The 144,179-nt window shown below is 38.0% G+C and overlaps 1 long non-coding RNA gene and 1 other non-coding gene across 4 annotated transcripts; one reads left to right on the plus strand and one right to left on the minus strand.

Annotated features, from left to right (window-relative positions):
- Window positions 1-7,566: 7,566 nt before the first annotated feature.
- Window positions 7,567-99,798, plus strand: LOC127105195 (uncharacterized). Of its 3 annotated transcripts, none has more exons than XR_007794921.1 (3): window positions 7,567-7,641; window positions 49,573-49,686; window positions 50,912-51,503. It is a non-coding gene; the product is annotated as an uncharacterized LOC127105195 (long non-coding RNA). The 3 variants fall into 3 exon arrangements; XR_007794919.1 differs by lacking the exons at window positions 7,567-7,641; window positions 50,912-51,503 and adding exons at window positions 49,283-49,399; window positions 99,311-99,798; XR_007794920.1 differs by lacking the exon at window positions 7,567-7,641 and adding an exon at window positions 49,283-49,399 and having other exon boundaries at window positions 50,912-51,502.
- LOC127109018 (small nucleolar RNA R71) lies at window positions 37,725-37,831 on the minus strand. The gene has a single exon (XR_007796507.1). It is a non-coding gene; the product is annotated as a small nucleolar RNA R71 (small nucleolar RNA).
- Window positions 99,799-144,179: the final 44,381 nt, after the last annotated feature.

Here is a 144,179-nt window from a genome sequence, read left to right on the forward strand (position 1 = left end):
AAAAGATTGGTCTGAAAAGCTAACAGAAGCATTGTGGGCTTACAGAACTGCTTACAAAAACCCTATTGGAACTACACCATACCAATTAGTCTATGGAAAGTCATGCCACTTACCTTTTGAACTTAAGCACAAAGCATATTGGGCCATCAAGACCCTGAATTTGGATTACCTAGCATCTGGCGAGAAGCGAATCCTCGATATCCACAAATTGGAGGAACTCCGCTGGAACGCTTACGAGAATGCCATTATATACAAAGAAAGAACCAAAGCATGTCATGATAAAAGGATTGTGAAAAAGGAATTTAATATAGGCGACTCTATTCTCCTTTTCAATTCCAGATTACGACTTTTTCCAGGTAAGCTGCGTTCGAGATGGACAAGCCCCTTTAAGGTTTCCAAAATCCTCAAATCTAGGGCAGTTGAAATCTGGAACAATTCTTGTAATCTGTTTGTGGTAAATGGACAAAGACTGAAGCAATATCAAGGAGGTGGCATCCCCACAGAATGCCCTGGCCATACTCTGATTGACCCTCCGGTTCCTACCTCTGATATATAAAGTTCAAATCGTCAAGCTAACGATGTTAAACAAGCGCTGCATGGGAGGCAACCCATGATTTCTTTTTCCTTTACTTCACTTTTACTATTTCGATTTATATTTTCATTTGTTATATATATATATAGAGAGAGACTAATAGTTGCAATATTTGAGATTTCAGGTGTCCTCTGTTTTTAACCTAACTTTTCAGAATGGAGAATTTCGACACTATGCCAAGGATCTTTCGTGACCCAGTACAGGAGCAACACTACGCCAAGCTTTCCCAACGTCCAATGCTGCCCACCAGATATCCTAATTCAAGCTGCAGGGAAGCATTAGGCATTGAGCCTAGTGTCAGGCATTTGTGCAGTCAGTTGCAATGGGATGAGTATATTGAAGCGATGCATGTGACTTACAGGAACCTGACTTTGGAGTTCTTGAGCTCGCTGAACTACGAGCCCTATGTTGGTCACGCTAGTGATGGTGGCTACATTAATTTCAGGATGTTTAGGGCAGAGTACACCTTCAATCACAAGCTTTTCAGTGACTTACTTGGATTTCAGACTACTTATGATGCCTAATCTGAGCTCCCCATGAGCTATTTCCTGAGTAGAGACGTTGAGAAGTTCTCAAGTGACATTACATGTGGAGGTAGCCCTGACCCTTTCACCCAAATCTCTAACAAGATCCATAATCCTGCTTTCAGATATTTTCAGATGATTATTTCCCACACCTTTCTGGGGAAGAGGGACACTGATACACACGTAAGTGCTGAAGAGATTTTCTTCATGTACTGTACCACTCAGTCACGTCCAGTAGCTTGTGGGGATTTTCTGATCAAGAGTCTCTATCTTAATGCTCGCTCCACTGTGAGTCCTATACATGTTAGAAGCACGGTAACCCATATAGCCTCCTCCCTAGCACTTGATAGAAGGCTATTTCACCTAACATCTTACTGCAATTATACTTTGATGGATATTGACTTCTGTCTGGACCGTGGCCTCATGAGGAGAACTTCTTTCCACCCAGGTCAATCCATGCTCTTGATCAAGGGTGAGACTATCCACTACTTTACTTTACCAGACCCTCAGGTAACTTGTGTTTATAATCAGGCCAACTGGGCCTATGCCATAGATGACCAGGGCGGTGACGGTGCCGGTGATCAGCCATAGTTCTCTCTCTTTCAGGTTACTCCTACCCTATCTCATAGTGTGATGGGAAGATTTATGCAAGAGAATTTAGTTCATGTGGGAGTTCATATTGAAGGGAAATAAACAAGGATGAGCTCTAACATCAAGCTATGTTTTTGTAAGGTTGTAGATGGAGACTTCATAGCGATTGGGAAAGTGTGTATGTCATATAGAGTTTCCCACTATATTGAAGATACAACAATTTTTTTGGAGACTAAACACCCGTACAAGCCATCTTCCCCCATTCTGACCACCTTGCTCTCTAAAGCCCCCTTGGTTGTTTAAGTTGATACTATACTTAGGTGTATTAAATTATTTTGCAAAGTAATGATTTTAATTAAATGAGAATGCCTTGATTAGAAATTTGGAGAATAAGTCAAGGGGAAAATGGTAAGTTTACAAGGGAGGTATTTAAATACTTGGGACCATTTTCCTTCATTTTTTATCACATTATCTATCACTACAAAAATCAAAAATTGGATAGACTAGAGAGGGAGAGAAAACTGAATATTGACAATGAAAGGAGGAAAACTTCATTAAGCTCCCACTCCAAAGTTGCATGTGAATATTTGTTGGATTCTTGAAGCAGTCTAGTCAATCTCTCCACTTCACTTCATCAATTTCATAATCATTCACTCCTTTAGGTGAGTTCTAGTAGGTTTAATTTGGGGGAAATTAACCTTGGGATATGTACGAGGGTCTTGGGATTAATTTCTTGAAAAATTCATGTTGTGTGTACATGTATATTTAGTTAACATGATGAATTATGGTGTGATACTTGTGAACCCTTGTATGTGATGTTTCTATTATGATCTTAACATTATAACATGATAAAATGAGTTTGTGTATGATGAATCATTTTCTGGTGTGTTTGGCTAATGTTAAAGTATTCATTTTTGAGAAAGTTGGAGAATGCAACTGATTAAAATAAAAGTGCAATTGGTTGAAAAATAAATTTTGTCCCAGACTGAAATCGGTTGATATATTAAGCTAACCGATTACACCCCTTCAGAATTATTGAGCAGAATGAGAATTAGGAGTGTGTAACTAGTTGACATATTAAGCTAACCGATTACACCTGGGAGGATATAACCAAAATGCAACCTGTTATGTTATTAAGGGAACCAATTAAATTTGTGAGAAATAGCTTTTCATTATAGCGATAAACCATGTGATTGAGACTAAATGGTAGAAATAGGTTTCCTTTTGTAAGTAATGAGAAATGTAACTTAATGATGAGTTATAACCCTATGTTGAGCAAGTTATTAGACATTGTAACCTTTAAACATGATGACACACCCTTGTTGTTGTGTAACACAAACGTTACATTCGGAGTGAATCATAGAATAGGCTAATAGTGAGGTTGCACATGTTAGGGCCTATGGTTAGTTACTAATAGTGGGAAATTGAGAAGTGTCCAAGAATCGAGTTGAAACTACAGATAGTCATGACGGGAAAGGACGTTGTTGGTGAGGAACCACCATGAGAAGGTCATTCCGAAAGTCCTATTGGCATGGAACCACTGTGGGAAGGCCATTTTTAAAGTCCTATTGGTGAGGAACCACCACGAGGAGGTCATTCCGAAAGTCCTATTAGTGCGAGGAGGTCATTATAAAAGTCCTATTAGTGAGGAATCACCATGAGGAGGTCGTTCTAAAATTCTTGTTGGTGAGGAACCATTGTGAGAAGGTTGTTCTGAAAGTCCTATTGGTGAGGAACCACCATGAGGAGATCGTTTCAAAGTCCTATTGGTGAATAACAACTATGATAAGGTCGTTCTGAAAGTACAATTGGTGAGTAATTGTCATACCCCAAGTTTTCCCTTAAATCAATAAATTGATGCATTCATATAGCATTTGAATCATCAACATATCATGTCATGCATTTCTTTCAGCATAATGCTTAAAAATTCTACCAGAATAAAATTTTGATTTTATAAACAGACCGGTTGAGTCGATTTTCAATTGTGCGTAAAATTAGTGGGCAAAAAACTTTGAGATTGGGCTTCTAGTCGTCTATTTTATTGATCTATGATTAGCGTTATTTAACCCGGTGTGCTCGTTTACTTTTTTCGATCCCGTTTAAGTTTGCATTTTGATCAGTCTGAGCCTTTTTAACTGAACACTTTTTACTGCGAGATTTGATCCGCGTCTGTCTGTTTTCTGGAGCTATATTTCGTGTAGATTATTTTAGTGTATTTATTTTATTTTTTCGCGCATTTTAGCGCCCGATTTTTATTCATTTTAATTCTATTATTTTTGTTTTTTTTATCAATATGTTGAAAGAAAAAAAATAGAGACAAGTGTATAATCATTTTATTTTTATTTGTCTTTATTAAAAAATATTGAATTTTATTTGAATTTAGTTTTTAACTCATTTTTGTCGTCCAAGAATATATAGAGAGTATTATGGGCATTAATGTAAAAATGGAACCCTAGACTCATACTATATATACTTAATATATTGTGGCTAGTGAGGGAGAGAAAACTCGTAAAGCAAAAACTCATACCAACGGCGCATAGATCTCTCACAATTACATTGAAAATAAAAAAGATAAAAAAAAGAGATGAAGCTCAAACATAACTCAGAGATAACTTTTTTTCATTTTCATGTAGACATTCATCAATTCCCTATATCCTCTTTCAACTCTCCACCCAAATAAAAAAGACATTCCACTTTTTTTTCTTCATTTTAATACTCCATTTCCAAATACAAAGATCTCACATTTGGTATCCCTCTCTCTCTCTCTCACTCTCTCTCTCTCTCTCTCTCTCAACATGAATAAGAAAAAAAGAAAGTGAGAAATAACATGAAAAGCTCTTATCCACAACAACCTTGAACCTCCTTCACGTTATCAAATGTACACCATTAATAAAATCCTCACATTTCACTCTCTTACCATAAATGAATACACACATGAGGCATCTCTCTCTCTCTCGCTCTCTCTCTCTCTCTCTCTCTCTCTCTCTCTCTATATATATATATATATATATATATATATATATATATCTTAGCCACAGATGAAGAGGAGCCGCTGGCAACCTCATTTAATCATCTCACCAAAGAGAAGAAAGGGAAACACAACATTCCAACAAATTTAAAAAGTTCTCATTTAGTGAGTGAAACACAACATTCCAACAAACACTGTTCCAGTCACGCTATACTAAATAAAAACTCTGATCAACACCTCAAACTCTGGCCCCCACCTTTCGCTCTAATTTTCTGGCAACAACACCATCGGAGCCTCCACAACTACGACAACAAGTTTCCTTGCAGCAACTGTGTGTGATTAGTTTGGTAACATTTGATTTTGATTCTTTTTTTAGTTCTATTTTATTTTAAGTTTGATTTTGGTTTAATGCTTATTCTATGTTGTTGTGTTGCTGCTGGTTTTCTTTCATTTTGATATCATTATGCTTTGTAACACTGCTGTACTAATGTTATAATCGAGACTATTTGCGTAATGTTTGCTTATTTTCACTGCGGAGAAATTGTGTCGATTCAATCTGCAGGTTTGACATGTTTTGTATGTCGTAATGTTGTTGTAGTTTTTCTTCCTTTTAGCATATTCATGTAAATATTCAGTTATGAGTGGTTGTTTATTGTCCATCGTTGTGTCGAAATCGGATCTGAAAAATCATGCATATTCAAGTTAATTTTGTTCGTCAACATTAATTTAAGCATGTATATTTCGATTGTAATGACTGCACTTGTGTTAGCAATTTGCTGGTTGTTTTGAATTTTACTTACGTGCAACATTTTCAATTTGGTTATCGTCACGTTTTATTTAGTTTCATATGCGCTTTTGATGGTTTGGCATAGCGACAATTTTCAGTTTTCTTTTCGGCACTTTGCATTTTCAACATGTGACTTTTCCTTTCGCGATGTTACGTTTTGTTGTGTTTTGATTAATTTGAGATGACCGCGCTTATGCGTTATCAATTTATGATTCGATTTATGTTGACATACAACGATTCAATTTTCGTTACATTTAATTTGAATTTAAATTATACATTTAGAAGCTCTGCATCGCACGTATTCATGTTACGCGACATCGATTTGTGTCCTCGCGTTGTGATATCTTGCTAAGTGAATGCTTCAGCTTTGTTTACTTTTTCGATTCAACTGGATGGTTGCATGCTGTAATTATTTTTGTATGCGCTTCTATCCTCTTACTCTGTTGTGTTCTATGTGTAATTTGCAATTCGATTTGTTTGTGGCATTATGTTACGCCATTGCGCTAGTGTTCGCGTCATCACTCTAGAATTCTCGCCCCTCATCATGCAATTCGTGACCTTACGTTACAATTCACCCTTAATTATTCTTCAACCATTTTCAAGTCATTTTCAAAACTATTTCAAAACCATTTTCATAATTCATTTTGCAACACAAATTGAAACGATTGACCAAACATCAAGCTCTTTTCTCAAATAATATCCAAAATACTAATTAAATACATTGACTATTTTCAATAATAATGTATTGAAAAAGGCTAGTTGGGTGTAATGTTCAATCATAGTCCCGAGTATTAGACCAAATTCGTAATAGCTTGCAAGTCTAAAACACATATTATTTTTTGCAATAAAATGAATTAAAAAGGACGATTTGTGTTTAATGTGCAGTCATAGTCTCAAATATTTGAATCCAGGTCATAATACCTTACAAGTCCGAGTATTTGTCTTCCGCTTAAAACACTTGTAAATATTCCAAACTTTTTCATAAGAAAAACCCTAAAAAAACAAGAACCCTAAGTTGACACTATATAACTTAACTTATGGTCTTTTGTGGAGGAGGTTGGAGAGTGGAAAGAGAGCACTTAGAGAAAACCAAAAAAAAAAAACACCACCATTTTCACTAGTCTTCATCTTCTCCAACCTCACATCAACCACCACTTTTAAAAAAAAAAACTCTAACCACCACTTTCACTACACAAAAACCTCCACCACTTGCATCTTCAACCTCACACCATCTTCTTTTTCTTGTAAAAAAAGTATGTAATTACTCATTAAAATACATATGTTAGCGTGTTGTTAGTTTTATTGTAAGATTTCATGATATTTTTGCTGTAAAGTTGATGTAATATTTAGTGATGTTGATATAGTTGTGATGTTGTGATAACGTTATTGTTGTTTGTTTTACATTTTGTTTTTTATTTTTGGACAATTGGGCTAAAAATCCCATTGACTCTTAAGAAAACTAAATTACACCCTTGTTTTAGGAATTGCACCCTCCTTTTAATCAATTTATTTATTTATCATTTTTTTCACTTTCTAACTATTTTTATTTTATTTTAAAAATATTTTTGACTCTCATAAATAAATATGGTTGAAAAAGTAATAATCAGATGTACACGCTTTTATTCCCCGAATAATCGAACATGGGATGTACCTTTCGTTTTAACTCGAGAGTTCGTCTTCCATAAAAAAGACATAAAGATAATAGCATTTAAATTTCGTAGTTATAGTCGGTCAAAAAAGGGAGAATCGAGTGCACACCTGTTTGGTTCCCTAAATAATCAGACATCATGTGTTCACCTCATTCTAGCCGAGCATTCGTCTTCCATATACTAATAGCGATCTTTAAATATTTTTCCATGATAAAAAATCAGATTAAAAAGGGAATAATTGGATGCACACCCTTGTATCCTCTTCACAATGACTTAAGAAAAAAAATGCAATTTAACTATTAGAAAAAATTAATTAAGAAAAAGGTGACAAGTTATCTACCAATCATAAATTGTTATTTGTCAGTCTTTTTTCTTTCTATACACGTGTAATTTTTTCCCCTTTTCATAATTCGTTCCTTTCAAACAAAATTATATTTGAGAAATTCATACCTTGACCACACTTCCTCATCCTCTTTCCATTGAAAAGGATTATAGTGATTCTGAACAGTAGAAATCAAAGCTTCGAGTTTGTAAGTAATTCATAATCTTGTTTTCTCTCTTCGTTTCTTATATTTCACTTATCTCTATTTCTCGGGAAAAAAGTTGAGATGACGTGTGGCAACACACCCATTAGAAAATAAATTTCATTTATTGTGTACCCCTTTACCTCTAAAGCAAAATTCTTCTTATTGGTATTCAACAGTTTCATCTTAGCACTCAAAAAGGATAGACATCAATATTTTCGATTTCAACAGTTTTGTCTTAACACTCAAAGGAAGGACGAACACCATCGTTGTTGATTTCAGGAAAAGGCCAGGTAAGGGAAAAAATCTATTTTATTCATTTTACATTAAATACATAATTGATCAAATTTAGTGTGATCGCCCTTGAAACTTTTATGCAACTATACTGATTGTGATTTTCCTAAATTTTAAAATCATATGTATCGATAATATTCAAGTTTAAGATCTTATTAAAACAAATATAATTGTGTGCGTAAGTAATACTATCAAAAACAAAAATTTGTATAGGGTATTATTTTTTTTTTCTATAAACTCATTGTGAAAAATTCATATGTGATTTTACACTATAATACTTTTTAAGATTCTACTCTCAGATTTCCAGTTACCCTTTCTCCCTAGGATCATATCTTCAACACAATCTCAATGATTTGTCTTATTGATAATTGGTGGTTTAATTGATTCAATGTGTCATTCAGTGTTAGAGATGAGGCTATGATGAATGTAATTTTTAGGTTAAAGTGTTAGTAGTTAGTTCCACATCAATTTTGAATGTATAAAAAATTGGATATACAAGAGAATTGACTTATATATCCAATACCTTAAGATTTGGGATAGAGGTGTGGTGTCTTCCTCTTTTATAATTTGGGAACATTGATCTGCTATTTTTTCTCTTTGCTTTCCCATACTCAATGTGGTATCCTCCTACAAAATTGGGATACTTATACTTGTAGGAGAGATTGTTGAGTTCAAGTGTGAGGATTTAAGTACCATACTGTCTATGAATGGGAAAAAGATAGGATATCTAAGAAAGGTGATGCATATACTGTCTATGAATAATTTATGTTATAGTATGTATAAACACACATTTAAGGGGGAATTCTTAATTTCGAGTGTGGTTGTTTAATTCATATTAACAATGAATGGATAAAATATGAGATATATAATCGAGTAGACTCATATACCTAATGCCTTAAGATTTTGAATGAAGATACGAATAAAGCAGTATAATGTTGTTTCTTTAGTCCTTATGACACTACAATATTTGAGGGACTAAATTCCATTAGTTTACATATTATACCGATTAATTTCAACATAAATGAATTATGAAAGATCTACAACAAAAGATCAGAGACCAAAAAAAATAAGTGACATATATTTTGAAAGGACTAAATTTTTTTTTACTGACAAGGATCAAAAGGCATGTGTAAAACAACTATATATGTTCTACCTCATTGAGCATATTGAAATAAATCCAGTTAACATTTTTTTACTTATTATTGTTTTTTCATCAATAGTGCAAGAAACACTTCAAGGAAGAATAGCCATGGACCAACAACGTGTAGAAGGAGAAGTGGATAATGATAGTATAATTTTGACTTTTCGGTGGAATGCTACCAGGCGTGTCTATGAAATGCATCGTCATAGGAGAGGTGACAACAACCAACCACATTTTCTTAATGAGGATTGGGACATGCGCATTTATACTCAAAATGACCATATGATTTTTCGTGAAAATTCCAACAATCGGAGGGTAAGAAGAATTAGGATTGGCGAAGGAGAATCAGGCTCTGGAAACAGCATTACTTGCACCATATGTCTTGAAGAATTTCCTGTTGGGTTAGAAGTGATTCAATTGCCTAGACCTTGCTGTCATATGTATCATCAAGATTGTATAATAAGGTGGCTCCGCAGCTCTAACACATGCCCATTGTGTCGTAGGCCTGTTTCTTAAGGTTTTCCCTGTTCATCTATAAACTTCTTATACCTATTTTAATTTATGCCAAAATGATTTGGGTCACTATTAGAAACTTTGTTTATGTTAATATTGTCCATGTATGTTTAACTATTGGAAATATTTATTAGCTCTATGAAATAAATTGTTGCTTTTATTTTGTATCTGAATTATGGCATCGAAAATGGTGTTAGATATATGTTATCTACTCAAGATATGTGATTATCAGTTTTAATGGATTTGTAAATTGAGGATTATTCAAAGCGATTAGTATGCCAACTAATTTAATTTGTTGATTGAAAAAACATTGAGAAAGCTCTCAGAAAAGTTATCTTTAAAGTTAGATTTAGATTTCAAGAGTTCTTACCAATGAAAAACCAATATAAATTCTTTTTGGAAACCATGTGCATGACAAATCAAAATAACACTGTAACTTTGTTGAAACTCTGCTATATAACTTTTTCAATTCAAAAACTATAGTTTTTAGTCTGGATTTGTCAAATATATGGAATAATTGAAACTTTGCATAAGTATATACCGTTGAGAATCTGCTATATAATCCCTAGACAGTCCAAGTATGTGTCAGGTGGGGCAATGAAGTTAATTCACTATCTCAAAAATGTGGACAGTCTACAAACTATGGCATAATGTTTTTGTGACATTATGATTTTGAAGTTAGAATTTTTTTCCTAAAATTGTTTTTCGCAAGCAATTTCATGCACAACATCATCCAAAAGATCCTAAATAGGAACTACATTGTAGAGTGAAATATTACAGGATTTATAGAAAAAGATGACTATAAAATAACATTCTCTTGGTTTTTCTAAACCTATTTTTTAATTGGATTAATACCATTTTTCATGTATCTTGTATTTGAGTTTGTTTTATTATAATTGTTTAAAAAAAACCATTTACATTCTTAAACTTTTCAAAATGTATTGTATTTTTCCTTTCCATTCAAGTGTAATTAACACCATCAATTTTCCCTGACCGGTAACGTTCAACTTCGTGACCAATGTAGAGATGAATAAATTGATCACTAAAAGATGATTTCTAGATTTTGAATATCTTCTTCATTTTATTCGTCAAATTTTAAAAAGAATTAAATACCTAAGAAAATTGCCTAATTTGAACTCGTAAATATTTCATAGTGACCCACCTCAGACTAACCAAAATCTCCATTTTATACTGACCCATCTCACACACATTTAATCTCCTTTTACTCTCTAAATCCTCTTAATTCTTGATTTTGGATTCCTTCCAACTCTCCCTAACCCAAATCTCTATTTTAACCCTCTCTAGAATCTCTTCTTCACAACCACATCAATGTGACTCTTCAACAATTATGTTAATTTAGATCCATCAATAAACATCATGTGCGTTAATAGTCATTTCTTCTATAGGTGATGTTTAGTATTATTATTCGTTGTTTCTTATTGATCCGGAATCAACACAATCCAGTGATTGTTTGAATCACAAAAGTTTCTTTGAAATTATCTTCAATAGTCCTAGATTATGGGAAAATTATTGAGTTATATATGGACGACACCTCAAAGAAAAATGTGTTGAATGGGTTTTCGATGTTCGATGATAAATTTGCTGATTTTGGGTTTGTTGAATGGGTTTTCTAGGGCTGAATAAAAATGAGTTTTAGGGTGTGTTGAAATTATTAGAAGATATTGATAGTGTTTTGTGAATGAATTTTGATTTTTTATCAATAAATCATTAAGTGAGGTCATAAGTTCTTATAGATTGATTGATTGTGTAAATTGATTGGTATGTTTTTAGTTAATTTATCTCTGTGTGTGTGTGTGTCTGTGTGTGTGTGTGTGTCTCTCTATGTGTGTGTGTGTGTGTGAGTGTGTGTGTGCGCGCGTGGGTGTGGGTGTGTGTGTGTGTGGGTGTGGGTGTGTGTGTGTGGGTGTGTGTGTGTGTGTGTTTATGTGTGTGTGTGTGTGTGTGTGTGAGAGAGAGAGAGTGTGTGCGCGCGTCTGTGTGTGTGTGTGGGTGTGCGTGCGTCTGTGTGTGTGTGCGCGCGCGTGCGCGTGCATGCGTGAGAGAGAGAGAAATATTCGCCAAAAATAGGAGAGAAGGAATATAAAATAACTAGAGGTACCCTATTAACATTAAAAACCAAACTCACGACAGAAATAAAAGAAAACAACCCAATAAAGGATTATAATAACTTATAAAGTAAATATATCTTGGACAAAATTTTACCAACAACAACAAGGCGAAAATCCCTAACACATGGTGAAAAGACTAGAAGCAACCAACACAAAGGTCTAGAGACTAGAACTAGTCGGAGGCCAAAATTTGTAAGAAAACTGAAAAATAACTTCTCCAGTAAAAAAAACAACAAAACTCCATAATCCTGGAAATCATACCCTTAAGCAACTATTTTTGCATGCTTATGATGGATTCTACTAGACCCTCATAGAAAGTGAAAGAGGAATCTGAAGTATTACCAAGATATCACTTCCAAGAGGAAAAGATAATCATATCTATCATTTCTTCCATAATCATTATCTTACTTGAGAAAATGAGACCATTTTAGGATTTTCATATGTTATAAACCATAGATTGTCATTTCAAAATCTAACTATCTTTAACCCTAGAACTACCTCTTAGTGACCTAAAAATCTAAAACGTGTCTAACTCCCCAGTTAACACCAAGACCCACCCTAACCACCTAAAATATTTATACTATAAATTAATTTCTAACTCATATATTACAAAAAGATAACTAGTAGTCTCCATAATTTCTTGAAAAAAGGATACATGAGATTCTAATCAAGTCCACAAAACATCTAAAAAACGTATCCCTTGTGGGAACCTAATCCTAAAGTATTTTGCAAGACAATCACCTTCAAGATTGCCAAAATCTTCTAAATTTGAGGCAGTGTCACCCATCATCATTTGAGAAATCTTGAGTCTAGAACTTGATACCATTTAGAAACTTATATGATAATTTACCAAAACAAAATCACATCCTTACCGTGATGCCACCTCCAAGTATCCCCATCATGACGTATGGTGTAACACTAAATGTTCGAGAAAAGTTTTATCACAAACTCATGTTCCCATACAAACAAACCCATCTTCCATCTAAAATACCAAATCCATACATCTCCCTCCCAATGACCCATATTACCCCACCATTTGATCATGTCACACTAAGATCTAATACAACCTATAGAACTCAAATCTCAAGGGAACTTGTCTTGATTAATGATCTTCCTTAAAAGAAGTAAGTAATTCAATATCCATGTTCCTCGAAATTCCATCTAAAATCTCATCAAAAGAAGCATCAAGATTTAAGTCAAGTTAAAATATTCATTTCCAATAAGAAGAGATCCCTTTATAGCATTTCAATGTACCCCATATAATGTAGGAGGTAACTTAAGACCCATACATCACAAAGAGAAGGACACACCAAAATCCAAATCCCTCCAAGGATATCCTCCATTAGTATTTACTCGACAGAGACAAGTTAACAAGGTGAAGATGTTTAACACCTAGCCCTCTGGAAATTAGGTTTATAGGTATCATACCATCAAACCCCAAATGAACCTCATCCCTAACTAATATATTTTCCTCCGTGAAATTAGTATTTTAGAGGCAAAGGTTAAAATAGGCTCCCAGGTTGGCAGTTTACACATATCAACTCCAACTAAAAGGTTGGAGTACTTAAAAAGAAGATGTTCGTGTTTGTGATGCAAAAAAACCTTCAGCTATAATCATAAAATTATGAGGAACATTTATCCCGATGAGGGTGATTTTAAATCAATTTATCTGAATATAAAATGCTAACTCAAATCCTCCTTGGGATGGTTTTAAAAATTCAATTGATTAGGATGTCATCTGCATACTGTAAATGTGACGCCATTGGGTTCGAAGATCCATCCTTAAACCCCGAGAAAAGATCAAGGTTTAATACCTTACGAAATAAATACTTAAGCCTTCCACGACTAAAAGAGTCAAGAAAGAGGAAAAAGAGTTTCCTTATTTAAGCCCCTTTTTAATATATTGTATTGATTTTCACTATCATTAACTAGGATGGCAAGGTTTTTGGAGATCTTGTATGCACATATCCATGCACACCAACACTAACATATAGTAATATCCAACTTACGTAACCTCTAGGATTTTCAAAACCCAATTTTAAGATAAGACAGTCTTTCTTAGTCTTCTGTACCAAATCCACAAGCTCATTTACTACGACACCACCATCAAAAATTGTCCACCTTTTATAAAATTTAACTCATTGAGTGAGATAGTTTTAGCCATAACTGATGCCATATTGGTCACTAAGCACTTAACCATTATTTTATAAATGGATAAGATGAGGATATTTCTATACAAACCCCGAATTTAGGTATAAAGTTTATTTTCAAGATAAAAGAGATGAAGTAAGACGAGTAACTACAAGGAAAACTAGCTAATCAAATATGATCCCCAGATCCCTCATATGAAGATGTCAAAAGCTTTAGAAAAAAGAAAGCCTAAATACATCTCCATCTAACTCTTGTTAACATCATAATGAGATACAATCAAGTTAATCTCAGTAAGGAGTAACTCCATGAATATTGCAAAATTTTATTCTAGGAAAATAATACATAACACCACATCATCCAAAGCAGGTCACTAAAAGATGTTTCCGAAAACTAGTTAGTTAAAAACATAACCATCTCTTGTTTAAAATGATTAACCTTCTCAACCTAATCCTCCCAACATAAATGACCAAAATATAATTTCTCGTCCTCTTGTTCTATAGACATGAAAATAACATGTGTTGGCATCTCATAAATAAGCCACTTAGCCTTAGAACTTTGGACATCTTAGGAGTCTCTAGATTTAAATATGGTACAAAAATCTATAAGAACCACACTCCTAATGATGACATATTCTTTAAAAGCGTGCACTTTTCCATTTTACTATATATTACTTTAATATTTTCAAAAAATTCTCGAATCTTTAATTGTCCTTATTAAAGACTATCTATGTCCCAAATTTTACGTCCACCTTTAAACATTTTAAGTTTTTCCTTGAGCATAAAATCCTTAAAACCAAAAAAGGGGGAGGTGTCCCAATATTTACTAGCAACCTCTGTTAGGGCGTTATTATCAAGCTAGTTATTGTTGAATCTAAAGATCTTGGAGCCCTAAATCTAATCAGAATAGTGCAACACCATATGTCTGTTATCACATATATCCCTCTTTTAATATGTGGGTCGTTGGCCAAGAAACTGAAATTCCATGAAATATCACATTTTGGATGATTGGTTACTTTGAGATATGGATAAATTTTCAAAGTTTGTTGATAGTGTGATGGGAATATTTATGTAAAAGAGTTTAGGTCATGGGGGAGTTCATATTGAAGGGAAATAAACAAGGATGAGCTCTAACATCGAGCAATGTTTTTGTAAGGTTGTAGATGGAGACTTCATAGCGAATGGGAAAGTGTGTATGTCATCTAGAGTTTCCCGCTATATTGAAGATACAACAATTTTTTTGGAGACTAAACGCCCGTACAAGCCATCTCTCCCCATTCTGACCACCTGGCTCTCTAAAGCTCCCTTGGTTATTGAAGTTTATCCTATACTTAGGTGTATCAATTTTTTTATGAAAAGTAACGATTTTAATTAAATGAGAATGCCTTGATTATAAATACTTAGGACCATTTTCCTTCATTTTTTTATCACATTATCTATCAATACAAATATCAGAAATTGGATAGGCTAGAGAGGAAGAGAAAACTGAATATTGACAATGGAAGGAGGAAAAGTTCATTAAGGTCCCACTCCAATGTTGCATGTGAATATTTATTTGATTCTTGAAACAGTCTAGTCAATCTCTCCACTTCATTTCATCAATTTCATAATCATTCACTCCTTTAGGTGAGTTCTAGTAGGTTTTAATTTGAAGAAAATTAGTCTTGTGAAATGTATGAGGGTCTTGGGATTAATTTCTTGACAAATTTATGTTGTGTGTACATGTATATTTAGTTAACATGATGAATTATGGTGTGATACTTGTGAACCCTTGCATGTGATGTTTCTATTATGATCTTAACATTATTACATGATAAAATGAGTTTGCGTATGATGAATCATTTTCTGGTGTGTTTGGCTAATGTTAAAGTATTCATTTTTGAGAAAGTTGGAGAATGCAACCGATTTGAATAAAAGTGCAACTGGTTGACAAATAAATTTTGTCCCAGACTGCAATCGGTTGAGACATTGCGCTAACCGGTTACACCCTTTCAGAATTGTTGAGCAGAATGAGAATTTGGGAGTGTGTAACTAGTTGACTTTATTAAGCTAACCGATTACACCTGGAAGGATATAACCAAAATGCAACCGGTTATGTTATTAAGGGAACCAATTAAATTTGTGAGAAATTGCTTTTCATCATAGGGATAAACCCTGGGATTGAGACTAAATGGTAGAAATAGGTTTTCTTTCGTAAGTAATGAAAAATGGAACTTAATGATGAGTAATAACCCTAGTTTGAGCAAGCTATTGGACATTGTAACCTTTAAACACGATGACACCCTCGTTGTTGTGTAATGCAAACGTTGCATTTAGAGTGAATCATATAATAGGCTAGTAGTGAGGTTGCACATGTCGGGGCTTATGGTTAGTAACTGATAGTGGAAAATTGAGAAGTGTCCAAGAATCGAGTTCAAACTACAAATAGTCATGACAGGAAATGACGTTGTTGTTGAGGAACCGACGTAGGAAGGTCACTCGAAAAGTCCTATTGGCATGGAACCACCATTGAAAGGTCATTTTGAAAGTCCTATTGGTGAGGAACCACCGCGAGGAGGTCATTTCGAAAGTCCTATTAGTGAGGAAACACCGCGAGGAGGTCATTCGGAAAGTCCTATTGGCGATGAGCCACCGCGAGGAGGTCATTCTGAAAGTCCTATTAGTGAGGAATCACCATGAGGAGGTCGTTCCAAAATTCTTGTTGGTGAGGAACCATTGTGAGAAGGTTGTTATGAAAGTCCTATTGGTGAGGAATCACCATGAGGAGATCGTTTTAAAAGTCCCATTGGTGAAGAACAATTAAGATAAGGTCTTTTGAAAGTACAATTGGTGAGTAATTGCCATACCCCAAATCTTCCCTTAAATCAATAAATTTTTGCATTCACATAGCATTTGAATCATCTGTATATCATGTCATGCATTTCTTTCAGCATAATGCTTAAAAATTCTACCAAAATAAAATTTTGATTTGATAAACAGGCCGGTTGAATCGATTTTCAATTGTGCATAAAATTAGTGGGAAAAAAACTCTGAGATCGGGCTTATAGTTGTCTATTTTATTGATCTATGATTCGCGTTGTTTAACCAGCTTTGCTCGTTTACTATTTTTGATCCCGTTTATGTTTGCATTTTGATCAGTCTAAGCCTTTTTAACTGAACGCTTTTTACTGCGAGACTTGATCCGCGTCTGTTTATTTTCTGGAGCTATATTTCATGTAGATTGTTTTAGTGTATTTATTTTATTTATTCACGCATTTTAGCGCCCAATTTTTATTCATTTTAATTCCTTTTATTTCTGTTTTTTTTTATCAAAATGTTGAAAGAAAAAAATAGAGACAAGTGTATAATCATTTTATTTTTATTTGTCTTTATTAAAAAACATATTGAATTTTATTTGAATTTAGTTTTTAACTCATTTTTGTCATCCAAGAATATGTAGAGGGTATTATTGGCATTAATGAAAAAATGGAACCCTAGACTCATACTATATATACATAATATATTGTGGCTAGTGAGGGAAAGAAAACTCATAAAACAAAAACTAACACCAATGACGCATAGATCTCTCACAATTCCAATGAAAATCAAAAAGATAAAAAAAAAGAGATGAAGCTCAAATATAACTCAGAGATAACTTTTTTTCATTTTCATGTAGAGACTCATCAATTTCCTATATCCTCTTTCAACTCTCCACCTAAATAAAAAAGACATTCCATTTTTTTTCTTTTTCATTTTAATACTCCATTTTCATATACAAACATCTCACATTTGGTATCCCTCTCTCTCTCTCTCTCTCAACATGAATAAGGAAAAAAAAGTGAGAAATAACATGAAAATCTCTTATCCCCAACAACCTTGAACCTCCTTCACGTTACCAAATGTACATCATTAATAAAATCCTCACATTTCACTCTCTTACCAGAAATGAATACACACATGAGGCATCTCTCTCTCTCTCTCTCTCTCTCTCTCTCTCTCTCTCTCTCTCTCTCTCTCTCTCTCTCTTTCTATTTATCTATCTATATGGACTTCTTATTTAGTGAGTGAAACACAACATTCCAACGAACACTATTCCGGTTACGCTATACTAAATAATAACTCCGACCAACACCTCAAACTCTGGCCCCCACCTTTCACTCTCATTTTCTGATAGCAAAACCATCAGAGCCTCCATAACTACGACAACAAGTTTCCTTGCAACAACTGCGTGTGATTAGTTAACATTTGATTTTGATTCTTTTTTTAGTTCTATTTTATTTTAAGTTTGATTTTGGTTCAATGCTTATCCTATATTGTTGTGTTGCTGCTGGTTTGCTTTCATTTTGATGTCATTATACTTTGTAACACTGCTATAATAATGTTATAATCGAGACTATTTGCGTGATGTTTGCTTATTTTCACTGCGGAGTGTAAGACCCCTATTTTGACCCTAAGATCCCTCATGCAATTTCATCATATGCATTAGCAATGAGATCATACCTTGGCATCCTCCTTACCCCTTTTTTCATTGGGTTTGTTTTGGGAGATATCACCAAGCACTATGTGATTGTATCATACTTGTATCTTATCATTTTTACTAACCAAAATACCAAAAATATGTCTTTGTATTTGCCTAACTCTTTTGTAGGTAGAGCATGATCACCATTGATCTATGAAGTTCATATCTAGGATTTGAGACCCTCATGACAAAGAGCACAACCATGAATTGGTCCAAGAATGGTTATTAGCATCATATATGAGTTCCATTGATCTCTACATGTCATATTGATCAAGTTTTCTTCAAGAGTTTAAGGGTGATTTGCCTTGGAAACCCTAGTTTGACTGGGTATCTTAAGTAACTTCTCCAACAAGCTATCTCACCAATTGATCAAATTTTTTAAGGGATACTTCAAAATTCATCATCTTATGCATATATGATCTACCATGAGCCAAGAAAGTCAAGAGAATTGAAGGTTAACAAGTTGGTTGATGGTGGTTGGCCAGATGAATTCATCTGATCAAAACCGGGTCTCCCTAGACCCTATCTCCTACAATTTTCACCATACGAAAATGATTCCAAGAGAAAAGTTACTTTAAGTGACATTCTAAACAACTTTCATGTTGATACCTAGACCTAGTTTTTCTTGGAAAATCATCTTCTATGTTGAAACATTATAGGTCATTTTGTCTAAACCCTAATTTGAAAGTCAACTTCCCAAGGCCATAACTTGCTCAATTTTTATGAGATGAAAGATTTCCAAGTTTCACAATCAAATTCAAGATGTCTAATTCAACTTTCATGTTTTGAGTGGAATCTACTTAACTTTTATGAGCATGTGATATGAGGATACATTATAGGTCATTTTTGACCTATACCATTGAACAAGTGATTTTTCCAAACTTCAAAAATGCATAACTCTCTCATTCTAAATCCAAATGACAAGAAATTGTTGACCATTATGAAGGTATTTGAAATATATACAACTTTGATGAAGACACTTTTCTCATTTGAAGCTCACATAAAAAGTTAAGTAAGGTGGAATATTGAGATATATGACTTTACACCTAGAAAATTTTTCAACATGTTGAAATTTCCAAACTTCCACCTCAAAATTCACCATGATCCAAGCTCCAAATGAAAAAGTTTTCAACATCAAACTTGTTCGTATTGACCCAAGCTTTCCAAAGAAATCAAGTTCATGCATTTTGGATGAGGTTTGCTAGGGCTGCGCATGACTTTAACATAGCTGCATCATTGGAGGAAATCAAATGTACAAACTTCGTTTTCACATTTCCTTGCCAATCAAGCTTCATTCAGACTTCAACATGATTGATCTTGGACCTTAATGCATTGCCTCATGGGCCTATACATGCCCATGCACTCGTGCCATTCACATTGCTAAATTTGGTCAAAAATTCAAGTGTGCAAATATCACTCCCTCATGCTATAAATACATGACCTCTGTGCTCAATTCAAAGACCCTTTGCGCGCCAACTTTGCCCCCCAATTCAAACCCTCTCATTCTAAAGGAAAACCTGAGAATTTTCAATTTGAATTGAGTTTGAATCTCAATTGTTGGAGATTCAAAAACTCCAGGATCCAAAGCCTTGCACCCTTGCTAATCACTTCCTACAAGCTTCTCAAGTGTGATCAGATCGTGTTTGAAGCAAGCAACATCAAGTTTTGTACAGCATTGAAGGTGATTTTCAGAAAACTTCATCTCTTCGATTCTCACTCAATTCTCTTGGATCTTTGGTTGTCTGAAGTCCTACCAATGTAGGTAAGAAGATTGAGTTGCTTAGAGGTCAAACCGAAGCAACTCAATTGACACACCTCAAAATTAAACTCCTCATATCTTTCTACATATGTGGAGTTAGTTAAAATTGAGGTCAGATTCGTGCTCTACGCCATTTTTTCTTTCAAATCATGTCCTCCTTTTTCATTTATGTGATGGGGATGGCTGAACTAGTCCGGTGAACCTCGCCTGAGAAGGTGACTGGAGTTTCAGCGTCGATGGTGTGCTGGACAGGTTTTTAGCCACATGATCAATTCAAAATGTTTTAATCTCACACGTTGGTTTTGATTACCATCCCTGTGGCGCATTGACTTAAGTCCATGGTGGAAAGCGCGCTGATGACCACTTGATCTGCCACCTCAATTAATGAGGGAGATCAAGTTGTCCACGTTTTTTTGATTTTTTGATTTTAATTTTTATTCCTTTGATTTTCATTAATTCATGTTAATTTTAATATTGATCCAAAAAATATGAGAGTTTCACCAAATAATTTCAAATAATTTTCTCTTTCATATTTTGAATTAAAATTATTTTTTGGATCATTATTAATATTTTTTCATGATTTAATTGATTTTGTGATTCTTTTTAACTGTTTAAAAATACTTTTAAGTCTTTAAAAATTCTAAAAAAAATTCTCCAAGGTCCTTTAACCTTTATTTGACCTATGATAAAACTCATGGCCATTTCTTTGGTGTTTTGATGAGGTATTAGGAATTTGACAAACCATATTTAATTTAAATGTATTATTTTAGTATTTTTAATTTGAATAAATGCCAAGTAATTGTGTTGACCTATTGTGATGACTTGTATAAGTTTGACTCTTGTTGTTGGGCCTTGGTCAAGGTTGATTTGACTTTGTCAAGTTAATATCACTGGATTTAGGGGATTAATGGAATGTATATTCCATTTCCCAAAATGAATGGATGATATTAATTTGATAAAAGTCCTCCTTTGATCAATTTGAGTTTTGATCCATTCCTCTCCCTCTTCATCTAATTCCCATTCTTTATGCATTCATCTCATTTGGCCTATGATATCTCTAAGTCCTAAGGCTAGTTGATTGCAAAATCAACATAAGTATGGATGAGATTAGGCCACCTCTTTTGCATATTCCTTTTGTCTGTGGTATGTTTCATGAGCATAGTCCATTATACTATGTCTCTAACATGCATTAACACCAAAATTCTATTGCCTGACCTCAAATAGTTGTGACTTCTATATAAGTCCAATTACGATTGCTTAACATAACGCTAAATTTGTGACATAAAAAGGCATAGCATTCTAGTTAGTGAGATTGTAAGTCTCCCCTCTTTCATGGTATTATGTGGAAACTTGGCCTATTTTCCTTCCTTTGGAAGATGGCTTGGTTCAAGGATCCATGCTTGTGATAAGTGGGTTGAGTGTTCTCCAAAGAATGACTTAAAAAAGCGAAAGCAAAACAATACTAACTTCTAACTCATTAACAACTAACATTTAATTTCAAGTCCTTTATTTTTAATGCACTTTAATTTTTAAGTTTTATTCATTTGCCATTATTCATACCATTCTAATTGTTTATGTTAACGTAATTTTCCCTTTTGTCCATTTGGACCATATTGTGTGATATATCTTGTTTGTGTATATTTTATTTGTTTGTGTGGTCTTTGACCATTAATGTACATAATAAGAATAAAAATCCAAAAAGACTTTTGTGTGGACTGTTGACTTGATCTTGGACCAATTGGACATAGAATTTAGGCAACCTTCCTATGCTAAAGGACTTGGCCAATGTCAATTTTTGTGAAACCAAGTGATTGAAATTTGAAGCTTCATCTGATACACCATTCAAGATCCCTTTGAGTTCACCTGCAACATGATCATTGTGAAGTTGTTATTTTGAACTTGTGACTTGTGGAATTCATCTGTTACATGGGAAAATTTGAATAAGATCATGGGATGGCTAAAGCTTGGATGTGGCTATCTTTATTTGATGCCTTGATTTTCAAGTTAATATTGTATGCATTATTTGTTGCTTGATTCTAATGTCCAAGGGAATTTGGGTTTCTATATGGCATTCTTGCCTATTGGATTGCTACCCATCGGTCAGATCTTTTCAACACTTAACTTTTAATTTTGTGCATAGAATTAGTCTCTTCATCTCCTCCCCATCTCTTTAATTTCAAAATCTCTCCCTCCTTTTAAAAACTTCTTTGTTTGAACTTGTTACTTTTCTAAATTTTGACCACTTTGCAAACTAGAAACTTTGGCCTTATGCCATTGCATTTTCAAACTTCTTTTCTTAATCAAACTTGTAAGTGAACTTAATTGTACTTGACCTAAACTTTTAAAAGCCAAAAAGAACTAACTCATTCAAACCATTTTCAGGCCTTTGTGCCTTTCAAACTTAATTTTGTTAAAAGCAATGCATCCACTTTGAAATTTGTATCACGAACTACGAGGTTTTGATCCCTCATTTTTATGTTGGTACGTAGGCACAAGTATAAAGGTCTTGTCAAACACAAAAATATAATTAATGAATTCTTTACTCATCCCCTCACTCTATTTGTTTGTAAACATCATTTTGTACAAAATACATATGCACACAAAAAAAGGGCTCCCTAGGAGTACCTAGGACACTTTGGGTGCTAGCACCTTCTTTCTGTGTAACCAACCCCCTTACCTGTAATCTCTGACATTTTATTAGTTTTAATTTGGAAACTTCTTACTTTCGGGTTTTGTTCGTACTTTTTCCCTTTTCCCTTGGAAACAATAAAAGCGCGGTGGCGACTCTGGTTTTATTGATCTCTAGCTTATCCATAGCTTGATGATCATGAATTTACCGCTATAGAAATTAAGTGGCGACTCTGCTGGGGAGTAGTATCCAGTGGGTTTAGCCTACTTTTGTGTGTGTATATAATTGTATATATGTGATGTTTCTATATTTGTTTGTATGATATAATCTTCTTGTTGTGCTTGGTGATCTCTGAGTGGTGAGATAAGTTCTAACCCGAACTTGAGTGCACTTAAGATTGGAGGATGGTATAGTCATGTTTGACTTGTGTGGAGTAGTCCTTAACAAGTTGGCTTGGGATCCATCTGCTCAATGGAGACCCTTTTGGATTTGGAAATGTCACACAAGTATTTGTGGTTAGGCATTACTATCTCTAATTTGGGCCCGAGAAGCTGAGGATCGTAGAACATTTAACCCCTCTTGGCCTATTTAGGACGTAGTGCGGAAACTATTCAAGTGTAGACTTGATAACAGTCGTTCCGCGATACTACACTCAGACAAGTTTCTCTTGAGAATATTATGGGTCGATGAGTCAGTCATCTTAACCTGTGATATCCGATAGATGGAATTAAGACTCTGGGAACTTTTTTAGAACATGATCTACAAGTTTTTATCCTTAGCTCACTCCTTTGGGATGGTTCTTACCCAGATTCCATGCTCGTGATTCACAACAAACCCTTGATTCTTGGTTGATCCAGTCAAGTCTTGTCAATATCAATGGAACTTGGGTGTCGATAAGGTGTAAACCATAATCCACCAAAATGGATGATTGATCTTGACAATGGCTTGATTCATCCCTTAACCTTTGATTGTTTGCCTTGTGTCCGATCCCTTATTTGTGAGTGTTGCATTCATGCATTCATGCGCATCATAACATTCATCACACGAAAATTTCAAGGAACTGAGGTATTATTTGCAAATATTTTCAGACCATGGATTGTGGACAAAGGAACACTAAGAAGTACAGTTTCAGATGTCCCGACTTGAAAGAGTTAAGGAAGCTAGCATCTTTTGTATTAGACCCCTTGGACTTCAAACAACGTCATGGGAAGCTTCTATCTATCTTGTCTGCTGATGTGGTTAAAGGACTTTTGAGTGTGTTGGTGCAGTTCTATGATCCTCTCTACCGCTGTTTCACTTTCCCAGATTTTCAGCTTGTGCCTACCTTGGAGGAGTATTCTCATCTCTTGGGAATACCTGTTTCTAGCAAGGTCCCTTTTAGTGGATGGGAAGAGATTCCCAGATCTCATTTTATTGCTGAAGCCCTTCACTTGAAGAAGTCTGAGATAGAGACTCATTGGGTGAAGAAAGCAGGATTGTTTGGGTTGCCATTTGATTTCCTCATCAAGGAAGCTACTGCTTTTGCTCAAGTCGGTAGTGTGGATGCTTTTGAAGCTATTTTTGTGTTGCTCATTTATGGGTTAACTTTGTTCCCTAATATTGACAGTTTTGTTGATGTTTACGCCATTAGACTTTTCTTGATTGGGAATCATGTGCCTACTTTGTTGGGGGATATGTATTTCTCTTTGCATCTAAGGAATTCTAAGGGTGGAGGAACTACTGTCTGTTGCATTCATCTTCTGTATAAGTGGTTTATTTCACACTTGCCTCAGACATCTGCTTTTGTGGAGAACAAACAATGTCTACGGTGGTCTCAGAGACTTATGTCTCTCACTAATGATGATATAGTTTGGTATGATCCCTCTTTGAGCAGTTTGGATATTATTGATTATTATGGTGAATTCTCTAATGTGCCTCTCATTGGTACACAAGGAGTAATTAACTACAACCCTGCTTTGCCTCATCATCAACTTGGGTTCCCCTTGAGAGATAAACCTAATAACACTTTGTTAGAAGCTATTTTCTATCAAGAGGGTAAAGATCCCCAACATTTGAAGCAGAAGATTATGCATGCTTGGCATAATGTGCATAGGAAAGGAATATCCGAACTTGGTCCATGCAATTGTGTAGCTTTGGAAGCTTACACTCTTTGGGTGAAGAAGAGAGCTTTGGAGTTAAAGATGCCTTATCCTTGTGAAATACTTGTGTCCATGGTTGTGGTTGAGCCATCAACTCTCCCTAACCAAGATTTAGAGGAGTTGGAAGACGCGCTCGCCAAGATTAAGCAAGAGAAAGATATGTGGGAAAAGCGTTTCCGTGCTTTGAGCAAGGAGGATGAAGAATTGCAATTGGAGTCTAAGGACAAAGATGCACTTATTGAGCTACTTGAAGACCGAGTGACAAAGAGATAGAGAGAGCCAGAGGTTTTATCTTCTAGCATGCCTCAACCTTCCGTTGCTTGGAAGAAGATTGTTGATCAGCTTGTCCTCGAGAAGACTCGGATGAAGGCTTCTTTTGAGACTGAGATTCGACGCATTCGATGGAAGTACGCGCCTTCAGCTAGGTCTTCTAACGTTGTTGTTAGGGATCCTTAGGATGACTAGTCTCATTTTCTCTTGTATTTTTTCATTTGGTTTCTAAAATTGTACTCAGTGTAATCCTTCCAATTATATAAATGAAAAGAGATTTTTGGTCATATAAAAATTATTGCAATTGTTGATATATACATTCGCAAATGATATAGTAAGTTCCTTGAAAATAAAAATAAATAAAAAAGCATTGCATTTCATGCATCATTTGCATAAGCAGGTTTCTCTTTCTCCAGATGTTGCATTGGTGTTTCTTCTGTGCTTCAGCCAAGCTAACTCATTGGTATAATACTCACGCCAATCGTATCAGAATTATGGAACATTCGGAGCAAGAGAACAGAGAACTGAAGGACGAGATCGCCCGACTAACTGCCATGATGGAGTCGGTACTAGCTGCTCAGAGCCAAGCTTCTCCAACACCCGCAACTCCTCCTCAGAGGACAGTTATTTCAAAGCTGGCTACCTTTACCATTCCTGCTGTTTCCGCTCACTTTACGCATGCCATGTCTGCCGGATTCCCATGAGGAATGCCGCCTAACTTTATGCCTGAAGGCTTTGCGCCTACTTTTGCTTCCATGCCGACATCTAGCCTGGTCATGTGTGTGCCACCTCCCGTTGTGCATACTTTACCTCGTGTAGAAGACACCATTTATCATTCCGAGCCGTCGGAGGGTCCGGATGTTTATGAGAAAATGGATGAAATGAAGGATCAGTTTCTTGAGTTGCATAAGGAATTGAAGACATTAAGGGGAAATGATTTGTTTGGGAAAAGTGCTGCCGAGTTATGTTTAGTACCAAATGTGAAGATCCTAGTGAAGTTCAAAGTGCCTGACTTTGAAAAGTATAAAGGGAATACATGTCCGCTCAGTCATCTAGTGATGTATGCTCTCAAGATGTCTACCCAGACTGATAACAATCAACTGTTGATTCACTACAACCTAGACAGTCTGACCGGTGCTGCGCTCAGATGGTATATGGGGTTGGACAGTGCAAGCATTCACACTTTAAACGACTTGGGAGAGGCTTTTGTCAGGCAGTATAAGTACAACGTGGATATGGCGTCTGATAGGGACCAGTTGAGGTCTATGTCTCAGAAGGATAAGGCAACATTCAAAGAGTACGCGTAAAGATGGAGGGAATTGGTTGCTCATATCACTCCTCCCTTATAGGAAAAAGAGATGACAAAGGTCTTTTTGAAGACCCTGGGTTCATTTTATTATGAACGTATGATTGCTAGTTCCCCTAGTGACTTTACCGAAATGGTAAACATGAGGATGAGGCTTGAGGAAGGAGTCCGAGAAGGACGATTGTCCAAAGATGAAGCATCGTCAAGAGGTATGGAGGAGGCCTCAGGTCAGGAGGAGTCAACCATCCCATCAACATCATCATCAAGTATCTTCAGTCATTCTAGTATTCCTAATAATCAATCAACACCAGGTCAACAACAACAACATCAACAACAACAACCGCAATAACGAACAAACACTTACAACAACAGCAATACCAACAACAATCATCATCAAAAAAACTTTGAGGGGAAGAAGGTCTCTTTCGACCTGATTCCTATGTCATATGCAGAACTGTACCCATCTTTGGTTCTCAAGAACCTACTTCAACCAAGAAACCCACCACAGATTCTAGAACCACTTCCTTGGTGGTACAAACCTGAACTCCGTTGTGCTTTTCATCAAGGGGCACCCAGACATGATATAGAGAACTGCTATCTGCTCAAGTATGAGGTTCAGAAGCTGTTGAATAGTGGAATGGTGTCCTTTGAGGACCGAGCGCCAAATGTGAAATCAAATCCATTTCCCGCTCATGGAAATTCTTCTCTGAATATGGTGGATGGTTGTATTGGAGAATTTAAGGTTTTTGATGTTCGTTTTATCCGAAGGTCCTTGGTGCAGATGCATAAGGACATTTGTTTGGTGAGTGATTATGAGCATGACCATGAGGGTTGTGCTGTTTGCAGTACTAATTCAAAGGGTTGCGAAGTTGTGAAAAGGGACATCCAACGACTGATGGATGAAGGCATGATTTAGATTGTTTAATCCCGTCTTGTAGATGACGATGTAAATGTCATAGTGCCCATTTTCAAGCAGCCAGAAAGATTGGTCATTCAGTACGACAGCAGTAACAATAACAATGTCAGCAATAGATCAGTATCTCCGTTGGTTATACGGTTAGCAGGCCCAGTTCCGTATTCATCTGATAAAGCTGTCCCGTATCAGCATAATGCTACAATGATGAAGGATGGTCAAGAGGTCCCGTTGCCTACGACCAACTTTGTAGTGAGCATTGCTGATGATACCAAGGTGACCCGTAGTGGTCGTGTGTTTGGGCCGGTGTTCCCAAAAGATAAAGAAGAATCAGTTGTTAGTAAGAAGGTAGAAGTGCCTGTTATGGATCCGATTAGTGCTTCAAAGGGTAAGTTTGGTGAATCTAGCGATTTGAAGGCTAATGATGATTATGAGGTACTTCGATTGATCAAGAGGACTGAGTTTAATATGGTGGAGTAGCTGCTCCAAACCCCCTCGAAGATCTTAGTGTTGTCTCTGCTCATAAATTCTGAAGTGCACAAAGAAGCACTACAGAGAGTTCTAGAGCAAGCGTTTGTAGAACATGATGTTATAGTGGATCAATTTGATCATATTGTGGCTAACATCACTTCCTGCAACGATCTCAACTTTTGTGATGAAGAACTCCCTGAGGAGGGCAGAAATCATAACTTGGCTTTGCATATCTCCATGAACTACAAAGATGATGCTTTATCGAATGTGCTAGTTGACACCGGGTCTTCGTTGAATGTGCTATCAAAGTCAACTCTATCAAAGCTATCGTACCAAGGAGTGCCTATGAGATATAGTGGTGTAATCGTCAAAGCTTTTGACGGTTCGCGCAAAACGGTTATAGGTGAAGTGGACCTTCCAATTAAGATAGGTCCAAGTGATTTTCAAATTACTTTTCGAGTAATGGATATCCACTTGGCCTACAGTTGTTTATTGGGAAGGCCATGGATGCATGAGGAGGGAGATGTTACCTCCACTTTGCATCAGAAGTTCAAATTTGTGAAGAATGGAAAGCTTGTAATCGTTAGCAGGGAGAAGGTGCTATTGGTTAGCCACCTGTCATCTTTCTCTTATGTTGAAGCTGGGGATGAGGTTAGAATTTCGTTCCAAGCCTTATCTATTGTTGCTTTAAAGAGAGTTGGGGCACCTTTGTCCTCATTGAAAGATGCAAAGAAGATTGTGGAAGAAGACAATGTTGATCAGTGGGGGCGCATGGCAGAGGTCTCCGACAATAAAGGCAGAACCGGTTTGGGATTCTAACGAGGTTCATCAACTGTAAGATCAGAAGATATGCAACTTAGCTTCCGTAGAGGAGGGTTCATTCATGGCAACGAACAACACTTAGCTGTTGTGCTAGAGGATGACGAAGAGGAAGACCGTACTAATTTTGTGACGCATGGAAAGGCTTGCAACAATTGGACTGCTGTTGATATTCCTGATATTTTGCATCGATATAAGTAATTGCTTTTATATGTTTTCAAAATCCTTCTCCTATTCCTTAGGGAGAAGTGAACATTGTTTGGGCATTTTCAAATTGATCATTAATAAAATTAACTATATTCATCCACATCTATGATGTTTGTTTTTACTTTTTTCTTTATTCTGAAAATGATAATCACAAAAAAACATAAATAAATAATATAATTGTCCATCTGCATAATATTTGGTCATAAATCCACTTCTCTATAATCAAAATATCAAATCATTATGCAGGTTGGTTTCTAACCCCATTTAATACAATGATCCTTCTCCTTCTCCAAATTTTGAATTCCCTGTGTTTGAGGCCAAAGAGGAAAGTGATGAAGAAGTGAGAGATGAATTATCTCGTCTTCTTGAGCAAGATGAAAAGACCATTCAGCCGTTCGAGGAGCAGATTGAGCTAGTCAACTTGGGTTCTGAGGATGATGTGAAGGAAGTCAAGATTGGGTCTCGACTGTGTCCAGATGTCAAGAAGCAGTTGATTGATCTTCTTCGAGAGTATTTAGATGTGTTTGCTTGGTCCTATCAAGACATGCCTGGTTTGGATTCTGAGATTGTGGAGCATAGATTGCCGTTGAAGCCAGAATGCCCGCCAGTCAAGCAAAATTTGAGAAGAACGCACCCTTATATGGCTGTGAAGATCAAAGAAGAGGTGCAGAAGAAGATTGATGTCGATTTCCTTGTGACCACTGAGTATCCGCAATGGGTGGTCAATATTATGCCTGTGCCGAAGAAAGACGGAAAATTCCGCGTGTGTGTTGACTATAGATATTTGAATAAAGCCAGTCCGAAAGATGATTTCCCTTTGCCACACATTGATATGTTGGTAGACAATACTGCTAAATTCAAAGTCTTTTCATTTATGGATGGATTTTTCAGATATAATCAAATCAAGATGGCACCCGAAGATATGGAGAAGACCACATTCATTACGCCTTGGGGAACATTCTATTATAGAGTGATGCCTTTCGGTTGAAAGAATGCTGGTGCAACTTACCAGAGAGCAATGACTACTCTTTTTCATGATATGATGCACAAAGAGATTGAAGTATATGTCGATGACTGTAATACCCCAAAATTTACCCTTCATTTTTCCTGGAAGCATGGGATTATGTTTTACACTTCATTAGCATCATATTAGGTCATAATCATTGCATACTGCATTAGTGACATGGAGATCAGGTTTTGATCATTCACTCCTTAACAGAAGGAGCCCACACAAAGAAAGATTGAGAATTGGACTTCATTTTCTAAGTATACAAGTCTCAAGGGTCTCAGGGGGGTCCAAGTATCTTATTATGGTCCTCAGTTCATCAATGAAGGATTCAAAGCTATCAGAGTGTTCATCTCGATTTAATCAGAAATTAGGGTTTCATGGCTACCTGCAACATGCAATGTTTGGTTGGAAGTAGAGGAGATCATCCATGTCATGATTAGATAGGCATCTTGGCCTAGGAAGATTCACAATTATCTCAGAAAGATCCATTGGTAATCAATGCAATCAGTTCCTGATCATTTTGCCCTAAAATTAGGGTTTGGTATAAAATCAGTTTATTTTCGATTCTTTGGTTGAAACTCTTTTTCATGTCCACAAGGGTCTACATACAAAAAAATCAGCTCTTTATTTGAGCTAGAAGTGCTTCAATTGATCAATGGAATCGGGAATCAGACAGTTTGGGAAAAGTCAACTGTGGGCCAGAAAAGTCAACTACTGACATTTTCAGAGTGGAATCTCAAAATCCATGCCTAGGGGATCCTACATGTGAAATTTGATCAAGGTTGGATCATGGATTCATCATTTAATCAGGAATTGGAAAAGTTACTTAATTTGGAAATGGTTGACTTTCCATTTAGGGTATGTTTTCATGATCGTTGCACTCACTTTAAGCCCATTTTGCATCAAGATAAAAGCTCCATTTGAAAATTTCTCCAACATGAAAGTTGTTCCTATTATTCCATGCTTTCTAGAGATATAAAGTTTGCTCCATTTGGATTAGAATTGAGAAAGTTATGCTTAGTCAAAGTGAGACATTTTTTTAGGACACTTAGAAATTTTTTTGTCCAAAATCTTCAAAATTTGTCAAGACTTCTTGGCCAGTTTTCTTGCACTTCAAGGCATTATTTGAAAATACTTTCTTCACAACAATTGTACCTTGCCATGTCCTCTTTCACATACTTTTGGAATCATCTCATTTGGATCCATGGTTTGAGAGATACATTCATTTAAAGTGGGTACCATGACTTGATTTTCTAGGCAGATTTTGGGCCTGGCTGGCCCAATCAGATTTTCTAAGCAGGCTGCACAAACTAGTCACGTTTTTTTACCTCTTTTGGCCATGCATTAGACATCCACTCACTTAAATTTGGCCCAAAATAACAACATTTTACACCTCACTTCACACTTTTATTCTTATGGAAAAATCACTTATTAAAAAGCCCATGAGAACACCTAATCCACCCTATTTAAGAAGCTGAAACCCTAACACTAAAGGGGCATTGGAATTTCGTGGCAAGGAGGCAAAGCTTCATCACATATCAGATTCCATTCCACTTCTATTTTCCATTAGGTAATCATCTCTTCCATGGCCATGTTTTGATATATCTACGCTTGCTTACCATGTTCATCACCATTAATCCTTCCATTTTCATATTTCTTTTTCTTATTTAAAATATTTTCTTCGTCCATAAAATTACCCAAAAATATTTTTCACTTTTCTTAACGTTTTACTTAATTTTATATAATTTTTATTTTCGTATTTTTTAATATTAATATTTTATTTTGATTATTTATTCTAAATGGTCCATTTTAACACACGTTTTTTATTGATTTTATTTTTATGACTTAAAATTATTGTTAGCATTTGATTCTTGGGATGAAGGTTGACCACTGTCTCATGGTCAACCTGACATTTTCTTGGAATTTTATTTCACATTTTCAATTTAATTTGGATTTATTTTTGACTTAGTTTGTTTGGTGGACTTTTAATTTGACTTCTGTTTTATTTTAATTAATTCACGTACCAATTTTTATTATTTTTAAAATATTTTTGGGGGATGATGATGTCCTGACCCCACCTTATTTAGTTTAATTTTTCATAATTTTCTTGATTAATTTACTATTTATTCTTGATTTATTTCTAACCTAGTCTTATTAATTGAGTTTTAGTTTGACTTCTGTTTTATTTTAATTAATTCACATGCCAATTTTCATTATTTTTAAAATATTTTTGGGGGATGATGATGTCCTGACCCCACCTTATTTAGTTTAATTTTTCATAATTTTCTTGATTAATTTGCTATTTATTTGTTATTTTTTAAGTTGACTTGAATTTTCAGTTGACTTCTTTATGATTGATGTTTGACTTAGGGATTGCTTATGGAAATTGAAGAGATCTTTTGATCCTCCCTTGTTCATCTCATATGCCATGTATTAGAGGCCTTTTACCTTGATTTTATTTGGTCCTTACCTCATTTCCTGATTAAATTATTCAGTGGACCCTTTGTGTGTATATTTTCATCTGTTTGATTCATCTGTTATCTTTTATACTTGTTTCTCTCATTCATGCTTTCTATTGCCTGATTATTTAACATGTTCATACTCCCATGCATTGTTTAGATGCTCCATTATTTGATTCTTTGGTTTGATTATATATTGTTTATTTATCCGATCTGATTGATAACTGTTGCCTACTTGTATGATGTATGAGGCATATATTCTTATTGTTTGTTTGCCATGAACAATCCCCATTCATAACAAATGTACCCCTCTCCCATAAAGTGTATAATATTTATTTCTTTATTTCTTTAGTCACATGTTAATACAAGAATTAAAACGAACATCCGATAACCATTTCAAAATAAGATCAAAAGCTCGATCCAACGTCGAGTAATCATTTTCAAAACTTAACAGAACCAGCACGCATTCATCCATCCTCTTGTAAGTCGATTTCCTCAGGCATCGCCATCTACCTGTAAGTCGATTGCCTCCGGCATCGCCATCTACCCTTATCTGTAACTCCTCTCCGCGCTCCATCTGTCGACTCTTGTTCCGTTTAGGTAGCACCCATTAGGTAGAACCCTTTGTATGATAACATAGGTAGAATTCCCTTATTCTTTGCATGCTAACATTAGGTAGATATTCCCCTTTGTAAATCCTAACACATAGGTCCATATTGCATGACAACTCTAGAGCATAGCTTCCCCACTTTTAGACCTTCCGTGCGTCTCCAATCTTGTGGCATGTCAGTCTGTTCTATTGCAAAGAGGTAACTGCCTAAGACTCGATTCAGCGAGCTGCGACACCTACTGCTAGGACGTTGAACACACTGCCCACCCTCCTTTGACACAGTTGGTGTCCTCTTTTGTAAGTCCATATTCAGATGGCAATCCTTAACCCCTAGTTAGCCGAACTACGTTTTGCTCTGATTCTCATTCCAGATGAGATACGTAGGCATAAGACGCGACGTCTTGCCGAGCACACTTCTCTTTAACCCATAGGTAGCCGAGCTACGAAGACTCTGATTCTCATACTCAGATGAGATATATAGGCAGTGGATGCGACATCCTTGCGAGTCATTTTCTTTTAACCTTCCTTTTAGTAAATAGTACTTTAGATATACCTACACCCTTTAGACTAGAACAACACTTATGAAAAGGGCTCCCTAGGAGTACCTAGGATGTTTTGGGTGCTTAAAACCTTCCCATTGCATAACCAACCCCCTTACCCAGATCTCTGACATTTTTACTAGTTTTTGATTCGATGAAACTTTTAGGTTTTTGTTCGCTTTCTAACCATTCCTTTGAATAAATAGAAGTGTCGTGGCGACTCGATTTGTATGGTTTACCTTGGATTTAGTCAATATCTCTAATGGTAACGAATACCCCGCTACAATGACATGATTGCTAAATAAATTGATGAAGAGGAACATGTTGAGCATTTGTTGAAGCTATTCCGACGTCAGCAAACAGTCTATTGGATCCATGACTCTAGGAACTTTTTTTAAAACCCTAGATCATACCCGGTGAGAACCTATTCTTGGAAAGCAATCAGATTCATCAGTACCTCAGACTTTTGAACCTGTGTATTAAAAAAATAACAAATATGCATGGCTTGCATTGCATTCATTCACATTCTAATGCATCTGCATCTCATCAGAATGCATGTCATTTTCTAGACAAAATACAAAAAAACTCATCCATCCTTTGTCCATGATCAGCAAAGTGATTCCCGACACACGTTTAGAACAAAGAACCATGTCTCATGAGATGATGGACGAGCTAAGGAAAAGTCAACAAGAATTAAAAGAGGAACTCAATCTTTTGATAAGCCAGATGGAATGGGTCTTGGAAACCCTGCAAGCCATATTGAGAAAAAAGGATCATCCCATACCTATTGCTGAAACGGGAGGAGCTACTACTCTAAATCCATCTGGTGTTACCCCAAGTCAAGGGAAATTCTATGTGGAAACTCCTCATCTATCGGCACATGGCCCTACCTCAGGATGTCATCATCAACATCCTCTGGCTATTCCTCCTCAAAATGACCGAAGTCAAGTTCAAAACAAAAATAAGAATCAGAACAAGGGGAACAAAGATCATAATAACCTGATTCCGGTGCCATATAGCAAGCTCTACCCCCAGCTGATCCAGAATGCTTTGGTGAACCCTTGAGCTCTCACACCTACGTCACCATACCTGCCATGGTACAATCTAAATGCAACATATGAATTCCATAAAGGGGCAGTAGGACATGACCTGGATTCTTGCTTAGTGCTGAAAGCCTTGGTATGAGAACTGATTAACAAAAAGAGCATAATCTTTGAAGAAGATCACCTGAAGGTCAAGTGCGGATACCATACTGGAACAATGGGGCACTCCATCAAGGAATGCAAGAATTTTAAGTTCATGCTGCAAAGATTGATTGACATAAGGTCACCAACACTCAAGGAGGAAGGCTCAGGTACATATATCTTGATTTCTGGGCCAGGTAATGAGAAAGGAAAAAGGACCCCTGAAACCCCTCAAGGTTTTGTACCACAAGAAAGAGGTCAGGGATGTGGCTAACAAGATATCATTGTTTCCCGGTAAGAGAATTTAGATATCGCCTTGGATTTCCAATGTCACGACCCATGCCAACGGAAGTAAAGGAGAAGTGAGTAGTGGATCCAAGAGGGTTGCATCCAACGATGAGATTGAAGGAAAAGACTTTGAAGATCGTCGTGCCAATATTAAAAAACTTGTTGATCCCATCCTTCAAGTGGCTGAAAATGAGCAGTTAGCAATGCCAAAAGTTTCGTACCAACAACCACTACCTTTTGATCTTCATTACCAACCATCCTGGTTCGGTTCTCATCCAAATCAACGAGCCCAAGGCCCGAGATATCAAAATCAGCCCAGGCCTCGAAATAACTTGGAAAGAAGAAATGTTCCTCGTCATCCAATCCTCATGACATATAGCCAACTTCTATAACCTCTGATTCAAAACTCGTTGGTGGTTCCCAAGTCTCTTAAGCCGGTTCCACAACCTTACCCACCCGGGTGTGACCCAAATGTGCAATGTGGATATCATGCTAGATCAGAAGGGCATTTAACTGAAGACTGCAACACTTTCAAAGCCAAAGTACAACAGTTGATTGACAACAGATACATATCCTTTCAAGAAGGAAACTTAGTGGTGAATGTTAACCTATCGCTCGGATAAGTGCGAAGATTGATAACACTGAATCACACCGCGTATTTGACTCGGATTGCACATGTTTATTAGGTATTTATTATCATTTTTCTTGTGTTATGCTTTCTTTTGTGTTGTTTTCATGTATTTATCTCTCTTAGGACCTTTGTAGAAGAAACGAAGCAAAAAGACCAAAAAATTAAGGTTTTCGGCAAATATTGTACTCGTGGCGTTCTGCATAGCGGTCGCTATAGGAGAAGCCATGACACATCAGCCCTCAACCAGGAGGAAACTACCACGATTCCATAAACTTCCCCATTTACTCACATGGCGGACGCCATGGGTGGGTGGTGGGCGCCACCTTTGAATTCCACATTCCCACTAAAGAGCAGTTGAAGGGCATCCTAGTCTTTGCATGCTGTTGAGTTCCTCTATAAATAGGTCGTTCTAGTTCACTTCTAAATCATCCAACTATGTTTATAACACTAAGACTATAATATCACTTGTAAAAGCAGTAATCCGTCACATCGAGGGGTTATCGCACCTTAGTGTAATTGAGTTGGAGCACTTTGATTTTGCCGTCATCTTTATTTTCAAAGTCAAAGGTTCATTTACTTCCTTGTACCAGATTTAAAGCCTCTGTTTGGAGCACGTTCTAATTTAATCGCCTTTTAATTTTACTTTCCATGCCTTACTTTATTTAATTTCTTGTCATGCTTTACTTTATTTAATTTCCTGCCATTGTCTTTACTTTATTTAATTTTCTCGTCATTATCTTTATTACTTGTTTTAATTGTTTTACACGCTTTACTTGTTCTTCACGCCTTACATTCTAAACTTCTTTTCATCATGTTCAATATCATTGTATTTGTTTGTATTACCATGTCTGGCTAAATCTTTCAAAGGTTAGAATGTAAGGATCATGGTTAAAGAGATGTTTCACATATTGCATCTGTAGAAATGCTTTAGGGGCTGTTTTGATTTTTAATTCGAGTTTTCTAAAACAAACTTGGTTAATTTGAACTACTCAAGGAGTGCGAAAGCACCCTGGCTTAGTTAACTAGGAATTTTTATCACCTTAAGGAAAAACGATTTTTGAAACTGCTTTCGGACGCGTTGATAGATTTAAAATCAGGAAACTTCTTGGGTAAACTTTCGGAATCAAAATCACTTTTCAACTAAGCTTACGAGTCTTATTTCTTAAAAATAGGTTTACTACTTTAGCGTTCTACGCACCTTTTATAAGTGACAATAAAAGGCTTTAATTTAAGGGTAAACTCGGTTCCGAATACGCGAAAGCGACAATTCCTATTAAATGGATTCTTTTCAAGAGTAAAAAATATTGCCCCATAAGTAGTTCTATTTAGACAATTGAAGCATCGTTTAACTGACGTGAAATACATTCAAGCCTATCTTTATCTGTACTATATTTATCATTTTCTTTATTTATTGTTATTTTGCAACATCAATATCTCATTTTTACCGCCTTAGATAAACATTGTACCAATAGTAATCGTAAGATTGAAGATTTGGTCTCTGTGGGATCGATAATCTTTTATATTACTTTGACGTGTTTCGTGCACTTGCGAATATAGCGATCAAGTTTTTGGCACCGTTGCTGGGGACCAACTTCGTCAAATTTCGTACCCTGTTATTACACCATCTAGACTAAGGCATTATTAGCCGGTAAATGCGAAGAACCCGTAGTACCGGAAATTTAGTAGATCCTTTAGCGGAACCCGAATGTTACACTCGTACACGCCTCTTACTCATCCGAATTAGGAAAGCTATGGCCGAGAATCGCGACTGGAGACCTCTTAAGGAATTTGCTCAACCCTCTGATGAGGAACCTAGTTCTAGTATAGTAAACCCCTTCATTCCTGCCAACAATTTCGAACTAAAACCATCTTTACTGCAATTAGTGCAACAGAACCAATTCACGGGTCTCGCTACTGAGAACCCAAATCAATATCTAAAAGTCTTTATCCAACTGGCCGACACCTTTAAATCCAACGGTGCTTCACCTGATGCGATTCGTTTAAGATTATTTCCTTTCTCCCTCAGAGATAGAGCACGTTCGTGGTTATATTCACTTCCAGCTAACTCAATAACTACCTGGGAAGACCTTAGGAGAGTATTCCTTGCTAGATATTTTCCCCCTAGTAAGACTGTTGTTCTTTGAAACCAAGTAACTAGATTTACTCAAAACCAAGGAGAATCACTTTTTGAAGCTTAGGAGAGATACAAGGAGCTGTTAAGAGTCTGTCCACACCATGGCCTAGAACAATGGTTGATCGTTCATACCTTCTATAATGAACTCCATTATAACACAAAGATGAGCATCGATGCTGCTCCTGGTGGCGCGCTGATGAACAAACCTTACCCTGAAGCTTGTGACCTAATTGAGGATATGGCCTAAAACCATTACCAATGGGGAACTGAACGAGCATCAGTAGAGAAAAAGGAGACCCAAGGTGGAATACATGAGATAAGTTCTATGGACATGATGCAAGCGAAAATGGACACTTTAGCCCTTAAGGTCGAACATATTTCTACAAACTCTAACACCGCAGCGGTAGCTCACGTAGAGTGTGAACTTTGTGGATCTAAAGGACACGAATTAGAGGAATGTAACCTTTTGAACGACCTGAACACCGACCAAGTGAATTATGCTCAAGGTAACCCATTTTCAAACACTTACAACCCTGGATGGAAGAATCACCCGAATTTTTCCTATAAAAACCAGAATCCTATCCAAAATTTTGCACCTCAAAGACCACAAGGTTTTCAAGCCCAAAAACCAAATCATCCTATGCAAGTTGTGCCCCAGAAGCCTAACCTTGAGAAGATCATGGAGAACTTTATATCAGACCAGACTCAGCAAAATAAAGAATTCCTAAACCAGAACATTCACGTAAACGAACTGATAACGCAATTAGGGACTAAGTTTGATCAGATAATTACTCACAATAAGATGCTTGAAACCCATATCTCACAGGTAGCACAAAACCAAGCCCCACAAACTACACCTGGAGGACAATTCCCTGGATAACCTCAACTTTACCCTCAAGGGCAAGCTAACGCTATCATATTACGAAGTGGGACCGCTTACGAAGGGCCTTATAACCCACCAATGAGCAGGTCCAAAGCTTCTAAAGAAAATATACCTACCAACCAAGGAGGGGAACTAGTGGAACCCGAAAAACAAACCGACCAAGAAGGAGAAGCCAAGGATAAAACTTACAAACCACCACCCCTGTACAAACCACCAATCCCATATCCACAAAGACTTAAACAAACCAAAATCGATAACCAATACCAAAATTCCATCTTACGCCAAATTTCTCAAAGACATCTTAACCAACAAGCATAGGCTTGACGATCCCAAACCATTGGAATGCAACTTTATTTCCGAGAATAAACTTGCTAAGAAGGAGAAAGACCCTGGGAGTTTTTCTATACCTTTCATTTTAGGGAGTCATGAGATCGACAAAGCTTTCCTAGACTTAGGCGCTAGTGTGAGTTTAATGCCCTTAGTTGTGTGTAAAAGGTTAAACTTAGGAGAATTACAACCAACTAAGATGTCCCTCCAATTAGCCGATGGATCTGTTAAGTATCCTGTAGGCATATTAGAAGACATCCCCGTTAGGATCAGTCAACTTTATATCTCGACAGACTTTGTGGTCATGGATATCAAGGAAGACGACGATATCCCCATCCTTTTAGGTAGACCATTTTTATCAATAGCCGGAGCTATAATAGATGTTAAAAGAGGAAAATTAACTTTCGAAGTAGGAGATGAAAAGATAGAGTTTATTCTTTCAAAGTTCCTGATGGCACCAATCATAGGAGACGCATATTATGCGATTGATATCATAGATGAATGCATAAGGGAATTTGATCAAGAAGAACCTAGGATGACGAGCTAAAGGAAACGAAACCTCACACTAACGAATGTTTGGCCCTTACTCCAGACCTTTCACCAAACTTTCAAAAACCAGCTCAAGAACTTAAGGAATTGCCCAAGAACCTAAGATAGGAGTTTTTGGATAAAGAAATGAACCGCCCAGTAATAGTTAGTGCCACTTTAAACCAAGACGAGACAAACAAACTCTTGAATGTTTTTATGAAGATACCCCTCTGCCTTAGGATACAACATCTCTGATTTAAAAGGTATAAGCCCATCCGCATGTATGCATAGGATCTCGCTAGAGGAGGATTAAAAAACTTCCAGAGAACACCAGAGAAGAATCAACCCTGTAATGAGTGAGGTGGTAAAGGAAGTCATGTACCCAAAAAAGGAGGCATCACAGTCGTGCAGAACGTGAAGGGCGAGCATGTGGCTAAACATATATAAGGCGGATGGCATATGTGCATAGACTATAGGAAACTCAATAAGGCAACTAGGAAAGACCATTTCCCCCTTCCATTCATAGATCAAATGCTTAAGCGTCTTGCCATACACTCTTACTTTTGTTATCTGGATGGATATTCTGGATTTTTCCAAATACCCATACACCCCGAGGATCAAGAGAAAACAACCTTCACCTGTCCTTATGGAACATTTGCTTACAGACGAATGCCGTTTGGACTCTGCAATGTGCCAGCTACTTTCCAACGTTGTATGATGTCAATCTTCGCAGATTATCTCGACGAAATTATGGAAGTGTTCATGAATGATTTCTCGGTATGTGGGGTTGACTTTGAGAATTGCCTCATTAATCTTGAGAAAATCCTAGAAAGATGCATAGAAGTTAACCTTGTATTAAACTGGGAGAAGTGCCATTTTATGGTTAAAGAAGGCATATTGTTAGGACATATAATATCTGAAAGAGGCATTGAGGTCGATAAAGCAAAGATAAAAGTGATAGAAAACCTTAACCCTCCTAAGACTGTTAGAGAAGTCTGAAGTTTTCTTGGACACGCCGGTTTTTACCGACGCTTTATCAAAGATTTCTCTAAAATAACAAAACCCCTGACCGGCCTTCTAATGAAAGACGTTGAATTCATTTTCAATGAAAAATGTATCGAAGCCTTTAATCATTTAAAACTAGCGCTAATTTCAGCACCCATTTTACAAACTCCGGATTGGACTCAACCTTTTGAAATAATGTGTGATGCTAGCGATTTTGGTGTAGGAGCTGTTTTAGGAGAAAGAAAAAATAAGAAATTACATGTGATATATTACGCTAGTAGAACCCTAGATGCCGCTCAACTCAATTATATGACAAAAGAGAAGGAACTCCTAGTTGTAGTTTTTGCAATTGATAAATTTAGGTTTTATCCTGTCGGATCTAAGATTACAGTCTATACAGACCATGTAGCTATCAGTTACCTTCTAAGCAAAAAGGATGTGAAACCTAGGTTACTCAGATGGATCCTTTTGCTACAAGAGTTTGACTTAGATATCCGAGACAAAAAAGGAACAGAAAACGTAGTTGCTGACCATCTTCCCAGACTAGAGCATTTGAATCCAGACCATTTACCTATAAATGATGATTTCACCTATGACAGATTGATAGCTAAGTTAGATACTGTTCCCTTGAACCTGATAGAGACAACTTTGTAACAGTTTTAGAGATTAACAGAGTACCGTGGTACGCTGATTTTGTGAATTATCTAGCCGCTGATATCATACCACCTGACCTCAATTATCAACAAAAGAAAAAGTTCTTTAAAGATGTAAGACATTTCTGTTGGGACGAACCCCTCATTTTTAAAAGAGGAACATATAACATCTTTCGACGTTGCGTCCCGGAAGAAGAAGTTAGAAATATCATAGAGCATTGTCACTCTTCACCCTATGGTGGACATTCAAGCACATCCAAGACATAAGCTAAGATCCTTCAAGTTGGTCTTTATTGTCCAACACTATGGCGTGATGTCCATACTTATATTGTCCAATGTGACCGGTGTCAGTGCGCTGGAAACATCTCAAGACGCAACAAAATGCCTTTGAAGAACATCCAAGAAATGGAATTATTTGATGTTTGGGGTATTGATTTCATGGGACCTTTTCCAACTTCGATGGGAAACAAGTATATTTTGGTAGCCGTCGACTATGTGTCCAAATGGATAGAAGCTATAGCCTCACCCACTAACGACACAAGAGTAGTCATCAAGTTGTTTAAAAACAATATTTTTCCCAGATTTGGAGTACCACGACTTGTCATAAGTGATGGTGGATCACATTTTATATCCAGGATATTCGATAAACTCTTAAGAAAGTATGGAGTAAAACACATAGTAGCAACACCATATCATCCCCAGACTAATGGTCAAGTGGAAGTATCAAATAGAGAGATTAAGCAAATCTTGGAAAAAATTGTTTCAATATCCAGAAAAGATTGGTCTGAAAAGCTAACAGAAGCATTGTGGGCTTACAGAACTGCTTACAAAACCCCTATTGGAACTACACCATACCAGTTAGCCTATGGAAAGTCATGCCACTTACCTTTTGAACTTAAGCACAAAGCATATTAGGCCATCAAGACCCTGAATTTGGATTACCTAGCATCTGGCGAGAAGCGAATCCTCGATATCCACAAATTGGAGGAACTCCGCCAGAACGCTTACGAGAATGCCATTATATACAAAGAAAGAACTAAAGCATGTCATGACAAAAGGATTGTGAAAAAGGACTTTAATATAGGCGACTCTGTTCTCCTTTTCAATTCCAGATTACGACTTTTTCCAGGTAAGCTGCGTTCGAGATGGACAAGCCCCTTTAAGGTTTCCAAAATCCTCAAATCTGGAGCAGTTGAAATCCAGAACAATTCTTGTAATCCATTTGTGGTAAATGGACAAAGACTGAAGCAATATCAAGGAGGTGGCATCCCCACAGAATGCCCTGGCCATACTCTGATCGACCCTCCGGTTCCTACCTATGATATATAAAGTTCAAATCGTCAAGCTAACGACGTTAAACAAGCGCTGCATGGGAGGCAACCCATGATTTCTTTTTCCTTTACTTCACTTTTACTATTTCGATTTATATTTTCATTTGTTATATATATATATATATATATATATATATATATATATATATATATATATATATATATATATATATATATATATGTATATATATATTTATGTTTAGACTAACAGTTGCAATATTTGAGATTTCAGGTGTCCTCTGTTTTTAACCTAACTTTTCAGGATGGAGAATTTCGATACTATGCCAACGATCTTTCATGACCCAGTACAGGAGCAATGCTACGCCAACCTTTCCCAGCATCCAATGCTGCCCACCAGGTATCCTGATTCAAGCTGCATGGAAGCATTAGGCATTGAGCCTAGTGTCAGGCATTTGTGAAGTCAGTTGCAATGGGATGAGTATATTGAAGCGATGCGTGTTGCTTACAGGAACCTGACTTTGGAGTTCTTGAGCTCGCTGAACTACGGGCCCTATGTTGGTCACGCTAGTGATGGTGGCTACATTAATTTCAGGATGTTTGGGGCAAAGTACACCTTCAACCACAAGGATTTCAGTGACTTACTTGGATTTCAGACTACTTATGATGCCTAATCTGAGCTCCCCATGAGCTATTTCCTGAGTAGAGACGTTGAGAAGTTCTGGAGTGACATTACATGTGGAGGTAGCCCTGACCCTTCCACCCAAATCTCTAACAAGATCCATAATCCTGCTTTCAGATATTTTCAGATGATTATTGCCCACACCTTCCTGGGGAAGAGCGACACTGATACACACGTAAGTGCTGAAGAGATTTTCTTCATGTACTATACCACTTAGTCACGTCCAGTAGCTTGTGGGGATTTTCTGATCGAGAGTCTCTATCTTAATGCTCGCTCTACTGTGAGTCCTATACATGTTAGAAGCAGGGTAACCCATATAGCCTCCGCCCTAGGACTTGATAGAAGGCTATTTCACCTAACATCTTACTGCAGTTATACTTTGATGGATATTGACTTCTGCCTGGACCGTGGCCTCATGAGGAGATCTTCTTTCCACCCATATCAATCCATGCTCTTGATCGAGGGTGAGACTATCCACTACTTTACTTTACCAGATCCTCAGGTAACTTGTGTTTATAATCAGGCCAACTGAGCCTATGCCATAGAAGACAAGGGCGGTGACGGTGTCGGTGATCAACCATAGTTCTCTCTCTTTCAAGTTACTCCTACCCTATCTCATAGTGTGATGGGAAGATTTATGCAAGAGAATTTAGGTCATGTGGGAGTTCATATTGAAGGGAAATAAACAAGGATGAGCTCTAACATCAAGTTATATTTTTGTAAGGTTGTAGATGGAGACTTCATAACGATTGGGAAAGCGTGTATGTCATATAGAGTTTCCCACTATATTGAAGATACAACAATTTTTTTGGAGACTAAACACCCGTACAAGCCATCTCTCCCCATTCTGACCACCTGGCTCTCTAAAGCTCCCTTGGTTATTGAAGTGTATACTATACTTAGGTGTATTAAATTATTTTGCAAAGTAATGATTTTAATTAAATGAGAATGCCTTGATTAGAAATTTGGAGAATAAGTCAAGGGGAAAATGGTAAGTTTACAAGGGAGGTATTTAAATACTTGGGACCATTTTCCTTCATTTTTTATCACATTATCTATCACTACAAAAATCAGAAATTGGATAGATTAGAGAGGGAGAGAAAACTGAATATTGACAATGAAAGGAGGAAAACTTCATTAAGCTCCCACTCCAATGTTGCATGTGAATATTTGTTGGATTCTTGAAAAAGTCTAATCAATCTCTCCACTTCACTTCATCAATTTCATAATCATTCACTTCTTTAGGTGAGTTCTAGTAGGTTTAATTTGGGGGAAATTAGCCTTGGGATATGTACGAGGGTCTTGGGATTAATTTCTTAACAAATTCATGTTGTGTGTACATGTATATTTAGTTAACATGATGAATTATGGTGTGATACTTGTGAACCCTTGCATGTGATGTTTCTATTATGATCTTAACATTATAATATGATAAAATGTGTTTGTGTATGATGAATCATTTTCTGGTGTGTTTGGCTGATGTTAAAGTATTCATTTTTGAGAAAGTTGGAGAATGCAACCGATTAAAATAAAAGTGAAACTGGTTGAAAAATAAATTTTGTCCTAGACTGCAATGGTTGATATATTAAGCTAACCGTTCAGAATTATTGAGCAGAATGAGAATTTGGGAGTGTGTAACTAGTTGACATATTAAGCTAACCGATTACTCCTGGGAGGATATAACCAAAATGCAACCGGTTATGTTATTAAGGGAACCAGTTAAATTTGTGAGAAATTGCTTTTCATTATAGCGATAAACCATGTGATTGAGACTAAATGGTAGAAATAGGTTTCCTTTTGTAAGTAATGAGAAATGTAACTTAATGATGAGTTATAACCCTATGTTGAGCAAGCTATTAGACATTGTAAACTTTAAACATGATGACACACCCTCGTTGTTGTGTAACACAAACGTTACATTCGGAGTGAATCATAGAATAGGCTAATAGTGAGGTTGCACATGTTAGGGCCTAAGGTTAGTTACTGATAGTGGGAAATTGAGATGTGTCCAAGAATCGAGTTCAAACTACAGATAGTCATGACAGGAAAGGACGTTGTTGGTGAGGAACCACAGTGGGAAGGCCATTTTAAAGTCCTATTGGTGAGGAACCACCGCGAGGAGGTCATTTCGAAAGTCCTATTAGTGAGGAACCACCGCGAGGAGGTCATTATAAAAGTCCTATTAGTGAGGAATCAGCATGAGGAGGTCGTTCTAATATTCTTGTTGGTGAGGAACCATTGTGAGAAGGTTGTTCTGAAAGTCCTATTGGTGAGGAACCACCAGGAGGAGATCGTTTCAAAAGTCCTATTGGTGAATAACAACTATGATAAGGTCGTTCTGAAAGTACAATTGGTGAGTAATTGTCATACCCCAAATTTTCCCTTAAATTAATAAATTGATGCATTCACATAGCATTTGAATCATCTACATATCATGTCATGCATTTCTTTCAGCATAATGCTTAAAAAGTCTACCAGAATAAAATTTTGATTTTATAAACAGACCAGTTGAGTCGATTTTCAATTGTGCGTAAAATTAGTGGGCAAAAAACTTCGAGATCGGGCTTCTAGTCGTCTATTTTGTTGATCTATGATTCGCGTTTATGTTTGCATTTTGATCAGTATGAGCCTTTTTAATTGAACACTTTTTACTACGAGATTTGATCTGCGTCTGTCTGTTTTCTGGAGCTATATTTCGTGTAGATTATTTTAGTGTATTTATTTTATTTTTTCGCACATTTTAGCGCCCGATTTTTATTCATTTTAATTCCTTTATTTTTCTTTTTTTAATCAAAATGTTGAAAGAAAAAAAATAGAGACAAGTGTATAATCATTTTATTTTTATTTGTCTTTATTAAAAAAAATATTGAATTTTATTTGAATTTAGTTTTTAACTCATTTTTGTCATCCAAGAATATATAGAGAGTATTATGGGCATTAATGTAAAAATGGAACCCTAGACTCATACTATATATACTTAATATATTGTGGCTAGTGAGGAAGAGAAAACTCGTAAAGCAAAAACTCATACCAACGACGCATAGATCTCTCACAATTACAATGAAAATAAAAAAGATAAAAAAAAAGAAAGAGATGAAGCTCAAACATAACTCAGAGATAACTTTTTTTCATCTTCATGTAGACATTCATCAATTCCCTATATCCTCTTTCAACTCTCCACCCAAATAAAAAAGACATTCCATTTTTTTTCCCTTCATTTTAATACTGCATTTCCAAATACAAAGATCTCACATTTGGTATCCCTCTCTCTCTCTCTCTCTCTCACACACACACACACACAACATGAATAAGAGAAAAAGAAAGTGAGAAATAACATAACATGAAAAACTCTTATCCACAACAACCTTGAACCTCCTTCACGTTACCAAATGTACACCATTAATAAAATCCTCACATTTCACTCTCTTACCATAAATGAATACACACATGAGGCATCTCTCTCTCTCTCTCTCTCTCTCTCTCTCTCTCTCTCTATATATATATATATATATATATATATATATATATATATATATATATATATATATATATATATATATATATATATATATATATATATATATATATATATATATATATATATATATATCTTAGCCACAGATGAAGAGGAGCCGCTGGCAACCTCATTTAATCATCTCACCAAATAGAAAAAGTTCAAAAAACAAGAATAACAAAAACAAAAAAGAGAAGAAAGGGAAACACAACATTCCAACAAATTTAAAAAGTTCTCATTTAGTGAGTGAAACACAACTTTCCAACAAACATTGTTCCAGTTACGCTTTACTAAATAAAAACTCTGATCAACACCTCAAACTCTGGCCCCCACCTTTCCCTCTAGTTTTCTGGCAGTAACACCATCGGAGCCTCCACAACTACGACAACAAGTTTCATTGCAGCAACTGTGTGTGATTAGTTTGGTAACATTTGATTTTGATTCTTTTTTTAGTTCTCTTTTATTTTAAGTTTGATTTTTGTTTAATGCTTATTCTATGTTGTTGTGTTGCTGCTGGTTTTCTTTCATTTTGATGTCATTATGCTTTGTAACACTGTTGTATTAATGTTATAATCGAGACTATTTGCGTAATGTTTGCTTATTTTCACTGCGGAGAAATTGTGTCGATTCAATCTGCAGGTTTGACATGTTTTGTATGTCGTAATGTTGTTGTAGTTTTTTTTCCTTTTAGCATACTCATGTAAATATTCAGTTGTGAGTGGTTGTTTATTGTCCATCGTTGTTTCTAAATCGGATCTGAAAAATCATGCATATTCAAGTTAATTTTGTTCGTCAATATTAATTTAAGCATGTATATTTCGATTGTAATGACTGCACTTGTGTTAGCAATTTGCTGGTTATTTTGAATTTTACTTGCGTGCAACATTTTCAATTTGGTTATCGTCACGTTTTATTTAGTTTCATATGCGCTTTTGATGGTTTGGCATAGCGACAATTTTCAGTTTTCTTTTCGGCACTTTGCATTTTCAACATGTGACTTTTCCTTTTGCGATGTTACGTTTTGTTGTGTTTTGATTAATTTGCGATGACCGGCTTATGCGTTATCAATTTATGATTCGATTTATGTTGACATACAACGATTCAATTTTCGTTACATTTAATTTGAATTTAAATTATGCATTTAGAAGCTCTGCATCGCACGTATTCATGTTACGTGACATCGATTTGTGTCCTCGCGTTGTGATATCTTGATAAGTGAATGCTTCAGTTTTGTTTACTTTTTCGATTCAATTGGATGGTTGCATGCTGTAATTATTTTTGTATGCGCTTCTATCCTCTTACTCTGTTGTGTTCTATGTGTAATTTGCAATTCGATTTGTTGTGACTATGCTGTAATTATTTTTGTATGCGCTTCTATCCCCGAGTATTAGACCAAATTCGTAATAGCTTGCAAGTCTAAAACACATATTATTTTTTGCAATAAAATGGATTAAAAAGGATGATTTGTGTTTAATGTGCAGTCATAGTCTCGAATATTTGAATCCAAGTCATAATAGCTTACAAGTCCGAGTATTTGTCTTCCGCTTAAAACACTTGTAAATATTCCAAACTTTTTCATAAGAAAAACCCTAAAAAAACAAGAACCCTAAGTTGACACTATATAACTTAACTTATGGTCTTTTGTGGAGGAGGTTGGAGAGTGGAAAGAGAGCACTTAGAGAGACTTAGAAAACCAAAAAAAAAAAAAACACCACCATTTTCACTAGTCTTCATCTTCTCCAACCTCACATCAACCACCACTTTTCACAAAAAAAAACTCTAACCACCACTTTCACTACACAAAAACCTCCACCACTTGCATCTTCAACCTCACACCATCTTCTTTTTCTTGAAAAAAAAGTATGTAAGTGTTTATTACTCATTAAAATACATATGTTAGCGTGTTGTTAGTTTTATTGTAAGATTTTATGATATTTTTGTTGTAAAGTTGATGTAATATTTAGTGATGTTGATATAGTTGTGATGTTGTGATAACATTATTGTTTTTTGTTTTACATCTTGTTTTTTTATTTTTGGACAATTGGGCTAAAAAGACCATTGACTCTTAAGAAAACTAAATTACACCTTTGTTTTAGGAATTACACCCCTCCTTTTAATTAATTAATTTCTTTATCATTTTTTTCACTTTCTAACTATTTTTATTTTATTTTAAAAATATTTTTGACACTCATAAATAAATATGGTTGAAAAAGTAATAATCAGATGTACACCCTTTTATTCCCCGAATAATCGAACATGGGACGTACGTTTCGTTTTAATTCGAGAGTTTGTCTTCCATAAAAAAGACATAAAGATAATAGCGTTTAAATTTCGTAGTTATAGTCGGTCAAAAAAGGGATAATCGAGTGCACACCTGTTTGGTTCCCTAAATAATCAGACATCATGTGTTCACCTCGTTCTAGCCGAGCATTCGTCTTCCATATACTAATAGCGATCTTTAAATATTTTCCAATGATAAAAGATCAGATTAAAAAGGGAATAATTGGGTGCACATCCTTGTATCCTCTTCACAATGACTTAAGAAAAAAATGCGTTTTAACTATTAGAAAAAATGAATTAAGAAAAAGGTGACAAGTTATCTACCAATCATAAATTGTTATTTGTCAGTCTTTTTTTCTTTCTATACACGTGTAATTTTTTCCCCTCTTCATAATTCGTTCCTTTCAAACAAAATTATATTTGAGAAATTCATACCTTGCCCACACTTCCTCATCCTCTTTCCATTGAAAAGGATTATAGTGATTCTGAACAGTAGAAATCAAAGCTTCGAGTTTGTAAGTAATTCATAATCTTGTTTTCTCTCTTCGTTTCTTATATTTCACTTATCTCTATTTCTCGGAAAAAAAGTTGAGATGGCGTGTGGCAACAAACCCATTAGAAAATAAATTTCATTTATTGTGTACCCCTTTACCTCTAAAGCAAAATTCTTCTTATTGGTATTCAACAGTTTCATCTTAGAACTCAAAAAGGATAGACATCAATATTTTCGATTTCAACAGTTTCGTCTTAACACTCAAAGGAAGGACGAACACCATCGTTGTCGATTTCAGGAAAAGGCTAGGTAAGGGATAAAATCTATTTTATTCATTTTACATTAAATACATAATTGATCAAATTTAGTGTGATCGCCCTTGAAACTTTTATGCAACTATACTGATTATGATTTTCCTAAATTCTAAAATCATATGTATTGATGATATTCAAGTTTAAGATCTTATTAAAACAAATATAATTGTGTGCGTAAGTAATACTATCAAAAACTAAAATTTGTATAAGGTAATATTTTTTTTCTATAAACTCATTGTAAAAAATTCATATGTGATTTTACACTATAATACTTTATAAGATTCTACTCTCAGATTTCCAGTTACTCTTTCTCCCTAGGATCATATCTTCAACACAATCTCAATGATTTGTCTTATTGATAATTGGTGGTTTAATTGATTCAATGTGTGATTCAGTGTTAGAGATGAGGTTATGATGAATGTAATTTTTAGGTTAAAGTGTTAGTAGTTAGTTCCACATCAAGTTTGAATGTATAAAAAATTGGATATACAGGAGAATTGACTTATATATCCAATACCTTAAGATTTGGGATAGAGGTGTGGTGTCTTCCTCTTTTATAATTTGGGAACATTGATCTGCTATTTTTTCTCTTTGCTTTCCCATACTTAATGTGGTATCCTCCTACAAAATTGGGATACTTATACCTATAGGAGAGATTGTTTAGTTCAAGTGTGAGGATCTAAGTACCATACTGTCTATGAATGGGAAAAAGATAGGATATCTAAGAAAGGTGATGCATATACTGTTTATGAATAATTTGTGTTATAGTATGTATAAACACACATTCAAGGGGGAATTCTTAATTTCGAGTGTGGTTGTTTAATTCATATTAACAATGAATGGATAAAATATGAGATATATAATCGAGTAGACTCATATACCTAATGCCTTAAGATTTTGAATGAAGATACAGATAAAGCAGTATAATGTTGTTTCTTTAGTCCTTATGACACTACAATATTTGAGGGACTAAATTCCATTAGTTTACATATTATACCGATTAAATTCAATATAAATGAATTATGCAAGATCTACAACAAAAGATCAGAGACCAAAAAAAATAAGTGACATATATTTTGTAAGGACTAAAAAATTGTTTACTGACAAGGATCAAAAGGCATGTGTAAAACAACTATATATGTTCTACCTCATTGAGCATATTGAAATAAATCCAGTTAACATTTTTTTACTTATTATTGTTTTTTCATCAATAATGCAAGAATCACTTCAAGGAAGAATAGCCATGGACCAACAACGTGTCGAAGGAGAAGTGGATAATGATAGTATAATTTTGACTTTTCGGTGGAATGCTACCAGGCGTGTCTATGAAATGTATCGTCATAGGAGAGGTGACAACAACCAACCACCTTTTCTTAATGAGGATTGGGACATGCGCATTTATACTCAAAATGACCACATGATTTTTCGTGAAAATTCCAACAATCGAAGGGTAAGAAGAATTAGGATTGGCGAAGGAGAATCAGGCTCTGGAAACAGCATTACTTGCACCATATGTCTTGAGAATTTCCTGTTGGGTTAGAAGTGATTCAATTGCCTAGACCTTGTTGTCATATGTATCATCAAGATTGTATAATAAGGTGGCTCCGCAGCTCTAACACATGCCCATTGTGTCGTAGGCCTGTTTCTTAAGGTTTTCCCTGTTCATCTATAAACTTCTTATACCTATTTTAATTTATGCCAAAATGATTTGGGTCACTATTAGAAACTTTGTTTATGTTAATATTGTCCATGTATGTTTAACTATTGGAAATATTTATTAGCTCTATGAAATAAATTGTTGCTTTTATTTTGTATCTGAATTATGGCATCGAAAATAGTGTTAGATATATGTTATCTACTCAAGATATGTGATTATCAGTTTTAATGGATTTGTAAATTGAGGATTATTCAAAGCGATTAGTATGCCAACTAATTTCATTTGTTGATTGAAAAAACATTGAGAAAGCTCTCAGAAAAGTTATCTTTAAAGTTAGATTTAGATTTCAAGAGTTCTTACCAATGAAAAACCAATATAAATTCTTTTTGGAAACCATGTGCATGACAAATCAAAATAACACTGTAATTTTGTTAAAACTCTGCTATATAACTTTCTCAATTCAAAAACTATAGTTTTTGGTCTGGATTTGTCAAATATATGGAATAATTGAAACTTTGCATAAGTATATACCGTTGAGAATCTGCTATATAATCCCTAGACAGTCCAAGTATGTGTCAGGTGGGGCAATGAAGTTAATTCACTATCTCAAAAATGTGGACAGTCTACAAACTATGGCATAACGTTTTTGTGACATTATGATTTTGAACTTAGAATTTTTTTTCCTAAAATTGTATTTCGCAAGCAATTTCGTGCACAACATCATCCAAAAGATCCTAAATAGGAACTACATTGTAGAGTGAAATATTACAAGATTTATGGAAAAAGATGACTGTAAAATAACATTCTCTTTTTGGTTTTTCTAAACCTATTTTTTAATTGGATTAATACCATTTTTCATGTATCTTGTATTTGAGTTTGTTTTATTATAATTGTTTTAAAAAAAACCATTTACATTCTTAAACTTTTCAAAATGTATTGTATTTTTTCTTTCCATTCAAGTGTAATTAACACCATCAATTTTCCCTGACCGGTAACGTTCAACTTCGTGATCAATTTAGAGATGAATAAATTGATCACTAAAAGATGACTTCTAGATTTTTAATATCTTCTTCATTTGATTCGTCAAATTTTAAAAAGAATTAAATACCTAAGAAAATTGCCTAATTTGAACTCGTAAATATTTCATAGTGACCCACCTTAGACTAACCTAAATCTCCATTTTATAGTGACCCATCTCACACACATTTAATCTCCTCTTACTCTCTAAATCCTCTTAATTCTTGATTTTGGATTCCTTCCAACTCGCCCTAACCCAAATCTCTATTTTAACCCTCTCTAGAATCTCTTCTTCACAACCACATCAATGTGACTCTTCAACAATTATGTTAATTTAGATCCATCAATAAACATCATGTGCGTTAATAGTCATTTCTTCTATAGGTGATGTTTAGTATTATTATTCGTTGTTTCTTATTGATCCGGAATCAACACAATCCAGTTATTGTTTGAAGCACAAAAGTTTCTTTGAAATTATATTTAATAGTCCTAGATTATGGGAAAATTATTGAGTTATATATGGACGACACCTCAAAGAAAAATGTGTTGAATGGGTTTTCGATGTTCGATGATAAATTTGCTGATTTTGGGTTTGTTGAATGGGTTTTCTAGGGCTGAATAAAAATGAGTTTTAGGGTGTGTTGAAATTATTAGAAGATATTGATAGTGTTTTGTGAATGAATTTTGATTTATATCAATAAATCATTAAGTGAGGTCATAAGTTCTTATAGATTGATTGATTGTGTAAATTGATTGGTATGTTTTTAGTTAATTTATCTCTGTGTGTGTGTGTGTGTGTGTGTCTGTGTCTGTGTGTGTGTGTGTGTGTGTGTGTGTAGGTGTGTGGGTGTATGTGTTTGTGTGTGTGTGTGTGTGAGTGTGTGTGTGCGCGCGTGGGTGTGGGTGTGTGTGTGCGCATGCGTGCGTGTGTGTGTGGGGGGGTGTGGGTGTGTGGGTGGGTGTTTTGTGTGTGTGTGTGTGTGTGTGTGTGTGTGTGTGCGCGCGTGGGTGTGGGTGTGCGCGTGTGTGTGTGGGTGTGCGTGCGTGAGTGTGTGTGTGTGTGTGTGTGTGTGTGTGTGTGCGTGCGTGCGTGCGCGTGCATGCGTGAGAGAGAGAGAGAAATATTCACAAAAAATAGGAGATAAGGAATAAAAAATAACTAGAGGTACCCTATTAACATTAAAAACCAAACTCACGACAGAAATAAAAGAAAACAACCCAATAAAGGATTATAATAACTTATAAAGTAAATATATCTTGGACAAAATTGTACCAACAACAACAAGGCGAAAATCCCTAAGACATGGTGAAAAGACTAAAAGCAACCAACACAAAGGTCTAGAGACTAGAACCAGTCGGAGGCCAAAATTTGTAAGAAAACTGAAAAATAACTTCTCCAGTAAAAAAAAAACAAAACTCCATAATCCTGGAAATCATACCCTTAAGCAACTATTTTTGTATGCTTATGATGGATTCTATTAGACCCTCATAGAAATTGAAAGAGGAATCTGAAGTATTACCAAGATATCACTTCCAAGAGGAAAAGATAATCATATCTATCATTTCTTCCATAATCATTATCTTACTTGAGAAAATGAGACCATTTTAGGATTTTTATATGTTATAAACCATAGATTGTCATTCCAAAATCTAACTATCTTTAACCCTAGAACTACCTCTTAGTGACCTAAAATTCTAAAACGTGTCTAACTCCCCAGTTAACACCAAGACCCACCCTAACCACCTAAAATATTTATACCATAAATTAATTTCTAACTCATATATTACAAAAAGATAAGTAGTAGTCTCCATAATTTCTTGAAAAAAGGATACATGAGATTCTAATCAAGTCCACAAAACATCTAAAAAACTTATCCCTTGTGGGAACCTAATCCTAAAGTATTTTGCAAGACAATCACCTTCAAGATTGCCAAAATCTTCTAAATTTGAGGCAGTGTCACCCATCATCATCTGAGAAATCTTGAGTCTAGAACTTGATACCATTTAGAAACGTATATGATAATTTACCAAAACAAAATCACATCCTTACCGTGATGCCACCTCCAAGTATCCCCATCATGACGTATGGTGTAACACTAAATGTTCGAGAAAAGTTTTATCACAAACTCATGTTCCCATACAAACAAACCCATCTTCCATCTAAAATACCAAATCCATACATCTCCCTCCCAATGACCCATATTACCCCACCATTTGATCATGTCACACTAAGATCTAATACAGCCTATAGAACTCAAATCTCAAGGGAACTTGTCTTGATTAATGATCTTCCTTAAAAGAAGTAAGTAATTCAATATCCATGTTCCTCTAAATGCCATCTAAAATCTCATCAAAAGAAGCATCAAGATTTAAGTCAAGTTAAAATATTCATTTCCAATAAGGAGAGATCCCTTTAAAGCATTTCAATGTACCCCCTATAATGTAGGAGGTAACTTAAGACCCATACACCACAAAGAGAAGGACACACCAAAATCCAAATCCCTCCAAGGATATCCTCCATTACTATTTACCCGACAGAGACAAGTTAACAAGGTGAAGATGATTAACACCTAGCCCTCTGGAAATTAGGTTTATAGGTATCATACCATCAAACCCCAAATGAACCTCATCTGCAACCTCATAGTCATCTTCAAATCCCTAACTAATATATTTTCCTCCGTGAAATTAGTATTTTAGAGACAAAGGTTAAAATAGGCTCCCAAGTTGGCAGTTTACGAATATCAACTCCAACTAAAAGTTTGGAGTACTTAAAAAGAAGATGTTCATGTTTGTGATGTAAAAAAACCTTCAGCTATAATCATAAAATTATGAGGAACATTTATCCCGATGAGGGTAATTTTAAATCAATTTATCTGAATATAAAATGCTAACTCAAATCCTCCTTGGGATGGTTTTAAAAACTCAATTGATTAGGATGTCATCTACATACTGTAAATGTGACGCCATTGGGTTCGAAGATCCATACTTAAACCCCGAGAAAAGATCAAGGTTTAATGCCTTACGAAATAAATACTTAAGCCTTCCACAACTAAAAGAGTCAAGAAAGAGGAAAAATAGTTTCCTTATTTAAGCCCCTTTTTAATATTATTGTATTGATTTTCACTATCATTAACTAGGATGGCAAGGTTTTTGGAGATCTTGTATGCACATATCCATGCACACCAACACTAACATATAGTAATATCCAACTGACGTAACCTCTAGGATTTTCAAAACCCAATTTTAAGATAAGACAGTCTTTCTTAGTCTTCTCTACCAAATCCACAAGCTCATTTACTATGACACCACCATCAAAAATTGTCCACCTTTTATAAAATTTAACTCATTGAGTGAGATAGTTTTAGCCATAACTGATGCCATATTGGTCACTAAGCACTTAACCATTATTTTATAAATGGATAAGATGAGGATATTTCTATACAAATCCCTAATTTAGGTATAGAGTTTATTTTCAAGATAAAAGAGATGAAGTAAGACGAGTAACTACAAGGAAAACTAGCTAATCAAATATGATCCCCAGATCCCTCATATGAAGATGTCAAAAGCTTTAGAAAAAAGAAAGCCTAAATACATCTCCACCCAACTCTTGTTAACATCATAATGAGATACAATCAAGTTAATCTCAGTAAGGAGTAACTCCATGAATATTGCAAATTTTAATTCTAGGAAAATAATACATAACACCACATCATCCAAAGCAGGTCACTAAAAGATGTTTCCGAAAACTAGTTAGTTAAAAACCTAACCATCTCTTGTTTGACATGATTAACCTTCTCAACCTAATCCTCCCAACACGAATGACCAAAATATAATTTCTCATCCTCTTTTTTTATAGACATGAAAATAACATGTGTTGGCATCTCATAAATAAGCCACTTAGCCTTAGAACTTTGGATATCTTAGGAGTCTCTAGATTTAAATATGGTACAAAAATCTATAAGAACCACACTCCTAATGATGACATATTCTTTAAAAGCGTGTACTTTTCCATTTTACTATATATTACTTTAATATTTTCAAAAAATTCTCGAATCTTTAATTGTCCTTATTTGAAGACTATCTATGTCCCAAATTTTACGTCCACCTTTAAACATTTTAAGTTTTTCCTTGAGCATAAAATCCTTAAAACCAAAAAAGGGGGAGGTGTCCCAATATTTACTAGCAACCTCTGTTAGGGCGTTATTATCAAGCAAGTTATTGTTGAATCTAAAGATCTTGGAGCCCTAAATCTAATCAGAATAGTGCAACACCATATGTCTGTTATCACATATATCCCTCTTTCAATATGTGGGTCGTTGGCCAAGAAACTGAAATTCCATGAAATATCACATTTTGGATGATTGGTTACTTTGAGATATGGATGAATTTTCAAAGTTTGTTGATAGTGTGATGGGAATATTTATGTAAAAGAGTTTAGGTCATGGGGGAGTTCCTATTGAACGGAAATAAACAAGGATGAGCTCTAACATCGAGCAATGTTTTTGTAAGGTTGTATATGGAGACTTCATAGCGATTGGGAAAGTGTGTATGTCATCTAGATTTTCCCGCTATATTGAAGATACAACAATTTTTTTGGAGACTAAACGCCCGTACAAGCCATCTCTCCCCATTCTGACCACCTGGCTCTCTAAAGCTCCCTTGGTTGTTGCAGTTTATACTATACTTAGGTGTATTAAATTGTTTTGAAAAGTAACAATTTTAATTAAATGAGAATGCCTTGATTATAAATTTGGAGAATAAGTCAATGGAAAAATGGTAAGTTTACAAGGGAGGTATTTAAATACTAGGGACCATTTTCCTTCATCTTTTAATCACATTATCTATCACTACAAATATCAGAAATTGGATAGGCTAGAGAGGAAGAGAAAACTGAATATTGACAATGGAAGGAGGAAAAGTTCATTAAGCTCCCACTCCAATGTTGCATGTGAGTATTTGTTGGATTCTTGAAACAGTCTAGTCAATCTCTCCACTTCATTTCATCAATTTCATAATCATTCACTCCTTTAGGTGAGTTCTAGTAGGTTTTAATTTAAGGAAAATTAGTCTTGTGAAATGTATGAGGGTCTTGGGATTAATTTCTTGACAAATTCATGTTGTGTGTACATGTATATTTAGTTAACATGAAGAATTATGGTGTGATACTTGTGAACCCTTGCATGTGATGTTTCTATTATGATCTTAACATTACTACATGATAAAATGAGTTTGCGTATGTTGAATCATGTTCTGGTGTGTTTGGCTAATGTTAAAGTATTCATTTTTGAGAAAGTTAGAGAATGCAACCGATTTGAATAAAAGTGCAACTGGTTGACAAATAAATTTTGTCCCAGACTGCAATCGGTTGATACATTGCGCTAACCGGTTACACCCCTTCAGAATTGTTGAGCAGAATGAGAATTTGGGAGTGTGTAACTAGTTGACTTATTAAGCTAACCGATTACACCTGGGAGGATATAACCAAAATGCAAGCGGTTATGTTATTAAGGGAACCAATTAAATTTGTGAGAAATTGCTTTTCATCATAGGGATAAACCCTGGGATTGAGACTAAATGGTAGAAATAGGTTTTCTTTCGTACGTAATGAAAAATGGAACTTAATGATGAGTAATAACCCTAGTTTGAGCAAGCTATTGTACATTGTAACCTTTAAACACGATGACACCCTCTTTGTTGTGTAATCCAAACGTTGCATTCTGAGTGAATCATATAATAGGCTAGTAGTGAGGTTGCACATGTCGGGGCCTATGGTTAGTTACTGATAGTGGAAAATTGAGAAGTGTCCAAGAATCGAGTTCAAACTACAGAGAGTCATGACAGGAAATGACATTGTTGTTGAGAAACCACCGTAGGAAGGTCATTCGGAAAGTCCTATTGGCATGGAACCACCATTGAAAGGTCATTTTGAAAGTCCTATTGGTGAGGAACCACCGCGGGGAGGTCATTTCGAAAGTCCTATTAGTGAGGAACCACCGCGAGGAGGTCATTCTGAAAGTCCTATTGGCGATGAGCCACCGCGAGGAGGTCATTCTGAAAGTCCTATTAGTGAGGAATCACCATGAGGAGGTCGTTCCAAAATTCTTGTTGGTGAGGAACCATTGTGAGAAGGTTGTTATGAAAGTCCTATTGGTGAGGAATCACCATGAGGAGATCGTTTTAAAAGTCCTATTGGTGAAGAACAACTGTGATAAGGTCTTTTGAAAGTACAATTGGTGAGTAATTGTCATACCCCAAATCTTCCCTTAAATCAATAAATTGATGCATTCACATAGCATTTGAATCATTTGTATATCATCTCATGCATTTCTTTCAGCATAATGCTTAAAAATTCTACCAGAATAAAATTTTGATTTGATAAACAGGCCGGTTGAATCGATTTTCAATTGTGCATAAAATTAGTGGGAAAAAACTCCGAGATCGGGCTTCTAGTTGTCTATTTTATTGATCTACGGTTCGTGTTGTTTAGCCAGCTGTGCTCGTTTACTTTTTTTGATCCCGTTTATGTTTGCATTTTGATCAGTCTGAGCCTTTTTAACTAAACGCTTTTTACTGCGAGACTTGATCCGCGCCTGTCTATTTTCTGGAGCTATATTTCATGTTGATTGTTTTAGTGTATTTATTATATTTATTCACGCATTTTAGCGCCCAATTTTTATTCATTTTAATTCCTTTTATTTCTGTTTTTTTATCAAAATGTTGAAAGAAAAAAATAGAGACAAGTGTATAATCATTTTATTTTTATTTGTCTTTATTAAAAAACATATTGAATTTTATTTGAATTTAGTTTTTAACTCATTTTTGTCATCCAAGAATATGTAGAGGGTATTATTGGCATTAATGAAAAAATGGAACCCTAGACTCATACTATATATACATAATATATTGTGGCTAGTGAGGGAAAGAAAACTCATAAAACAAAAACTAACACCAATGACGCATAGATCTCTCATAATTCCAATGAAAATAAAAAAGATAAAAAAAAAGAGATGAAGCTCAAATGTACCTCAGAGATAACTTTTTTTCATTTTCATGTAGACACTCATCAATTTCCTATATCCTCTTTCAACTCTCCACCCAAATAAAAAAGACATTCCATTTTTTTTTCTTTTTCATTTTAATACTCCATTTTCATATACAAACATCTCACATTTGGTCTCTCTCTCTCTCTCTCTCTCTCTCTCTCAACAACCTTGAACCTCCTTCACATTACCAAATGTACATCATTAATAAAATCCTCATATTTCACTCTCTTACCAGAAATGAATACACACATGAGGCATCTCTCTCTCTCTCTCTCTCTCTCTCTCTCTCTCTCTCTCTCTCTCTCTCTATTTATCTACCCCTCTCTCTATCTCAGCCACAGGTGAAGAGGAGCCACCGAGAACCTCATTTAATTTTCTCACCAAATTGAAAAAAGTTCAAAAAAAAAGAATAATAGAAACAAAAAAGAGAAGAAATGGACTTCTTATTTAGTGAGTGAAACACAACATTCCAACGAACATTGTTCCGGTTACGCTATACTGAATAACAACTCTGACCAACACCTCAAACTCTGGCCCCCATATTTCACTCTCATTTTTTGACAGCAAAACCATCGGAGCCTCCACGACTACGACAACAAGTTTCCTTGCAACAACTGTGTGTGATTAGTTAACATTTGATTTTGATTCTTTTTTTAGTTCTATTTTATTTGAAGTTTGATTTTAGTTCAATGCTTATTCTATATTGTTGTGTTGCTGCTGGTTTGCTTTCATTTTGATGTCATTATACTTTGTAACACTTCTATAATAATGTTATAATCGAGACTATTTGCGTGATGTTTGCTTATTTTCACTACGGAGTGTAACACCCCAATTTTAACCCTAAGATCCCTCATGCAATTTCATCATATGCATTAGCAATGAGATCGTACCTTAGCATCCTCCTTACCCCTCTTTGATTGGGTTTGTTTTGGGAGATATCACCAAGCACTATGTGATTGTATCATACTTGTATCTTATCATTTTTACTAACCAAAATACCAAAAATATGTCTTTGTATTTGCCTAACTCTTTTGTAGGTAGAGCATGATCACCATTGATCTATCAAGTTCATATCTAGGATTTGAGACCCTCATGACAAACAACACAACCATGAATTGATCCAAGAATGGTTATTAGCATCATATATGGGTTCCATTGATCTCTACATGTCATATTGATCAAGTTTTCTTCAAGAGTTTAAGGGTGATTTGCCTTGGAAACCCTAGTTTGTCTGGGTATCTTGAGTAACTTCTCCAACAAGCTATCTCACTAATTGATCAAATTTTTCAAGGGATACTTCAAAGTTCATCATCTTATGCATATATGATCTACCATGAGCCAAGAAAGTCAGAGAATTGAAGGTTAGCAAGTTGGTTGATGGTGGTTGGCCAGATGAATTCATCTGATCAAAACCGGGTCTCCCTAGACCCTATCTCCTACAATTTTCACCATATGAAAATGATTCCAAGACAAAAGTTACTTTAAGTGACATTCTAAACAACTTTCATGTTGAGACCTAGACCTAGTTTTCTTGGAAAAACATCTTCTATGTTGAAACATTATAGGTCATTTTGTCTAAACCCTAATTTGAAAGTCAACTTCCCAAGGCCATAACTTGCTCAATTGTTATGAGATGAAAGATTTCCAAGTTTCACAATCAAATTCAAGATGTCTAATTCAAACTTTTATGTTTGGAGTGGAATCAAATTTAACTTTTATGAGCATGTGATATGAGGATACATTATAGGTCATTTTTGACCTATACCATTGAACAAGTAATTTTTCCAAACTTCAAAAATGTATAACTCTATCATTCTAAATCCAAATGACAAGAAATTGTTGACCATTTTGAAGGTATTTGAAAAAGATACAACTTTTATGAAGACACTTTTCTCATTTGAAGCACACATAAAAAGTTAAGTAAGATGGAATATTGAGATATATGACTTTACACTTAGAAACTTTTTCAACATGTTGAAATTTCCAAACTTCCACCTCAAAATTCACCATGATCCATGCTCCAAATGAAAAAGTTTTCAACATCAAACTTGTTCCTATTGATCCAAGATTTCCAAAGAACTCAAGTTCATGCATTTTGGATGAGGTTTGCTAGGGCCGCGCATGACTTTTACAGAGCTGAATCATTGGAGGAAATCAAATGTACAAACTTCATTTCACATTGCCTTGCCAATCAAGCTTCATTCAGACTTCAACATGATTGATCTTGGACCTTAATGCGTTGCCTTATGGGCCTATACATGCCCATGCGCTCGTGCCATTCACATTGCTAAATTTGGTCAAAGACTCAAGTGTGCAAATATCACTCCCTCATGCTATAAATACATGACCTTTGTGCTCAACTCAAAGCTTTGCCCCCCAATTCAAACCCTCCCATTCTAAAGGAAAACCTGAGAATTTTCCATTTGAATTGAGTTAGAATCTCAACTGTTGGAGATTCAAAAACTCCAGGATCCAAAGCCTTGCACCCTTGCTAATCACTTCCTACAAGCTTCTAAAGTATGATCAGATCGTGTTTGAAGCAAGCAACATCAAGTTCTGTACAGCATTGAAGGTGATTTTCAGAAAACTTCATCTATTCGATTCTCACTCAATTCTCATCGATTCTCTTGGATCTTTGGTTGTCTGAAGTCCTACCAATGTAGGTAAGAAGATTGAGTTGCTTAGAGGTCAAATCGAAGCAACTCATTTGACACACCTCAAAATTAAACTCCTAATATCTTTCTACATATGTGGAGTTAGTTAAAATTGAGGTCAGATTCTTGCTTTACGCCATTTTTTCTTTCAGATCATGTCCTCCTTTTTCATTTATGTGATGGGGATGACTGAACTAGTCCGGTGAACCTCGCTTGAGAAGGTGACCGGAGTTTCAGCGCTGGTGGTGTGCTGGACAGGTTCTGAGCCAAATGATCAATTCAAAATGTTTTAATCTCACACGTTGGTTTTGATTACCATCCCTGTGGCGCATTGACTTAAGTCCATGGTGGAAAGCGCGTTGATGACCACTTGATCTGCCACCTCAATTAATGAGGGAGATCAAGTGGTCCACGTTTTTTTTGATTTTTTGATTTTAATTTTTATTCCTTTGATTTTCATTAATTCATATTAATTTTAATATTGATCCAAAAAATATGAGAGTTTCACCAAAAAAATTCAAATAATTTCCTCTTTCGTATTTTGAATTAAAATTATTTTTTGGATCATTATTAATATTTTTTCATGTTTTAATTGATTTTGTGATTCTTTTTAATTGTTTAATTATACTTTTAAGTCTTTAAAAATTCTAAAAAAAATTCTCCAAGGTCCTTTGACCTTGTTTGACCTATGATAAATCTCATGGCCATTTCTTTGGTGTTTTGATGAGGTTTTAGGAATTTGACAAACCATATTTAATTTAAATATATTATTTTAGTATTTTTAATTTGAATAAATGCCAAGTAATTGTGTTGACCTATTGTGATGACTTGTATAAGTTTGACTCTTGTTGTTGGGCCTTGGTCAAGGTTGATTTGACTTTGTCAAGTTAATATCATTGGATTTAGGGGATTAATGGAATGTACATTCCATCTCCCAAAATGAATGGATGATATTAATTTGGTAAAAGTCCTCCTTTGACCAATTTGTGTTTTGATCCATTCCCCTCCCTCTTCATCTAATTCCCCTTCTTTATGCATTCATCTCATTTGGCCTATGATATCTCTAAGTCCTAAGGCTAGTTGATTGCAAAATCAACATAAGTATGGATGAGATTAGGCCACCTCTTTTGCATATTCTTTTTGTGTGTGGTATGTTTCATGAGCATAGTACATTATACTATGTCTCTAACATGCATTAACACCAAAATTCTATTGCTCGGCCTTAAATAGTTATGACTTCTATAATAAGTCCAATTACGATTGCTTAACATATCGCTAAATTTGTGACATAAAAAGGTATAGCATTCTAGTTAGTGAGATTGTAAGTCTCCCCTCTTTCATTGTATTATGTGGAAACTTGGCCTGTTTTCCTTCCTTTGGAAGATGTCTTGGTTCAAGGATCCATGCTTGTAATAAGTGGGTTGAGTGTTCTCCAAAGAATGACTTAAAAAATCAAAAGCAAAACAATACTAACTTCTAACTCATTAACAACTAACATTTAATTTCAAGTCCTTTATTTTTAATGCACTTTAATTTTTAAGTTCTATTCATTTGCCATTATTCATACCATTCTAATTGTTTATGTTAATGTAATTTTCCCTTTTGTCCATTTGGACCATATTGTGTGATATATCTTGTTTGTGTATATTTTGTTTGCTTGTGTGGTCTTTGACCATTAATATACATAATAAGAACAAAAATCCTAAAAGACTTTTGTGTGGACTATTGACTTGATCTTGGACCAATTGGACATATAATTTAGGCAACCTTCCTATGCTAAAGGACTTGGCCAATGCCAATTTTTGTGAAACCAAGTGATTGCAATTTGAAGCTTCATCTGATACATCATTCAAGATCCTTTTGAGTTCACCTGCAACATGATCATTGTGAAGTTGTTATTTTGAACCTGTGACTTGTGGAATTCATCTGTTACATGGGAAAATTTGAAGAAGATCATGGGATGGCTAAAGCTTGGATGTGGCTATCTTTATTTGATGCCTTGATTTTCAAGTTAATATTGTATGCATTGTTTGTTGCTTGATTCTAATGTCCAAGGGAATTTGGGTTTCTATATGGCATTCTTGCCTATTGGATTGCTACCCATCGGTCAGATCTTTTCAACACTTAACTTTTAATTTTGTGCATAGAATTAGTCTCTTCATCTCCTCCCCATCTCTTTAATTTCAAAATCTCTCCCTCCTTTTAAAAGCTTCTTTGTTTGAACTTGTTACTTTTCTAAATTTTGACCACTTTGCAAACTAGAAACTTTGGCCTTATGCCATTGCATTTTCAAACTTCTTTTCTTAATCAAACTTGTAAATGAACTTAATTGTACTTGACCTAAACTTTTAAAAGCCAAAAAGAACTAACTCATTCAAACCATTTTCAGGCCTTTGTGCCTTTCAAACTTAATTTTGTTACAAGCAATGCATCCACTTTGAAATTTGTATCACGAACTACGAGGTTTTGATCCCGCATTTTTATGTTGGTACATAGGCACAAGTACGAAGGTCTTGTCAAACACAAAAATATAATTAATGAATTCTTTTCTTATCCCCTCACTCTATTTGTTTGTAAACATCATTTTATACAAAATACATATGCACACAAAAAAAGGGCTCCCTAGGAGTACCTAGGACACTTTGGGTGCTAGCACCTTCCCTCTGTGTAACCAACCCCCTTACCTATAATCTCTGACATTTTATTATTTTTGATTTGGAAACTTCTTACTTTCGGGTTTTGTTCGTACTTTTTCCCTTTTCCCTTGGAAACAATAAAAGCGCGGTGGCGACTCTGGTTTTATTGATCTCTAGCTTATCCATAGCTTGATGATCATGAATTTACCGCTACAGAAATTAAGTGGCGACTCTGCTGGGGAGTAGTCTCCAGTGGGTTTAGCCTACTTTTTTTGTGCGTATATAATTGTATATATGTGATGTTTGTATATTTGTTTGTATGATATAATCTGCTTGTTGTGCTTGGCGATCTCTGAGTGGTGAGATAAGTTCTAACTCGAACTTGAGTGCACTTAAGATAGGAGGATGGTATAGTCATGTTCGACTTGTGTGGAGTAGTCCTTAACAAGTTGGCTTGAGATCCATCTGCTCAATGGAGACCCTTTTGGATTTGGAAATGTCACACAAGTATTTGTGGTTAGGCATGACTATCTCTAATTTGGGCCCGAGAAGCTAAGGACCGTAGAACATTTAACCCCTCTTGGCCTATTTAGGACGTAGTGCGGAAACTGTTCAAGTGTAGACTTGATAACAGTTGTTCCGCGATACTACACTCAGACGAGTTTCTCTTGAGAATATTATGGGTCGATGAGTCAGTCATCTTAACCTATGATATCCGATAGATGGAATTAAGAATATGGGAACTTTTTTAGAACATGATCTACAAGTTTTTATCCTTAGCTCACTCCTTTGGGATGGTTCTTACCCAGATTCCATACTCGTGATTCACAACAAACCCTTGATTCTTGGTTGATCCAATCAAGTCTTGTCAATATCAATGGAACTTGGGTGTCGATAAGGTGTAAACCATAATCCACCAAAATGGAGGATTGATCTTGACAATGGCTTGATTCATCCCTTGACCTTTGATTGTTTGCCTTGTGTGTGATCCCTTATTTGTGATTGTTGCATTCATGCATTCATGCGCATCATAACATTCATCACACAAAAATTTCAAGGAATTGAGGTATTATTTGCAAATATTTTCAGACCATGGATTGTGGACGAAGGAACACTAAGAAGTACAGTTTCAGATGTCCCGACTTGAAAGAGTTAAGGAAGCTAGTATCTTTTGTATTAGACCCCTTGGACTTCAAACAACGTCATGGGAAGCTTCTATGTATCTTGTCTGCTGATGTGGTTAAAGGACTTTTGAGTGTGTTGGTGCAGTTCTATGATCCTCTCTACCGTTGTTTCACTTTCCCAGATTTTCAGCTTGTGCCTACCTTGGAGGAGTATTCTCATCTCTTGGGAATACCTGTTTCTAGCAAGGTCCCTTTTAGTGGATTGGAAGATATTCCCATATCTCATTTTATTGTTGAAGCCCTTCACTTGAAGAAGTCTGAGATAAAGGCTCATTGGGTGAAGAAAGCAGGATTGTTTGGGTTGCCATTTGATTTCCTCATCAAGGAAGCTACTGCTTTTGCTGAAGCCGGTAGTGTGGATGCTTTTGAAGCTATCTTTGTGTTGCTCATTTATGGGTTAACTTTGTTCCCTAACATTGACGGTTTTGTTGATGTTAACGCCATTAGAATTTTCTTGATTGGGAATCATGTGCCTACTTTGTTAGGGGATATGTATTTCTCTTTGCATCTAAGGAATTCTAAGGTTGGAGGAACTACTGTCTGTTGCATTCCTCTTCTGCACAAGTGGTTTATTTCACACTTGCCTCAGACACCTACTTTTGTGGAGAACAAACAATGTCTACGGTGGTCTCAGAGACTTATGTCTCTCACTAATGATGATATAGTTTGGTATGATCCATCTTTGAGCAGTTTGGATATTATTGATTATTGTGGTGAATTCTCTAATGTGCCTCTCATTGGTACACAAGGAGTAATTAACTACAACCATGCTTTGCCTCATCATCAAATTGGGTTCCCCTTGAGAGATAAACCTAATAACACTTTGTTAGAAGGTCTTTTCTATCAAGAGGGTAAAGATCCCCAACGTTTGAAGCATAAGATTATGCATGCTTGGCATAATGTGCATAGGAAAGGAATATCCGAGCTTGGTCCGCGCAATTGTGTAGCTTTGGAAGCTTACACTCTTTGGGTGAAGAAGAGAGCTTTGGAGTTGAAGATGCCTTATCCTTGTGAAATACTTGTGTCCATGGTTGTGGTTGAGCCATCAACTCTCCCTAACCAAGATTTAAAGGAGTTGGAAGACGTGCTCGCCAAGATTAAGCAAGAGAAAGATATGTGGGAAAAGCGTTTCCGTGCTTTGAGCAAGAAGGATGAAGAATTACAGTTGGAGTCTAAGGACAAAGATGTACTGATTGAGCTACTTGAAGACCGAGTGACAAAGAGATAGAGAGAGCTAGAGGTTTCATCTTCTAGCATGCCTCAACCTTTCGTTGCTTGGAAGAAGATTGTTGATCAGCTTGTCCTCGAGAAGACTCGGATGAAGGCTTCTTTTGAGACTGAGATTCGACGCATTCGATGGAAGTACGCGCCTTCACCTAGGTCTTCTAACATTGTTGTTAGGGATCCTTAGGATGACTAGTCTCATTTTCTCTTGTACTTTTTCATTTGGTTTCTGAAATTGTACTTAGTGTAATCCTTCCAATTATATAAATGAAAAGAGATTTTTTGTCATATAAAAATTATTGAAATTGTTGATATATATATTCGCAAATGATATAGTAAGTTCCTTGAAAATAAAAATAAATAAACAAGCATTGCATTTCATGCATCATTTGCATAAGCAGGTTTCTCTTTCTCCAGATGTCTCATTGGTGTTTCTTCTGTGCTTCAGCCAAGCTAACTCATTGGTATAATACTCGCGCCAATCGTATCAGAATTATGGAACATTTGGAGCAAGAGAACAGAGAACTGAAGGACGAGATCACTCGACTAACTGCCATGATGGAGTCGGTACTAGCTTCTCAGAGCCAAGCTTCTCCAACACCCGTAACTCCTCCTTAGAGGACAGTTATTTCAAAGGTGGCTACCTCTACCATTCCTGCTATTGCCGCTCACTTTACGCCTGCCATGTCTTCCGGATTCCCGTGGGGAATGCCGCCGAACTTTATGCCTGAACGCTTTGCGCCTACTTTTTCTTCCATGCCAACATCTAGCCCGGTCATGTCTGTGCCACCTCCCGTTGTGCATACTTTACCTCGTGTAGAAGACACCATTTATCATTCCGAGCAATCGGAGGGTCCGGATGTTTATGAAAAAATGGATGAAATGAAGGATCAATTTCTTGAGCTGCGCAAGGAATTGAAGACACTAAGGGGAAAGGATTTGTTTGGGAAAAGTGCTGCCGAGTTATGTTTAGTACCAAATGTGAAGATCCTAGTGAAGTTCAAAGTGCCTGACTTTGAAAAGTATAAAGGGAATACATGTTCGCTCAGTCATCTAGTGATGTATGCTTGCAAGATGTCTACCCAGACTAATAATGATCAACTGTTGATTCACTACTTCCAAGACAGTCTGACCGGTGCTACGCTCAGATGGTATATGGGGTTGGAAAGTGCAAGCATTCACACTTTCAACGACTTGGGAGAGGCTTTTGTCAGACAGTATAAGTACAACGTGGATATGGCGCCTGATAGGGACCAGCTGAGGTCTATGTCTCAGAAGGATAAGGCGACATTCAAAGAGTACGCGTAAAGATGTAGGGAATTGGTTGCTCATATCACTCATCCCTTATAGGAAAAAGAGATGACAAAGGTCTTTTTGAAGACCTTGAGTTCATTTTATTATGAACGTATGATTGCTAGTGCCCCTAGTGACTTTACCGAAATGGTAAACATGAGGATGAGGCTTGAGGAAAGAGTCCGAGAAGGACGATTGTCCAAAGATGAAGCATCGTCAAGTAAGAGGTATGGAAGTAGCTTTGGGAAGATAAAGGACAACGAAGCTAATGCAGTAATCAGTGGGAGACAGAGGAGGCTTCAGGTCAGGAGGAGTCAACCATCCCGTCAACATCATCACCAAGTATATTCAGTCATTCCAATATTCTATAATAATCAATCAACACCAGTTCAACAACAACAACATCAACAACAACAACCGCAATAACGAACAAACACTTACAACAACAACAATCATCATCAAAAAAACTTTGAGGGGAAGAAGGTCTCTTTCGACCCGATTCCTAGGTCATATGCAGAACTGTACCCATCTTTGGTTCTCAAGAACCTACTTCAACCAAGAAACCCGCCGCTAATTCTAGAACCACTTCCTTGGTGGTACAAACCTGAACTCCGTTGTGCTTTTCATCAAGGGGCACCCGGACATGATATAGAGAACTGCTATCCGCTCAAGTATGAGGATCAGAAGCTGATGAATAGTGGAATGGTGTCCTTTAAGGACCGAGCGCCAAATGTGAAATCAAATCCATTGCCCGCTCATGGAAATTCTTCTGTGAATATGGTGGATGGTTGTCTTGGCAAATTTAAGGTTTTTGATGCTCGTTTTATCCGAAGGTCCCTGGTGCAGATGCATAAGGACATTTGTTTGGTGAGTGATTGTGAGCATGACCATGAGGGTTGTGCTATTTGCAGTACTAATTCAAGGGGTTGCGAAGTTGTGAAAAGGGACATCCAACGACTAATGGATGAAGGCATGATTCAGATTGTTCAATCCCGTCATGTAGATGACAATGTAAATGTCATAGTGCCCATTTTCAAGCAGCCAAAAAGATTGGTAAGTCAGTACGACAGCAGTAACAATAACAATGTCACCAATAGATCAGTATCTCCGTTGGTTATACGGTTAACAGGCCCAGTCCCGTATTCATCTGATAAAGTTGTCCCGTATCAGCATAATGCTACAATGATGAAGGACGGTCAAGAGGTCCCGATGCCTACGACCAGCTTTGTAGTGAGCATTGTTGATGTTACCAAGGTGACCCGTAGTGGTCGTGTGTTTGGGCCGGTGTTCCCAAAAGATAAAGAAGAATCAGTTGTTAGTAAGAAGGTAGAAGTGCCTGTTATGGATCTGATTAGTGCTTCAAAGGGTAAGTCAGGTGAATCTAGCGATTTGAAGGCTAATGATGATTATGAGGTACTTCGATTGATCAAGAGGAGTGAGTTTAATATGGTGGAGTAGCTGCTCCAAACCCCCTCGAAGATCTCAGTGTTGTCTCTACTCATGAATTCTGAAGCGCACAAAGAAGCACTGCAAAGAGTTCTAGAGCAAGCGTTTGTAGAACATGATGTTACAGTGGATCAATTTGATCATATTGTGGCTAACATCACTTCCTGCAACAATCTCAGCTTTTTTGATGAAGAACTCCCTGAGGAGGGCAGAAATCATAACTTGGCTTTGCATATCTCCATGAACTACAAAGATGATGCTTTATCGAATGTGCTAGTTGACACCGGGTCTTCGTTGAATGTGCTGCCAAAGTCAACTCTGTCAAAGCTATCGTACCAAGGAGTGCCTATGAGATATAGTGGTGTAATCGTCAAAGCTTTTAACGGTTCATGCAAAACGGTTATAGGTGAAGTGGACCTTCCAATTAAGATAGGTCCAAGTGATTTTCAAATTAATTTTCAAGTAATGGATATCCACCTGGCCTACAGTTGTTTATTGGGAAGGCCATGGATCCATGAGGCGGGAGCTGTTATCTCCATTTTGCATCAGAAGTTCAAATTTTTGAAGAATGGAAAGCTTGTAATCGTTGGCAGGGAGAAGGCGTTGTTGGTTATCCACCTGTCATCTTTCTTTTATGTTGAAGCTGGGGATGAGGTTGGAACTTCGTTCCAAGCCTTATCTATTGTTGCTTTAAAGAGAGTTAGGGAACCTTTGTCCTCATTGAAAGATGCAAAGAAGATTGTGGAAGAAGACAATGTTGATCAGTGGGGGCGCATGGCAGAGGTCTCCGACAACAAAGGCATAACCGGTTGGGGATTCCAACGAGGTTCATCAACTGTAAGATCAGAAGATATGCAACTTAGCTTCCGTAGCGGAGGGTTCATTCATGACAATGAACAACACTTAGCTGCTGTGCTAGAGGATGACGAAGAGGAAGACTGCACCAATTTTGTGACGCATGGAAAGGCTTGCAACAATTGGACTGTTGTTGATATTCCTGATATTTTGCATCGATCTAAGTAATTTCTTTTATATGTTTTCAAAATCGTTCTCCTATGCCTAAGGGAGAAGTGAACATTGTTTGGTCATTTTTAAATTGATCATTAATAAAATTAACTATAATCATCCACATCTATGATGTTTGTTTTTACTGTTTTCTTTATTATGAAAATGGTAATCACAAAAAAACATAAATAAATAATATAATTGTCCATCTACATAATATTTGGTCACAAATCCACTTCTCTAAAATCAAAATATCAAATCATTATACAAGTTGGTTTCTAACCCCATTTAATACAATGATCCTTCTCCTTCTCCAAATTTTGAATTCCCTGTGTTTGAGGCCGAGGAGGAAAGTTATGAAGAAGTGAGTGATGAATTATCTCGTCTTCTTGAGCAAGATGAAAAGACCATTCAACCGTTCGAGGAGCAGATTGAGCTAGTCAACTTGGGTTCTGAGGATGATGTGAAGGAAGTCAAGATTGGGTCTCAACTGTGTCCAGATGTCAAGAAAGGGTTGATTGATCTTCTTCGAGAGTATTCAGATGTGTTTGCTTGTTCCTATCAAGACATGCCTGGTTTGGATTCAGAGATTGTGGAGCATAGATTGCCGTTGAAGCCAGAATGCCTGCCAGTCAAGCAAAATTTGAGAAGAACTCACCCTGATATGGCTGTGAAGATCAAAGAAGAGGTGCAGAAGCAGATTGATGCCGATTTCCTTGTGACCGCTGCGCATCCGCAATGGGTGGCCAATGATGTGCCTGTGCCGAAGAAATATGGAAAATTTCGCATGTGCGTTGACTATAGATATTTGAATAAAGCCAGTCCGAAAGATGATTTCCCTTTGCCACACATTGATATGTTGGTAGACAATACTGCTAAATTCAAATTCTTTTCATTTATGGATGGATTTTTCGGATATAATTAAATCAAGATAGCACCCGAAGATATGGAGAAGACCACATTCATTACGCCTTGGGGATCATTCTGTTATAGAGTGATGCCTTTCGATTTAAAGAATGTTGGTGCAACTTACCAGAGAGCAATGACTACTCTTTTTCATGATATGATGCACAAAGAGATTGAAGTATATGGCGATGACATGATTGCTAAATCAATTGATGAAGAGGAACATGTTGAGCATTTGTTGAAGCTATTCCGACGTTTGAGAAAGTATAAACTCTGCTTGAATCCCAATAAATGTACTTTTGGTGTTCGTTCTGGTAAGTTGTTGGGCTTTATTGTCAGCGAGAAGGGTATTGAAGTTGATCCTGCCAAGGCCAAAGAAATACAAGAGATGCCTGCGCCCAAAACTGAGAAGCAAGTCAGAGGTTTTCTCGGCCGCTTGAATTATATTTCCAGATTTATTTCACACATGACTGCCACATGTGCACCTATATTCAAGCTTCTTCGGAAAGATCAGTCTTGTGATTGAACCAAAGATTGCCAGAAAGCTTTTGAATGTATCAAGGAATATCTGCTTGAACCTCCGATTTTGTCTCCGCCTGTGGAAGGAAGACCGTTGATCATGTACTTGACTGTGCTCGAAGATAGTATGGGTTGTGTTATTGGTCAGCAAGATGAGACTGGAAAGAAAGAATTTGCAATTTACTACCTCAGTTGAAGTTCATCCATTGTGAGACTCGATATTCTGTGCTTGACAAAACTTGTTGCGCATTGGCTTGGGCTGCTAAGCGTCCGCGTCAGTATATGTTGAATCATACCACTTGGTTGATACCCAAAATGGATCCTATCATGTATATATTTGAGAAGCCTGCTTTAATTGGGAGAATTTCCCGTTGGCAGATCTTGTTATCAGAGTATGATATCGAATACCGATCTCAGAAAACGATCAAAGGTAGTATCTTGGCTGACCATTTGGCTCACCAACCGATTGAAGATTACCAGTCAGTGCAATATGATTTTCCTGATGAAGATATTTTGTACTTGAAAATGAAAGATTATGATGAACCATTGCTTGAAGAAGGGCCAGAACCTGGTTCCCGTTGGGGCATGGTATTTGATGGAGCTGTTAATCAATATGGTAATGGTATTGGGGCAATGATTATTACTCCTCAAGGCACGCATTTTCCCTTTACAGCTAGATTGACTTTCAAGTGTACAAACAATATGGCAGAATATGAAGCTTGCATTATGGGGCTCGAAGAGGCCATTAATCTCAGAATTAAGCATTTAGATGTCTTTGGAGATTCAACTTTGGTTGTGAATCAGATCAAAGGTGAATGGGAGACGAATCAACCCGGTTTAATACCATATAGAGATTACGCGAGGAGGATTTCAACTTTCTTTACAAAGGTTGAGTTTCATCATATCCCTCGAGATGAGAACCGGATGGTAGATGCTCTTGCAACGTTGGCATCAATGATTATGGTAAAGTATTGGAATGAGGTTCCCAATTTGACTGTAATGCGTCTTGATAGGCCAACACATGTGTTTGCTGTTGAAGAAGTCAAGGATGAAAAACTGTGGTATTACGACATCAAGTGTTTCCTCCAAAGTCAAATTTACCCGTCTGGGGCATAATTGAAAGGTAAGAAGACTTTGAGAAGATCAGCCTACAATTTCTACTTGAATGGTGATGTTCTGTACAAGATAAACTTTGACATGGTTCTGCTCATATGTGTGGATAGACACGAAGCAGACCTGTTGATGACTGAAGTGCATGAAGGTTCCTTTGGTACTCATTCCAATGGACATGCAATGGAGAAGAAGATGTTGCGAGCAGGTTACTATTGGCTGACAATGGAATATGACTGTTGTATGTTTGTGAAGAAATGCCACAAGTGTCAAATATATGCTGATAAGATTCATGTTCTTCCGACATTATTGAATGTTATCTCTTTCCTGTGGCCCTTCTCCATGTGGGGAATTGATATGATTAGGATGATTAAGCCCAAAGCTTCGAATGGACATCGTTTCATCTTAGTGGCAATTGACAACTTCACAAAATGGGTTGAAGCGACATCATATGCGAATGTAACCAAGAAAGTTGTTGTAAGGTTTATCAAGAATCATATTATTTGTCGTTATGGTGTGCCAAGAAAGATCAGTACCGATAATGGATCGAACTTGAATAACAATATGGTGGAAGCTCTTTGTAAAGACTTCAAGATTGCACATCATAATTCTTCTCCCTACAGATCTAAGATGAATGGGGTTGTTGAAGTTGTGAATAGGAACATCAAGAAGATCATTCAGAAGATGGTTGTCACATATAAGGATTGGCATGAGATGCTCCCATTTGCTTTACACGGGTATTGAACATCCATCCGCACCTTAACAGGGGCAACCCCTTTCTCTCTCGTATATGGCATGGAAGCAGTGCTCTCCATAGAGGTTGAGATTCCTTCATTGCGTGTTCTCATGGAAGCCAAGTTGACTGAGGTTGAATGGTGTCAGACCAGGTTTGATCAGCTGAATTTGATAGAAGAGAAGAGATTAACTGCCATGTGTCATGGTCAGTTATATCAGCAAAGGATGAAGAAAGCTTTTGATAAGAAGGTCAGACCTCGTATGTTCAGAGAAGGTGACCTTGTGCTCAAGAAGATTCTATCATTCAAACCATATTCTATGGGCAAATGGACTCTTAATTATGAATGCCCATATGTTGTTAAGAGAGCCTTTTCAGGCGGTGCTTTGATTCTTATAACTATGGACGGTGAAGAGTTCACTCGTCCTGTGAACGCATATGCAGTCATGAAATACTTCGCCTAAAAAGAAAAGAAAAGCTCGCTAAGTTGAAACCCCGAAAGGGCGGCTTAGACAAAAATGAGCCTCTCGGTGGATTGAAAACCCGAAAGGGCGATCCAGGCAAAAGTTAGAGACATAAAAACAGAAAGAGTTTCCCAATAAGCTGAGCACCCCACCTTGGGGAAACTTATGCAAAAATTAGGGATTATGGAAAGTAACTGTATTCTGCTGATCTTCAAATTTTGGAGAAACTTTGAGCACAAGAGTTGGCATCGATTCATCATCCCGGCAGCGGTCAAGAGCATAACGGACATCCAAAGTTGGTAGAAGGATTAAGGATCATTTGCATTCAATGTAACCCTTTTCCATGTAAATTACCATTTTCAACTTTGTAAAAATCTATGGAGTCTTGTTATTTACAGACTACCATTCTATTAAATAAAGTTGAGCTTTTATCCAATTATTTTCACTCTTATTTACTTCAGCCAATAATTTTAAATTTTATTATGATCATTTTTTGAAATTAAAATCTTTAATCAAAATCATTTTCTTAAACATATAAAAGCAAGTATTTTTCAAACCAATTAGAAAGAAGTATCAACAACATTTCAAAGGGCAGCAAGTCTTAAGTGTGAAGCATTAAGGGTTCCCAAAGCAGTTAACCCTTCGGTATCCTTAGTCGAGTTTGTTGACTCGGTTCCCCTGCGGAGTTGTGTTTAATTCTCAATGGAGCTTCGTTTCATTTCCAGCTGAGTTGGTTAATTCGGTGCCCTACGGTGTATTATTTCCCCGACAGAGTTTCTGCTTTCCCCGACTGAATTTGTGTATTCCTCAGCAGTTTTGATCCTCGGCAGAGTAATTAGACTCCCTAGTAGATCGTGTTGGTTTCTCCACCAGTCGCGATCCGACTTGCTCCCAGTCAGAGTTTCCTCATGGTTTCTGAGCAGTTACTTGTGTTTATCCTCTGTATGGTTGTCTCCCATTTTGATATGGTGTTGACCTAAAATTCCATGCAGATTTGATAAAGTTTCCTCTCCACAAGGGATCTCCTCCTTCCTCAGCTAATGTTGAGCCTTTGGGTCATTGATCTCTCTCTGTTTTCCAGCAGTTGTCTCCCTCTTTTTGCAGATTGACCGAGAATTGTATCGATGATTCAAATTCTTTGCGACACCTTTGTATCCTTTGTGATCGTTTTGTCAGCATAATCATCATATATACATATACACTCATATAATTTCATAATTTCATAATTGCATCATCATATTTGATTGATTTATTTGAGATTCTTATTCTCTATTATGGCGGTACTTTATGCCCATACAAATTCGGTGTCTATCCTTCCTCAATTGTAGAATGTCAGCCCCTTAGGCAGAAAGACTTTAACCTTTCTCCTTTTCCCCACTGAGTTATTTCCTCGTGGATGATTATTACTTCAGCTTCCTCCCTAATTGATTATATGGATGGAATTGCTCCCCTTGAGTTATATCCTCATTGGGTTGAGTCTTGATTGACCGTTTCTTTCTAGCTCTTACCTAGATAGATGCTTTGAGTCTCCTAAGAGCTTATTACCCCGTAACTGGAAATATTCTTCTTAGTTTGCAGTTTGTTACTTCTTGCCCAATACACGACAAAAGTATCCCTGTTTTACCAGCAGTAGAGTCCCTAGTGGATTCGTTTTTACTGATTCCCCAGGAAGTATATCCTTGATATGTTCATCCTAACCGGTGACGGATATCTTTCTTTCCCCTGCGTGAGTTTATCCTTGATATGTTCATCCTAACCGATGATGGATACTTTCATTTGTGGTATTCTACCCAGTAAAAAGGTAGTTGTAATCCCTATTTTGTTCCCCAAAGAGTTAATCCTTGATATGTTCATCCTAACCGATGACTGATTTCATTCTCCTTGTGGTATTCTACCCAGTAACCGGTAGTTGTAAACCCTACTTTCTCCCGCAGAGTTTATCCTTGATATGTTCACTTTAACCAGTGACGGATACTCTCTCATGGTATTCTATCCAGTAACTGATAGATGTAATTCCTATGTTTCTCCTCACAGAGTCCATCCTTGATATGTTCATCCTAACCGATGATGGATTTTCTCTTTGATGGTATTCTATCCAGCATTCGATAAATGTAATTCCTACTTTTTGTTCAGTTGGTATATCCTTGATATGTTCATCCTAACCGGTGACGGGTATCCTTCTTAACATCCCCAGGCAAGTCTATCCTTGATATGTTCATCTTGACCGATGACGGAATTTCTTTCCTTTGAGTCTATCCTTGATATGTTCATCCTAACCGATGATGGATATTCTCACCTTTGGTTTTCTGCCCAGTAAGTGGTAGTTGTAAATCCAATTTTCTGCAGTTTTCCCCAGCAAGGCTATTCTTACCTAGTAACCGGTAATGAATACTCCCTCCTGGTGGTTCCCAGTGAGTCATCCTTGATATGTTCATCCTAACCGGTGGCGGGGGTCCTCTTTGTCAGATCTTTATTATCTCCTTACCCAGTAACAGGTAGTAGATAATAGATTTCTGCTTCTCCTGTGTTGAATTTTATCTCTTCCCCAGTTGAGTTGAGTGCGTGTTTCCTTAGTGAAATCGCTTTCCCCGCATGATCCAAGTACTTTAGTGTTAACCTGACCCACTCGTATCCCCTGCAGATGTTTTGTTTCCTTGGATGAGTCTTTCCATTTTGTATGGAATTCCTCTAGTCCCCCAGCAGTTTTAAGTTGTATCCTGGCCTACGCATAACTTCTTTTTCCCCCAGAGTCTCTGTCTCCCCAATGAGTTTTCCTTACGGAATGCATTATGCTCCTGCAGATTTTCGACCTCTCTGATTTCTTTTCTTTTGTGGCAATATTTCCCCATAGAGAATTAACTTTTACATTCAAATCATATGCATCATGAGGTTTCTTAGGGACAAAAATTTGTTTCTATGTTGTTATTTAAGCCCATTCTACTGAGTCGAGCCAAAAAATTTAACCTTCACCTCCTCAGTTAGAATGTCCTTAAATAGGGGCAGCTGTAAGACCCCAATTTTGACCCTAAGATCCCTCATGCAAGTTCATCATATGCATTAGCAATGGGATCATACCTTGGCATCCTCCTTACCCCTATTTCATTGGGTTTGTTTTTGGAGAGATCACCAAGACTATGTGATTGTATCATACTTGTATCTTATCATTTTTACTAACCAAAATACCAAAAATATGTCTTTGTATTTGCCTAACTCTTTTGTAGGTAGGGCATGATCACCATTGATCTATCAAGTTCATATCTAGGGTTTGAGACCCTTGTGACAAAGAGAACAACCATGAATTTATTCAAGAATGGTTATGAGAATCATTTATGAGTTCCATTGATATCTACATGTCATATTGATCAAGTTTTCTTCAAGAGTTTAAGGGTGATTTGCCTTGGAAACCCTAGTTTGACTGGGTATCTTGAGTAACTTCTCCAATAAGCTATCTCACCAATTGATAAAAAATTTCAAGGGATACTTCAAAATTAATCATATTATGTAAATATGATCTACCATGAGCCAAGAAAGTCAAGAGAATTGAAGGTTAGCAAGTTGGTTGATGGTGGTTGGCCAGATGAATTCATCTGATAAAAACTAGGTCTCCCTAGACCCTATCTCCTACAATTTTCACCATATGAAGATCATTCCAACAGAGAAGTTACTCTATATGACATTCCAAACAACTTTTATGTTGAGACCTAGAGCTAGTTTTGCTTGGAAAATCATCTTTTATGTTGAAACCTTATAGGTCATTTTGTCTAAACCCTAATTTGAAAGTCAACTTCCCAATGCCATAACTTGCTCAATTTTTATGAGATGAAAGATTTCCAAGTTTCAAAATCAAACTCTAGATGTCTAATTCCACTTTGATGTTTGGAGTGGAAGTAAATTCAACTTTTATGAGCATGTGATATGAGGATATATTATAGGTCATTTTTGACCTATACCATTGAATTAGTGATTTTTCCAAACTTCAAAAATGCATAACTCTAGCATTCTAAATCCAAATGACATGAAATTGGTGACCATTTTGAAGGTATTTGAAATATCTACAACTTTGATGAATACACAATTCTAATTTGAATCTCACATAAAAAGTTAAGTAAGGTGGAATATTGAGATATACGACTTTACACAGAAAAATTTTCAACATGTTGAAATTTCTAAACTTCCACCTCAAAATTCACCATGATCCAAGCTGCAAATGAAAAAGTGTTTAACATCAAACTTGTTCCTCTTGATCCAAGTTTTCCAAATAACTCAAGTTCATGCATTTTGGATGAGGTTTTCTAGGACTGTGCATGGCTTTAACAGAGCTGCATTATTGGAGGAAATCAAATGTACAAACTTCATTTCACATTGCCTTGCCAATCAAGCTTCATTCAAACTCTAACATGATTGATTTTGGACCTTAATACATTGTTTCATGGGGCTGTACATGCCCATGCACTCGTGCCATTCACATTGCTAAATTTGGTCAAAAATTCAAGTGTGCAAATATCACTCCCTCATGCTATAAATACATGACCTTTGTGCTCAATTCAAAGCCCCCTTGCGCGCCAGCTTTGACCCCCAATTCAAACCCTCTCATTCTAAAGGAAAACCTGAGAATTTTCAATTTGAAAATTGAGTTTGAATCTCAACTGTTGGAGATTCAAAAACTCCAGGATCCAAAGCTTTGCAACCTTGCTAATCACTTCCTGCAAGCTTCTCAAGTGTGATCATATCGTGTATGAAGCAAGCAACATCAAGTTTTGCACAACATTGAAGGTAATTTTCAGAAAACTTCATCTCTTTGATTCTCACTCAATTCTCATCAATTCTCTTGGATCTTTGGTTGTCTGAAGTCCTACCAATGTAGGCAAGAAGATTGAGTTGCTTAGAGGTCAAATCGAAGCAACTCAGTTGACACACCTCAAAATTCAACTCCTCATATCTTTATATATATGTGGAGTTAGTTAAAATTGAGGCCAGATTCGTGCTCTACGCCATTTTTTCTTTCAGATCATGTCCTCCTTTTTCATTTATGTGATGGTGATGACTGAACCAGTCCAGTGAGCCTCGCTTGAGAAGGTGACCAGAGTTTTAGCACCGGTGGTGTGCTGGACAGGTTGTGAGCCATATGATCAATTCAAAATGTTTTAATCTCACGCGTTGGTTTTTATTACCATCCCTGTGGCACATTGACTTAAGTCCATGGTGGAAAGCGCGCTGATGAAAACTTGATCTGCCACCTCAATTAATGAGGGAGATCAAGTGGTCCACGTTTTTTTGATTTTTTGATTTTAATTTTTATTCCTTTGATTTTCATTGATTCGTATTAATTTTAATATTGATCCAAAAAATATGAGAGATTCACCAAAAAATTTCAAAAAATTTCCTCTTTCATATTTTGAGTTAAAATTATTTTTTGGATCATTTTTAATATTTTTCATGATTTAATTGATTTTGTGATTCTTTTTAATTGTTTAAAAATACTTTTAAGTCTTTAAAAATTCTGAATTTTTTTCTCCAAGGTCCTTTGACCTTGTTTGACCTATGATAAATCTCATGGCCATTTCTTTTGTATTTTGATGAGGTTTTAGGATTTTGATAAAACATATTTAATTTAAATGTATTATTTTATAATTTTCAATTTGAATAAATGTCAACTAATTGTGTTGACCTATTGTGATGACTTGTATAAGTTTGACTCTTGTTGTTGGGCCTTGGTCAAGGTTGATTTGAATTTGTCAAGTTAATATCGTTGAATTTAGGGGATTGATGGAATGTACATTCCATCTCCTAAAATAAATGGATGATATTAATTTGGTAAAAGTCCTCCTTTGACCAATTTGAGTTTTGATCAATTGATCAGTGCATTTTGATGCACATTCTTCTATATTTATACTTATGCATTTCCATGTTTTAGTTTGGTTATTTTTCCCTTTTAATGTGTTTTTATAAGTTATCTTATTTTTACACTTATTTGTTTTTCGCAGTTTATTTTCATCATTAGCCGTCTGCACGAATAAATTCATAACTGGAGCTAGGAGTATCAGATCGAGGCGTGCTACCAGTCGTTGGAAAGCTAAGAAAAAGAGCTACAACTTTCATGAAGAAGTAAGAAGCTAACTCGGAGTGTAGCATGGTTGAAAAATCCGTTGAAGCCTTCAGCACTAGATTTATATTTTGTGTTGGGTTATTTAGTTTGGGTCTGGGTTATGTTTTGACCAAATTAGGTTTATACTACTTTTCCTATAACCTAAGCAGCCAAAAACAGTACACGGTATCACTATTCACGAAAATTTGAAAGCTTGTACGAATTCCATGGAGAACTAATCCCTCTGATTCGATCTGCCGTAATTCAGGTTCCAAAACTTGAGATTATTATAATGTTAATTTTAGTTTAATTCCTTTCAATGATATTTTGTGTTCTTGTATGCTTAATTCGATTGCATGAAATATATTGATTCAATTTGGTTGATTGTATGATCCTAACATAGGCACGTCACGTTTGCTTAATTCCTTTTTGTGTCTAATCAATCACGTTTGCTTAATCCATGAAAACTTATCCCGTTTGCTTAATTCGGACAATAGGATCATACATCTCACAAACTTCACCGCGCTTGTCATTGAGTTTGTATCCAAATAGGAATAGACAATCCGCTTAGAGTATTAAAATTATATTAATCGATGATAGTAGGAACTGAATCGGTAGATTGAATTATTTCATAATCACTTATTTCATAATAGCTTATTTCAAGAATTGCTTTTAATAATCACTTTTTCTTAATCGAACACCAAACCAAACAACCCCCACTTAATTCGATTTACCTTTGGATAATAATAATCAAGAATCCTTGTGAGAACGATATCCGAGTTAAAATTGTCGCTTTTGTACTACATTTTTTGAAAAACACTCGTTTTGACCCCCGCGCGACAGTGAATCAAATTGGCGTTGTTGCCGGGGATTCTTGATTATATTAATCATTTTTAGAGTCATAGGTTTAGTGTCTACGCGTCTAGGTCCTAGTTTCCTCGCAGTTCTACCCAACTCACGTTTTAGAGTCCAAAAAGTGAAAAAAAAACAGTATTTAGGAAAATCGCGTCCGATTGAAAATCTGTTCCCAAATTCCTCTTTTTTTTATGAATTTTTTGCTGTTTTCATAGAGTCGAAAAAAAACGAAAAAATTCTCAAAATTATATTTTTAAGTCATTAGATTAAATTAGGTGTCACTTTATTTTTCTGAATTTATTTTGATCAATTCCCTTCTTTATGTTTGTTTTTTTACTTTTAGAGACATTGTCGGTATTTTGAATATTGTTGTTGCATTGCTGTGCGTTAGTCCTGGCTACTAGGTCTCGTTGTTCTGAACTTGTTGCTTTTGATCCTGAAGTAGAGAGAACTTTACACACACAACATAGAGCAGTCCAGGCTAGTTCATCACCCACAATTGAGTCTGATTCTGAGTCCGACTATTTGCATAACTTGTTTGCTTTTGATTCTGAACTTATTTTTGAAATGGATGACAATAGAACCTTAAGGCAATTGGCTGCACCTAATGTGAATTATAATGGCTTGTGTATTGAATATGATGTTGTTGTTGTTCCTTTTGAATTAAAATCGGGTTTAATACACTTGTTGCCCAAGTTTAGTGGTCTTGCAGGTGAGGATCCACACAAACATTTGAAAGAATTCCAGGTGGTGTGTTCTACACCATTGAAGCCTGAAGGGATCACTGAAGATCACATCAAACTTCAAGCTTTTCCTTTTTCATTGCAGGGTGCAGCAAAGGATTAGATATATTATCTCGAGCCAAATTCAATTGCAAGCTGGAATGCCCTGAAAAAAGTGTTCTTAGAGAGATATTTTCCTGCCTCCAGAGTTGCCTCGATAAGAAAGGATATTTGTGGTATTAGACAGAGTAATGAGTCATTAACCGAGTGTCGCTCCCCAGATTTCTCGAATCCAAGTACAAACGCGAAAAAGAGTGGCGCGGAAAAAAGAGTAGAGTCGCCAGCTATGTACTTTTATCCAAAAGGAGGGAAAGGTAGTACTACATAACCAAGAGGGAACGAATAAAACAAAGTCTCGAACCAAAGAAAACTGAGTAAGGGGGCCGGTTACGTGAAGGGAAGGTTATCGCACCCCTTCACGTCTGTGGTACTCCACAGGATCCACGTTTGCTATTTATGTCTAAAGTGTGTGTATAAAAAGTCCTATATGCGATGCGAAAGAGAGAAAATCAAAGTAGGGAAAAGAAAGAGTTATTGCTCGCACATGCCCTACCCTGCTGCATACGTATCTCAAGAAGGATTGAGAATCAGAGCACCGTAGCTCGGCTAGCCTATTTTGTTTGTTTTGTGTTTTTTAGGTGAACGGCGTTACTACGCAATCTACCGGATGCTCGACCTTTGGAGACTTACTCATCTGTAGTAGAAGGAGTTAACGTGTTCTTAAGAAAAGAAAATCAAAGAGTTTGTTCGTGTTTTTAGGAATGCTCATGCAAGAAAGGAAGTCCTAGACGAAGGAACCGTGCTACCTTAATTGACATGCAAACGAGAGACTATACGAAGCCTAGCAGTCCTATGGGGAGACGATCACACCACACAAAAACATATAGCATAAAGTAAACGCACCAACAAGGGGGTTCAAACATACATGGGTAGGGCTTTAGTCAAGATGGGTCATATCAACCTTGACAAATAAGCCATGGAAAGGTAATGAAATGGGCTCTTAACCACTGACATTGAACGTCAGGGTGAGCAGATCAAAAGGCTAATGAGGATAAGACCTCATAGCTCTTAACCCTGGACAGGGTGAGCTCATGACAAAGCGTGGGGATTCTGAAAGATGGAACCCTCTCCACTGACTGACCGGACAAAAGATCTTGGGCTTTTGTTCTGAAGCATCGACACGTAGTGCGAGCATAAAGAATGACACACTGAATAACGGGGGATTGACTACTAATCTCTTTTATCCGTCAATTGCCTCTTCATGGAGGTCTTTAGCACTGGTGCCTCCTCTCGGAGGTCTTTGGGCACAAAAGTAAACACACAAAACATTGCCTCCTATCGAGGTCTTCCAGCTAAGCAAGCGGTAAAATGCTGAAAGATGTAAAAGGGATCAAGAGAGCTACCACACAAATAAAGATGCGAAGTAACAATAACTAAAGAAGCAAGAAACCCAGAGATCTCTCAAGCTAGCACCATCAAAGAAAGCAAGTCAGCAAAGCAATCAAAATAAATCTTCAAGTGGTATCCCACAAATAAAGTGGAATACCAAACAAGCTATCTCTTCAAGAGTCATGTGAGTCCTCACAAAAACTCAACAAACAAGTTAGAATAACAAGATGGGGTGTAATCATGAGTTGCACAAAACAAAAGAACCATAACAACAACAGTGTCAGGTAAACAGTGCACGGATGCAATAGAAAACATGTCACAACAAACACAAAACAGATTAGAGAGCAAACAGAAAATCCAACTACTGTTATGATCGCTACTGCTTCGCTTAGCGAAGCTTCGCTACAGGTTCGCTTAGCGTAGTGCTAGCGAATGCCTACGGGTTCTGTGTTCTTCCTTAATAATAGTCCAATTTCAGAAAACCCTAAATCCTATGGTACCCATTTCGGAAGCTAAGTGATTAAACATTCAAGGCATTGTTCTACACATTCATGCACATCTAAACCCACATGCAAAACCTAATGATACCCACTCTCCCAAATTTACCCATAATGTCTCGTACTTCAGAAATTTCAACTTGAAAGCATAAAGTAATGAAAATAGGGCAAACCTGGTTGGAGATATCGATTGAAATTGAAATGTAACGGTTAGGGTTTGCAATGCCACCGTTAGGGTTTGTGTGGGATGGAAGTGAAAAGTGTGAGAGTCAGCGTGAAAAGTGTGAGAGTCAGAGTGAAAAGTGTGTATGGAGGCTGCTCGAATTAGCCTTTTGTTCCAATGAATTTTAGAATTTATACTCTGATATTTGTGGCTTGGTGGGCTCAGAATGAAGGCAATTCAAGCCCATGATTTTTTTGGTATATCAGTAAGCTTGCTAGGCGAGTGAGGTAGCGAAGGGTTCGCTAGGCGAGCACTCAGCGAGGTTTCAACAAACACTCCCAGACTTGGATAAAAACATAGCTAGGACTTACTCGCTAGGCGAGTGTCCAACGAGCAGGTAGCGAGCAATTCCAGTAGCAACATCGTCAAGTTTTGCTGGAGCGAAGGAGGAAGTGTGGGTTTCGCCTAGCGAAGGATTGCTCGCCTAGCGAGCATGACAGTTCAGGAACATCTTTCCAAATTTGGTAACCTGTGCACTGGACCTTTGTTCCTTCAAGATTAATGTTTTGAATGATGAATAGACCCCATTGAACTTGCTGGAAGTATCTCAAGTCATTCCCTAGCCATTTGACCCTCAGTTGACCAACAATTGACTTTTGACTTCACAGTTGAATACAAACTTCCTTGAGTGTTGAGAAAAACCCTAGTTGATGCACAATTTCCCTTGTGTTGACTGATCATCCAAATAGAACCCACAAAGTGACTTGGATGATATCCAAGCTTCTTGGAAGACAAACTCTTGGAGCTAATTCTGATTGACATGATGAAATGCAATATGAAATGTTAAATGACCTAAAATGAATTCATGATTGAGGAGGGCAAATTTGAGGTGCTACAGCTGCCCCTATTCAATCAACTGTGAACCCGAACGGATGAAAGCAGCGACTATCAGACTTTCAAGCTTAATAGGGATTGAATACCAAATGAACCGGAGAATTTGCACTCTATAGGTGATGAATCAAGGAAAGTGGGGCCATTTACCGATGGCGGCTTCAAAACAAATTTGATATTTACCGATATCAAAGAAAACAGGGCCATTTACCGATGGCGACTTCAAAATAGATTTGATATTTACCGATATCAAAGAAAGCGAGGCCATTTACTGATGGCGGCTTCAAAACAAATTTGATATTTACCGATATCAAAGAAAGTGAGGCCATTTACCGATGGCGGCTTCAAAACAAATTTGGTATTTACCGATATTAAGGAAATCGCTACAAGACCAGACATTTACCGATGGCTGGGAAGGAACTCGATGTTTACCGACATCGAAAAAATGTTTATAAGCGAAACAAGACCAGACATTTACCGATGATTGGGAAGGAACTCGATGTTTACCGACATCGAACAAAGATGTTTACAAGTGAAATAAGACCAGACATTTACCGATGACTGGGAAAGGAACTCGATGTTTACCGACATCGAACAAAGATGTTTACAGACACCAAGGAGAGAAAACATTTATGAAACGAAAGCACTTACCGATGGCGAAAATGAAATACTCGATATTTACGGATAGCAAAAGAACACAGTTATTTAAACGACAAAACCATTTATCGATGGTTAACAAGCGGCTGATGTTTACCAACATCGAACAATGATGTTTACCGACACCAAAAAAGGAAAGGACCCACACGGGTGTTGACAGAATGATTTTTTTTTGTATACACCATGAGAGTCATGCCATTTATTGATGGCCAACTATTGGAATTCGACGTTTATCGACATCGAAAGATGATGTTCGCCGACATCAAAGAAAAGCACAGACATTTACGGGGATCAACACGACACTTACCGGTATCGCAAGGATGATATTTACATATGTCAAAATAAGGCAGACGCTTACTGGTGACTAAATCGGAAGAGAATCAAGCTTTCCTTTCACGGACTGGTGAGAAAATAAAATCTCACTGGGATTATCGATTCTGAATGTTGCCAAGAGCAACTGCTGCAAATGTGCTAATTGATGTTGAAAAATGATCCGTCTCTTCCGGAGATATGATCCAAATCTGGTTTAATACATGTATGCATATGTTTGAGTTTTCCATGGCGTAATGCTCCATACTGAATGGAAATGCTACGCGATTTGAGAATGCGAATGCAAATGATGATTACTACATGAAAGATGCAACGGGAGGAGAACTCCTGCTGGGAAAGCAAATGATCACTTTACTGAGCACACAATTTCTGATTCGATCTTCCAACTTTGTGGGGACATACAACAATTCTGCTGAGGATACTTACTGATCTGACATTCTCGGAATGGTAGAGAAACCAACTCAACCGGGGAGTCACTTGTTGGGAAAACACCAACCTCTCGACCATGCTGGGGAAACAAATTCTGAACTCGACTTAGACGACCCAACTTCTTACGACTGGACAGTGTTGAAACGACAGGGTCTTCTTTCGGACAAACTTTGGCTCATCTACTTTAGCCATCAATCAAAGATAGTAACCTGCAAAACGGCAAGACATACATGCCCCAGGGGATCGTATGGACAAAATATACTCAAGTGTACTCAACATTCAAAATGATTTTCAGATGTTTTATCTTTCCGCACGTCATTGTCTAGCCTTCATGTTTTTTAGATGCAATGTTTATCAAAAATTCGGACGTTTTTGCAAACAAAACAGTAGAATAAAAAACAAGAGAGCAATTTGACTGAATAACGACTTTTATTGATTGAAAATGGCCTATAAAGGCAAATACATCAGGAAGCAATTCCTAGGAAGAGGTAATTGCGCCAAAAGAGAAAATAAACTATCCTATTAGCAATGTGAACACGACATTCCACTATTTTCCAATTCTGTTATGACTCATAGATCTTCAATTTCCCCCAAATTCTTTGCTTTCTGAGAAGAGTGATTAGACCGATCATATCCTTCAAGATGGTAGACACTGAAACGCGATGAAGTACAGATAACTCAGACTGTAGTCTTCGCTTTAATCCCTCTTTTGCCTGGACCGCCTTTTCAGGTTTTCAATCCACCGGGATACCCATTTTTGCCTAAGCCGCCTTTGCAGGTTTTCGACTTACCGGGTGTACATATTATTTTTTTATTCTTTATCCCTAACTTTTTCCCGAACCTTTTTCTTTTCTTTTTCTCTTGGTTCGCCGGGATGCTCTTTTTATCCTGGACTTTCTTTTTTTTGTCCAGCAGGTCAGTTTATGCGAAGTATTTTTTGACTACATCTGAATTCACAGGAGACGGGAAATCTCCACCATCCATAGTTGTAAGCATCAAGGCTCCACCAGAAAAGACCTTTTTAACAACATATGGACCTTCATAATTCGGAGTCCACTTGCCCCTGTTATCTGTACTGGGAGGAAGGATCCTCTTCAAAACTAAGTCACCTATCTGATAGCTTCGAGGACGCACTTTCTGATCAAAGGCCTTCTTCATCCTTCTCTGATATAGTTGTCCATGGCACATAGCTGCCAATCGCTTTTCCTCAATTAAATTTAACTCATCAAACCTGGCTTGAACCCACTCAGCCTCGTCAAGTTTTACATCCATCATCACCCTCAAAGAAGGGATTTCAACTTCTATTGGCAAGACTGCCTCCATGCCATACACAAGTGAAAACGGAGTTGCCCCGGTTGACGTACGTACTGAGGTACGATACCCATGCAAAGCGAAAGGCAACATCTCATGCCAATCCTTGTACGTCACAACCATCTTTTGCACAATCTTCTTAATGTTCTTGTTTGCCGCCTCTACAACACCATTCATCTTTGGTCTGTAAGGAGAAGAATTGTGGTGTTCGATCTTAAAGTCTTTGCAAAGCTCTTTCATCATCTTGTTATTGAGATTCGAACCATTATCAGTGATGATTCTCTCAGGAACCCCATAACGACAGATAATTTCTTTCTTAATGAATCGAGCGACCACTTGTCTAGTAACACTGGCATAGGAAGCTGCTTCCACCCACTTGGTAAAGTAATCAATTGCGACTAGGATGAAGCGATGTCCATTAGAAGCAGTAGGTTCAATCTTTCCAATCATATCGATGCCCCACATCGCGAATGGCCAAGGAGAATTCATAATATTCAGAGGGTTTGGTGGTACATGCACTTTATCTGCATAGATCTGACATTTGTGACACTTCCGAGCGTATTTGAAACAATCGGATTCCATGGTTATCTAGTAATAACCGGCTCTTAACAACTTCTTGGCCATTGATGACCACCAACATGGGTACTGAAAGATCCCTCGTGTACTTCCTGCATTAACATGTCTGCTTCGTGTCTAACCACGCATCTGAGCAGAACCATGTCAAAGTTCCTCTTGTACAACACATCATCCTTGTTCAAGTAAAAACTTCGAGCTAGCCTTCTTAGTGTCTTCTTGTCATTCTTTGACGCTCCTTCAGGATACTCTTGGCTTTTGAGGAAATTCTTAATATCATAAAACCACGGCTTCTCATCAATAACAGACTCGGCTGCAAACACATACGCAGGCCTCTCGAGTCGATTCACAGTAACGTGTGGCACATGATTCTGCCAATGAACTTTAATCATGGAAGACAATGTGGCTAAGCATCAGCCATTTGATTTTCATCTCGGGGTACATGATACAACTTTACTGTCTTGAAGAAATTCAGGATCCTTCTGGTGTAATCTCTATAAGGAATCAAATGCGGCTGATGAGTATTCCAGTCTCCATTGACTTAGTTAATCACTAGCGCAGAATCTCCATAAATGTCCATAGTTTTGATCCTTAGATCGATGGCTTCCTCAATCCCCATGATACAGGCATCGTACTCGGCTTCGTTGTTGGTTACTTCAAAAGTCAATTTGGCGGAAAAAGGTGTGTGTGCACCTTTTGGATTAACGAGTACTGCCCCAACACCATTTCCATTCACATTTACCGCCCCATCAAACATCAGTGTCCACTTGTCATCGGGATCCGGTCCTTCCTCGACAAGAGGCTCTTCACAATCTTTCATCTTTAAGTACATGATATCTTCATCGGGGAATTCAAACATCATCGGCTGATAGTCATCAATTGGTTGCTCGGCAAGGTAATCAGACAGAATACTACCCTTGATGGCCTTTTGCGACGTGTACTGGATATCATACTCTGTCAAAATCATCTGCCTACGAGCCACTCGTCCGGTAAGAGCCGGCTTTTCAAAGATATACTTTACTGGGTCCATCTTAGAAATCAACAAGGTAGTATGGTTCAACATATACTGTCTTAGTCGGCGAGCAGCCCATGCCAAAGCGCAACAAGTTTTCTCGAGCAGCGAATATCTTGTTTCACAGTCGGTAAACTTTTTGCTAAGGTAGTATATTGCATGCTCTTTTTGACCAGACTCGTCATGTTGTCCCAATACACACCCCATCGAATTCTCTGTTACTGAAAGGTACATTATCAGAGGCCTCCCAGGAACCGGAGGTATAAGAATTGGAGGTTTCTGCAAATATTCTTTTATCTTATCAAAAGCTTTTTGACAATCATTGTTCCACCTGATTGCTTGATCTTTTCTTAGCAATTTAAATATCGGTTCGCACGTAGCTGTTAGGTGAGATATGAACCGTGCAATGTAGTTCAGCCTCCCTAAAAAACCACGAACCTGCTTTTCCGTTCTTGGTTCAGGCATTTCTTGAATAGCTTTTACTTTCGCTGGATCAACCTCAATCCCTTTCTCACTGACAATGAAACCTAACAGCTTTCCAGATCTCACTCCAAATGTACACTTGTTTGGATTCAGCCTCAGTTTGAACTTTCTCAATCTTTCAAACAACTTTTGCAAGTTTACCAAGTGCTCCTCTTCTGTCTGAGACTTCTCAATCATATCATCCACGTACACTTCAATTTCTTTGTGCATCATGTCATGAAAGAGAGTCGTAATAGCTCTTTGGTAGGTAGCACCAGCGTTCTTCAACCAAAATGGCATTACCTTATAATAGAACGTGCCTCAAGGTGTAATGAACGTCGTCTTCTCCATGACTTTTGGCGCCATCTTGATCTGATTATAGCCAGAAAATCCATCCATGAAAGAGAAAACTGAGGACTGAGCGGTGTTATCGACCAATACATCAATGTGAGGTAATGGGAAGTCATCTTTCAGACTGGCTCTGTTTAAATCTTGGTAATCGACACACATCCTGACTTTACCATCCTTCTTCGGCACGGGTACGATGTTGGCCACCCAAGGGGGATAATTGGTAACTGCTAGAAAACCTGCATCCAACTGTTTTTGAACCTCCTCTTTGATCTTGACAGCCATATCAGGACTAGTTCTGCGAAGCTTCTGCTTTACCGAAGGACAATCTTCTGAGAGGTAGCCTGTGCACCACAATATCTGTATCCAAACCAGGCATATCTTGATACGACCATGCGAATACATCCACATATTCTTGCAGCATTTCAATCAGCCCTCTCTTGACCTTTTCCTCTAAAGCAGCCCCTATCTTGATCTCTTTCTTTGCGTCCTCAGTACGAAGGTTAATGACTTCCAACTCTTCCTGATGAGGTTGAATGACCCTTTCCTCCTGTTTCAATAGTCAGGCCAATTCTTTGGGGAGTTCACAATCTTCTTCACTCTCCTCTTCGGCTTGGTAAATGGGATTATCGAAGTCATACTGAGCCATAACAGAATTGTTTTTAATGGAATCCGCAAGATCAATTCAGCACGAACGATGTTTCATGCTTTATTTTAGAAAAGAGTTCAAGAAAGTCACAAAAAAAAACATTGCCATTTTTATTGTTTTGAAAATGAAAGTAATAAAAACAGAAAGACAGTGAACACAAATTTGATTGCAAAACGTCCTTTATTGATGATAATCATTGAAAATTTAAAACATGATGTGGCCCTACAATGAACCACTACGCCTTGGGAAGAGCGTAGGGCTTTCATGCAAAATGAAAAACAAAAGAAAATTACTCTGTCTGAAGAGTAACCTGGACTATTTCTTTCATCCCACACATATTTTAGCTTTTGGTGGAGAGTCTAAGAAACTGCTCCGGCTCCATGTATCCAGGGACGCCCCAACAGACAACTATATGCTGGTTGAATATCCATCACATAGAAGACAATATTAAACACTTTCGGGCCGATCTTCACAGGCAACGTGACTTCACCAAAAACCGATCGCTTGGATCCATCAAAAGCATGGACAACAAGATCACTTGGTGTGAGAACAACCCCTTCGGCATCAAGCTTACTCAGAGCCTTTTTGGGCAGCACATTCAAAGAAGAACTGGTATCAACCAAAACATGCGACAAAACGGCGCCTTTGCATTCCATCGTGATATGTAGAGCTCTATTGTGATTGCGACCCTCAGGTGTCAAGTCTAGATCCGTGAATCCCAAACCATGTCTCGTGTTAACATTTGCAATAACACCTTCAAGCTGGTTAACAGAAATCTCTTGAGGCACATAAGCCATATTCAATATTTTCAAAAGGGTGTTACGATGTGCCTCGGAACACATCAACAGAGAGAGAATAGAGATTTTTGACGGTGTCTGGTTCAACTGATCCACGATCTTGTAATCACTTTTCTTGATAATTCTCATAAATTCCTCCACGTCCTCCTCAAAAGAACCCTCGGGCACTTCCTTTCGCACTGGTTCTTCTTCAACTGCAACTTGTTTTCCTTTTGTTCTAGCAAGAGCCTCAGCATTGTTATCCTTCGGAACCTGTGGTGCAAACAAACGACCACTTCTCGTAAATCCTCCGGGTCCTCCCACATTACCCACAGCCGAACCAACTGTTACTGGAGTCTTATTTGATGAACCAATCGTCACTGGAGTATGATTTACTGATCTGGTCTGATTCTCTGGTCTTCTATTTCTGCAAAAAGCATTGTCATATTGCCACAGAATTGCTCTACTATTCTCGAAAAGTCTTCCACTAGAAGCAGCAATGGTGGTAGGGGTACCGATACTTACTGGGGTATTAACAATCACGGGAACACCAACAGTCATCGGAGCAGATATGGTCACGGGCGTAGCTACGGTCACAGGAGTACCAATAGTCACAGGCGCACTAATAGTTCTTGGAGCATGTACAGGACCTTCTGACGGCGTAAAGTAAATGGTAACAGTCGATACCTCTTCACGGTCTTTCACTACTCGATCAAACTGTAAGCAACCTTCATTCATCAATTCCTGGATACTTTCTTTCAATTTCACACATCCGTTTTCATGATTACCACAATTTGAACAATTCTTGTCACATCCCGGGAATACTCCCCCTCTAAGCAGACGTTCCTTCACCACAAACAACGAAGTCTGAACATCATTAATATCGACTACCAAGTTCAAATTTCCCCATCTTCCACAACGTTTACTCTGGGTCCTCCATGCTAAGGCATAGTATTATTCACTACATTCGGAGTAGGAGCAAAGTTAATCGTCTTGGCATCAATCAGATCTTGACTTTATGGTGAAAAGCCCGACAATTCTCGATGTGGTGCCCTGGTGCACCAGAACGAAAATCACAACGGACATTAGCATCATAACCAGCGGGAATCCTTGTTAATGGAGCCATAGTGCGAAGTTCAACAAACTTTAACTTGAGCAGTTCAGGGAGTAATTCAGCATAAGTCATTGGCAACAGATCAAAATGACGATCTTGCATTCTTTGTCTTGGTTGGAATTGGCGTTGTTGTTGTTGTTGTGGTGGTTGTCCTCTTTGTGGTTGTTGAGGTTGGGTTGCTGGAATAGTCACAGTAGCAACTTGACGGTATTGTTGTCCTCTGTTTCCATTTCGCTGATTATGTATAGCATTTGTCTCACCCTCTCTCTTTCTGGTTTCCCCTGAAAATGGTTTCTTAGAACTTGAAGAACTTGAAGAACCAGGGTCTTGGATTTTTCCCGCTTTGATAAGACTTTCAGTTCTTTCTCCGTAAATCACAACATCCGAAAAACTACCAAATGGGCAACTTCCCATACGATCCATGAATACACCTTGCAGGGTTCCAATGAACATATCAGTCAATTCTCTCTCCAACATCGGAGGTTGCACTCTTGCAGCTAGTTCACGCCACCTCTGGGCGTATTCCTTGAAACTCTCACCAGTCTTTTGAAACAAACTCTACAACTGGGTTCTGCTCGGAGCCATGTCCATGTTATGCTTGTACTGCCTCAGAAAAGCTTCACCTAACTCTCTCCAGCTTCTGACAGATTCCTTTTTCAAGTCCATGTACCAATCCAAAGAGGCTCCAGACAAGCTGTCTTGGAAAAAGTACATCCACATTTTTTCATCATCAGTATAAGCGAATATCTTCCAGTAGTAAGCTTGCACATGAGTTCGGGGACAAGAAGTGCCATTGTACTTGTCGAAAGATGGTGCTTTGAACTTGTACGGGATCCTCAACCCATCAACTAAACCCATGTTAGTAACATCAAAGCCCAAAGAATTCTGGCACTCCCTGGCGCAAATTTTTTCAGCAAGGGCGTTAACCTTTCTATCTCTCTCTTCCGCCTTTCCAAATTCATCATCATCATTGGGAATAGTGAACAGATCTTCTTGCTTGTCAACCAAATGAGAAGGATGGTGAACTGGAGCACGTGCCGCTCGAGCATTAGCAGCCTCTGTAATGATGGGTTGTCCATCGATCCTAATACCACGCAATTCACCATTAGCATAGTTGTTGACAGGGTTGGTAACAGCAGCGTCATTGACAGGGGTCCCTTCTGGCGGATTCTGACCGACAGGGGGAATCACAGTTTCTTGTCTCTGGACCAAGGCTCGGAGTTCCTCTTGCCCTTGCACTACCCCTTGCATCATACTCATGAATTGGGTCATGTTGGTCCTCATCTCTGCTAGGTCTGCTTGAAATGGATCCATGGTCTTCTGTTGATTCTGCCTTGTTGCGTAATGGTGCAGACGATACTCAGCAGTTCTGCCACAAACAGGAACCAGAATGAGAAATCATCTTCAAGAACACCTGTAATGATGCAGGAATGATATGTGTATGATGCGTATGCTATGTTTTATCATGGATAAACCTGAAAAATGATATGCATATGCGGGTTAACTTTTTTTTTATGCATTGTTTTTTTTTGAAAATGAACATGCTATGATGCAAAATGATGAAACAATGGCTGGTTGGTTGTGTATCACGAGGCACAGGATCAGAGCTTCAGCATGAATTCGGAACCGGGAACCATAGAATACAATCATCAGCTTAGAACCCATACTTCAGAACCAACGGTCACCAACAAGAACCAAACAAAAGTCACCAACAGGACAAGTCACCATCAGAACAAGTCACCATCAGTACCTGTAAATGATTCATTCCCTCCCCACTCATGGGTGTAATCTAGGCCAGGGTAAGGTCAAGAGAAACGCAGGATAAACAATCCTTTCAAGAATATCATCATATGCGCACCAGGTGTATGCAACGATAATACCCCATCAGAATCTGATTTGCTCGTGATACCATGTTCCGCTAAGTGGCGCCATACCACCCGCTTCCCATGAATCACTCTATTCTTAGGTGTCCTAAAGTTCACTCATAGCCTGTGTATTGGGCCTTTTACCTCTTGTGAATCCCACCCAACAGCGAAACAGAAACACAGCCAACACAGTATGCATGAAACAGTAAAGCGCGCATAGGATGCAATGCAAGCAGATAAGTATGCGAAGCAGTAAATAAATAACACACAATAGACAATAAACAAACAAACGCTAGGAAAGGCCCACTAGGGAAAAGAAGTCCCCAGCAGAGTCGCCAGTTGTCGCTCCCCGGATTTCCCGAATCCAAGTACAAACGCGAAAAAGAGTGGCGCGGAAAAAAGAGTAGAGTCGCCAGCTATGTACTTTTATCCCAAAAGAAGGGAAAGGTAGTACTGCATAACCAAGAGGGAACGGATAAAACAAAGTCTCGAACCAAAGAAAACTGAGTAAGGGGGCCGGTTACGTGAAGGGAAGGTTATCGCACCCCTTCACGTCTGTGGTAGTCTATAGGATCCACGTTTTCTATTTATGTCTAAAGTGTGTGTATAAAAAGTCCTATATGCGATGTGAAAGAGAGAAAATCAAAGTAGGGAAAAGAAAGAGTTATTGCTCGCACAGGCCCTACCCTGCTGCATACGTATCTCAAGAAGGATTGAGAATCAGAGCACCGTAGCTCGGCTAGCCTATTTTGTTTGTTTTGTGTTTTTTAGGTGAACGACGTTACTACGCAATCTACCGGATGCTCGACCTTTGGAGACTTACTGACCTATAGTAGAAGGAGTTAACGTGTTCTTAAGAAAAGAAAATCAAAGAGTTTGTTCGTGTTTTTAGGAATGCTCATGCAAAAAAGGAAGTCCTAGACGAAGGAACCGTGCTAGCTTAATTGACAAGCAAACGAGAGACTATATGAAGCCTAGCAGTCCTATGGGGAGACGATCACACCACACAAAAACATATAGCATAAAGTAAACGCACCAACAAGGGGGTTCAAACATACATGGGTAGGGCTTTAGTCAAGAGGGGTCATATCAACCTCGACAAACAAGCCATGGAAAGGTAATTAAGTGGGCCCTTAACCACTGACATTGAACGTCAGGGTGAGCAGATCAAAAGGGTAATGAGGATAAGACCTCATAGCTCTTAACCCTGGACAGGGTGAGCTCATGACAAAGCGTGGGGATTCTGAAAGATGGAACCCTCTCCACTGACTAACCGGACAAAAGATCTTGGGCTTTTGTTCTGAAGCATCGACACGTAGTGCGAGCATAAAGAACGACACACTGAATAACGGGGGATTGACTACTAATCCCTTTTATCCGTCAATTGCCTCTTCATGGAGGTCTTTAGCATTGGTGCCTCCTCTCGGAGGTCTTTGGGCACAAAAGTAAACACACAAAACATTGCCTCCTATCGAGGTCTTCCAGCTAAGAAAGCGGTAAAATGCTGAAAGATGTAAAAGGGATCAAGAGAGCTACCACACGGATAAAGATCCGAAGTAACAATAACTAAAGAAGCAAGAAACCCAAAGATCTCTCAATCTAGCACCATTAAAGAAAGCAAGTCAGCAAAGCAATCAGAATAAATCTCCAAATGGTATCCCACAAATAAAGTGGAATACCAAACAAGCTATCTCTTCAAGAGTCATGTGAGCCCTCACAAAAACTCAACAAACAAGTTAGAATAACAAGATGGGGTGTAATCATGAGTTGCACCAAACAAAAAGAACCATAACAACAACCGCGTCAGGTAAACAGTGCACGGATGCAATAGAAAACATGTCACAACAAACACAAAACAGATTAGAGAGCAAACAGAAAAACCAACTACTGTTATGATCGCTACTGCTTCGCTACAGGTTCGCTTAGCGAAGTGCTAGGGAATGCCTACGGGTTCTGTGTTCTTCCTTGATAACAGTCCAATTTCAGAAAACCCTAAATCCTATGGTACCCATTTCGGAAACTAAGTGATTAAACATTCAAGGCATTGTTCTACACATTCATGCACATCTAAACCCACATGCAAAACCTAATGATACCCACTCTCCCAGTTTTATTGTAAGATTTCATGATATTTTTTTTGTAAAGTTGAAGTAATATTTAGTGATGTTGATATAGTCGTGTGTTGTGATAGCATTATTGTTGTTGTTTTTACATTTTGTTTATTATTTTTGGACAATTGGGCTCAAAAGCCCATTGACTCTTAAAAAAACTCAATTACACCCTTGTTTTAGGAATTGCACCCCTCCTTTTAATTTATTTATTTATTTATTTATTTATCATTTTTTTCTCTTTCTAAACTATTTTTACTTTATTTTAAAAATATTTTTGACTCGGATAAATAAATATGGTTGAAAAAGTAATAATCAGATGTACACCCTTTTATTCCCCGAATAATCGAACATGGGACGTACGTTTCGTTTTAACTCAAGATTTCGTCTTCCACAAAAAAGACATAAAAATAATAGCGTTTAAATTTCGTAGTTATAGTCGGCCAAAAAAGGGATAATCGGGTGCATACATGTTTTGTTCCCTAAATAATCAGACATCATGTGTTCACCTCGTTCTAGCCGAGCATTCGTCTTCCATATACTAATGCGATCTTTAAATGTTTTCCCATGATAAAAAGTGAATTAAGAAAGAGGTGACAAGTTATCTACCAAACATAAATTGTTATTTGTTAGTCTTTTTTTTCTATACACGTGTAATTTTCTCCCCTCTTCATAATTCGTTCCTTTCAAACAAAATTATATTTGAGAAATTCATACCTTGACCACACTTCCTCATCCTCTTTCCATTGAAAAGGATTATAGTGATTATGAATAGTAGAAATCAAAACTTCGAGTTCGTAAGCAATTCATAATCTTGTTTTCTCTTTTCGTTTCTTATATTTCACTTATCTCTATTTCTCGGGAAAAAAGTTGAGATGACGTGTGGCAACACACCCATTAGAAAATAAATTTCTTTTATTGTATACCCCTTTACCTCTAAAGCTAAATTCTTTTTATTGGTATTCAACAATTTCATCTTAGCACTCAAAAAGGATAGACATCAATATTTTCGATTTCAACAGTTTCGTCTTAACACTCAAAGGAAGGACGAACATCATCGTTGTCGATTTCAGGAAAAGGCTAGGTAAGGGATTAAATCTATTTTATTCATTTTACATTAAATATGCAATTGATCAAATTTAGTGTGATCGCCTCTGAAACTTTTTTGCAACTATACTGATAGTGATTTTCCTAAATTTTAAAATCGTATGCATTGATGATATTCAAGTTTAAGATCTTATTAAAATGAATATAATTGTGTGCGTAAATAATACTATCAAAAAAAATTGTATAAGGTAATATTTTTTTCTATAAACTCATTGTGAAAAATTCATATATGATTTTACACTATAATACTTTTTAAGATTCTACTCTCAGATTTCTAGTTACCCTTTCTCCCTAGGATCATATCTTCAACACAATCTCAATGATTTTTCTTATTGATAATTGGTGGTTTAATTGATTCAATGTGTGATTCAGTCTTAGAGATGAGGTTATGATGAATGTAATTTTTAGGTTAAAGTGTTAGTAGTTAGTTCCACATCAATTTTGAATGTAAAAAAAATTGGATATACAAGAGAATTGACTTATATATCCAATACCTTAAGATTTGGGATAGAGGTGTAGTGTCTTTCTCTTTTATAATTTGGGAACATTGATCTACTATTTTTTCTCTGTGCTTTCCCATACTCAATTTGGTATCCTTCTACAAAATTGGGATACTTATACTTGTAGGAGAGATTGTTGAGTTCAAGTGTGAGGATTTAAGTACCATACTGTCTATGAATGGGAAAAAGATAGGATATCTAAGAAAGGTGATGCATACACCTAAGATCTTAAGTTTTAAATGGATATGTGGAGTATCTCAATTTCTCTATCTCTCTTGTGGTTTCATGGGCCATTGACCCATTGTCGCTCTCGACACTCCTTCAAACTGCCGAACAAGATGTATAAACACACATTTAAGGGGGAATAATCGAGTATGTATAAACACACATTTAAGGGGGAATTCTTAATTTCGGGTGTGGTTGTTTAATTCATATTAGAAATGAATGGATAAAATATGAGATATATAATCGAGTAGACTCATATACCTAATGCCTTAAGATTTTGAATGAAGATACGGATAAAGCATTATAATGTTGTTTCTTTAGTCCTTATGACACTACAATATTTGAGGGACTAAATTCCATTAGTTTACATATTATACCGATTAATTTCAATATAAATGAATTATGCAAGATCTACAACAAAAGATCAGAGACCAAAAAAAATAAGTGACATATATTTTGTAAGGACTAAAAAATTGTTTACTGACAAGGATCAAAAGGCATGTGTAAAACAACTATATATGTTCTACCTCATTGAGCATATTGAAATAAATCCAGTTCACATTTTTTTACTTATTATTGTTTTTTCATCAATAGTGCAAGAATCACTTCAAGGAAGAATAGCCATGGACCAACAACGTGTCGAAGGAGAAGTGGATAATGATAGTATAATTTTGACTTTTCGGTGGAATGCTACCAGGCGTGTCTATGAAATGTATCGTCATAGGAGAGGTGACAACAACCAACCACCTTTTCTTAATGAGGATTGGGACATGCGCATTTATACTCAAAATGACCACATGATTTTTCGTGAAAATTCCAACAATCGGAGGGTAAGAAGAATTAGGATTGGCGAAGGAGAATCAGGCTCTGGAAACAGCATTACTTGCACCATATGTCTTGAAGAATTTCCTGTTGGGTTAGAAGTGATTCAATTGCCTAGACCTTGCTGTCATATGTATCATCAAGATTGTATAATAAGGTGGCTCCGCAACTCTAACACATGCCCATTGTGTCGTAGGCCTGTTTCTTAAGGTTTTCCCTGTTCATCTATAAACTTCTTATACCTATTTTAATTTATGCCAAAATGATTTGGGTGACTATTAGAAACTTTGTTTATGTTAATATTGTCCATGTATGTTTAACTATTGGATATATTTATTAGCTCTATGAAATAAATTGTTGCTTTTATTTTGTATCTCAATTATGGCATCGAAAATGGTGTTAGATATATGTTATCTACTCAAGATATGTGATTATCAGTTTTAATGGATTGGTAAATTGAGGATTATTCAAAGCGATTAGTATGCCAACTAAGTTCATTTGTTGATTGAAAAAACATTGAGAAAGCTCTCAGAAAAGTTATCTTTAAAGATAGATTTAGATTTCAAGAGTTCTTACCAATGAAAAACCAATATAAATTCTTTTTGGAAACCATGTGCATGACAATATCAAAATAGCACTGTAATTTTGTTTGAAATAATTGAGACTTTCCATAAGTATATACCGTTGGAAATCTGATATATAATCCTTAGACAGTCCAAGTATGTGCCAGGTGGGGCAATGAAGTTTATTCACTATCTCAAAAATATGGACAATCTACAAACTATGACATAACGTTTTTGTGACATTATGATTTTGAACTTAGAATTTTTTTTCCTAAAACTATATTTTGCAAGCAATTTCATGCACAACATCATCCAAAAGATCCTAAATAGGCACTACATTGTAGAGTGAAATATAACAGGATTTTTAGAAAAAGATGACTGTAAAATAACATTCTCTTTTTGTTTTTTTAAACCTATTTTTTAATTGGATTAATACCATTTTTTATGTATTTTGTATTTGGGTTTGTTTTATTATAATTGTTTTTAAAAAAACCATTTACATTCTTAAACTTTTCAAAATGTATTGTGTTTTTCCTTTTCATTCAAATGTAATTAACACCATCAATTTTCCCTGACACATAACATTCAACTTTGTGACCAATTTAGAGATGAATAAATTGATCACCAAAAGAAGATTTCTAGATTTTGAATATCTTCTTCATTTTATTCGTCAAATTTAAAATAAATAAATTAAATACCTAAGAAAATTGCATAATTTGAACTCGTAAATATTTCAAAGTGACCCACCTCAGGCTAACCTAAATCTCCATTTTATAGTGATCCATCTCACACACATTTAATCTCCTCCTACTCTCTAAATCCTCTTAATTCTTGATTTTGGATTCCTTCCACCTCGCCCTAACTCAAATCTCTATTTTAACCCTCTCTAGAACCTCTTCTTCACAACCACACCAATGTGACTCTTCAAAATTTATGTTCATTTAGATTCATCAATAAATATCATGCGTGTTAATAGTCATTTTTTCTATAGGTGATGTTTAATCTTATTGTTCGTTGTTTCTTACTGATTCGGAATCAACACAATCCAGTGATTGTTTGAAATACAAAGGTTTCTTTGAAATTATCTCTAATAGTCCTAGTTTATGGGAAAATTATTGAGTTATATATGGACCACACCTCAAAGAAAAATGTGTTGAATGGGTTTTCGATGTTTGATGATAAATGTGTTGATTTTGGGTTTTTTGAATGGGTTTTCTAGGGTTGAATAAAAATGATTTTTGGGGTGTGCTGAAATTATTGGAAGATATTGATAGTGTTCGTGTGAATGAATTTTGATTTTTTATCACTAAATTATTAGATGAGGTCATAAGTATTCTATATATATATATATACATATATATATATATATATATATATATATATATATATATATATATACATATATATATATACATATATATATATATATATATATATATATATATATATATATATATGTGTGTGTGTGTGTGTGTGTGTGTGTGCGCGCGTGTGCTCGCGCGCGCGCGTGCTCACGACAAAAATAAAAGAAAACAACCCAATAAAGGATTATAATAACATATATAGTAAATATATCTTGGACAAAATTGTGCAAGCAACAACAAGACGAAAATCCCTAAGAAATGGTGAAAAGACTGGAAGCAACCAACACAAAGGTCTAGAGATTATAACCAGTCGGAGGCCAACATTTATAAGAAAACTGAAAAATAACTTTTCCAATAAAAAAAAACAAAACTCCATAATCCTGGTAGTCATATCCTTAAGCAACTATTTCTTCATGCTTATGATAGATTCTACTAGGCCCTCAAAGAAAGTGAAAGAGGAATCAAAAGTATTACCAAGATATCACTTCCAAGAGGAGAAGATAATCATATCTATTATTTCTTCCATAATCATTGTTTTACTTGAGAAAATGAGACCATTTTAGGATTTTCATATGTTATAAACCATAGAGTGTCATTCCAAAATCTAACTAGCTTTAACCCTAGAACTACCTCTTAGTGACCAAAAAATCTAAAACGTGTCTAACTACGCAATTAACACCAAGACCCACCCTAACCACCTAAAATATTTATACCATAAATTAATTTCTAACACATATGTTACAAAATATAACTAGTAGTCTCCATAATTTCTTGAAAAAGGATACATGAGATTCTAATCAAGTACACAAAACATCTAAAAAATGTATCCCTTGCGGGAACCTAATCCTAAAGTATTTGACAAGAGAAGACAATCACCTTCAAGATTGCCAAAATCTTCTAAATATGAGGCTAGTGAGGGAAAGAAAACATATAAAACAAAAACTCACACCAGTGCGCATAGATCTCTCACAATTCCAATGATAATGTAGCGGTAAATTCATGATCATCAAGCTATGGATAAGCTAAAGATCAAATAACCAGAGTCGCCACCGCACTTTTATTGTTTCCAAGGGAAAAGGGAAAAAGTACGAACAAAACCCAAAAGTAAGAAGTTCTCAAATCAAAATCAATAAAATGTCAGAGATTACAAGTAAGGGGGTTGGTTACACAGAGGGAAGGTGTTAGCACCCAAAGTGTCCTAGGTACTCCTAGGGAGCCCTTTTTGTGTGCATATGTATTTGGTATAAAGTGATGTTTATAAATAAACAGAATGGGGGGATGAGAAAAGAATTCATTAATTATATTTTTGTGTTTGACAAGACCTTCGGACTTGTGCCTACGTACCAACATAAAAATGAGGGATCAAAACCTCGTAGTTCGTGATACAAATTTTAAAGTGGATGCATTGCTTTTAACAAAAATTATGTTTCAAAGGCACAAAGGCCTAAAAATGGTTTGAATGAGTTAGTTATTTTTTGGATTTTTGAAAGTTTAAGTCAAGTATAATTAAGTTTATCTACAAGTTTAATTTAAGAAAAGAAGTTTGAAAATGCAATGGCATAAGACCAAAGTTTCTATCTTTTTTGCAAAAAGGTGTCAAAGTTTAGAAAAAAATAAGTTCAATAAAAGAAGGTTTTGAAAAAAAGGGAGAGATTTTTAAATTAAAGAAGTGAGGAGAAGATGAAGAGACTATCCTATGTACAAAATTAAAATTTTAGAGTTGAAAAGATCTGACCAAATGGGTAGCAAATCAATAGACAAGAATGTCAATAGAAACCCAGAATTCCCTTGGACTTTTAGAATCAAGCAACACACAAAATGCACAATTATATTATCTTTAAGAGCAAGGCATCAAATAAAGATGGGCACATCCAAGCTTATCAATTCCATGATCTTCTTCAAGGTAGCCCATGTAACAGATGAATTTCACAAGTCACAGGTTCAAAATAACAGCTTCACAATGATCATGTTGCAGATGAACTTAGAGAGATCTTGAATGATGTATCAGATGAAGTTTCAAATTGAAAGAACTTGATTTCTTAATAAGTTGGCATTGGCCAAGTCCTTTAGCATATGAGTGTTGCCTAAGTTTTAAGTCCATTTGTCCAAGATCAACCCAACAGTTCACACAAAAGTTTTTTAAGGTTTTTTGTTGTTATTATGTACATTAATGGTCAAAGACCACACAAATGAACAAAGTATACACAAACAAAATGTATCACACAATATGGTCCAAGTGGACAAAATGAAAATTTCATTAACATAAACAATTAGAATGATATGAACAATGGCAAATGTATAAGAGCTAGAATTAAATGGCACTAAAGTAAAAGGCTTGAAATTAAAAGATAGTAGTTAATAGGTTAGAAGTTAGTATTGTTTTGTTTTTACTTTTCATTTTTAGACATTGTTTGGAGAACACTCAACCCACTTATCACAAGCATGAATTCTTGAGCCAAAACATCTTCCAAAGGAAGGAAAGAAAGCCAAGTTTCCACACAATACCATGAAAGAGGGGAGACTTACAATCTCACTAACTAAAATGCCATGCCTTTTGTATCACAAATTTAGCGCTATGTTAAGCAATCGTAATTGGACTTATGTAGAAGTCACAACTATTTGAGGTCGGGCAATAGAATTTTGGTGTTAATGCATGTTAGAGACATATTATAATGGACTATGCTCATGAAACATACCACACACAAAAAGAATATGCAAAAGGGGTGGTCTAATATCATCCATACTCGTGCTAATTTTTCAATCTACTAACTTTAGGATCTTGAGACATCATAGGCCAAATGAAATGAATGAATGAAGAAGGGGAATGAGATGAAGTGGGAGGGGAATGGATCAAAACACAAATTGATCAAGGGAGGACTTTTACAAAATTAATATCATCCATTCATTTTGGGAGATGGAATGTACATTCCATCAATTCCCTAAATCCAATGATATTAACTCAACAAAGTCAAATCAACCTTGACCAAGGCCCAACAACAGTAGTTAAACATAAACAAGTCATCACAATTGATCAACAAAATTATTTTGCATTTATACTAAAATAAGGCATTTAAATTAAATATGGTCTGTCCAATTCCTAAAACCTCATCAAAACATCAAAGAAATGACCATGAGATTTATCATAGGTCGAACAAGGTCAAAGGACCTCGGAGAAAAACTTTCAGAATTTTAAAAGACTTAAAAGTATTTTTAAACAATTAAAAACAAATTAAAAATCAATTAAATCATGAAAAATATTAATAATGATCCAGAAAATAATTTTAATTCAGAATATGAAAGAGGAAGATATTTGGAAATTTTTGGTGAAACTCTCATATTTTTTGGATCAATATTAAAATTAATATGAATTAATGACAATAAAGCAATTAAAATAAAATTCAAATAATCAGAAAAAAAACATGGACCACTTGATCTCCCTAATTAATCGAGGTGGCAGATCAAGTGGCCACCAACGCGCGTTCCATTGTGGTATTGAGTCAATGCGCCACAGGAAAGGTAATTACAATGCACGCTCGTGATTAAAAACAATTCAAGTGAGATAAATGCCTCAGAACCAAGCCAACACATCACCGGCATCCAAAGGCCGATCGTCTTCTCCGACGACCCTGGCCGGACTGGTTCACTCATCAACATCAAAAAAATGAAAAATAAGGACATGATCTGAAAGAAAAAATCGTGTAGAGCACGAATATGGCCTCAATTCATCCTAACTCCAAGTATATTGAGATATACATGGAGTTTAAATTTGAGGTACATGAACTGAGTTGCTTCGATTTGGGCTCAAAGTAACTCAATCTTCTTGCCTACATTGGTAGGACTTCAGACAACCAATGAATCAAGAGAATTGAGCAAGATTGAGAGAGAATCGAAGAGATGAAAATTTCTGGAAAATACCTTCAATGTAGGTCTGGATTCAACTTTTCTTTGCCTTGGCTCGTGCTTGATCTCACTCAGAATGCTTGCAAAAATGGAATAGAGTGCACAAAAAGTCTTGGATCCCTGGAGTTTTGAATCTTAAAACAGTGAGAATTCAAACTCAATTTCAAGTGAAATTCTTAGGATTATCCTTTGGAATGAGAGGGTTAGAGGTTTGGAATCAAAGCTGGCGCGAATGTGTGTCAAATTTTGATGCTAGAGGTCTCTATTTATAGCCAATTCAATTGATATTTGCACACTTGAAGTGAACTTCCAAAATTAGCAATGTGTGATGCATGGGTGCATGGGCGTGAACATGCCCATGAAATCACTCCATCTGATCCATAATTGAGTGTAAGCAAGGCTGAAGTTGTAACACCCTTCTAAAATACCCCAAATATTTAATTAAAATAACAACATATAGATCAGAGTAATCATGCAATTAAGGGTGTCACACATTTATTTCGCACCATTCGTCATACTATTTAGTCATGCTCATTATTTAACTCAAAACATAAAGTATTGCACAATACGCAGCGGATAGAGATCAAATCGATCATTCAAAACATGTAACATACTACATGTAAACTGGTTCAACAAACATCAACAACACAATTAAAATGTTCCCTCCCAATGTTACATCTATCAGAGCATGACTCACTAAGGAGACTACACTAGACTCCAAGCATTAGCTTCTACTCAATCACTGCTCGCTACCTGAAAAATAGTTGTAAGGGTGAGTTCCTCAATCGATATAATAAGCATTATAGAATATAATGTCATGTTAAGTAATTTAACACATTAATCACCCTAATCGTATCACACATTTAGTAACGGCACATCAACTCAAATATCGTACTCAATATCAACACAAATCATACTCATGCTCAATGCCAACACAACACATGTATAACATTGGAATACATCCATTCATATTATATACTACACATATATTATGCAATGAGACTCCATGCATGCGGTACCGACTATTCGTGAACATATAGTTCAACTTCACCGACCAAATCCAGGTACGGCTACCAAGCTCACTAGTCCCACTCATTTGAGACCTAGTGACTCACATCACTAATTCCTCACCATGGGAATTAGCTACCACCCCAAGGGCCATGCTATGCACGCTAATTCACCTAGCATGCAACATCAAAACAGTCCAAATGACTAACATCACTAATTCCTCACCATGGGAATTAACTACAACCATAAAGGCCACATTATGCACGCTAATCACCTAGCAATGCAACATCACAACAAAAATCCACAATGGACCGATGCTCACTCTCTAAGCCATAAAACAGTCCATTCACAACACATGCATAACATACTCATTCATAACATTATGCATACCATCATACATTATCAACACATGTATCAACACATCATATCATGTCAAATAATTAAACACAGTATTAGCACACTCTACTAATACCTATACTGCTCAAAACAGCGGGAAATAATCCCTACTATATCACACACCGATATAGGCAACCATCAATTAGGCACACAACATTTTAATTAACAATTTTTCCACTCTGCAACAGTGTTAACCGGTTAACGCCCTGGGTTAACCGGTTAACGCAGCACAAACACGCTTCCTGCCCAAAACTTAACAGTGTTAACCGGTTAACGCCCTGGGTTAACCGGTTAACGCAGCACAAACAGCAATATCTCAGCAATCACAACAGTGTTAACCGGTTAACACCCTGGGTTAACCGGTTAACGCAGACAAAACAGCAATTATTCAGAATACATAACAGTGTTAACCGGTTAACACCCTGGGTTAACCGGTTAACGCAAGACAGAAGCTGTTCCTGCGCTAACACAAAGCAGAATGCAGAATTCTCCGCATTTTCCGCCGTTGGAGGACTTCCGGACCTCCGATTCCAATTCCGTAAAAAGCTCTACGTTCGGGAAATTACAACACACTCAAATACAGGTTCAATTTCAGTTTTAACACAGCTTATCCAACATAATTTTAAGCATTCAAAATCCCAATTAGGGTCAATTCAACGGTTTATCACTACCCATTACATGCTAACCCATAATACCCATTAAACGACGATAAACCCCCCTTACCTGAGTTAATCCGGCAATCCTTTAGCCTCAAGCTCTTCTCTTCTCCAACCTTCTTCCTCTTGCTCTGCCTCTTTGCCCTTTTCCTCTTTTTGAGCCGCTTCTCTGTTTTCACGTGAAAACTCTTTTTACCAAAATGGAACTCTTTTTCTTATTTCCAACTTATATATATATTCCAATAATTATTATTCCAATAATAATAATAATAATAATAATCCAATAATTCCAATTATTTAATTAAATTAATAAATATAATATTAACTTAAATTAAATAATTGTCTTATTTTTATCGGGGTGTTACAACTCTCCCCCACTAAAAGAGTTTTCGTCCTCGAAAACATACCTCAAGCGAATAACTCCGGATAAGACTCCTTCATCTGACTCTCAAGTTCCCAAGTCACATTGCCACCTGCTGGTCCTCCCCAAGCTACCTTCACCAAGGCAATCTCTTTACCCCGCAACTGCTTCAACTCTCGATCCTCGATCCTCATAGGTGATGTTTCAACAGTCAGGTTATCTCTCACCTGTACATCATCTATTTGGACCACATGCGACGGATCAGGAATGTACCTCCTCAACTGAGACACATGAAAAACCTCATGCAAATTCGCAAGTGACGGCGGTAAAGCGATACGATAGGCTACCTCCCCTATCCTTTCCAAAATCTGATAAGGACCAATAAATCGAGGTGTCAACTTCTTCGACTTCAAAGCTCGACCAACCCCAGTTATCGGAGTAACACGAAGAAACACATGATCTCCCTCTTGAAACTCAAGTGACTTCCTCCTCTTGTCGTGATAACTCTTCTGACGACTCTGAGCAATCCTCATCTTCTCCTGAATCATCTTAATCTTTTCCGTAGTTTGTTGAACAATCTCCGGTCCAACCACAGCACTCTCACCGGACTCATACCAACATAAAGGTGTCCGACATCTCCTACCATACAAAGCTTCAAACGGTGCCATACCAATGCTCGAATGAAAACTATTGTTGTAGGTAAACTCAATCAAAGGCAAATAACAGTCCCAAGCACCTCCCTTTTCCAAAACACAAGCCCTCAAAAGATCCTCTAGTGACTGAATCGTCCTCTCAGTCTGACCATCAGTCTGCGGATGATATGCAGAACTCAATCTCAGCTTAGTTCCCAAAGCCTTCTGCAAACCTTCCCAAAACTTCGATGTAAATCTAGGATCTCTGTCCGAAACAATACTCGACGGAATACCATGCAAACTTACAATCTTCTCAATATACAACTCGGCTAATCTCTCTAACGGATAATCCTTTCTGATCGGAATGAAATGAGCCGATTTCGTCAATCTGTCAACAATCACCCAAATGGCTTCAAAATTCTTACTTGTCCTCGGTAAACCAGAAACAAAATCCATACTGATACTATCCCACTTCCACTCTGGAATAGCCAACGGTTGCATTAGCCCAGACGGCTTCTGATGCTCAATCTTTGACTTCTGACAAGTCAAACAAGAATAAACAAAACTCGCAATTTCTCTTTTCATTCCCGGCCACCAAAATAACTTTTTCAAATCATGATACATCTTCGTAGCCCCAGGATGAATACTGAGGCCACTACGATGTCCTTCCTCAAGAATACTCTTCTTAAGTTCGGTAACATCCGGAATACACACCCGATTACCAAATTTCAAGACACCATTCTCATCAACTCTGAATTCACCACCTTGACCTTGATTCACTAGAGTCAACTTATCAACCAAAAGCACATCGGATTTCTGACCTTCTCTAATCTCATCCAGAATACCACTCGTTAACTTCAACATTCCCAATTTAACACTATTGTGAGTACTCTCACACACCAAACTCAAGTCTCTAAACTGCTCAATTAAATCCAATTCCCTAACCATTAACATAGACATATGCAATGATTTCCGACTCAATGCATCAGCCACTACGTTTGCTTTACCCGGATGGTAATTCAAACCAAAGTCATAATCCTTCAGAAAGTCTAACCATCTCCTCTGTCTCATATTCAGCTCTTTCTGATCAAACAAATACTTTAAACTTTTATGGTCACTGAAAACCTCAAATCTTGATCCATACAAGTAATGCCTCCATAACTTCAGAACAAATACCACAGCTGCCAACTCTAAATCGTGTGTCGGATAGTTCCTCTCATGAACCCTCAGTTGTCTCGAAGCATAAGCTATAACCTGCTTATTCTGCATCAACACACCACCCAAACCCAACAATGAAGCATCACAGTAAACCTCAAATGGTTCCGACGGACTCGATAATATCAGAATAGGAGCAGTAGTCAACCTTCTCTTTAACTCTTGGAAACCTTCTTCACATTTTGAGTCCCAAACAAATGCTTGCCCCTTTCTAGTCAACATCGTCAACGGTAACGCCAACTTAGAAAATCCCTCAATGAATTTCCTATAATAACCAGCCAATCCAAGGAAACTTCGAATCTCAGCAACAGACTTCGGAGCTTCCCACTTAGATACCGCTTCTATCTTAGAAGGATCAATAGCAATACCACCTCTTGAAATCACATGACCAAGAAAACTAACCTCCTCTAACCAAAATTCACACTTGGATAGTTTAGCAAATAACTTCTTTTCTCGTAGAACTCCTAAAACCACTCTCAAATGCTCAGCATGCTCTTCTTCAGATTTCGAATACACCAAAATATCGTCAATAAACACCACAACAAACTTGTCTAGGTACGGATGGAAAATCCTATTCATATACTCCATAAATACTCCAGGCGCATTAGTCACACCAAAAGGCATTGCAGAATACTCATAATGTCCATACCTTGTTCTGAAAGCAGTCTTCTGAATATCCTCAGTTTTCACACGTATCTGATGATATCCCGATCTCAAATCTATCTTACTGAACACACTCGCACCAACCAACTGATCCATCAAATCATCAATCCTCGGCAAAGGATACCGATTCTTGATCGTCACTTTATTCAGTTGCCTGTAGTCCACACACAACCTCATAGTACCTTCTTTCTTCTTAACCAATAACACTGGTGCACCCCACGGTGACACACTCGGACGAATAAATTTCTTATCCAACAGATCTTCCAGCTGACTCTTCAATTCAGCTAACTCAACAGCAGACATACGGTACGGAGCCATCGATATCGGTCTAGTACCAGGTACCAAATCAATCGAGAATTCAACTTCACGCTCTGGCGGCAATTCATTCACTTCTTCAGGAAACACATCAGGAAAATCACACACCACGGCTAGATCGCCAATCGCCAGTTTATCTTTAGCCTCCAAAGTCGCTAACAGCATAAACAACTCTGCCCCACTTGCTACTTCCTCATTCACCTGCCTTGCTGATAGAAACAAATCCTTACCTTCCTCAATCTCAGGAATTATCACAGTCTTATCAAAACAGTTGATAGAAACTCGGTTAAACACCAACCAGTTCATACCCAAGATAACATCAATCTGCACTAATGGAAGACACACAAGGTCTATCCCAAAGTCTCTACCAAAAATACTCAAAGGACAATTTAAACAAACTGAAGTAGTAGTCACTGAACCCTTCGCAGGAGTATCAATCACCATACTTCCATGCATCTCAGATATCTCTAACTTAAGTTTCACAACACAATCCAAAGATATAAAGGAATGAGTCGCACCTGTGTCAATAATAGCTACAAGAGGAAAGCCATTAATATAACACGTACCTCGGATCAAACGGTCGTCTGCAAAAGTCTCAGAACCCGATAAAGCAAAGACCTTGCCTCCCGACTGGTTCTCCTTCTTTGGCTTAGGACACTGTGGGCTAATATGACCCACCTCTCCACAGTTGAAGCAAGTCAGAGTCTTCAACCGGCACTCTGCAGCCAAGTGACCACCTTTGCCACACTTGAAACACTTCTTCTCAGCACTGGTACACTCATGGAAACGATGTCCAGCCTGACCACATCTGTAACACTTAGCAGGAGCACTAGAGTCTCCCCCACTAGGCCTCTTCATCCCACTCTGTCTCTGGAAACCTTTGCCAGCTGCATACGGTTTCCCACGATCATCCTGATTCTTGCCTTTCCTATCAACCCTCTGCTGATAGCTTTCCGCTCTGGCCTTGGTATCCTGTTCAAAAATCCTGCAACAGTCAACCAGATCAGAAAACACTCTAATCCGCTGATACCCAATAGCCTGCTTAATCTCGGGACGTAACCCGTTCTCAAACTTCACACATTTCGAAAATTCTCCAGCAGCCTCATTATAGGGAGTATAATACTTTGACAGCTCTGTGAACTTAGCAGCGTACTCAGTAACAGACCTGTTACCCTGTTTCAATTCCAAGAACTCTATCTCTTTCTTTCCTCTGACATCCTCTGGAAAGTACTTCCTCAGAAATCTCTCTCTGAATACAGCCCAAGTGATCTCAGCATTCCCAGCAGTTTCCAACTCAGTGCGGGTAGCAACCCACCAATCATCTGCTTCTTCTGACAGCATATGCGTACCGAACCTGACCTTCTGGTTATCGGCACACTCAGTCACTCGGAAGATCCTCTCGATCTCCTTCAACCACTTCTGAGCGCCATCTGGATCGTATGCTCCCTTGAACATTGGAGGATTGTTCTTCTGGAACTCACTCAGTTGACGAGCAGCCCCCATTCCCACAACATTCGGATTCCCTCCAAGTACTCCAGCTAGCATACCCAGAGCCTCAGCAATCGCAGCATCGTCTCTACCTCTTCCAGCCATCTCTATTCTGAAAACCCAACAAGCTAAAACAATAAGTATTGATAGGGTTACACAACACCTATCCCGTACAGGAGACACAGAATAATTACGACTCGACTCGACCGACTATGCTCTGATACCACTAATGTAACACCCTTCTAAAATACCCCAAATATTTAATTAAAATAACAACATATAGATCAGAGTAATCATGCAATTAAGGGTGTCACACATTTATTTCGCACCATTCGTCATACTATTTAGTCATGCTCATTATTTAACTCAAAACATAAAGTATTGCACAATACGCAGCGGATAGAGATCAAATCGATCATTCAAAACATGTAACATACTACATGTAAACTGGTTCAACAAACATCAACAACACAATTAAAATGTTCCCTCCCGATGTTACATCTATCAGAGCATGACCCACTAAGGAGACTACACTAGACTCCAAGCATTAGCTTCTACTCAATCACTGCTCGCTACCTGAAAAATAGTTGTAAGGGTGAGTTCCTCAATCGATATAATAAGCATTATAGAATATAATGTCATGTTAAGTAATTTAACACATTAATCACCCTAATCGTATCACACATTCAGTAACGGCACATCAACTCAAATATCGTACTCAATATCAACACAAATCATACTCATGCTCAATGCCAACACAACACATGTATAACATTGGAATACATCCATTCATATTATATACTACACATATATTATGCAATGAGACTCCATGCATGCGGTACCGACTATTCGTGAACATATAGTTCAACTTCACCGACCAAATCCAGGTACGGCTACCAAGCTCACTAGTCCCACTCATTTGAGACCTAGTGACTCACATCACTAATTCCTCACCATGGGAATTAGCTACCACCCCAAGGGCCATGCTATGCACGCTAATTCACCTAGCATGCAACATCAAAACAGTCCAAATGACTAACATCACTAATTCCTCACCATGGGAATTAGCTACCACCATAAAGGCCACATTATGCACGCTAATCACCTAGCAATGCAACATCACAACAATAATCCACAATGGACCGATGCTCACTCTCTAAGCCATAAAACAGTCCATTCACAACACATGCATAACATACTCATTCACAACATTATGCATACCATCATACATTATCAACACATGTATCAACACATCATATCATGTCAAATAATTAAACACAGTATTAGCACACTCTACTAATACCTATACTGCTCAAAACAGCGGGAAATAATCCCTACTATATCACACACCGATATAGGCAACCATCAATTAGGCACACAACATTTTAATTAACAATTTTTCCACTCTGCAACAGTGTTAACCGGTTAACGCCCTGGGTTAACCGGTTAACGCAGCACAAACACGCTTCCTGCCCAAAACTTAACAGTGTTAACCGGTTAACGCCCTGGGTTAACCGGTTAACGCAGCACAAACAGCAATATCTCAGCAATCACAACAGTGTTAACCGGTTAACACCCTGGGTTAACCGGTTAACGCAGACAAAACAGCAATTATTCAGAATACATAACAGTGTTAACCGGTTAACACCCTGGGTTAACCGGTTAACGCAAGACAGAAGCTGTTCCTGCGCTAACACAAAGCAGAATGCAGAATTCTCCGCATTTTCCGCCGTTGGAGGACTTCCGGACCTCCGATTCCAATTCCGTAAAAAGCTCTACGTTCGGGAAATTACAACACACTCAAATACAGGTTCAATTTCAGTTTTAACACAGCTTATCCAACATAATTTTCAGCATTCAAAATCCCAATTAGGGTCAATTCAACGGTTTATCACTACCCATTACATGCTAACCCATAATACCCATTAAACGACGATAAACCCCCCTTACCTGAGTTAATCCGGCAATCCTTTAGCCTCAAGCTCTTCTCTTCTCCAACCTTCTTCCTCTTGCTCTGCCTCTTTGTCCTTTTCCTCTTTTTGAGCCGCTTCTCTGTTTTCACGTGAAAACTCTTTTTACCAAAATGGAACTCTTTTTCTTATTTCCAACTTATATATATATTCCAATAATTATTATTCCAATAATAATAATAATAATAATAATCCAATAATTCCAATTATTTAATTAAATTAATAAATATAATATTAACTTAAATTAAATAATTGTCTTATTTTTATCGGGGTGTTACAGAAGTCATGTTGGAATGCTAGGCAATTGTGCATGGATGTTTGAAGTTCAATCTTGCCAAATGATGATGCAATGTTCAAGCCATTCGCAGCCTATTCAATTCTTATCCAAAATGGATGAATTTGGACTTTTTGGAAAGGTGAGATCAAGAGGAACAACTTTCGTGTTCAAAACTTTTCCATTTAAAGTTTGTATCATGAATAATTTTGAGGTGGAAGTTTGGAAATTTTTAACATATCAATATTTTTCTAAGTATCAAGCCATATGTCTCAATATTCCACATTGCTTAACCTTTTTAATGAGCTTCAAATGAGAAAAGTGTATTCATCAAAGTTGTAACTATTTCAAATATCTTCAAAATGGTCACCAATTTAATGTCATTTGGATCTGAAATGATAGAGTTATGCATTTTTGAAGTTTGGAAAAATCACTTGTTCAATGGTATATGTCAAAAGTGACCTATAATGTAGCCTCATATCACATGCTCATAAAAGTTGAATTAGCTCTCACTCCAAACATCAAAGTTGAATTAGAAATCTTGAATTTGATTGTGCAACTTGGAAATATTTCATCTCATAAAAATTGAGCAAGTTATGGCCTTGGGAAGTGTCGCAACGCGAAAAACAACCGGCGGGAAAAAGACAAACAAACAGAGCCGCCACCGTGCGTTATTTATCCCAAAGAAGGGAAAGGAAACGCTCGAAGTAAACCTGGAAAGGAAATGGTCTTGCGACCGGAGATTCCAAGGATCGGGAGTCGGTTACGCAAGGGGAAGGTATTAGCACCCCTCACGTCCGTCGTACTCGACGGGATCCACGCTCAAAAGAATAGGAAAAGGTTTCTAAATAACTTCTCAAAAAGAATGTACACACACTGGAATAAAACAGGGATGGAAGAAGACGGAGGAAGGAGACTCGGTAGGATGTCGCATCCTGGGCCTACGTAGTTTGTCAGAAACAAACATCAGAGTCGACGTAGTTCGGGGAAATGGGGAACGGGCTCGCTAGGATATCGCATCCTATGCCTACGTATCTCATCTGGAATGAGAATCAGAGCTACCGTAGTTCGGCTAACGCACGCCGAAACAAAACACACGCAAAGACGATGAGACGTCAAAAGAAACTCGCAAATGGAAACAGACTGCCAATAGCTGGTCTTACGTCCGACTCCGAACAAAAGAAACACAAAACAGGAAACCGAATGCCAATCGCTGGGCTTACATCAGACTCCAAACAAACACACAACAAACGAAAAACCGAATGCCAATTGCTGGGCTTATATCAGACTCCAAACAAAGAAACACAAACAGGAAACCGAATGCCAATCGCTGGTCTTACATCCAACTCCTAACACACAACAAATAGGAAACGGAATGCCAATCGCTGGTCTTACATCCAACTCCTAACACACAACAAATAGGAAACGGAATGCCAATCGCTGGTCTTACATCCAACTCCTAACACACACAAAAAGGTTATCAAACAGACAAACTAATAGGGAGTCTGGAACTCGAGCCTAATAGCCGTCAAGCAAACACACACAAAAAAGAAAAGGTTGCCCGGAGAGATCTCGCACGATCTCCTGCCTACGTACCTCATCTGGTATGAGGATCAGGGCGACGTAGTTCCCCTTAACAGGGGAGAAATTTTCTCCTAACCAGAGACCAAGGCAATAACGGACTAAAAGGGAGACTAACTCGAGCCTAATAGTCATCATGCAAATTATAACCCTAGGTTGAGGTCTCTAACAAGAGTTTGACTCACACAGGCAGTGAGTCAACTCAAGTCTATCTCTACGTACGTTCAACTTCCTCGCAAGTTGATCATACGACTCCTACAGCAAGGAGATGAGAAGCAAAAGCAGATAAACATCAAAAGCAATCATCACACGCTATATGCAAACAAACGGCTTATACAAGGTTGGGCTTTAGTCAAGGGGTCATATCAACCTCGACAAACAAGCCAACTGGAAAGGTGTCTGAGGCTCTTAACCACTGACATTGACCGTCAGGGTGAGCAGATGAAATGGGAGATGAGGGTTAGACCTCACAACTCTTAACTCGGCCTGGGTGAGCTTGAACCAAAGAAGGTGTGGTAGTCCAGAATAAGGAACTCTATTCCATAATGACTTACTCTATATACAAGATTTTGGGTGTTTATTCAAAATGCATCAGCACGTAGTGCGAGCAAGATGAAAGACTCAACTGAATAGCAGGGGATGGATTGCACATCCCTTCTATCTGCCAATGCCTCTTCACTTAGGAGGTCTTTACATGTAACCATGCCTCATTGAGGTCTTTAGCACAAAATTAAACAATCAAGAACATGGCCTCTTAAGGAGGGCTTCTGACAGGTGCCTGCCAAAGATAGCAGGTCTTCCAGACTACATGGAGTTCAAGAGATTACCTAAGTGGTATGCCAACCACAAGCAAAGCAACTCAAGCAATGAGTTAAAGCGGCTAAAGTACCTGTAAGAAAATTAAACAAGTCAATATTCACATTCAGACAACCAAACAATCAACAACAGTCAGACAATCCCAATATGCACAACAAGTAAGCCATAAGAGGCAAACACTCAAGTGATTCACTACCAAAGGACCTACAAAATAACCAAAGGTTAGCAAACAAAGCAAATAGCAAAGCTCAAATGATGAGGCAACATCAACCATGGAGCTAAATGTTTGAACCTGAAATACAAAGCTCAAAATGTGAGTATAAACCACTAGTCCAAGGACTAGGGTCAAAGGTGAAGTAAAAAGTCAAAACAGCAACCAAAATTTCACATGAGGCATGTTTAATCAAGCAAGAACACGTCCTAAAAAGGACCAAATCAAAAGCATCAAGCAAAGTCATCTCATGAGCAAGATATGGCAAAGGCAATTTCACAGCATACAATTGGACATCAAGAATCAAAATTCCAAATTAAAACAGAAATGAATTAGACAATTCTGGAAATTTTTATGTGCATACAACATGTTAAACATAAGCCTCATGCCAAAAATTAGAATCAACAAAGTTCATTTGACCTAGAAATGAAAATGCACAAGTATGACATCAAATAGTGTGACACAGATTGTCACACCCTAAGTTCATGTGCCTAAAATAGAGATGGAAAGTGAGAAAAATACCAAACCAAGCCTCAAACATCATGCAACATGTTGGGAATCATCACACCAAATTTCAAATCAATTGGATAAAGTATGAGTATTTCACAAGTCAAATGGCATAACATATCACATTTTGCATCATGATCAAATAACAATTCACCAGTCAAAATCCATAAATGATAAAATCAGAAAAATCACATGATAAAATACTAGACAAACACATGAAAATGTAGAAAACAATTGGAATTATTTGGAATCATTTTCAATTTGATATGATTTTTCAAAGTTGACATGAAAATATTTGGAATAATGAACAAATGCACATGATGAATTGGAGGAAAAGGAAATGGTGGATTTAATTTGAAAACATGTTGCCGGCTGGAATCGAGGCATGTGCATGGAAAATAGGCGCTGAAACAAAACAAAATTCCAAAAATGCTGAAGCGGAGGATCGAAGTGAAGATGCAGGCGCTTCGCAAAACGACGTCGTTTTGGTCTTCTGAAGGAAAAATGAAAAAAAGAAATTGGAACGCTGCGCCTGGGAATCGAAGAGAGTATGCGTGTATGGCAAAACGCGTGCGTTTAAGGCCTTGCCCTAGGCGCCAGTTGCAGGCGGTGGTTCCACTGTTTCAGGCGGTGGTTTCCACCGTCTCCTACCTTGGGACGGTGGTTCTACTGTTCATGTCCAGATTTTTTTTTTGCAGAATTTCGTAAAAGTTATATCAAAAGAAAGCTCTCAACACGTACATTACAGATCGATCATTACATAAGTATAAATCATCACGAATCATGCAAATCGAAGCAAAACAGTTTGGCATTCAAAACTTTAAATCATCATAACACAGTCAATACTCAACCATTTCAAAAACTACTTATATCAGCATGCCCAGCGTTCAAAGATCTACCTAAACATGGCAAAAGAATGGAGAATTAAGAGGTTCGAAAAACCTACCTCTTGAAGAGAAGTATGAGAAAACGAGCGATTCAAGGCTTCAATTGATCCAGATCTACTCCTGAGATGATAACTCGAAGCTTTGTGCAATAATTGAGGCTTGGAACTGCTTGGATCTAGCTCAGATGGAAGCTTCCATGTTCATTGTTCTTGAGCTTGCACAACACAAATCCTGGCCAAATGTTTCAATCAAGAGCTTGATTTATACCTAATGATACTCAGAGAACAACAATATGCAATAAAATCACAGGCTTATGTGAAGAAAGTTGCAGTTTCAATTTGGAGAAATTTTGGAGGGAAGAGAAATTTAGGTCTAGAATTGATGAAGAAGACTGAAATTCTGTTATGATTTGGTTTATATAAGCATGGTTTAATTGTGATTAGTGAAAATGGGGTGTATGACCAAAATTGGGAAATTGGAGTTGCCATGCAAATGTACATGTGAAAAGTACCAAATGGAGGCTCAAATTCACTCAAAATCATCTCATGCACATGTTGGCAATGGTATTTTGTTCATATGATGCACCAATTTTGAATTCATGATTTTCCCTCCAAAAATCACATGCATTGCCAAATGATCATATGATGAAATTTCATGCCATGTAATGAATGATTTGGAAAATATATGTCATGAGGAGCATAATGCAAAAAGAGGCACTCAATTTGGAGTTTTGGTTCAAAAGTTATGCCACTTTGAAGTTTCATGAACACTTGGTGATCATTTGCTCATATCTCCCCAACCATTCATCAGATGCCCATGATCTTGGACTTTTTGGAAATGGGAGAGAAAGATCTTCAACTATCATGTTGGACAAAAATTAATTTGAAGCTTCTTTGATGTTGGAAAGTCAAGTTGAAGATGGTCCAAAAACTTGCTATTTTTGGAAACTTGAAATTATAGGTCACTTTCCATTTTTGGAAACTTTTGATCTGGCTTCAAAATCTTCAATGAAGACACTTGTCAGGATGAATGAGCCTCTTTAGGACATAAATGAAGTGTTTCAAACCATTTCTCCCCCTCCTAGCCCTCAGTTGACTTGCAGTTGACTTTTATGGGTCCCAAATGACCTGAAAATACACTGTGGACTTTGAACCTCTACCACCTGAGGAAATGGCTCAGAAATGAACCCCTAGCTTATACAAGCTCAATAAAATCATATGATGATCTCCTTCTCAAGAAAGACCTCATCTCCTTGATAAACCCTGATTGGAGGAATGCATTGATTAGGGTTGACTAGAGGTCAAAACCCTATGTCGCATCCGCGAAAAACAACCGGCGGGCTGAAACAAAAAACAACACAGAGCCGTCACCGTGCGTTATTTATCCCAAAAGAGGGAAAGGAAACGCTCAGAGTAAACCTAGGAAAAAGCATGGTCTCGCGACCAAAGAGAAAGGGTACGGGAGTCGGTTACGCAAGGGGAAGGTATTAGCACCCCTCACGTCCGTCGTACTCGACGGGATCCACGCTCTAAAGAAAGAAAAGGTTGCTAAACAAACATCACACACACACGCACTGAAGACAACACAGGTGGGGGAAAAGAGGAGAGGGCTCGCTAGGACATCGCATCCTATGCCTACGTATCTCGTCTGGAACGAGAATCAGAGCTGCCGTAGTTCGGCTCACGCACGCCAAACAAGACACACACAAACACAGGCAAACATGGAACCCGAACGCCAATCGCTGGACTTACATCGGCTTCCGAACCAAACAAATGGGTTAGTATGACATCCACAGCAAATGGGTTAGTATGACTCACGCATGCACCATCTATCCATATGAGGAAGACTCTGTCCTTTGATTCTGGCTTCATCGAGACAGATAATATTTTGACATCCACATTCTGAAATTCAAGATGTCTCTCAACCAGATTCTCAATAAATAATACTCCCCATATGGCTAGACATAGGTTCGATGCAGATGAATGCAAAATGAGAATGATGCAGATGTATGAATGCAATGCATTGCCATCCTCCAAGTCCTCTGATCATCTGTTGCTCTGAATCACAGCCCTGATCTCTGAACCGATCACAACCATATGAAGGAAAATGTAACCACAAATCCAACTTGAGATTCCGAAATAAACGGAACTGAAAGGTACATCATCATCATCACCAGACAAAACTCTGAGCAGATACCCATAACCATCTCTGAATCGGCCCGGGGAATCCTGAAATAAACGGATCCCCACTGATAAATAACTCGGACAGCACTTCGGCGTCTCAGAAATAAATGGCCATAAATCCGACTTATAAATAGGACTCTGATCAACGGAACCAATAGTTACCATCAAAGTCACCAACAGAACATGCATCTGTAAGAATCACCCTCCCCTCACAGGTAAATTCTAATCAGGTTATCCTAAGGCGGGCAATAGTCTCGACAATCGGGCAAAGATACTCAATGGGTTTGCCCTTTCGGGTGTGCCATTGTAGCTCCCTTAAGATCGTCTAAACCAAAGATCCGGGAAATGATCGGTCACCAGAGTCAATAGTTCACAAGAGATAATCCAACCTAAGCGGAATAACTCCACCCGGCAAGACTCTCTCAAATGAACCTCGTCCGGCTGTGGTGACATGTCTCCGCATCATGTCGTACAACATGTGAAGAGACATGAGACCACGCTAATCCTAGGTGTGTACTCAGGCCTGGGTATTGGGCCTCACTCAGAACACCCACCCCAAAACAGAGGAACCACCTGCACAGAGGACGGCAACATGATAGTATGATGCATGCAAATATTTATGCAAATATATATGGTCAGAATAATAAATGCAATAAATAACACAACAAAAGCAACCTAAACTATCCTAGAACGCTAGGAGAGACTCGCTTAGGGAAGATGGACCAGCACAGGTCAACATCTTGTAGTCCCCAGCAGAGTCGCCAGCTGTCGCATCCGTGAAAAACAACCGGCGGGCTGAAACAAAAAACAACACAGAGCCGCCACCGTGCGTTATTTATCCCAAAAGAGGGACAGGAAACGCTCAGAGTAAACATAGGAAAAAGCATGGTCTCGCGACCAAAGAGAAAGGGTACGGGAGTCGGTTACGCAAGGGGAAGGTATTAGCACCCCTCACGTCCGTCGTACTCGACGGGATCCACGCTCTAAAGAAAGAAAAGGTTGCTAAACAAACATCACACACACACGCACTGAAGACAACACAGGTGGGGGAAAAGAGGAGAGGGCTCGCTAGGACATCGCATCCTATGCCTACGTATCTCGTCTGGAACGAGAATCAGAGCTGCCGTAGTTCGGCTCACGCACGCCAAACAAGACACACACAAACACAGGCAAACATGGAACCCGAACGCCAATCGCTGGACTTACATCGGCTTCCGAACCAAACAAACACAATCAGGATACGGACAGCCAATCGCTGGGCTTACATCCATATCCTGACACACAAGAAGAAACCAACAACAAGCAAACACACGCAAAAAGCAAAAAGGGTGCCCGGAGAGACCTTGCACGGTCTCTTGCCTACGTACCTCATCTGGTATGAGGATCAGGGTGACGTAGTTCCCCTAAAAGGGAAAGAAATTCTAACCAGATACAAAGGGAGACACACTACCAGGGAGCTATACTCGAGCCTAGTGTTATCATGCATCATTGCCCTAGGTTATGGTTTCTGTCCTACTTGCACAACAGCAAGCTAATCCTAACCAGGAAAAACAAGCATGCAAGCATCAATCAAAATAAAGCAAACATTCACATAGCACACACTATATCCAGTCAAGTGAGGCTCAAACAAGGGTGGACTGCCGAGGCAAGTCAACTGTACAAGGTAGTGTTCGCTCTTAACCCTGACATTGAGAGTCAGGGTGAAGCAGATGAAAGGTGAGTGAAGATTAGACTTCACAGCTCTTATCCCTGGCCAGGGAGAGCTTCATACAAAGGAGCGTGGGTTCAGAAAGGAGGAACCCTTCTACACTCAAGACTCTGACTCGACTGTACAAATGTACAAGATCTTGGGTTAATGTCCCAATGCATCAACACAGTGGTGTGAGCAGAGGGACGACTCAACAAGAATAGCGGGGGATAGATTGCATATCCCTTGGGTTCCGCCAATTGCCTCATAGAGGTCTTTACCTGCTTGGGGACAAAAGTAAACAATCACAAACATCGCCTCTTAAGGAGGACTTCAGACAGTTGCCTGGCTAAATAACAAGCCAGGTCTTCCAGACTACATGGAGACAAGAGAGTCTACCTCAACTGGTTTATACAACCAAGCAGCAGCACAGCGAGTTCTTAAAGAACTAAAGCGACTATGGTACCTGAAATCAATCTAATAGAGTCAGTATTCCAGACAAACCAACATTAACAGCAAAAGTCAAACAGTTAACACAATGTACAAGCAATGCCATGTGCAAAGCACAATCAACTCAATTGAGTCAAGCATCCTACAAAACAACACAAGTTAGTTTACAACAAGCAACCAAACTCAATTTAATCAACTTGCATTTTTCTCCTTAAGGCCTTTGCATCTCAACTTGAAAAGCCAAATCAAATATGAGAAACAAGACCACTAGGCCAAGCCTAGGGTCCAAAGGAGATGAAAAAATCAAAACAGCAAGTGAAAATTATCCAAAATCACAATCAAACAATTGAAAAGCAAAACCAATTGGTCCCGTGCTCATATCAATCACCATTATCATTTCATGCATAAAAAGGCACCAAACATGCAATTTGCAACTTCAAAAGACCAAACAGAATGATCAACATCAAATCCATACCAAAACAATTCAATAAATTCCATAAAAATTCAAGTCTAAACAGAACATATAGAATGAATAGCATATCAAATTTCAGCTCAATTGGACAAGAGGAAGTAGGTCAATGAAAATCATAAAGTTCATGCAATTTCAAACAAGCCAACACAAGGCATCAACACAAGCATCAACTTCCAAAAATCATAAAACAGTGACACAACATGATAAATGAATGGGATCAAAACCACAATGACCTATAATATGTCTACAATGCTCATACCAAATTTCACACTCATCCAATTAATGACCAGAATTTCACAAATCAAATGGTAACATGTGTCACAAAAAATCACAAAATGACCAAATAGAGGAGAAAATTCCAATCAATCAGGAAATGCCATCAATAAATCCAGAAAAATTCACATGTCATCTCAACATACATATGTTCATTCATGCAAAAAATTAGCTCAATCCAACATCCCTAGGCAAGTCAAATAAAATCATGAAATTCATCAAGCTTGGTGTGACACAAATTGTCACACCTCTAATCAAAAATTCATATCTCCTCAACCAAGTACCCAAAAATTACAAACTCTACATCAAAATCACCATCAAAGTGTCCAGAATATGCACAAAAAGTTTCATGAATTTCTATGGAAGCATCATCATTTTATGAAAGATATGGCAAAGCATGTACCAATGTGACACTACCAAGCAAACCCTAGGCATTTTAATTTTTTACACGTGCAAAAAAATCATAAAAATCACCATTAAATTCTACACATCATAAGGAGCATCCTGAAAAAAACCTCACAAAATTTGGACCAGAAATGAGTGATTTGTGAATTTTTAAAGTTGTGGATGGAATTGAAATGAAAATTGAAAAAGAAATGAGAAATAATGAAATAATAAACTCAGAAATGGCAAAAGCGTAATATTAAAACACAAGAGCAAAACGGCGCCGTTTCAATTAGAAGCCATGGCGCGTTCCTATTGGACAAGGCTTGGCGGTAAACACAATTTGAAAGCAAGGCCAAGGTTTTGAAGATCAAACGCGTCTTCATCGTGTTCTTGAACAAGAACACTTACAGAAAATCCAGAAAAATCACATGAACATTTTTCATCCAAAATACACAAACTATATATCATCGTGACCGTCTTTCAACAAGGATTAAGGATATGGAACTGGTTTCTCCTAACTCTCAACACATTAACCGGATCGATCAAAAAAAGAAATGAGCATCAAACTTCAAATCACGATTACTCATCCGATACTTAACCAAATCAAAAACTAAAAGCATCATGATAATCTACAATCCAAGACCTACAAAAGCCATCTAACAATTCAAGCAATGGAGAAATTCGAAACCTAACCTCTTGGAGATGGCAGACGCGAATTTGTGCTTTTCCAGGTGCAAAAGCCAAAAACAGATGAAGCTTGAGGCTATGGAAGGTGATAGCAATGCTTAGCTCGATCCAAAATAGCTCCAGATGTAAGAACTAGCAAAAGGCCATGGAAATGCAAGCTTGCAACAGTCCACGATCTTCAATGGTGTGGCGATGGATTGGTGAAACAGATGTGTATTAAGGCTTGTGGAGAGTGAATCAAACAAGAATCGTCCAATTTGATGAAGAATTCATGATGAAATGTTGAAAAATGTGTGATGAGATTTTGGAGAATTTAAGAGAATTGGAGGGAAAAACAGTTACAAATCTTGAAGAATGTGATGTGATTAGCAATTCTGTTACAGTTAAGGCTTTATACCAACTTCTTAATCCATCTCTTAATCAGAATTAACAAAATTGGATGAATTAGTGTTAATGTGATTTTAAGTGAAAGTCCAAAAATGACCTTTTCAAATTGGCAATGTAACAGTACCATGACAGTTCCAACAAGTCATATTTGCTATTTGGAGTGTGTTGGAAGTGGTTTCACATGCATAGGCCTTGTAAATCTCAAATTCACATGTTCACACCAAAAATTCAAAAGAAGTCACTTAAAAAATGACTTTTTGCCTTGACCATTTTTGATGAATTTTGATTATGCATTATGAAAGTACATGTGAAATGGGGTATGCTCAAAGAAAGATCACCCAAATTGGACATTCCATGTGAAAGTTATGCCACTTTGAATTTAGGCATTTTTGGAAAATGATTGGACCATAACTTGTCAACCATACATGGGAAATTCAAGTTCTTGTACTTTTTGGAAAGGTGAGAGCAATATCTACAACTTTCATGTTGAACAAAATTTCATTTGAAGCATTTTTGGACATGTAATTTTGTGGTGAAAAACTTTCCATTTTTGGAAACTTTCATTACAAGTCACTTTCTATTTTTGGCAACTTTTTGTCTGACTTTATTTTCTTCATTCTTGATGTTTGAAATGCCAAATGAAACTTGTTTCAACATGAATGAAGTATATCCAACCCTCTCCCACATCCAAATCCATAAAATCAAGCACAGTTGACCACAGTTGACTTTTTCAACTGAAAGATGAATTTGGCAATGCACTGATCAAGTTGAGCCTCAAACTTCTGATGAAATGACTCAATGATGAAACCCTAGCTTCCATAAGCTCAATACAATCACATGATGATCCCCATATCCATTATAGACCCCATCTCCTTGCAAAACCCTGATTGGCTCAATGCAGATGACTAGGGTTGACCGGTGGTCAAAACCCTAATCTCAAGGTATCTGATCAATCACTTGGTAATGACAAAACCATGATGATGATGATGTACCGTTTCAACCAAGATAAAGACCAATCTCCTTGAGAAATCATGAAACCCTAATTTGAATCACCACCCTCAGATAGTTAGTGATCAGTCCATGAACCCTCAGCTTGCATATTTCAACCTCTTTATCTCCTGATCAAGACTTAGGAGGATGAATTGCACAAAGTTTCCATATGATATGCAATTATGCAATGCCTAATGACCTAAAAATGATATGCAATATGTTAAGCTAGTCCCAAGAGAGGAGGGCAAATTTTGAGGTGTTACACCCTAATCCCAAGGAACATGAGCATGAATTCTGAAACCTTTGATAAGGACATACCCATGATGATGATGATGTAACCTTGGAATCAAGATAATGCTCAACTTTCTTGAAGAACCAAGAAAACCCTAATTGAAGCACAAACCCTCAGATGGCTAGTGATCAATTTATGGAGACCCTCAGGCTTGAACCTCTTAACCTCTCTATCTTCTGAGAAAGACTTAGGAGGATGACCTTCTATTTCCACATGATATGCAATATGCAATGACTAATGCCCTAAATATGAAATGCAATATGCTAAACTAGTCCCAAGAAGAGGAGGGAAAATTTTGAGGTGTTACAGCTGCCCCTATTCAATCCACTGTGAACCTGTCGATATGAACAGCCTCGGCTTTCAAATGATCAGGGTGAAGAGTGATTGAATACCAAGAACAGACGAATAATTTGCACTCCGCTGGGAAAATAATTAACAGTGCCTGTCAGAATCGGCAAAGAAGCAATCTCAAAAGAAGAATCCGTCTAGTACGGAGAAAGTCGGCCTGAATACCGAAAAGAATGTTGACCTGGACACCAAAATAAATGGTAACACAAGAATAACCATGGTCTGAACGCCGCACATCAGTCTGAATACTGAACCTCGGAATATGAGAGTATTAATGTCGGTCTGATCACCGGAAATCTGGTCTGAACACCACTTCGGTCTGAATACCGGAAAACTGGCCTGAGTGCCACAAGTACTTCGACCTGAACGTCGGAAACTTCTTCAATCTGAACATCGGAAACTAGCCTGAATGCCACAAGTACTTCGACCTGAACGTCAGAAACTTCTTCGATCTGAACATCGGAACACTGGCCTGAGTGCCACAAGTGCTTCGACCTGAACATCGGAAACTTCTTCGATCTGAACATCGGAAGACTGGCCTGAGTGCCACAAGTGCTTCGACCTGAACGTCGGAAACTTCTTCGATCTGATTATCGGAAAACTGGCTAGAATGCCACTCCGGTCTGAATACCGGGAAACTGGCCTGAATGCCACTTCGGTCTGAACATCGAAAACTAGCCTGAATGCCACTTCGGTCTGAATACCGGGAAAACTGATAAATGAGTCGGCGCATGGGCCAACGACCCATGCCGGGGATAATAAGTCATGGACATGTTATCTCTACTTAATCCATTGTGAACGAACAATTTGCGCTCAGCTGGGGATTACTCTCTTTCTCCTTTTTTGCTTTTCTTGAACCCCAAAACTTCTCTTGATTTTTTTTATTATTATTTCCATCTCCGCCCGACAGAAACTCTTCCTCCAATATCGCACTACTGGAGAATACTGTTGATTCAGAATCACGATGCTAAGCTCCTCAGAGTAACATCTTCACCATCCGGCGAAACCAACTCTCAAACGGTAACCACGGCTAGAGACTAGTTTATGCTTGCAATGATGATGCATGATTTTTTTTAGCGTAATGCTCCATAATTATGGAAATGCTACGCAATTAGCTATGCAATATGCTATGCCTATCTAAATGATGAATGCATAAAAAGTATCCCCCTCAGGGGACTCTACTGGGAAGCTCGAGGCACTCTGCTGAGGAACTCGATAACACTCCAATCTCCACCCTGCTGGGGAATAGCACCGCTGCTGGGGAAAGGGCCACTCCCACCAGGGATGACCTCCACTGAATCTGATCCGCTAGGGGACTCCGCTGGGGAAGAAACCACCAACGCACTCTGCGGGGAAACAGCAACCTTCCGACTTGCTGGGGAAAATAACAATCTCAACCTTGCTAGGGGAAACAACAACCTTCAGGCCTGAATGCCAAGGAAACACCGATCTTGAACCCGCTGGGGAGATAACAATCCTGACTCTGCTTGGGGAAATAAGGAAAGCCTGGCACAGAACACCTGTCGACTCGTCGAACCCTGGTATTCACTATCTAACCACAGTGTCAGGTTTCCACTTTTGAGAGGTCCCAGACTCGTCTGGACTTTTCTGATTCATCACCTTGTATTCTCGACTTCTCCGTACTCTACGGAGATCGAACCCCTCAAATTGGTATCAACTTTCCAATTCTTCAGACTTTGAAGAGTCGTCGTACATGCTTCCGTCGTCTTTTCACCGTTCTTCAATCCCTTTGTCCCTGATTGGACTCCACAGGGATCTCTTGTCAAAGGTTTCACCTCACAACCTGGAAGTGAGTGAAAATATCTAACAGCTCCTGCAAAAGAGATCGTTAGATAAAAACGTGCCCCAGGCGTGCCAAAATTTCAACACCTAGGACACTCTACCTTCCGAATAAGATTTCAAGTTTTCAATCTTACGAACATGCATTGGAAAGGATCTCCATATCTCAAAATGCAAAGATTCTTATCAAAATAAACGAATGTTTTTGCAATCAAAGCGGTAACAAAAACAAAATTATTTGACTGAATATGCACTTTATTGATTGAAAAAAGGTGGCTCAAAACCGAGCAATACACAGGAAGAAATTCCTGAAAAGAGGTAATTGCGCACAAAAGGAAAACCTATCCTAATGGCAATGTGAACTCGTGATCTCATCGAGTTCCAACTTGGTTACACCTCATATGTCCTCAAGACTCTCTGCACTTTCTGCCTTTTGAACAAGAGGCTTCCGACCGATCCCTGCCGGGGATTATCCATGTGTCTTAACCAAAACACAATCGATCATGCTAGACGCAGTTGTTCGTTTCAATCCCTCTTTTTCCTGGACCGCCCTTTCGGGTTTTCAGTCCACCGGGATACCCTTTTTTGCCCAAGCCGCCCTTGTGGGGTTTCCGACTTGCCGGGTGTATAGTTTTTTCTCTTTTTATCCCTAATTTTTGCCCGAACCTTTCTCATTTTTTCGGTTGGCCGGGATGCCCATTTTTGCCTGGACTTTTTATTCTTTTCGTCCAGCGGGTCTCTTATACGAAGTATTTTTTAACTGCGTCTGCATTCACAGGGGATGGAAAATCCTCGCCATCCATGGTCGTCAACAACAAGGCTCCGCCAGAGAAAACCTTCTTGACCACGAATGGACCTTCATAATTGGGTGTCCACTTGCCCCGACGATCGTTTTGAGGAGGAAGGATCCTTTTCAACACCATATCTCCCACGTGATACACACGAGGTCGCACCCTTCGGTCAAAAGCACGCTTCATCCGCTGCTGGTACAAATGCCCATGACAGATGGCTGCCAGCCTCTTTTCCTTAATCAGGCTCAACTCTTCATACCGAGTCCTTACCCATTCAGCCTCTTGCAATTTCACGTCCATCAGGACTCTCAAAGAGGGAATCTGGACCTCAACTGGTAGCACGACTTCCATCCCATACACGAGCGAGAAAGGCATTGCCCCAGTAGACGTACGCACCGAGGTCCGATACCCATACAATGCAAACGGCAACATCTCGTGCCAATCCTTATAGGTTACGACCATTTTCTGCACAATCTTCTTAATATTCTTGTTAGCTGCCTCAACCACCCCATTCATCTTCGGACGATAAGGAGAAGAATTGTGATGCTCTATCTTGAATTCCCGGCACAGTTCTGCCATCATCTTGTTGTTCAGATTAGAACCATTATCAGTAATTATTCTTTCAGGAACCCCATATCTGCAAATGATATCTCTCTTGAGGAGTCTGGCAATGACCTGCTTCGTCACATTTGCATAAGAGGCTGCTTCCACTCACTTGGTGAAGTAATCAATAGCCACTAATATGAATCGGTGTCCATTCGAAGCCGTAGGCTCAATCTTTCCGATCATGTCAATGCCCCACATAGCAAACGGCCACGGAGATGACATCAAACTCAACGGGTTTGGAGGCACGTGCACCTTGTCAGCATAAATCTGGCATTTATGACACTTCCGCAAGAAGTTGAAACACTGGGCCTCCATCGTCATCCAATAATAACCAGCCCGTAATAACTTTTTCACCATGGCAGTTCCACTGGCATGGGTACCAAACGACCCCTCGTGAACCACTTTCATCAATTGGCTTTCTTCTTTATCATCAACACATTTGAGCAAAACCCAATCGAAATTTCTCTTGTACAAAACCGCATCCCTGTTCGGATAGAACACCATGGCCAACCTCCTCATAGTCTTTCGGTCCTTCTTGGATGCTCCCTCATGATACTCCTGGGTTTCCAGATAGCGCTTGATATCATAATACCACGGCTTTTCATCATCAGGCGCTGTGTCAACAGCAAACACATAAGCCGGTCTATCCAAACGTCCCACCTCAACACTGGGAAACTAATTCCACCACTGCACCTTAATCAAGGCAGCCAGAGTAGCCAAAGCATCTGCTAACGGATTCTCTTCTCTCGGCACATGGTGCAATTCCACCTTGGTGAAGAACGTCAACAATCTCCTCGTATAGTCCCGGTATGGAATTAAATGAGATTGATGCGTATACCATTTTCCGTTAACCTGATTTACAACCAAGGCTGAATCTCCATATATCACAAGGTTCTTGATCCTCAAATCAATCGCCTCTTCAATCCCCAAGATGCAAGCTTCGTATTCAGCCACGTTGTTGGTGCATTCAAATGTTAGCCGGGAAGCAAAAGGAATATGGGATCCTTTCGGTGTAACCAAAACAACACCAACTCCACTACCATTCACGTTAACGACCCCATCAAACATCAGAATCCATTCGGATTCAGGGTCAGACCCCTCCTCCGGGATAGGTTCCTCACAATCTTTCGATTTGAGAAACATGATGTCTTCATCAGGGAACTCAAACTTCATCGGTTGATAATCCTCAATGGGTTGCTGGGCGAGGTAATCAAACAATACACTCCCCTTGATTGCTTTCTGAGATGTATACTGGATATCATATTCAGTCAAAATCATCTGCCATCTCGCAACCCGTCCGGTCAATGCTGGTTTCTCAAAAATATACTTAATCGGATCCATCTTGGAAATCAACAAAGTGGTATGAACCAGCATATACTGTCTCAGTCGGCGAGCAGCCCATACCAAAGCACAACAAGTTTTCTCGAGCAGTGAATATCTTGTTTCACAGTCGGTAAACTTTTTGCTAAGGTAGTAAATCGCATGCTCTTTTCGACCAGACTCGTCATGCTGCCCCAATACACACACCATAGACTCCTCGAGGACCGTCAAGTACAGAATTAACGGTCGTCCCTCCACAGGAGGCATCAGAATCGGAGGCTCCTGCAAATATTCTTTTATCTTTTCAAATGCCGCTTGGCAATCATTATTCCACCTGACCGTTTGGTCTTTCTTCAACAACTTGAATATAGGATCGCACGTGGCTGTTAGATGAGATATGAACCGTGAAATGTAGTTCAATCTACCTAAGAAACCACGAACCTCCTTCTCTGTTCTCGGTTCAGGCATTTCTCGTATTGCTTTTACTTTAGCAGGATTAACCTCGATTCCTCTTTCGCTTACAATAAACCCCAGCAATTTACCGTACCGCACTCCGAAAGTGCACTTATTCGGATTCAACCTCAGTCTGAACTGTCTCAACCGGTCAAACAGCTTGGCCAGATCTACCAGATGCCCCTCTTCTATTTGGGACTTTGCTATCATGTCATCAACATAGCATTCAATTTCATGATGAATCATATCATGAAACAAAGTCACCATAGCTCTCTGATAGGTAGCACCGGCGTTCTTGAGACCGAATTGCATCACCTTATAGCAGAAAGTGCCCCACGGTGTGATGAGCATTGTTTTCTCCATATCATCTGGCGACATTTTAATTTGATTATAGCCAGAAAAGCCATCCATGAAGGAAAACACCGAGAATTGAGTTGTATTATCTACCAACACATCAATGTGAGGTAATGGAAAATCATCTTTCGGGCTAGCTCTATTCAAATCTTGGTAGTCCACACACATTCTCACCTTCCCATCCTTCTTCGGGACCGGCACAATGTTCGCGACCCAAGGCGGATAATTAGTAACAACGATGAAACCAACATCCAACTGCTTCTGCACTTCCTCTTTAATTTTCATGGCCATCTCAGGTCGAGTTCTGCGCAACTTCTGCTTCACTGGAGGACAATCTGCTCTCAACGGTAGCTTGTGCACGACGATATCGGTATCCAACCCTGGCATATCTTGATAAGACCAGGCGAAGATATCAACATACTCTTTCAACAAGGCTACCATTCTGCTCTTAACACTCGCCTCCAAAGCAGCCCCAACTTTTACTTCTTTCCTGACCTCGTCGGTACCCAGATTCACAAGCTCAACCTGCTCCTCGTGCGGCTGAATCACCTTCTCCTCTTGTTTTAACAACCTGGCTAATTCCTCTGGCAGTTCACAATCTTCTTCGCCTTCTTCTTCGGCATGATAGATCGGATTGTCGAAGTCATATGAGGGTGTAACAGGATTGTTATCAATGAGATCCGGAGAATGATCGCATCTGCATGAATGTTGATTCATGCATTGCTTTAGAACCGGAACAAAGCAAATTAAAAGGAAAAAGAAAACAAACATTGTGTCGCATTACGCGAAAAACCGGCGGGAAACGAAACAACAGAGCCGCCACCGTGCGTTATTTATCCCAAAGAGGGAAAGGAAACGCTCGAAGTAAACCTGGAAAAGACATGGTCTCGCGACCAGAGAGAGATAGGATCGGGAGTCGGTTATGCGAAGGGAAGGTATTAGCACCCCTACGCATCCGTCGTACTCGACGGGATCCACGCTCAAAGGGAAGGATAAAGGTTGCTAAAAACTGCTCACACACTGCACACAAGGCTGGAAACAAATACAGAAAGACAAGAGAAACAGGACTCGGCAGGATATCGCATCCTGGGCCTACGTAGTCTGTCAGGCACAGACATCAGAGTCGACGTAGTTCGGGATAGGGGAAACGTGCTCGCTAGGATGTCGCATCCTATGCATACGTATCTTCTCTGACCGGAGAAGAATCAGAGCACTCGTAGCTCGGCTAACGCACGCCAAACAAAACCACAAACACAGGAAACTGACTGCCAATCACTGGACTTACGTCAGACTCCACACAAACAGGCAAACATGGAAACCGAATGCCAATCGCTGGACTTACATCAGACTCCGAACCAACGAACACACACTGGAAACCAACTGCCAATCGCTAGACTTATGTCAGACTCCAACAAGCAAACAAGACACAGGAAACCAACTGCCAATCGCTGGACTTATGTCAGACTCCAACACACACAAAGGGGTTGAAAACAAAAAGGGCGCCCGGAGAGATCAACTCATCTCCTGCCTACGTACCTCATCTGGTATGAGGATCAGGGCGACGTAGTTCCCCTACACAGGGAAAGAACTAGCCTAACCAGATACAAAGGGAGACACAAACTACTAGGGAGACTACGACTCGAGCCTAGAAGTTGTCATGCATGCCATCCCTATGTTAAGGTTGCTATCTAACTTGCACAGGGAGCAAGCTATCCTAATCAGCAGAGGCAAAGCAAACATTCTCACAATTAGCACACACTATATACAAACAAAGTGGGCTCACACAAGGTTAGGCTGTGAAACACAAGCCAACTGGAATCGGGTGTAATTAGCTCTTAACCCTAACATTGAGAGCTAGGGTGAAGCAGATGAAATGGGAAGTGAGGGTAAGACCCCACAGCTCTTATCCCTGGCCTGGGAGAGCTCCAGACAAATGAAAGTGTGGGAGTTCAGAAAGTTGGAACTCTTCTCCACATATGACTGACACGACAAAGATCTTGGGCTATTATCCACAATGCATCAACACATGGTGTGTGAGCAAAGTGAATGACACACTGAAGAGCAGGAGATGGATTGCATATCTCTTTTATCTGCCAATTGCCTCATAAGAGGTCTTTTCCTGCTTGGCACAAAGATAAACAAACACAAGCATTGCCTCTTAAGGAGGACTTCAGACAGGTGCCTGCCCAAGTAACAGGACAGGTCTTCCAGACTACATGAAATCAGAGAAATTATACCTCAATGCTTAAGCAACCAAGCAAAAGCAAAAGCAAGTTCAAAAGAACTTAAGCAACTTATGTACCTGAAAAAAAATCTAACTCAATCAGTATACAAGTCAAAAAGCCAAACAGACAATCACACAGTCAATCAGACAGATAAGCCAACAATCAATGCAACAAGGTGCAAGCCACAAGCCCATGTGCACAACACAAATGACTTGGCATCAACCTACAAAACAACTCAAGATTAGTCAACATCAACCAATTAGTCAACTCAAGCAAGTGAATCAATCCCAATATTGCCATGTGCTTCTTAACCTGAAATCAAAGCTCAAACATAAGCAACAAACCACTAGGGCAAGGCCTAGGGTCAAAGAGGGAGAAAAAATTCAAAACAGAACATGAAATTCAACATGAATCAACCTCAATCAATTAAGAACACAACCTAAATGGTCTCATATCAATAGCATTCACCAAATTCATTTCATAAACCAATCATGGCAAGGTATGCAAGTTGAAAGCACATTGAGACAACAGAATGAACAAATGCACATTAATTCAAAAATCATTTAATTAATCTCAAGAAAATTCATGGATAAACAGAACATACAACATGATCAACACACCAAAAATTAGGGCAATTGGACAAGATTAAGCATGGTAATCAAATTGTATAAGGCAAGGCAATCAAAACAAGCTCAAATGGGACACCAAATGGTACATCAACTTAGCACAAGCCTAAAACAGAAATGGAACATGGTAAAAACCTCAAACCAAAGCCAAAACAACCTTCAACATGTCTAGCAAAAGTATGCAAAGTTTCACATTCAAAGGATGAAGCACAAGCATTTCACAAACACATGAAATTCAAGACACATCAAAAGTTCACAAATGACCATCCAGAAAGAAAAATCTCAATCAAATCAGAAATCAATCCAAAAATTCCAAGAAAATTCATGATTAATCACAACATCCATAGGAAGAATCATACAAAAATCACATCAATTGAAATTCATTTGGCATGGCAAACAAATTAATCAAGTTTAGCAAGCAAAGGTGTGACACACATTGTCACACCTACATTGACATGATCATATCTCAGCAATGGCAATTGATAAAAATGCAAACTCAACACCAAAATATCCTGCATGAAGTCTAGTTTAAGCATGTAGAATTTCATGAGCATTGGATAAACAACCATCATTTCACAAATGAAATAGTAAGGCAAGGTTCAAAATGGACATGCATACACAAACCCTAGGGCAAAACAAATTTTCAACCGAGCACAATTTCTGGAAAAATAATCAAAAAAAACTAGACACAATAAGGAAAACAATGCAAAAATTCCCATATTATTTGGATGATTATTCAATTATTTGTGAATTTTTAAAGTGAAAGAAAAAATAAAAAAACATGAAGAAGCATGTGTGAATGTGGTATGGAGGGAAAAGAATAAAATGGAATGCATTTGAATTTATGCTGGAGCCAGGATTCGAAGTGAAGCATTATTTGAAATGAAACGCACTTAGAGTGAAATGCGCCGTTTCACTAAACGGACGTGGCAAGGCGAATCAATAATAACCAATCAACATGCCATGCAAGCGCCAACTGGACCAGTACATGTTCAGTATTTTCACAAACACATGCAAACATAGAAAACATGCTTCTAACAGATCAAACACACGCCTGGAAAAATAAACTCAACAATCTTCATCGTGTTCATACATGAACAGTACACTAGCAAGAACAAATTTCTCAGATTCACAAAATAAGCACATCATCGTGTTCATCTCTCATCACTCATCACTAATCCATGCATGATTTAACCTAATTCTCACTAACATGAACAGATCGAAGCACACAAGTTTCACGTGTCATTCTTCAAATCAGCATAACTATCTCAAATCCACATGGATTTCTATGAAACAAAGCTCAGTCTAACCAGTGTTCAAAGATCTACAAAACTAGCATAAGCAATTTAAAAATGGAGAGATGCGATTTCTGACCTTGATGAAGATGCAGAACTGGAATAGCTTGATTCAGGCCATGAAATGCACAAACAGATGCTCCAAAGTGCTTGTATGAATGAATGGATGAGGAATTGAGGTTCAATCGAGCTTGATTCCTACAGAATTGAAGTTCACCATTGATGTATCAAGCTTCAAGTATGCTTCCACCTTGCACGAATTCCACTGGATCTTGCTTCAAAAATGCTCAAATACGCTTCTAGGTGAAGAATGAATCAAGAAATATGCAATGTATTTGAAGAAATCGTGAGAACAAAGTGAGAGAAAATTTGTGAAGAAATTCTAGATCTGGAAATTATGATGTTGTTATGCAGAAATCTGTTATGCTTAGCCCTTTATACTCCCTCCTAATCAAGTCCTTAAACATGTTTAAGCATTTGGCAAGTGGATTAGGGAAAATGAGAGTGTAATGCAAAATTACCATTTCACCTTATGCAAGGGGAAAACCAATGGAACAGTGCATGAAAATGTGGCCAAATCCACTTGAAATTCTGTTTGGAAGCCAAATGTAATGCTAGAATATGAAAACAATGCTTCATTTTTAAATTTGAAAATTCCCTCCAAAATTCAAATGAAAAACCAAATGATTATGTGATAAGAATGCATGGCTTGTGATGCATGTTTTGGAAAGTAGAGGTCAAAATAAGAATGTTGCAAAAAGAACCACTCCATTTGGCCATTTGGTTTGAAAGTTATGCATGTTTGAAGTTCCATGTTCACTTGGCCATGATTGATCCATATCTTTTCAACCATACATGAGAAATTCATGATCTTGGACTTTTTGGAAATGGGAGAGCAAGATCTACAACTTTAATGTTGGACAAAATTTCATTTGAATCCTTCTTGATGATGTAATCTTGAGGAGAAAACCTTTCCATTTTTGGCAATTTCAAATTACAGGTCACTTACTATTTTTGGAATGTTTTGATCTGACCTCAAATTCTTCAATGTTGATGTTTGAAATGTCAAATGAGACTTGTATGGACATGAATGAGGCCTCTCTAACCATCTCCCACCTCCAAATCCATGGTTGAATTGACAGTTGACTTCTATTGACTTTATAGGGTTTCAGATGGTTTGCACCTTGACTGATGAGCTTTGAGCATCCAATGCTTGACCAAACCACTTCATAATGATCTTTAGGTCACATGAACTCATTGAACCAACCCTAGGGTTTTGATTTCATGAAGAATGCACTTGCTTGCTTGCACAACTGAATCTCCTGACCAGTCTTGACTGATGACCTGGTAGACTATGCAATGGACAATGCAATGCTTATGACCTAAAAATGAAAATGAATGTACAAAATGGGAGGTGCAAATTTGAGGTGCTACAGCTGCCCCTATTCAATCAACTGGGAACCCGAACGGATGAGAGCAATGGCTGTCAGACCTTCAGGGTAAACAGGGATTGAATACCAAAGAACCGTAGAAATTTGCACACTGCGGGGGATGACTTTAAGGAAAGCCAAGTAACCAGACAAGACGTTTACCGACGACTCCTGGGGATTTTGATTTTTTTCTAGAAAAAGGAACCACATCCAGACATCGAAGGAAGATGAATGGGAATAGAAATCATAACTAGACGCCAACGGACGACTAGGAAAAACTCGACGTTTATCGAAACCAACGGAGAGGTAACCAGACATTAATGAATGACTGGGAAAGAAAGGGATACAACCATACGTCAACGGACGAATGGGAAAAAACTCAACGTTTATCGAAACCAACGAAGAGGTGACCAGACATCAACATATGAATGGAAAGAAAGGGATACCACCAGACGTCAACGGACGAATGGGAAAAACTCAACGTTTATCGAAACCAACGGAGAGGTAGACCAGACATCAACGGATGACTCGGAAAGACTCGACCAGACATCAACGGACGAATGGGAGAAGCTCGACGTTTATCGAAACCAACGAAGAGGTGACCAAACATCAACGGATGAATGGGAAAGACTCGACCAGACGTCAACGGACGAACGGGAGAAGCTCGACGTTTATCGACACCAACGGAGAAGGAGAAGCTCGACGTTTATCGACACCAACGGAGAAGGAGAAGCTCGACGTTTATCGACACCAACGGAGAAGGAGAAGCTCGACGTTTATCGACACCAACGGAGAAAGGTGAAGCTCGGCGTTTATCGACACCAACGGAGAAGGAGAAGCTCGACGTTTATCGACACCAACGGAGAAAGGTGAGCAAACATTAGTGAATGACTGGGAAAGAAGCTAATCACAACCAAACGTCAACGGACGATTGGGAAAAACTCAACGTTTATCGAAACCAACGGAGAGGTGACAGAGAAATCAACAGATGACCTGTGGGGAGGATACAACTATACGTCAACGGACGAATAGGAAAAACTCAGCGTTTATCGAAACCAACGGAGAGGTAAACAGACATCAACGGATGACCTGGGGGAAAGAGATACAACCAAACGTCAACGGACCAATGGGAAAAACTCAACGTTTATCGACACCAACGGAGAGGTGAACTCTGGGGGAGGGATGCAACTATACGTCCACGGACGAAAAGGAAAAAACTCAACGTTTATCGACACCAACGGAGAGGTGGCTCCTGGGGAAGGAGAAAGATGTTACGAACATCGAAAGATGATGTTTACCGACATCAAAGAAAGATGACCATACATTTACCGATGACTGGGGTAGGACTCGATGTTTACCGACACCGAAAGAATGGTGTTTACCGACACCAAAGAAAGAACACACGCGGGTGCTGACACGACACTCACCGGTATCACGGGGACGACATCTACATATGTCAGGGCAAGGCTAAACACTTGTTGGGGATCTCACTAGGGAGAAACAAGCTTTCCGTTCGCGGACGGGTGAGGAAATAAACCTCTCTGGGGAATATCAATCCTGAATGCTGTCAGCAGCAACTGTAGCAAACGTGCCGTACAAATGTTGAACAAAGATCTGCCTCTGCCGAGGATGGTCTGATTAGGTTAACATATGAATGCATATGTTTGAATTTTTCTATGGCGCAATGCTCCATATTGAATGGAAATGCTACGCGATTTTAAGGATGCAATGGTTACTATATGCAAGATGCAAAATGATGAACTCCTGCTGGGGAGCAAAAGATCAGATACTCCAACTCTGTGGAGAGACTTTGTCTGAGGAATACTCTGCGAGGAGAGCACCGACTTCTCACTCATGCTGGAGAATAGCACCGCTGCTGGGGAAAGGATCCTAATCCACTCGGGGACTTCGCTTGGGGAACAACCAAAGCGACTTCACTGGGGAATACGTCAATCCACAGGTAGGATAAACTCTGCCGGAGATAATTTTCATCAAACCTGATCCACTCGGGGAACCTGCTGGGGAAAACCATCAATCACAAACCTCTGCTCGGGAAATCTGCTAGGAAAAACTTCACAACCCTGACGGGGACAGCATTCACAACTCTATTGAGGATAAGCAAAACTCTGGTGGGGAAATAATATACCAGACCACACTGGAGATAGACATCCACAACCCTGCTGGGGAGAAGCGCTCACGACCACGCTGGGGATGGCAGTACTTCAAACCAGACTGCTGGGGAATAGAACTACTCCATTGATACCTTTGCTGGGGAAACAACATCCTCCAAACTCAGTGGGGATAATCCATCTTCCGACTCATCTAGGAACTCAACTGGGGAAATTCTGATCACGATCTCAGCAAACGCTCGAGAGACAAGTCTCAAACTTGCCTTATCTGCTGGGGAACATCCTCGTTCTCTCACACTGCTGAGGAATCAACCATGGCTTATCTGCTTCAGCCAGGAAACAAAAGGTAACAACCTGCAAAACAGCACGACAGGCCCTAGGGGGCTGCATGGACAAGATACGCTCAAGTGTCCTCAACATTCAAAATGATTTTTAAATGTTTTATCTTTCTGCATGTTATTGTTTAGCCTTCATGTTTTTATATGCAATGTTTATCAAAAATTCGGACGTTTTTGCAAACAAACAGTAAAATAAAAAACAGGAGAGCAATTTATCTGAATAACGACTTTTATTGATTGAAAATGGGCCTGAAAGGGCGAATACATCGGGAAGCAATTCCTAGAAAGAGGTAATTGCACACAAAAGTAAAAAATCTATCCTAATGGCAATGTGAACACGGCATCCACTATTTCCCAATTCTGTTATAACTCACAGATCGTCATTTTCCTCCCAACTCCTTGCTTTCTGAGAAGGATGACTGGGCCGACCACATCTTTCGAGATGGCAGACGACGAAGCGCGATGAAGTACATATAACTCAGACTGTAGTCTTCGCTTTAATCCCTCTTTTGCCTGGATCGCCCTTTCGGGTTTTTAATCCACTGGGATACCCATTTTTGCCTAAGCCGCCCTTGCGGGTTTTCGACTTACCGGGTGTACAAATTCTTTTCGTTTTTATCCCTAATTTTTGCCCGAACCTTTTCTTTCTGTTTTTTGGTTCGCCGGGATGCCCTTTTTTGCCTGGACTCTTTTATTCTTTTTGTCCAGCGGGTCAATTTACGCGAAGTATTTTTTGACTACATCTGAGTTAACTGGGGACGGGAAATCTTCACCATCCATAGTTGTAAGCATCAAGGCTCCACCGGAGAAAACCTTCTTCACAACATATGGACCTTCATAATTAGGAGTCCATTTGCCCCTGTTATCTGTACCGGGAGGAAGGATCCTCTTCAAAACTAAATCACCTGTCTGATAGCTTCGAGGACGCACTTTCTGATCAAAGGCTCTCTTCATCCTTCTCTGATACAACTGCCCATGGCACACAGCTGCTAGCCGTCTCTCTTCAATAAGGCTCAACTCGTTAAACCTTGTTCGAATCCACTCGGCTTCTTCCAGCTTGACATCTAGCAAAACTCTCAGAGAAGGGATCTCCACTTCAACAGGTAGGACTGCTTCCATACCATACACGAGGGAGTACGGGGTTGCCCCGGTCGACGTACGCACTGATGTACGGTACCCTTGCAAAGCGAAAGGCAGCATCTCATGCCAATCTTTGTACGTCACGACCATCTTCTGCACAATCTTCTTGATATTCTTGTTTGCCGCCTCTACAGCACCGTTCATCTTCGGTCTATAAGGAGAAGAATTGTGATGTTCAATCTCGAAATCTCTACAAAGCTCTTTCATCATCTTGTTATTGAGATTCGAACCATTATCAGTGATGATTCTCTCAGGAACCCCATAACGACAGATGATTTCCTTCTTGATGAACCGGGCAACCACTTGTTTGGTAACATTAGCATAGGAAACTGCTTCCACCCACTTGGTGAAGTAATCAATCGCAACCAGGATGAAGCGATGTCCATTCGAAGCAGTAGGCTCAATCTTTCCAATCATATCACTGCCCCACATGGGGAACGGCCAAGGCGAATTCATGACATTCAGAGGGCTTGGCGGTACATGCACCTTATCAGCATAGATTTGACATTTATGGCACTTCCGAGCGTATTTGAAACAATCGGATTCCATAGTCATCCAGTAATAATCGGCTCTCAACAATTTCTTTGACATTGCATGCCCACCAGCATGGGTACCAAACGAACCTTCATGCACTTCCTGCATCAACATGTCTGCTTCGTGTCTATCCACGCATCTGAGCAGAACCATGTCAAAGTTCCTCTTGTACAACACATCATCCTGATTCAAATAAAAGCTTCCAGCTAGCCTTCTCAGGGTTTTCTTGTCATTCCTTGACGCACCTTCAGGATACTCTTGGCTCTTGAGGAAATTCTTGATATCATAGTACCACGGCTTCTCATCAACAACGGACTTGGCTGCAAACACATACGCAGGCCTCTCGAGTCGATTCACCGCAACATGTGGCACATGATTCCACCAATGAACTTTGATCATAGAAGAAAAAATAGCCAAGGCATCAGCCATCTGATTCTCGTCTCGGGGGACATGATACAGCTTCACCTTCTTGAAGAACGTCAGTATTCTTCTGGTGTAATCTCTGTACGGAATCAAATGCGGCTGGTTGGTATTCCAATCTCCATTGACCTGATTGATCACCAGAGCGGAATCTCCATAAATGTCAAGAGTCTTGATCCTCAAATCAATGGCTTCTTCTATCCCCATGATACAAGCCTCATACTCAGCCTCGTTGTTGGTGACGTCAAAAGTCAATCTGGCAGAAAAAGGTATATGAGCCCCTTTCGGATTGATCAGCACTGCACCAACACCATTACCATTCACATTCACAGCCCCATCAAACATCAATGTCCACTTGTCATCAGGATCCGGTCCTTCCTCGACAAGAGGCTCTTCACAGTCTTTCATCTTCAAATACATGATGTCTTCATCAGGGAATTCAAACATCATAGGCTGATAATCATCAATCGGTTGCTCGGCGAGGTAGTCTGACAGAATATTACCTTTGATGGCCTTCTGCGACGTATACTGAATATCATACTCTGTTAAAATCATCTGCCACCGGGCAACACGTCCGGTGAGAGCCGGCTTCTCAAAGATGTACTTCATTGGATCCATCTTAGAAATCAACAAGGTAGTATGGTTCAACATATACTGCCTCAGTCGGCGAGCAGCCCAGGCCAAAGCACAGCAAGTTTTCTCAAGCTGTGAATATTTGATTTCACAGTCGGTAAACTTTTTGCTAAGGTAGTATATGGCATGCTCTTTTCGACCAGACTCGTCATGCTGTCCCAATACACACCCCATCGAGTTCTCAGTCACTGACAGGTACATTATCAGTGGTCTCCCAGGAACTGGAGGAATAAGGATTGGAGGTTTCTGTAAATACTCTTTTATCTTGTCAAAAGCTTTCTGACAGTCATCATTCCACCTGATTGCTTGATTCTTTCTTAGCAATTTGAAAATCGGTTCACACGTGGCAGTTAGGTGAGATACAAACCTTGCAATGTAGTTCAATCTCCCTAAAAACCCACGAACCTGCTTCTCTGTTTTCGGTTCAGGCATTTCTTGAATAGCTTTGACTTTTGCTGGATCAACCTCAATCCCTTTTTCACTGACAATGAAGCCTAACAGCTTCCCAGATCTCACACCAAACGTACACTTGTCCGGATTCAGCCTCAGTTTGAACTTTCTCAGTCTGTCAAACAACTTCTGCAAATTTACCAAGTGCTCCTCTTCTGTCTGCGACTTCGCAATCATATCATCCACGTACACCTCAATCTCTTTGTGCATCATGTCATGAAAGAGAGTCGTCATAGCCCTCTGATAGGTAGCACCAGCATTCTTCAGCCCAAATGGCATCACCTTATAGCAGAAAGTGCCCCAAGGCGTAATGAATGTCGTCTTTTCCATGTCCTCTGGCGCCATCTTGATCTGATTATAACCAGAAAAACCATCCATGAAAGAGAAAACCGAGGATTGAGCCGTATTATCAACCAATACATCAATGTGAGGTAATGGGAAATCATCTTTCGGACTTGCCCTATTCAGATCCCTGTAATCGACACACATTCTGACTTTGCCATCCTTCTTTGGCACGGGAACGATGTTGGCCACCCACGGGGGATAAGTCGTCACTGACAAGAAACCCGCATCAAACTGCTTCTGAACCTCTTCCTTAATCTTAACAGCCATATCAGGACTCGTTCTGCGAAGCTTTTGCTTGACTGAAGGACAATCTTCTCTGAGAGGTAGTCTATGTACCACAATATCGGTATCCAACCCAGGCATATCTTGATACGACCAGGCGAATATCTCCACATACTCTCTCAGCATCTCAATCAACCTTCTCTTGACATCTTCTTTCAAAGCAGCCCCGATCTTAACATCTCTTCTGGCGTCCTCAGTACTAAGATTAACAATCTCCAACTCCTCCTGATGAGGTTGGATGACCCTTTCTTCTTTAGGGAGTTCACAGTCTTCCTCACTCTCCTCTTCAGCTTGGTAGATGGGATTATTGAAATCATACTGAGCCATAACAGAATTGTTCATAGTGGATTCCGTGAGATCACTTCTGCATATTTAATGCTTTGTTTTAGAAAAAGAGTTCAAGAAAGTCATAAAAACAAAAACATTGCCATTTTTATTTTTGAAAAATGAAAACAAAAATAGAAAGACAAGGATCACAAAATTGTTTGCAAAACGTCCTTTATTAATGATAAC

Source organism: Lathyrus oleraceus, chromosome 7 (genome assembly GCF_024323335.1).
Source record: "Lathyrus oleraceus cultivar Zhongwan6 chromosome 7, CAAS_Psat_ZW6_1.0, whole genome shotgun sequence".
In the NCBI taxonomy this organism is placed as follows: Eukaryota; Viridiplantae; Streptophyta; class Magnoliopsida; order Fabales; family Fabaceae; genus Lathyrus; species Lathyrus oleraceus.